This window comes from Anomaloglossus baeobatrachus, chromosome 9, assembly GCF_048569485.1.
Source record: "Anomaloglossus baeobatrachus isolate aAnoBae1 chromosome 9, aAnoBae1.hap1, whole genome shotgun sequence".
In the NCBI taxonomy this organism is placed as follows: Eukaryota; Metazoa; Chordata; class Amphibia; order Anura; family Aromobatidae; genus Anomaloglossus; species Anomaloglossus baeobatrachus.
Window position 1 is genome coordinate 20,337,642 of NC_134361.1, and position 112,563 is coordinate 20,450,204.

The window sequence follows — 112,563 nt, forward strand, 5'->3', positions numbered from 1 at the left end:
GAAGTGACGCCAAAGCAGCGTTCCCTCCCACCGCAACAGAGCTCCTCAGCGTGGGTAGAGACAGGGAGCGGCAAGAGACATGCGCCGCGGCCATCTCAGTTGTGGGCAGGTGAGAGGGCGTCCCCAAACTCACCATACCACACTAAATATGGAGACCTGATGGTGTAGTCAGGGTCCATTATATTCCACATGCAAAAGCAGTCACAATATAAGAGCTGCAGACACTAATATAGAGTAAGTCACAGCAGGGTAATTAAATCACACCATTATATGGGATTTTTTCCTTTATAGGGTCAGTGAAAGCACATTGCAAGGCAGCAAGTAAAAGGCTGCAAATGCTAATATAGAGTGAATCACAATAAGATCATCAAATTACCACCATTGTATATTTTTTGGTCTTCACATCAATAATCTCTCTCTCCCATTTGGAGAAGGATTTCTCCAATTCCTCAGGAATTGGAGAAATCCTTCTCCAAATGGGAGAGAGAGATTATTGATGTGAAGACCAAAAAATATAAGAGAGACTCGGGGGATTTCAGAAGTAACACCGTTTACAGGTGGAAGCACCCCCAGAAAAATAACAAGAAAAAGAAGGGGGCGGTAAATCTGGACTATTCAAAATCCCCTTCGGCCTCCTCCTTATCCTCGTTGGATGAGGACCTTACATCTAAAAGGGGTTTTGTGACCCCCTTGACTGGCAGATGGGGCATAAATAAAACCAAACAAGTGGGTCCTGTCTCCTCCAAGAGGAAGATCACTCCTCCTGAACCAGTGGAGAAAAAAAGTAAAAATAAGAATAATAACCTTGAGGTGATTAACCTTTCCGACATCTCGCTATCTAAAACTCAGTTGGAGGTGTTGGAACTGGGACTGTCTTTTGTGCCTAATACTAAGTTTGATTATTTTACAGCACTAAAAGACTTGAATTTGTTTTCACGGAAATTGGTCCTTCAGAAGTTGCATGCTCAGAGGGAGACACGGGGTATCTGTGTGGAGACACCTACAATGGAAACTGAGGGAACTTCAGAGGATTTGGATGATGACCTTCCCTCAACGTCTGGAGGTAAAATACCTTATTCCATCTGTCCGCGATCAACCACGTTCCCCCCATTTTCACTCTGTCCAGCAGTAGATATATTCCACAAATTAGTTTCTGATGACTTACTCTATATTAGTGTCTGCAGCTCTTATATTGTGACTGCTTTTGCATGTGGAATATAATGCAGCTCTTCTATTGTGACTGCTTTTGCTATGTGGAATATAATGGACCCTGACTACACCATCAGGTCTCCATATTTAGTGTGGTATGGTGAGTTTGGGGACGCCCTCTCACCTGCCCACAACTGAGATGGCCGCGGCGCATGTCTCTTGCCGCTCCCTGTCTCTACCCACGCTGAGGAGCTCTGTTGCGATGGGAGGGAACGCTGCTTTGGCGTCACTTCCGCCGACGAGACCCGGAAGCGGTGGGTGGACGGGGAGCGCAGATGCGACACATGCGGCGCAGATGGCGGCGATCTCGGGTAATAAACGGGGGTATAAAGGGGTGCTCTTTGGCCACAGACTATGTACACATCGCCCCCCGAGGAAGCAACGCAGCGAAACGCGTTGGGGCTTCTCCCACCCTGACTGGACTACTGCCCTGATCTTGACTTAGCACCTTGCACTTTATTATAATGGGTAAGCAGCTCTGTTGTAATTGTACATGCCCTATGAGGAAACGGTTCCTCTTACTTTTATGTTAGGGTGCTGCTTACCCATTCTACTTAATATTTGTCTGGGCAGTGTCTCTCCCTTTTGGGAATGTTTTTCTGGGATCATTGTTCCTACTTTCATGTCTTTTCTCCCTACATGTAATTTTACCAATTGTCTGAATTTATGTGTAATAAATATATTTCACTTTGATATCATAAGGCATTGGTTTTGATATTTATTTACATTATGGTTGGCCATTTAATACTCCTTTTTCTCTCTTTATGCAATGTTATAGTATGGTGCAGGGCCGACCAGCTCTTATTTGCTCCCATTGATTTGGCATGAGAAAAAAAACGAAACGCTGTATGCTGCAACTGGCCGATCAAATCAGACGGCGCCCCCCATTCAAGTCAATAGGTGCGTACATATATCAGACTGCACTCAGATGTCATCCAAGTGCAGTCGGATATACGCTGATACAGTTTGAGCCAAGTTTAATTTGCATAAACCATCCGATTCTCTCGCATTAGAGAACATATGTCAGTGTGAGCTCTAAAACTGAGATCTAGTATCCTGCAGTACAGAAGAATTGCAGGGTATTAGATCAGCGATCAGGCAAATCCCATATAGTGACTAAGTAATAAATAAAAAAAAAAAATAAAAAGGTGTGAATAAAATAAAGGCAACATATTTCAACACTAGAAAAACTGTTATGCAAACATAAAAGTGAACAAAAAAGGTACATGTTTGGTATCGCCATATTCGGAACCACCCAATCTATGAAACTGTATCATAAGCTGATGAACACAATAAATAAATAAATAATTAAAAAAGCACACCAAAAATGTAGCTTTTTCAGTACACTGACTTGCAAAAAATGGAATAAAAATTGATTACCGTATATACTCGGGTATAAGCAGAGTTTTTCAGCCTTTTGTTTTTCCCAGAAAAATATTATTCTCACCTGTCTTCCATTCCTGCAGTGTCCTCTTATCTGCTTCTTGCAGACCGCAGGCACATAGACCCCTCCATGATAGTGTCCAGTGCGCAAGGCCGATGCTGCCATCATTTACTGCAGTTGGTTTGTGGCACCGCAAAGCATTCAACTGCAGTAAAGCGATGACGGCCACGGTGGCCCTTTGCACGGATGCGATCATGCAGGGATCTGGGTGCCAGCGGTCTGCAAGAAGCAACGCGCACCGCAAACCATCCAACTGCAGTAAATCAACGGTAGACAGCAGCACCGTGCATCGAACGATTGAGGGCTCTATGTGCCTGTGGTCCGCAAGAAGCATGTAAGAGGACACCGCAGTAATGGAGGACAGGGGAGAATTGTTTTTGTGTGTATGTGCACAATGGCATAATAGGGGACCGGAATGAGAACATTTCTAAGGGATGGGCACATTACTACAGGGCACAAGGATGGACACATTACTACAGAATGTGGCATATTATTACAAGGGGACCAGGATGGGCACAATACTACAGGATGGGGACATTACTACAGGATGGAGTACATTACTACAGGGCACATTACTACAAGGGAACCAGGATGGGCACATTACTACAGGATAAGGCACTTTACTACAAGATGGGGCACATTACTACAAGATGGCGGAGGCTGGGGCACATTACTACAAAAAGGGGACCAAGATGGGGCACTTTCCTACAGGACACAAGGATGGGCACATTACTATAAGTGGGACAAGGATGAGGCACATTACTATAAGGGGGGACAAGGATGAGGCATATTACTATAAGGGGGGACAAGGATGAGGCACATTACTACAAGGGGACCAGTATGGGCACATTACTACAGGATGGGGCATATTACTACAAGGAAACTATGATGGGCACATTACTACAGGATAGGGCCCATTACTACAAGAAGGGGACCAAGATGGGGCACATTACTACAGAATACAAGGATGGACACATTACTATAGGGGACATGGATGGGTACATTACTACAAAGGCACCAGGATGGGGCATTACTACAAGGGGTAACAAGGATGGGGCACATTACACATTACTACAGGGCACAAGAAAAGGCACATTACTACAAGGGGGGGGGGGACAAGGATGGGGCACATATTTTATTGGAATATATTTTTATTTTTGAAATATACCAGTAGCTCCTGCATTTCCCACCCTAGGCTTATACTTGAGTCAATACATTTTTCCAGTTTTTTGTGGCAAAATTAGGGGCCTTGGCTTATACTCAAGTTGGCTGATACTCAAGTATATATGGTAAGTCACATTAAAAAAAATGGTTTAGCTGAAATCATTATACAATAAGTGTACTAGTACCCATTGGTATGGCTTAATTAGGAAATCATACTGGTGGCCTTATTTTATTGAGACTATAATAATGTCGAGTTCTCTTTACATGAACCTTTACAGTGTAAAAAGCCTAAACATCATACAATAATAACGACACGAAGACGCAATTGTTTAGGAACCAAATTATTTTATTCTGCACGGTACATGTTCAATCATTTCATGAAATATCCTTTTAATTTAAAAAGCTTTAAATCTCTTGTCTTAAGTAATAAAATAGAAGCTAAAAGTCACCTGACATATGGAGGAAACGCAACAGATATGAAGCAAAATCAATACAATGCAAATCTATGCATATCCGCTATAATGCTGTTAATCAGTCCTTCGATATATAAAAGCGTTGAATGTATACACCTGAAAACAGAAATGAACAAGTTCCTAAAACTGATAAGGATAAAAAAAAGTTTCTAAATAATTTGCACCTGCTTTTTTCTACCACAATTTTTTTTTATTTACTATTGAAGTTAAATGAGGCGTTACATGGAAACAAAGTTATTTTCTGAAAAGCAAAATTGTATGGAACTAATAATATGTTCCATACTTACTCTCCGCAACGCCCGTTTCTCTCTGGTCCAGTCTTCAATGCATAGAAAAAGCCTGCTCAACCAATCACTGTCTGACACAATCACCACTGCAACCAGTGATTGGCTGAGCAGAAATTTGTGTAGTTTTTTAATGTGCTAAAGCAGAGACCATCAGAGACCGGGAATCGCGGAGGTGGAGCATGGATTCACAATATTAATTTTCAATTTGTTCCATTTATAAAATAATCCGACGTCCATGGAACGCTCCTTTAATTAGGGAAAATGTGACATATGTTAGTCCTAATGGGGCATATGGACAGGAGTTTCCGTTCTGATGCTCCTTCACGCTGCCATAGATGTAACCACTGTTACGCTTACTCATCTATGATGGAAATCTGCTCCATTGGGGGTCAAATTGTTCTTGCTCGTGCTCTTACTGTGGACCCAGGAGTTGCTACCGTGGGCTCTGATTAGCATTGTACTGCAATAGTGAAGATGTCGGGGGGTCTGCAGCGGTCAGGATTATGGATGCTCATGGTTTTGTAAAATAACAACCCACTGGTCCATTTATACTGATTTAAAGAAAAACAGGTGAAAATCCCTCTTTCCACATATTTTGAGATTTTATCCCTCCAATGGACAACATTAGGTAAAATAAAAGTTGAAATTTAAGATTTTTAACAAGTGTCAAAAAATATTACAAAAATACAAAACCCAGATATTTTCAACACAACAAATTAAAATATTCCCTTTAAGCTGCACATGCTGCAAAGCAATGAAATTGCACGGCATATTTATAGCTACATACACATGAATAAAAATGTCTTGGGCTGAACTTCAGGTAACTCCTATTTGCATTAGAGACTGAATAGATAGAAGATGAGACTTGCAATAGAAGAGATATGATCCAGATTACTGCAAAAATCCTGAAAGAAAATAAAACTATGATTAATCCTTCCAGTCTACGTCTATAATTAAAGTAACATTACTAAAATTTAGACAAAGTAATTTACTTAAAGGGGTGGTTCACTACTCTGTAAAACTGATAGGGAAGGCTTTTTCTAAATACCTTCATCAGCCAATTCTGCCTGCGAGTGGCGCTACTGTGGTCCACTCATCCCCATGAAGTGACCCCCCCTCCCTGGGCTCCGTGACCTCTGAGATTCGTTGAGGTCACGTCAACTTCCAGTTAACCTGACATCACCGCGGCGGGCTTCAGTCTTCCTCAGTGACTGGGCTGAGGGCGGAGTTTCATCGCTCGTCACAGCCCAGAAATGCTCCTGCTTATGGCGCTCTGCAGTGAAGGAGAGAACGCGTGAGATACAGGGCTTTGACGAGCAATGAAACTCAGTCCACAGCCCAGTCACTTACGGAGACTGGGGCCGGCCGCAGTGATGTCTGCGGCAGTGTATATGTTATTACTTGTACCAAATGCATTAAACAGTACTTTGGCTGTATGAGCAGGACACTCAGAAAAAGATTGTCTGAACATTTATATGACAATCAGAATCCTACCACTCGCAGTCTTTCTGGAGCCGCCTGTCATTTTCTGCATGAGCATGCAGGAGATACAAGCAGTCACCCGAGGAGAGGGGAAGATAGACTGAGAAATTTACAGAACAGAGAGGCCAGGTGGATTATGTGGTATGACACTTGCATCCCAAAGGGGATAAATGTTAGAACTGATTCAATCTAATATATAAAGCTGAATGTGTGTATGTATGTATGTGTGTATGTCCGGGATTGGCATCTGCACAGTCGCAGCTACAGCCACAAAATTTTGCACACTCACACGTCTGGACCCCGAGAGCGTCATAGGCTATGTTTTGAGGGGAAATTTTAACCCCGCGCTTTACAGTTATTCGCCAAAAAACCTGCCTCCATTAAAGCGAATGGAGCTGGGAGCCACAGTGCAGCCAGAACTTCAGAAGAATGCGCAGCCACGCCCTTATATGGAATGTTGGCGTGTCACAATGCAGCCAGGGAAAGAGGCAGACACAGACAGGGTAAGAAACAGACATAGACAGGGTAAGAGACAGACACAAAGAGACAGACACAGACGAAGAGAGAGAGACAGACACAGGGAAACAGACAGGGAAAGAAAGGGAAAGAGACAGACATAGGGAAAGAGAGAGGGAAAGAGACAGACAGGGAAAGAGACAGAGTAGATAGATAGATAGACAGACAGGGAAAGAGATAGATGACACACAGACAGAGGGGGAGACAGACATAATTACATTTATATCTATTTGTTTTGTGGTTTATATGTGCAGAATACATTTTTGTTAATACATTCTATTTTGTTAACAGCAGTTATTAACCAGGGCGAAGCCGGGTAGTACAGCTAGTGTATATATATTGATGGGAGATTATTTTGTGCATAATATTGTGTCATTTGCCTCTAATAACCACATCTGTTGTATACCATCACTAATTATGAGCAGGTGGGGGGTGTGGCTTGTCATGTTTGGAGCATATATCATAACTAGAAGGTGGCCCAATTCTAATGCATCGGGTATTCTAGAATTTATTGTGTATGATTTTTGTTATATCTAATGTATAAAGCTGAATGTGTGTAAGTGTGTGTGTGTCTTTCCCTCTGTCTCTTTGTCAGTCTGTTTCCCTGTCAGTCAGTCTGTTTCCCTGTCAGTCAGTCTGTTTCCCTGTCAGTCAGTCTGTTTCCCTGTCTGTCAGTCTGTTTCCCTGTCTGTCAGTCTGTTTCCCTGTCTGTCAGTCTGTTTCCCTGTCTGTCAGTCTGTTTCCCTGTCTGTCAGTCTGTTTCCCTGTCTGTCAGTCTGTTTCCCTGTCTGTCAGTCTGTTTCCCTGTCTGTCTGTCTCTTTGTGTCTGTCTCTTACCCTGTCTGTCTGTTTCTTACCCTGTCGGTGTCTGCCTCTTTCCCTGTCTGTTTCTTTCCCTGACTGCATTGTGACACGCCAAAATTCCATATAAGGGTGTAGCTGCGCATTCTTCTGAAGTTCTGGCTGCACTGTGGCTCCCAGCTCCATTTGCTTTAATGGAGGCAGGTTTTTTGGCGAATAACTGTAAAGAGCGGGGTTAAAATTTCCCCTCAAAACATAGCCTATGACGCTCTCGAGGTCCAGAAGTGTGTGTGCAAAATTTTGTGGCTGTAGCTGCGACGGTACAGATGCCAATCCCGGACATACACACACACACATACACACACACATACAGCTTTATATATTAGATATATAAAGCTGAATGTGTGTGTGTATCTGTGTGTGTATCTATGTGTGTGTGTGTGTGTGTGTGTGTGTGTGTGTGTGTGTGTGTGTGTGTGTGTGTGTGTGTCCGGGATTGGCATCCGCACGGTCGCAGCTACAGCCACAAAATTTTGCACACTGGTGGTCAGTGGTGGTCTCTAATCAGGTGGCCCTACTCTTGTTCCTCCCTGGATCATTCAAATGAGAGAGAATGGGCCTGCTGAGATACAATCTTACCGCCGCTCGCAAGGTGATCCCCAAGTATTGGAGATCCTCTGAGGTGCCCATCATGGAGGAATAGTTCACGGAGATGTCCAGCATCTATAAAATGGAGACTCTAATGGCAGAACACAACGATATAGTTGAAAATGTTCTTAAAGATCTGGACCCCCTGGATTCTATTTCCAGACTCCCCGACACTTCGGACCATTCTTGGAAGGTCCTGATTGGACCATGTGGCATGGAATACCTAGAACAGGTCTTCCCGGGAATACACACCGCTGTGGATACCGTTCCCTTTCCCCCCCCCCCCCATCCCTTCCCTCTTTTCTTCTGGTTTCCTCTCTATTCTATTGCTTTAGCTCCTATCTTCTTTGTCTCAGCTACAATGTTCTATAGCTCGTTTCGTCTAGTCAGAGGCTGGAGGCCCTATTCGTTGGGGATTTTTCATGAGCTAAGTTAAGGTACTGTATTCTTTGGTTATCCAGCTGCTGTTATAAAAAGGTGTATCTTTGCGGCTACGAGAAGACTACCTCGGCTGCGCAACGCAGCTCCTGTTCGTATTATATGTCACTGATTTTTGTTAAACCTTGTTTTCTATCTTAATAAAAAGAGATTACACACAAGAGCCAAGGACACATGTGGAGAGCTACAGAAAGGTCTGGAATCAGCAGGTACAATTGTTTCAAAGAAAACAATATGTAATACACTCCCCCCCTCCATGGCCTGTATGCACGCTCCTGTATGCACGCTCACCACGAAAGACATCAAAAAACATGTTCAAGTGCGTTTAATGTTCGCTCTACAAGAGAAGCTTGTGAAATGCTGGGAGAATATAGCCTGGTCAGATGAGGTCAAACTTGAACACTTTGGAGGCCATGTACCATGTTTAGAGGTCAAAAAGCAAAATCAACCAAAAAAACTACCAATTACAGTGAAGATTGGAGGTGGGAACATCATGGTGTGGGGCTGATTTTCCGCATATGGCACTGGTAAACTTCATGTAACTGAACGATGAATGGACAAATGTACCAAGACATTCCTGATAAAAATCTGATGCCATATACCAGGATGATGAAGATGAAATGTGGGTGGATATTTCAGCAAGACAATGATCCCAAACACACAGCCAAGGAAACTCTTAATTGGTTTCAGAGAAAGAAAATATATATGGTGAAAGGTCAGTAAATATATGAGGCAGTAGGGACAGGGGACAGATCAGAGTTCATCTCCTCAGTCGTTCACTAAGAAATCTGAGTAAATATCACATTTTCTAAGCGAGATTCAGATGGACAAAAAAAACATAAAAATTATGCAGTTAATGCATCTGAAAAATCAGCACCTGATGTCACAATGTCTTAAATGTAAATTTTGTTGTTGACTCTGGTGCAGAATTTATCTGCGGATTTAACTTTTTTTCCCCACAGATTTTCTGTGGATTTGGGAATTCTCCACAAGCTCAAAATTACAATTTTTTTTTTAACACTCCGAGTGAGGAAGTTTGTTAAAACCACATCTAATATATAAAGGGGTGTGTGTGTGTGTGTGTGTGTGTGTGTGTGTGTGTGTGTGTGTGTGTGTGTGTGACACCGCTAAAGGAATTTGCACTGTCGCCTTTACAATCACGAAATTTTGCACAGACACGCCATGTGACTCAGGGAACGTCATAGACTATGTTTTGATGGGAAAATTGAACCCCACGCTTTACAGTTACTCTCCAAAATTCTGCCTCCATTAAACTGAATGGAGGTGGGAGCTACAGGCTATTAATAGCAACTGTAAGAGGTTGCTACAGGAACAAAATAAACTGTTAGTATAAGAAGCTTATGTGTGAGGTAATATGATGTCAGTGGGGAGATAGAAAGAGACAGCCCGGGAAAGAGACAGCCCGGGAAAGAGACAGCCCGGGAAAGAGACAGCCCGGGAAAGAGACAGCCCGGGAAAGAGACAGCCCGGGAAAGAGACAGCCCGGGAAAGAGACAGCCCGGGAAAGAGACAGCCCGGGAAAGAGACAGCCCGGGAAAGAGACAGCCCGGGAAAGAGACAGCCCGGGAAAGAGACAGCCCGGGAAAGAGACAGCCCGGGAAAGAGACAGCCCGGGAAAGAGACAGCCCGGGAAAGAGACAGCCCGGGAAAGAGACACAGACAGACGAGGAAAGAGACAGACACAGACATAGAGAGAGACAGACAGACACAACAGAGATAGAGATATAGAGAGACAAGCAGTCACAGAGATGGAGACAGATAGACTGATACAAATACAGACAGAGAGATTGAAACAGACAGACAGAGACAGACAAGGAAAGAGACAGACAGACAGACAGCGACACACAGACAGAGACTGGGAGAAAGACAGTTACTATCCCGGGCAATGCCCAGGTACTACAGCTAGTTCACTTATATAATCCTGTGGTTTGTTGCAGGATTTAGATGCAGATTCTGAAACCAATGTTTGGAAAAAAAAAAACAAAAAAAAACAACTGAAGTATGAAAGAGTTTTTGTGGCTACCAAGCAAAAAGCCATGAGGGTAAAAGTGACAAGACTGGATCTCCGCAGCCTACCATAGGTACCTTCTGTTGTACAGGAGCAAAAGTGTTGCACATTACTAATATGGCAGAGATACGTCCTTCTATTGTATTTTGGAGGCAAAGAAGAACACTGGTCCTACTGATGTGTAAGGAAATTATGATCTGAAGGAAAATTATCACAATACTCTATGTTCTATATTACTTTGATGGGGATTGTAGTAATCTAAACATCTAAATGTTTGCAGCAGAGGCTTTCCTCTGTATTCACATGTATGGAAAAGTTGGAAGAGATGACTATCAACTGAACAATCAATGAAGGTGATGGGCGGCAGTACAGGTATATTGAGGTCCCGGGCACTGAATCTACTAAGAACTCACCTCAAATGTGAATGATTCTAATTGTTATTCAAAGGTTTAACTATAAAGTAAGCTATGAATTTCAGAAATATCTAAAATGGGCTGTTATACGTAAAGTGTAGGACATTTTTAAAAATCCATCAACGACTTATTATTGGAAGACAATTAGATTAGTGTTAATAATAATCTGCAAACAGAGAATAGACTAAAAACGTCTTCTTCACAGGTGTCTTTCTTGCCATTAGGAATACATTCGATGTCATGGGTTCCCCATCAACCATATGAATGTACGTGGGGCTGCTGATAAGTGTTTGGCTTTGTGATTTTTTTTTGTTTCTATGGTAACGAATGTTACATCACATTAAAGCCTTATGTGTAATATAGGTTTTCAAAATTTTGTGTTTGTTGCTTATGGCAACAGTGTTCTATGCACGCGGGAAAACAAAATGGCGGAGTGTAATGTGATATTCACAGCAAACGAAAGCATAGAAGGGATAAAATTCTTGTTTCTGCAAGGAAAGTCCGCAAAAGGTTTCATGGTGATATGTCACAGGCATTGGAGGATCAATGCCCTTCATATTCCACAGTTAAGAACTAAGTTGCCAAATTTAAAACGGGCCACTTCAGCCCCAATGATGAGGAACGTCCCGGACGCCCGAGAGTGGTTGTTGTTCCGGAGATCGACGATGCTGTGCACAACCTCATACTGGAGAATCAATGAATTTCAGCTAAAGCAATAGCAGACATCATGGGGATTTCCCGTAAACGTGTTTGTGTCATTATCCATGAACATTTGGACATGAGGAAGCGATCTGCAAAGTGAGTCCCCAAATGTTTGACAACAGATCAGAGAAGCAGCGAGTGAAAACTTCCTGGTCCATTTGTCAGCGTTTCCGGACTGAGAAGAACTTCCTGGAGCGACCGGTCACTATGGATGAGACCTGGATTTATTTGTATGACCCTGAAAACAAGGAGCAGTCAAAAGAGCAGAGGCACAGTGGTTCTCTTCGTCCAAAGAAGTTCAGGGTGCACAAATCAGTCACTAAGGTGATGGCGTCTGTGTTCTGGGATAAGGAGGGTGTGCTGCTAGTGGACTACCTTCAAAAGGGTTCCACCACCAATGCAAGGTATTACATTGAACTTTTGGACCAACTGAAGGCAGCTCTGAAGGCCAAAAGGTGCGGCAAGCTGTCCAAAGGAATCTTGTTCCTGCAAGATAACGCCTCTGCTCAGACTGCACAAGTGACCACGGCAAAACTGGCAGAGCTGGGCTTCCAGCTGGTTGACAACCCACATTATTCACCAGATCTAATGCCCTCAGACTAACATCTGTTTCCAAACCTGAAGAAACACCTCAAAAAGGTACCAAATTTCACACCATTTCTGGTGCCATGGCTGCTACGGATGCCTGGTTTGCTAGGCTTACAGAACTTGGAATACCGATCTAAGAAGTGTGTTGACATTAGTGGAGAGTATGTGGAATAAATGTAAAGTTTCATCATCCAATCTAGTTTCTCTCTGGGTAAAGCCAAAGACTTATCAGCAGCCTCTTAACCTTAACCGGGTTTTCATAAATCCGCAACATAAAAATCAGATTATTGGGAGTCGCCAGAAGTGCATAGTTTATGGAGATGACACTACAGCTCTGTACACTGTGTAGTGGCCGTTCTTCAGGTACTGCAGCTCAGCGCTCATTGAAGTGTATAGTAACTGAGCTGCAGTACCTGAGACCGGCCACTACACAATAAGTGGCGCTGTGAACTCGCAGCAGCCACGCCATCAGGTATCAGCTGATCGGTAGCGATTATAGGATCAGGCTCCCACTGCTCGGATATTAATGACCAGTCCTAACATTTTCCCTTTCTTCTATTAATTATTATAGATATAAGATTTTTGAAGCTTATTACATTATTATTGCATTATTATGTTACATAAAAACTTTCAGCATTTACAAATATATAAACAAAAAAAAAACAAAAAAAAACTCACGCTCATTCTGATGTCCAGGAAAAGGCGTTTGCCCTAAAATTCAATAAAGAATATTTAATGAATTATTCTTTTTGTCTTACAGCTACTGTAATAAACTTTTACACTAATTTTCTATTACCTTTTCTTCCTCTCATGTAGATGACAAGGCCAACAATAAAAAATACCAGTCCTAACACAATTCCCACAATCCCGGTTGCCATCTTGTTTTTAGCTGAATCTGATGACTGAGGGTCTAGAAAAGAAACAACAGACTGGTTAATACTGACGTGCAGCGTAAAATCTTATGGAATATGGATTATTCTTCATTTTGCAAAAATTTTCTAATGTAATGATATTAGCTGATGTGATCAGTCTCAATAGTAACAGCCCTGTGTCTGACAAATAAAAGTACTATCCAAGTTAATGGTGAACATACAGTTAGGTCCAGAAATATTTGGACAGTGACACAAGTTTTGTTATTTTAGCTGTTTACAAAAACATGTTCAGAAATACAATTATATATATAATATGGGCGGAAAGTGCACACTCCCAGCTGCAATATGAGAGTTTTCACATCCAAATCGGAGAAAGGGTTTAGGAATCATAGCTCTGTAATGCATAGCCTCCTCTTTTTAAAGGGACCAAAAGTAATTGGACAAGGGACTCTAAGGGCTGCAATTAACTCTGAAGGCGTCTCCCTCGTTAACCTGTAATCAATGAAGTAGTTAAAAGGTCTGGGGTTGATTACAGGTGTGTGGTTTTGCATTTGGAAGCTGTTGCTGTGACCAGACAACATGCGGTCTAAGGAACTCTCAATTGAGGGGAAGCAGAACATCCTGAGGCTGAAAAAAAAAGAAAAAATCCATCAGAGAGATAGCAGACATGCTTGGAGTAGCAAAATCAACAGTCGGGTACATTCTGAGAAAAAAGGAATTGACTGGTGAGCTTGGGATTTCAAAAAGGCCTGGGCGTCCACGGATGACAACAGTGGTGGATGATCGCCGCATACTTTCTTTGGTGAAGAAGAACCCGTTCACAACATCAACTGAAGTCTAGAACACTCTCAGTGAAGTAGGTGTATCTGTCTCTAAGTCAACAGTAAAGAGAAGACTCCATGAAAGTAAATACAAAGGGTTCACATCTAGATGCAAACCATTCATCAATTCCAAAAATAGACAGGCCAGAGTTAAATTTGCTGAAAAACACCTCATGAAGCCAGCTCAGTTCTGGAAAAGTATTCTATGGACAGATGAGACAAAGATCAACCTGTACCAGAATGATGGGAAGAAAAAAGTTTGGAGAAGAAAGGGAACGGCACATGATCCAAGGCACACCACATCCTCTGTAAAACATGGTGGAGGCAACGTTATGGCATGGGCATGCATGGCTTTCAATGGCACTGGGTCACTTGTGTTTATTGATGACATAACAGCAGACAAGAGTAGCCGGATGAATTCTGAAGTGTACCGGGATATACTTTCAGCCCAGATTCAGCCAAATGCCGCAAAGTTGATCGGACGGCGCTTCATAGTACAGATGGACAATGACCCCAAGCTTACAGCCAAAGCTACCCAGGAGTTCATGAGTGCAAAAAAGTGGAACATTCTGCAATGGCCAAGTCAATCACCAGATCTTAACCCAATTGAGCATGCATTTCACTTGCTCAAATCCAGACTTAAGACGGAAAGACCCACAAACAAGCAAGACCTGAAGGCTGCGGCTGTAAAGGCCTGGCAAAGCATTAAGAAGGAGGAAACCCAGCGTTTGGTGATGTCCATGGGTTCCAGACTTAAGGCAGTGATTGCCTCCAAAGGATTCGCAACAAAATATTGAAACTAAAAATATTTTGTTTGGGTTTGGTTTATTTGTCCAATTACTTTTGACCTCCTAAAATGTGGAGTGTTTGTAAAGAAATGTGACAATTCCTACAATTTCTATCAGATATTTTTGTTCAAACCTTCAAATTAAACGTTACAATCTGCACTTGAATTCTGTTGTAGAGGTTTCATTTCAAATCCAATGTGGTGGCATGCAGAGCCCAACTCGCCAAAATTGTGTCACTGTCCAAGTATTTCTGGACCTAACTGTACATGTGTTTTATTACATTTCACTGCCACAATTGTGCGCAAATCAGGATAAGGTCGAAGAAAGCCGTGTGCGACAATGATGGGGGACGCCGCGTGCGTCAAGGACTGGGGAGGCCGCGTGCGACAAGGACGGGGGAGGCCGCGTGCGACAAGGACGGGGGAGGCCGTGTGCGACAAGGACGGGGGAGGCTGCGTGCGACAAGGACGGGGGAGGCCGCGTGCGACAAGGACTGGGGAGGCCGCGTGCGACAAGGACTGGGGAGGCCGCGTGCGACAAGGACGGGGGAGGCCGCGTGCGACAAGGACGGGGGAGGCCGCGTGCGACAAGGACAGAGAGAGGCCGCGTGCGACAAGGACAGAGAGAGGCCGCGTGCGACAAGGACGGGGGAGGCCGCGTGTGACAAGGACGTCAATATTGCCATATAAGGGATTGTTGTTTTTTTTTGCAGGACGAGTTATACATCTGAATTACACCATTTTACCATATAGTGTACTGGAAAACAGGAAAAAAATTCAAACTGCAGTGAAATTTTTATTTTATTTTTAAAAATGTAATTCCACAATTGTGTTTGTTTTTTTATTTATTATGTTCACTGTATGGTAAAACTAACGTCATTATAATTAGTGATGAGCGAACCCAAACTGTAAAGTTTGTCATCCGTACCGAACAGCAGGTGTTCGGGACCCGGACACAGACGTCTCGGGAATTCTGTGTTACAGTTTGGGTTCGGGCACCCAGGTAATATTTTAAACAAAATAACACCAAAAATGGAGCAATATACTTACCGAGCCTCTCCGTGGCAGTAACACTACTTCCAGGTCCACCCATCAGTGCTCATACATATTCTCTGCTTTCCCAGACCACCGGCGGCTCTGACTGACTGCCAGTAGGCCACACCCCCACCCTCTCTAACAACACGTGTTTGGTTGAAATCACAGGCGCTCTTTGCGGCTTTATTCTGCAGTGTAAAATAAATCATTAAAAAAAAAAGCTACAGGATGCCGCGCCCAGCTGGCGGCTTTATCTTCGCTGTGTATCAAAATAAGAGGAACAGAATGCAGCTTTTTTTTTTTTTTATTATTTGTATTATTTAAATAATTAAAAAAACAACAACACAACAACAACGTGCAGTCCCCCTTATTTTGATACCCAGCCAAGATAAAGCCGACAGCTTGGGGCTGGTATTTTCAGCCAGGGGAGGCTCATGGTTATTGGGAGCCCCCAGGCTAAGAATAGCAGTCTGCTGCCGCCCCCGAATTGTTGCATCCATTAGATGCAATAATCCTGGTGCTTTTCCCGGCTCTTCCCGATTGCCCTGGTGCGGTGCCAATTAGGGTAATAGGGGTTAATCACAGCGCGCAGCTGTCTCTAAACCCAGAATTAGTGATGGGTACAGGTCAATGAGACCCCACCATCACTAATCCTATAAGTCAAAAGAAATAAACACAAACACCGAGAAAAATCCTTTATTTTAATTCTTTTTTTTTTTTTTTTTTATTACTATAAACATACCTAGGTCCAGTGTAAATTCCCAAACACGATGTCCCATGATAATCCCAACTCTGCTACATACTGGAGTGGCAGCAGGGCAGAACACAACTGCTCTGCTGCGACTCCCGGCAGAGACTGATGGAGCCACAGCTGAGAGCTGTGATGTCACTGAGTTTAGCTGCGTTCACAGGTGTTGGATACCTGCAGGCTTTGAACTTTGGTAACACCTCCAGGTATCCCCACACCTGTGAACTCAAATAACCTGACCTGAGATGAACTTCGTGAACTCACCTCACTGTCAGATGCAGCAGAACTGAGAATGACAAATGCTGCAGAGCTGAGATTTTTCCTTTTTTTCCCGATCTGACACTCTCAGCTCTGCCAGTAGCCAATCAGAGCTGCTGGTGATTGGGGAAAGCAGTGAATATGTATGACACTGATGAACGGACACGGAAATAGAGTTACAGCTTTGCGGGAGGCTCCGTAGGTATATTATTTCTGTTTTAACCCTTTATTTTACAGGCTGCTCGAGTCCCCATAGACTTATATGGGGTTTGGCAAACGGGCAGATGTTCGGGTTCAAGTCTGGGCCCAAAAAGGGTTTTAGTTTTTTTATTGTTTTTTTTTTATAAAGTCCAGCCGGACCCCAACATCTCCAGGTTCCCTCATCAGTAATTATGATGTCTCAGGTCAGTACGAATAGTTTTTTTTGTCAATTTAAATAATTGGTGAAAAAAAATTCATAAGTTTGCAAAAAGAAATTTTTTTGCCTTTAGCACCATTTTCAGAGAGACAATGTTTTTATTTTTCAGTATCTGGGACTAAATGATTGCTTATTTTTTGTGTCTAGAGCTGACATTTTTATTGATACAATTTTTTGGATAGATGCAATGTTTTGATCGCCTCTTATTGAATAGTACAATGTTTCAACGACCAAAAAATGTAATTATGGCGTTTTTAATTTTACTTTTTATTACACTACCTTCTCATTGGAACAATTTTATATTTTGACAGATTGAACATTTCGAAACGCAGCAATACCAAATGTTTTTTTGGTTTTTTTTTAATTGTTTTATTTTCAATGGGACAAAAGTGGAATAATTTTAACTTGTGGGAGTTTAAATTTTTAATTATTTATATTTTTAAAAACTTTACCTTTTCAGTAGTCTCCTTAGGGGACTTTAAGCTGTGATCGTTCGATCACTTCTGCTATACAGAGGAGGACATCAGCACGTGCGCAGATAAGAGCCTGAGCTGAGAGCTCCATCTGCGCACGACCCGACTCTAGGTACCATTATTTGAAGAAGCCCTCACCACCAACATCTTTAGATTGGCCGATACCTTACCACCCGCCACACGGAGCAGAGCCGCGCAGAGCAGCCCCGCACAGAGCAGAACCTCGGCGAGCAGAACAGCCCCGCACAGAGCAGAGACAAGCCGCACTGAGCAGCCATGCAGAGAGCAGAACTGTGGCGTGCAGAACAGAGCCGCACAGAGCAGAGCTGCTCTGCACAGAGCAGAGACGTGCTGCGCCGAGCAGCCATGCAGACTGGAACCGCGGCGTGGAGAACAGAGCCGCACAGAGCAGAGCCGCTCTGCACAGATCAGAGCTGCGCCAAGCAGAACAGCCCCGCACAGAGCAGCCCCGCTCTGAACAGACCAATACAGAACAGCCCCGCACAGAGCAGAGCTGCGCCGAGCAGAGATGCCTGTATGTGTATCTATCTGTGTATGTGTGTGCCTACGTGAGGATGGGGCCCACTGAGACTCTTGCCTGGGGCCCACAAAATCCTGGAGCTGGCCCTGCCTGCATCCCTATATGTCACACAGTCTGTACTGTTGTGAATGTCAGTTTGGCTGCTGGGAGGCTCCCTCTTGTGGCCAGGAATGGTTTGGACATAGACCAGGTGTGTTGTGCAGTGGGAGTTTCCATTGCTAACTCTCTGCTTATTTAAATCCTGGTCTGGTAGCAGGCTATGTCGGATGTCAGTTGTTCTTTGTTCACCAGCCTGCTTCATTCTGCTCCACACCACATCTACGGTTCTTTTACGCTTATCTGAGTTTGTCATTTGCTGTGGTTGTTTTCAGTTTATTGGCATGCAGGGATCTTCCCTCTCAGTTGCTTAGATGGGAAACTCCTTGCAGTCATGTTTGGAGTATAGCTCCTATAAGTCCATGTGTTTGTGGCTTTTTGAATTTGTAATGATTCTTGTTTTCTGTTCATTGGTATGACAAGAGCGCCTGGTATAGGACGGAGTGCAGATCGTGCGATCTGAGGGCCTTTTTGTACTATCAGGAATTTTGCAGGGTTTCTCTCTGGCCACCATCAGCCCCTTTCCTGTCCTTTCCTATTTTAGTCAGTGGGGGCCTCACCTTTTGCTAATCCTATCATCTGTGTATCATGTTTTCCTATATTACCGCAGTCTTTGAATGTGGGGGGCTTGCTATTCTTTATCTATTTTCTGAGGCAGAGAGTTATTCATCTTTCCTTCCTTTAGGATAGCTAGTTCTCCGGCTGGGTTCGCGGTGCACAGGATGTTAGTTCACCCCTTGGCTACTTCTAGTTGTGATGGTTAGTAAGGGGATGGCGGCCAGATTAGTTGCCAATGCTCTTGTCACCTTTTACCAATGATTTATGGTGGTCTTCCATGGTTCCAGATCATAACACTGTACCCCAACTTACCCCTCTCTCAAACACCCTGCACCCCTTCACACCATTCTGTCACAGTCTGTAGTCCTCATATGCCACTCACCCTGCATCTCCTTCAGAAATCAGTAACTCTTGATGTTTGGTTTCTGACCGGCAACTTGGGCTCCTCCCACCCTGACATCGGCATGACATCATCGCAGGTCCTGGCAGTACCACTAGCATGTATTTTCGTCACCCGGGAAAGAGTTTCTGCTCTCTGCCCCTGGAGCACTGACCGGTCTTAAGCTCCTAGTGGCCCCTACTGAGCACGGGGCCCGGGGCAACTGCCCCCTCTGCCCCCCCGCTAGCTACGCTACTGGGTTGAAGATGCGGTAGGAAAAGCGCCCCATGGGGCAGGTGTTTTAACCTACTCATTGCCGGGCCGGGGGTGCAGATCTTTTGCATCGTCACGGGGTGTCCTGGCCCAGTTCCGTTGCCCCGAGGCGTACAGAAAGGGAGGATGGAGGCGGTAGTTGGTGGAGGAGGTAATTGGTGGAGGAGTATGGGGTGACGGGCGAGGAGAGTCTCTAGATAATCGTGACCCCACCTGCAGTACGCGGCCAGGGAAGGGCTGCCGCTGCGAGTGCTGCTCTCTGCGGCTGATGGTGGGGGTCGCAGCCGGGATGGTGTTGCTCCCGGCAGTCGAAGCGGGATTACCCCGAGATGGATGATTGAGAACAGGGATGGTGGTGGTCCCCGTAGCACTTAGCAACAGCGCCGTCAAAATGAGAGGCAGAGACAGGGGCTGCAGTTCCAATTCTTTTACTCACAGTTCAGATCAATGCTGCCCTAGAGTACTGGTCTCTGCCACGATGGGCTCCAGCCGATCCCGAATCCTCAGAAGGTCAATACCGGTGTGTCAGCTTATGAGCCCTTCCTCCTTTGTTGCGCTAAGAATCGGATCCCCGCGGCATGAAAAACTTGGAGGTCTAGTGTCCCGACCTGTATGCTGATAGCTCAGTTCCGATGTGGGGCTGGCCGAAGAAGTCGGCCCCGGATCCTGTGTGCTATTTGGCTCCAGGCAATTGAGACAGGTCCGGTGGCTTCCAAGCCATAACCCACGACCCTTGCAGAATTGGTAGATCACATAAAGTATATCTGCCCTAGGGTTCTGTACCCCGAAGCGTTGGTCCTGTAGTAGCAGCCGCCTGCTTCTTCCCAGCGACCATGTAGAAACTTTCCCTTGGCTCACGGAACTGCCAGTGATGCGTCCGCTCAGCTTTGTGCCGGAAGCTGTTCTCCTCACTTGTTGTAGTTGTGTACTGCGTTCGGGAAACTGCTGCCCCCAGCCGCTGCCACTGGCTGGTTCACTACTCTCACTAGGTCAACCTGTTCCCCTCCCGTGTGCTCCTAACTTGCCCTGATGATTGCCTTTCCCTGACCCTGGGTCCCAGTTTAGTGGATCCGAGGGGCCCCTGGTGCGGTGGCATCCTTTAAACCCAACCGCTGTAGTGACCCCCTACTATGACCCGACCCAGTCCCCATTGGGGAGGGCAACCTACTGTGTATGAATGTGTTTTGTGGTGTAACCAGCATCGACCTTCATTAGACCCGGGATAAGTACGACACTAAAAGTGAGGTGCAGTACCCTGCCCTGTGACGCCTGAACCCTCAGGGGTGCCACATTAAATATACGTCAAACGTTGTGAAGCGGTTAAGGGGTTGTCCAAGGACTTCTGCTCTGGTCAGCAGCCTCTGATTGGCTGCAGCGGTCATGGGATATATTGTCATATTATAGCCATGAGATACAGCAATGGTCTCAGTCTGGGAGAGAAGGATACATCTATATTTTCTGTCCCACACTGTGGCTATTAATAAGGGCCTGACAGTAGTGGGCAACTCCTTCAATTTAGTTATAGACAGCGACATGAACGTTCATTTCAAACAGTGGTTCTTCTGTTCTTTATTATTGGTGTACTAGAGAAAAGTAAAGCAATAATCTGAGTATTGACCAGTCATTGGTGTCACCGGCTAATCCGGGGACATACTACAAACCACCCGAAATGGGGTGGCGTGGCCAGGACCTCATGTAGGGAGGACGCAGCAAGGGAGAGCTCCTGCCTGGATCTGCTCAAAATTCTGAATACCGGCCCTGTTAATAGGCATAACTAACCTGGAAGGCTGCAATATTCACCCAGGCATCTGGAGAGGGGAGGATACTAGCACCATGCCGATCCGTATCAGCAAGAAAGATAAGGATAAAGACGCACAGAAATGTGTCCCTGCAGTGGCCAAGATGGCGCCGGCAAAAACCAGGCCGTCCTGTAGTGGAGCAGTGGGGGCTGCGAGTAGGCTTGAGAGATATGCCAGAGTGGCTCCTGTTCCTGATCTGTCCTCCGGTGAAAAGTCTGTGAGAGACACTGAACATAACGTGGAGCTAGAGGCCGTGAGTAATCTGAGCCCTGTTTGTTCAGCAGCTTGGCAAATACAGACAAGGGGCCTGTAATTGAAGGGGGGGGGGGGGGGGAGATATGGAGCAGCCTGGGTCTGTCTCTGCTGAAGCTGAACCCACACTGGGAGAAATCCTAGCAGCAATTAACGCTTGCAACACCACACTGGCCACTTTAGGTAACCAAATGGGAACGGTCACTCGGGATATAGCCTGTATCAAACATGAGCTGCAGGGGGTGACTACCAGAGTGGGGGAGCTAGAAGAACGTGTGAGTGCAGCAGAGGATAAATTGCCACCAATGACATGGGAGCTGGGAAAAGCCACGCAAAATATCACAACACTGCTGAAAAAAGTGGACGATTTGGAGAACCGCTCCCGTAGAAGTAATCTGCGCCTGGTGGGGGTCCCAGAGAGGGCAGAAGGGAATGACTCCCTGGGTTTTTTTGAAAAATGTCTAATGGACACCTTTGGCAAAGATGTTTTATCCCTATTCTTTACTATTGAGAGAGCGCACAGGGTCCCTACACATGCCTCCCCCCCCCCCCTGACAGGAGCACCCCCACGTCCTATCTTGCTTAAACTCCTGCATTTTAAAGACAGGGATGCTATTCTGCGCAGATCCAGAGATATTAAGGAACTTGCTATTAATGGGAGGAAGATCTCTATTTTCCCTGATTTTTCCATGGAGGTACAACATAAAAGGGCACAATTTATTGAGATTAAAAAACGCCTGCGTGGCTTACACGTGCCATACTCCATGATGTATCCTGCTAGACTGCGAATTGCGGTGAATGGAGAAACTCACTTTTTTGATACGGCGGGAGCGGCGCTGTCTTGGCTGGATATTAATGAGAGGTCCATGAGTAGGAAGAATACTTGTGAAGATCACCCTTTCTACTGCCAGGTGCTGCTGTTTCTTTTTGTGTGAGACGCTATGCTGGTATAATTACTACTGATCATTTCATTTTGGATCCAGGGTGGGAGATGACCGGTTCACTGTGGACACTCGTTACGGGAACAAGTTGTGGACCCTTCTCACTGCTTGCACTCTGGGCGAGTTTTCTAGCCCTGATTCTCTCTGAGAGAAATGTGCAAGTTACCCTTGTTTTTGAGGACGGGGGCGCTGTACACTGGTGTGCAGGGTTCTATTTCCCTCCTTGTTTTTTTCGTTTTACTGTTGCATTTTGCAATATGTGGGGTGTGATGTACCTCAGTCGTGTCGCTCAACCTAATGCTAACAGGAATTGGTGGAGATTGCCTCTCTCCCCCGGGAATGGAGTATGCTCTGGTTTATTATTTTTTAACCTGCTCTTATGGCGACATCACTTAATATTGTAGCGTGGAATGTTAGGGGGCTCGGGGATGCGAATAAGAGGTGTGCTATATTTACTCATTTGCAAAAGTTTCTCCCGGCTATTCTATGTTTATCTGAGACCCACATGGTAAGAGATAATGTTCATTGGCTGAGGAAGGGATGGATCACACATGAATATCATTCCACATACTCAACCCATGCACGGGGTGTCAGTGTGTTGGTGCACAAATCCATCCCGTTCTCATGTACAAAATCAGTGGTTGACCCTGGGGGCAGATTTGTTTGTTTACTTTGCACGCTGTATGGTATACAATTTATTCTGGTTGCGGTATACATCCCTCCACCGTACTCAGTCGAACCAGTAAAAAGAATCTTGTCTGTTTTAGACTCCTTCCCCCCTGCGCCGACTCTTTTGATAGGAGATTTGAACACATATTTACATCCTTATCTAGATAAGCTACATTCGGGGAACATATCAGAGGATGCTGCCCCAACTTCATTTGCTAGATGGCTGACAAAACTGGGTTTGGTAGACCTTTGGCGCGTCCAAAACCCCACATCCAAACAGTTTTCCTGCTACTCTAGCTCCCACCACACTATGTCACGGATAGACCTGGCTATTGGAAACACAATTATGACCTCATATGCACAAATGGTGGCCTATCTACCTAGAAGCGTATCTGATCACTCACCACTCCATGTTACACTTTCATGGGGAAACCCACTCACCCTGTCTAGGCCTATCTGGAAACTTAATCCCTTCTGGATCCAGCTTATAGGGGGATCTATGCATGATACTATTTTAGAATATTTCCATCTTAATGAGTGCTCTACACCATCACATAGTCTGGGACTCTATGAAAGCCGTGGTGAGGGGCATCTATATTAGAGAAATATGCATACGTAAAAACCAAAACAGACACTACACACAGAGTCTAATTCAGGAAGTATCTGTTACGGAGGCTGCGGTAGTGCTCAACCCGACAGAGGAAACTAAAAACACTCTAGAGAAGGCACAAATGTCAAAGAAAATCTCATGTCGGCGGCGGCAAATAAACGTTACTTCCTCAAACAGAAATATTTCATAGAGGGGGAGGGAGTAGGGCACCTACTAGCCACGGTCATTAGGGCGCAGGAAGGATCTTCATATATAAATAGGCTGAAGACAGAGTCGGGTGATTTTGTAATGGAAAGTGAGGATATAGTGAGGGAGATAAAGAGGTATTATATGTGACTATACACATCAGACTGACCTCACGGAGACTGAGATTGAGCAATATTTGGATGCTCTCTCTCTCCCCCCCCACTGGCTGACGAAGAAAGGGATTTGTTGGATCGAGACATCCTGTTGGAAGAATTAGAGGAAGCGCTTGGCCAGACGCAAAATGAAAAAGCTCCGGGAACGGATGGCCTGCCTGGCGAGTTTTATAAAACATATGCACCCTTACAGCTACCTAAACTACTTAAAGTATTTGAAGAATCTGAAAGGCAGAGGGTCCTCCTGCCTTCTATGAGGGAAGCTTTAATAGTCTTAATATTAAAACCCGGAAAAGATCCAGAGATCCCGGACTCGTACCGCCCAATCTCTCTACTACCAACAGATGTTAAATTACTGGCCAAGGTGCTCGCCAATAGGATGTCCCGAGTCATCTCATCTATTATACAGAATGATCAAACAGGATTTATTCCATGTAGAGCCACATCTATGAATCGTAGAAAATTATACTTAGGGATTCAACATACAGTCATATGAAAAAGTTTGGGCATCCCTATTAATATTAACCTTTTTTCTTTATAAAAATTTGGGTTTTTGCAATAGCTATTTCAGTTTCATATATCTAATAACTGATGGACTCAGTAATATTTCTAGATTGAAATGAGGTTTATTGTACTAACAGAAAATGTGCAATCTGCATTTAAACAAAATTTGACAGTTGCAAAAGTATGGGCACCCTTATCAATTTCTTGATTTGAACACTCCTAACTACTTTTTACTGACTTACTAAAGCACTAAATTGGTTTTGTAACCTCCTTGAGCTTTGAACTTCATAGGCAGGTGTATCCAATCATGAGAAAAGGTATTTAAGGTGGTCACTTGCAAGTAGTTCTCCTATTTGAATCTCCTATGAAGAGTGCCATCATGGGCTCCACAAAACAACTTTCAAATGATCTGAAAACAAACATTATTTAACATAGTTGTTCAGGGGAAGGATACAAAACGTTGTCTCAGAGATTTAAACTGTCAGTTTTCACTGTGAGGAACATAGTAAGGAAATGGAAGAACACAGGTACAGTTCTTGTTAAGCCCAGAAGTGGCAGGCCAAGAAAAATATCAGAAAGGCAGAGAAGAAGAATGGTGAGAACAGTCAAGGACAATCCACAGATTACCTCCAAAGACCTGCAACATCATCTTGCTGCAGATGGTGTCAATGTGCAACGGTCAACAATACAGCGCACGTTGCACAAGGAGAAGCTGTATTGGAGAGTGATGTGAAAGAAGCAGTTTCTGCAAGCACGCCACAAACAGAGTCGCCTGAGGTATGCAAAAGCACATTTGGACAAGCCAGTTACATTTTGGAAGAAGGTCCTGTGGACTGATGAAACAAAGATTGAGTTGTTTGGTCATACAAAAAGGCGTTATTGCATGGAGGCAAAAAAAAGCCACGGCATTCCAAGAAAAGCACTTGCTACCCACAGTAAAATTTGGTGGAGGTTCCATCATGCGGTGGGGCTGTGTGGCCAATGCCAGCACCGGGAATCTTGTTAAAGTTGAGGGTCGCATGGATTCAACTCAGTATCAGCAGATTCTTGCCAATAATGTGCAAGAATCAGTGACGAAGTTGAAGTTACGCAGGGGATGGATATTTCAGCAAGACAATGATCCAAAACACCGCTCCAAATCTACTCAGACATTCATGCAGAGGAACAATTACAATGTTCTGGAATGGCCATCCCAGTCCCCAGACCTGAATATCATTGAACATCTGTGGGATGATTTGAAGCGGCTGTCCATGCTCAGAGACCATCAAACTTAACTGAACTGGAATTGTTTTGTAAACAGGAATGGTCAAATATACCTTCATCCAGGATCCAGGAACTCATTAAAAGCTACAGAAAGCGACTAGAGGCTGTGATTTTTGCAAAAGGAGGATCTACAAAATATTAATGTCACTTTTATGTTGAGGTGCCCATACTTTTGCAACTGTCAAATTTTGTTTAAATGCGGATTGCAAATTTTCTGTTAGTACAATATACCTCATTTCAATCCAGAAATATTAGTCAGTCCATCAGTTATTCGATATATGAAACTGAAATAGCTGTTGCAAAACCCCAAATTGTTATAAAGAAAAAAGGTTAACATTAATAGGGGTGCCCAAACTTTTTCATATGACTGTAGTTCTGAGAAGCCAGGGGAAAGGGCAATTTTGTCCTTAGACGCCGCTAAGGCGTTCGATAGCTTAGAATGGGGGTATTTGTGGGCGGTACTTCGGAAAATGGGTTTTGGACACACATTTTTAAAATTGGGTGAAGCTGCTATATGACTCACCGGTGGCGAAGGTTCGGGCTAATGGCAGGGTCTCTGAGTCTTTTCCTCTTGGAAGAGGTACTAGACAGGGGTGCCCGCTCTCGCCCTTGCTATTTGCTACCGCAGTGGAGCCATTGGCAGTTGAAATACGGAAGTCCAGGGAGATAACGGGATTTAGGTGTGGAGCAGAAAATATCATTATATGAGGATGACCTACTTTTATATTTAGACAGGGTACATTCCTCGATTTTGCCGGCAATGGATATCATTCAAGAATTTGGGCGGAGGTCTCGCCTTCGGATTAATTGGTCTTTAATGCCGATAGACCCTCTCCCAGTGTATTTCTCGGACTTGCAGATACCGGTTCCTGTGGTCCGAGAGTTTAAGTATCTGAGAGTAACTGTTAGCCCAATGCCGAAGGATTTCCAGGCCCTAAATCTGGAACCCCTGTTGCAGCGGTTTAGAGCAAAGGTACACACCTGGTGTCGCTTCCTGCTGTCAAATATCAGTAGATCCAACTTAATCAAAATGGTAATGATGCCACAATTACTATATCTTATACATAATTCTCCAGTGTGGATACGTAGGGAATTTTTTGCAAAAATTAATACATTATTCTGGGAACTTATCTGGAAGAAAAAACAGGCTAGGATTCGACTGGAAGTGCTACAGCGGGGAAAGGAGCAGGGAGGACTGGCGGTACCAAACCCATATATATACTATATAGCCTCCCAGATGCAACATCTGAGGGGTTGGGGCAAAGAAGGAGGGTATGATACCAGTGGTGATATAGTGAGAGAGGGATCGGTATGGAAATATCCGGGTTGCCAGTTGGATGTGAGACAAAGACAGATAAATGGGGCACGATATCCCACGCTGACTATGATATTTATGGGTATGGGACAGAGGTAAGTTTCTTTTGAAGATAAATGGGCCTATGGAGTTCTGGCCACTGTGGCGGAACCTGGATTTGCCAGAAATTAAAAAAATAGTGGGGTTCAGAGGATGGGAAGATAAAGGGATCCATTTAGTGTCACAAGTACTACAAAATAATATTCTTAAGAGTTTTGAGCAATGGAGAACGGAGTTTCACCTCCCGCTTGTCTTCTTTTATCAGTATTTACAGCTGAGGCCCGCACTGGAAAGAAAGAGGAGGACAAACCCGGTGACCGTGACACATAATCAAACATTACATATGCTACTTACATCTGAGTCCTCTAAAGGCCTTATTTCTGAACTATACAAAAGATTACTACCTGCCCATCTGGAGACATACCCACTGACTATTAAAAGTAAATGGGAACGGGACGTTGGTCCCCTGATGGAAGACCAGTCCGACATTCTAGAACAGGTCCCTAAACTGGTGGTCTCTGAGTGCCAAAGGCTTTCTCAAATATATCTCATCCACAGGGTATATAAAACTCCCAGCCTATTATTCAGGATGGGACTTAGACCAAATGCACAATGTGTTAGGTGTGGACAGGATGATGCCCATTTGATGCATGTTATGTGGGAGTGTGGACATATTGGTGATTTCTGGAAACAAACCCTGGGACTCATAGACCAAATATATCATATCATAATACAGCCGTCACCTCGTCTATGTTTGTTGAGTCTGTAGGAGGGAGGAGTAGACCCGGACTCTCCAACAGCCCTGGGAATAGCCCGTATCATGTATCAAGCAAGAAAGATACTGGCATACCATTGGTTAGATCCTCTACCACCAACGTTATCAGAGCTTAAAAATAAATTAAATAACATCATTAGATTGGAAAGGGGAGTTTATTTAAAGAGAAAACAACTGAGAAAGTTTTACAAAATCTGGCAGCCATGGATGGAGTCGCCGGGTCTCCCCTCTGGGGCACTAGTGCAGGATGCAATGTTGGGCCAGTTACTGTTGTGCTTGCAGTGAATGGAACCTTTGGGGAGTAAAAGTTAAAACTAGTGTTTTACGTGGCGAAGTGGACTTTGAGTGACGCTGTGGGAGGGGTCGGAAGGGTGTGATTGATGATTAAACGGGGAGAAAGAGGCAAGCGGGTATAGAAATATGATGCGGAGCGACGCGGCTGATGGAGGAGACTTTTCTATTAGACTGAGGTATTATTGCAGAATTTAACTTTTGTTTATCTGTGGAGCCAGGTTGTTTGTAGGCTCAATTTATATAACTGATCAAAGATTTATTTTTTTTTTTTATACAGAGGAAGAACCTGATTTATAAACAGCATATATGTTTTTTCAATGTACACCTTTACTAGTTATATAAGATGCAATATGTTTTCTCTGTATTGATTCCTAATTGTTTAATAAAAAAGATCTGATTTAAAAAAACAAACCACCCGAAATACAATGATTGGTGTCCCCTGGTAGTCCCACTGGAGACCAGCCTCAGTAATAATCACAGACACCTTCTGAATCTGTAGATTTCCTCCAAAAAAAATAAAATTATGCACACACCACAAGGCTTACCACCAACGGGTTAAATATACAATTCCTGTAATATTATAACAAAATATATATATATATCTTACGCCAGTTTACTCGGTATGGGGCCTTCAGGCTCTCGTGATGAACCTCGCAGGTGAAAGTGTCGCCTTTCTGAATTTCGGTCTCCAGCATCACCTCCAACTGGTATGACCAGTCGCCATTATGATGGGGCTCTGTGAACTCCACCTGCTCCGTCTGCTCCTCCTCATTCCGGTACCATTTCACCTCAATTGCAGATGGAAAGAAGCCATTGACATTACACAGCAGGATGTGCTGCTTTGCATGCGGACGCTCATATTGACTCATCAAGGAGATTTTGATTTTAGGTTCAACTGGTAAAAGGGAATAAATGTAATAAAATTAGTAAATAATCACATGAAATCACCAAAATTCCACATATGATGCACAAGAAAGCTCAGTACTACAGTCCTCACCACTAACGGGACCTCCGAGCTCCACACTCAGATATGTAGTATGGTTTCTTCTAGAATTAAGTACAAAATTCATGGAGGGAGAGGATCAGATTCTGTGATGAAGCTTCACATCATCAATGACACATCACAATACATATAAAGTGGAAGGAGGCCACATCTTAACATCCAAGACATTACTAGTGTACAGGATTTAGATCAGACAAAGAAATATTGTGCTGGTGGTAAGTTGTAGTTTATGTATTTGGATTTGTGTGTACACCGGCGGATTGTTGTGGGAATTTTATGACCTTGATCAAACTTTGAGCACAACACAACATAATCTTCCTGTATTCAAATGTATTTGCATCTTATAAACGTGAATACACTTAAACGCCGGGATGAACAGAGGAGGGCTGGTTAGTCTCTCGCCCGAACAAGCAGAGGTGCAATGAGGTCTTGTTACTGACATCACCTCGCTGCTATCACCGCAGTGCCACAGAGGCAGCAAAGGAGATAGGTAAGCTGAACGGTAAGAGTTCCATACCCGCTGTTTTAATTTATAAATTAACTATGCAGATGAAAAGAATCAAATTTGTAAGATATTTAATCAAATTTGCTTCTTTCTCTACCAGAATTGATCACTCATTAAAATGTTCACTTCTGAGCTAAATCTGTTTTCAGTGAAGATTTTCCCATTACTGAGAAAGAAGATGGAGGCTGGTGCTGATGAGATTCTAATGATAACGGGAGGAGCTAGAGGGAGATGCTAGACAAGAGAGAGGAGCTATAGGCAGAGCTCCGCCCCCTCCTACTCCCTCTATCTATATAGACTCATCTGTAGCAGCTTTCATCTCCAATTTCAGAAAGAAAATTTATAACAGACAATAGTATTTGGTCACAAATGGTGTATAGATGTATCAGCTGCAAAAATTATATGACGAAAGCAGGAGGACAAAAAGAGTAAAGTGCAAATAAATATTTTTATTGAAGAAAAACTGGCATGAGAGAGATCGGCAGCAATTTGAGCCGGCTGCGTAAAAATTGGTTGTAAAAGTACAAAAATACAAGTTCATGTAAAAAGGAACTCTCCCCCTGATGAAATGATCCTACCATTTTGATCGTGAAACATATGCGTCGGGGCTCTTCCTCCAGGGGGTCCTCCTCGCTGCATCTTGGGCCTGTTGTTTAACCCTCATGGGTATGTTTATTTAACTGCTTGGGTCTGGTTACTTTAACTGCTTTCCTTATAACCATTGTTCTTCATCTGGCACTCATTAGCACCATCTTGTCGATAATTTTTGCCCTTTCATGTAAACATGGCTTTGCATTTATAATACTACTAGAAGGTGGCCCGATTCTAACGCATCGGGTATTCTAGAATTTACGTATTGTATAGTTAATGTATGATTTTTGTTATATATATATATATATATATATATATATATATATATATATATATAGATAGATGTTGTTGTGTGTAGTTGCCAAGTGTTTGTGTAGGGCGCTGTACATGTTCTGGGTGTTGTCTGGGTGTGGGGGTGTGTGAGAGCGGTGTTTGTGTGTTGCGTTGTGTGTGTTGTGGTGTTTGTGGAGCGCTGTGTATCTGTAGCATTGTGTGTGTGTGTGGCTGTGGGGTGTGTGTTTTGGGGGGAGGTATGTTTTGTGCAATGTGTGTGTTGCGCGGTATGTGCGTATATTTGTGTATGCCGCGGTGTTTGTGTGTTGGGTGTTGTGTGTGTGTGTGTGTGTGTGTGTGTGCGGCGTTGTCTGTGTGTGTGTGGGTGTCTGTGTAGGGCGGTATTTGTGGTTTCCAGTGTGTGTGTGTGTGTTTTGGGAGGAGGTGTGTCCCATCATGCTCCATCCCCCATGCTGCGCATCCCCATTGTGCTCCATCCCCCATGCTGCGCACCCCCCATCGTGCTCCTTCCCCCATGCTGCGCATCCCCATCGTGCTCCATCCCCCATGCTGCGCACCCTCCATCGTGCTCCATCCCCCATGCTGCGCACCGCCCAACATGCTCCATCCCCCATGCTGCGCACCCCCCATCGTGCTCCATCCCCCATGCTGCGTACCCCCCATCGTGCTCCATCCCCCATGCTGCGCACCCCCCATCGTGCTCCATCCCCCATGCTGCACACCCCCCATCGTGCTCCATCCCCCATGCTGCACACCCCCCATCGTGCTCCATCCCCCATCGTGCTCCATCCCCCATGCTGCGCACTCCCCATCGTGCTCCATCCCCCATGCTGCGCACCCCCCATCATGCTCCATCCCCCATCGTGCTCCATCCCCATTGTGCTCCATCCCCCATGCAGCGCACCCCCTCATCGTGTTCCATCCCCCATGCTGCACACCCCCCACCGTGCTCCATCTCCCATGCTGCACACCCCCCATCGTGCTCCATCCTCCATGCTGCACACCCCCCATCGTGCTCCATCCTCCATGCTGCACACTCCCCATCATGCTCCATCCCCCATGCTATAATAGGCCTCCTATTATACTCAGAGAGGAGTATAATAGGAGGACTATAATAGGAGGAGTAGTCCTGGGGAAAGAGGAGTATAATGGGAGGAGTAGTCCTGGGGAAAGAGGAGTATAATGGGAGGAGTGGTCCTGGAGAAAGAGGAGTATAATTGGAGGAGTGGTCCTGGAGAAAGAGGAGTATAATTGGAGGAGTAGTTCTGGGGGGGGGAAGGTGTATAGGTGCCAACGTGTGACGGGGCGGGGCCAAGCGGGCTAACGTGTGCCGGGGGTGGGACCGAGCGAACCACCGGGGGCGGGGCCGAGCGGGTTGCCGTGTGCGGGGCCGAGTGGGCCAACGTGTGCTGGGGCCGGGACCGAGCGGGCCAACGTGTGCCGGGGGCGGGGCCGACCGGGCGAGGCGTCAGCGTATGCCGGCTCCCTGCACATGTGTACTGGGAGCCGGTGTACGCTGGAGCGGGCGATACGTGCGGAGGGCCGGGGCGAGCGGCCAATCCATGCGGGGGCGGGGCCAGGCCGAGCCCAGCGGCCAATACGACAGTTGTCACTGTAACAACACTGTCACTGTAACGACACAATTTTGGAGCAAGACAGACAGACAGAATAAGGCAATTATATATATAGATTCTGTCACTTAGAGTCTCTATATCTTTGTGTACCAGCATCTCTGTGAACTGCATACTTGTGACACTTATGATATTAATATGTCCTTATATATGTAACAATTATTTGCTATTCCAGAGTGTTAACTCTATTACTGCAATGTTCTCAGCATTGTTTTGGATGACCCTTTGTGTACACTGACTTATTGCAAGCCCCTGTGCCTATGATCCCTGTATTTGGAGTGCCTTTGCTTCAATTTCTATGATCCATTTAGGACCCAGATTGTTAGCCTCCCCCCCCCCCCCTTTTTACATGAACTTGTATTTTTGTACTTTTACAACCATTTTTTACGCAGCCGGCTCAAATTGCTGCCGATCTCTCTCATGCCAGTTTTTCTTCAATAAAAATATTTATTTGCACTTTACTCTTTTTGTCCTCCTGCTGTCACTATGCTTTGAGTGTGCTATACAGGTGCCATATCCTGGTTTTCCTGTTTATTTACCTTTTGGTCAATTTTTGTACTAAAAATTATATGAACATAAATATAATGTAGGGAATCTCATTTCATTAAACACACAAGAAATTCTAAGGTCCCCAGATGGGAGATGCAGTACTGTAATTTTATTATCCAGCTAGTACAATAAATAGTGCGTGTCCCCTGCTATTATTCCACAAGACACCTTGTGGACATGTACGAGTGCGGCTTATGAAGTAATATTTTGGAAATTAATCCCTTGGATATTTCAATGTTTTAGCAGATAAATTATCAACATCAGTTAAACCTGATGAAGCTGGGGTACTTACTATAATAATCAATTTAAAAATTAATGTGTAATTGTTTTACCACATCATATTAAAAACAAGCAGTATCTCATAGCTGAATTTCTGAAACTATAATTCTAATATCAGGCTTGAAAACCTTTAAAGCCAGGATCTCAAACTTGGCTGGGTGAATTGGCCGCACATAGAAAATATGTCGGGGGGGGGGGGGGGTGTCGCAGTCTTTGCAGGACAAAGTGACTTATTGGTACCATATATTTTTTCTCTACACCATTGGATCACTGGTTTGTTTTGTTTTTTTTTAACTATTTTTATTCACATTTTTCAATAACATAACACTGGCATAAGCGAATTCAGCATTGTAAATTCAACATTACATTGTCATGTTTGATCATCCCAAATTCCATACCAATTTTTAAAATCAATAACCGTAACATGGCAAGATAAAGCAAAGGAAAGCAGCGACCCCTTAACCCATCATTCTTATCATTCCCCCCATTGAACCCTTGTGAACGTGGTAATGACATACAATAAAGAAGTCCCACTCAAATCGGTTATTTCCCCCTCTCCTTTTAGTCAGCTTTCGGCCTTTCCTCCCCCACCTCCAAGCCATCCAATGTATCCTTCAATTTTTCAGTATGATACCAGACTGTGTCCTTGAAAGGTGACATAATCCTGACTATCTCCTCCCGAGTACAATAGGCCAGTATAAATTTCTTCCATTTGTTAAAGTGCTGTCGTATTCTATCCGCCCTCCTTTCTGCATCCAATCCTTCTATTTCAAGAAGATGCATGAGCTGACCCAAGATCTCTTCAATCGCGGGGACCCTAGACTCCAACCAATTTTTTAGTATCGCTCTCTTGGCTGCCAGAAGTATCACATGTATAAGTCTGGGTGGGGTAGTCATCTTCCCTTTGGTATCATTCCCCTCCTCCCAATGGTGAAAAATAGCGAACCCAGGTGAGAGCCGAACTTCAAGACCCCACACCTTTTGTATACAACTTTTGATCTGTGACCATAATGGACTCAAATGGGGGCAGGACCACAACCCGTGAAGGAGATCAGTTCCACTACTCTTACACTTAGGGCAATACGTAAGCCTGTCTGGCTTTGTTGCTGATGGAGGGAGATTAAAACCATAAATTGCCTTGTGCATAATTCTAAATTGGGTTTCTCGCCAATTCTCATTTAAAATTGATTTACGAAGAGCATTCCACCCTCCCCTAATTTTTACCCCCATAGACGGGTCCTCAAATTGTTTTTCCCAAGATTTAAATAAACCTTCCGGGTGCTGTCCTGTTAATAGATCACGCATGGCTCCATAAAGAAAAGAGATAGATGATGAAGTTATTGAGTTCTTTACCAGACAATCAAAAGAGTTAAATACTACCTCCTGGGTCACATCATGCAACTGAGTCATAATACTATATCTCACTTGGTCATATTGGATTACTTGGTTAGGCCCCAGGCCATACTGCGCTATAATTTCGTCTCTACTCAACCATCTAGGCTCTGAGGTGTGCAAGAGATGAGCAACAGTCCTTATACCCCTCACCTTCCACTCTTCAAACAGCTTATTGCTTGTCCCCTGCACAAACTCTGGATTCCCCCATATAGGCAAGTATTTGGATATTTTATGGGGAAGTTTGTAGTTTTTCCTCAACGCCTTCCAGGCTGCAATCGTGTTTTTAAATAAGGAAGAGTGCTTGATTTTCACTGGGAGATTAGCCTGCCTAGTATGAAGCAATGCCACCAGATCCCAAGGTTGTGCATAGTCTCTCTCAAGCTCCAGCGCTGAATAATGCCTAGAGCCCTTAATCCAATCCAATATATATCTAGTCAAACAGGCTATATTGTAACCCCGAATGTTCGGCAAACTCAGACCTCCATGAACCTTAGATGCCATCAACTTCTTAAGCCCTATACGAGGGCGTTTCCCCCTCCAAATGAAGTGTGAAAAAGCTCTATTTAGCTGGACAATATATTTATGCTTGAGCAGCAGGGGAAGTGTTTGAAGATGATACATTAATTTTGATATCGACATCATCTTAATTAGGTGGACTCTACCAATTAGGTTCAATGGAAGGTCGTGCCATCTTTTAAGATCTTGCTCTATTTGGCTCAGAAGGGGTGGATAGTTTAGACTATAAAGGGTTGCCGGAACCTTACCTATTTTAACTCCCAAGTATGTGATATATGACTTAGCCACTGTAATTCCTTCAAAAGGGTTATGCTCCCGTGTTTGAACATTTGTCCCTCCCAGGTATAGGAGCTCGCACTTTGACGCATTAATCTTGAAGCCTGAGTACGCTCCAAACTCTCGCAAAATTTGTAAAATCTCGGGGACCTGCTGAGCTGGATTCGAAAGGAAAAGCAAGATGTCATCCGCAAAAAAAGCTGACTGAATTTGTCTATTATTTACAGAAATACCCTGGAAGGTGCTATGTGTAGATAACAATCGTACCAATGGTTCCAGAGCCAGATTAAAAAGTAATGGGGGGGGCGTGTCCTGGACATGGAGGAGTGAGGACGCTCATAGTCGGAGCTCCTGGGCCCAAAATCTCACATACTCTCCCCCTCCGGCTGCACGCCGACACAATGCCCCCAAAGAAACGACCACCTATAGCATCGGATCCGGCACCTGACAGACGACCCTCCGGAGGCCTGGCAAGATTTCTCTCCTCACCAGCAGCGGCTCCTCTCAGCGCGAGCACAGGCAAGATGGCGACGGCTGGAGCTGGGAGCGTGGTGGAGGGAAAGTCCCCGCAAGCGGCGCGGCTGCAGCGGCAGTTAAGTGAAGGGGAGAGGGGGGAGGAGGTGGCTGGAAGCAATGCCGCTCATAGAGGGAGCCCTGCCATTTATAAATCAGCGGGGCCCCCACAGAGAAAAGAGGGGGAGCAGACCCCGGGAGGCACCCTCATAATGGAGCCGCAGGCCACTTCCAGGCCCCTTAGTGCCCCCAGCCTGAGGGTCGGTGACTCTGGGAACCTGGATGCCCCCTCTGACATGTTGGGACACTCAGACCCTGAGGGAGCTCATTGCAGCCCTCCCCAGCAAAAAGGATTTGGATGAGGTGGCCTCCAGAATAGAACAGGCCCAGCTGGCAGCACTGTCCTCAGTGATGGAGGAGATGGGGGTTCTGGAGGACAGGATCACGGCCACTGAGCAGGTCCAGGGATCAATGGAGGGCAGGCTGGAGCGCCTGGAGAAAGGCTGGGAAGCTTCTACCTTACGTATCAGAGACATGGCCCTGCTTCTGGACGACCAAGAAAACAGAAGCAGGAGAAACAATGTCCGACTGAAAGGCATTCCAGAGGACTGGTCACTTGAACTCCTACGCTCCAACGTTCTGGCTATCTTTAATATTGTCACAGGCAGACCTCCTGACGCAACCTACCTCTTCGACAGGATCCACAGGGTGGCCCGCCCGAACACCAGGGCATCCTCCAACACCAGAGACGTTCTTTGCCGTCTCCACTATTATGGAGATAAGGAGCGGATTCTCCAAGGGGCATGGGCACATGGCCCAATGGAGATGGACGGTGCACTTGTGTCGTTGTTTCCAGATGTCTCCAGTCGCACCCTATATATGAGGAGGCTGCTTCAACCGCTCTTACTCCGAATCAAAGAGGCGGGCGCCACCTACCGCTGGGGACACCCCTTCCATCTTATAGCCCGCAAAGGGACTGCCGTCTATTTTCTGAGGAGACCCTCAGATCTAACGGGTCTGTTTACATTCCTGGGGATCGACGAGATGTCTGTCCCGGACTGGCTCGCCTGGGACCCCCCGACCCCTGTGAGCCAGAGGGAGAGGGGCGGGGGGGGGGTGGCCCTTCCTCCTCGTCGGATGAGCGGGGCTGATCCCGCTTGATCATAGAGCCCCTTGGTATCTATACAGTATTGTATGTCGACATGTGCACAATGTCTACTTTCTAGGTGCTGTAGGGTTCAAAGTTTAAGGTCGTTTCTCTCATATGTAATTATCTTCATGTTATGTGCGGCCGGGGGGGGGGGGGGGGAACTTTTCCTGGCGCCAGTTGGAGCGCCGGGATGTAAAGTCCGGTCTTTCTATAGCTGGGCCCGGACTTTGGCCCCTCCGTGACTCCATACTCGTACCCGCTTTCCTATTTTCCTTGTGGACCCGCGGCTGGTCCCAGGTCTGCGAGCTTTGTGTGAGCTTCTATACCCTGTGTGCTTCTCTCTCCTTCCTTCTTTCTCTTCTCTCTTTTTCCCTAGTCTCGGCTGTACTTCTGTTTCTCTCTACCCCCTGACTCCTCGTTAGTTCCCGTTTCTCCCTCTAGCAGGGCGGACTCACTCTCTCCCCTTCTACCCCCTCCCTAAACCCTTGCTCACTCTCCTTCATCCAAATCTACTCCTCCTTCTCCCCATCCCCCCCCTTTTTTTTTTCCTCTTCTTTGTCCTCCCTTTTTTCCCCCCAGGGGCTAAGGTCAGACAGTGATGAAAAAGACGTGCTCTGAGTTACGCATTGGCTCATTGAATGTGAGGGGACTGCATGATCCCGGGAAGCGCTCAATTCTCCTGAGCCTCCTGTGGAGGAGCCGCATACAAGTTGCTTTCCTGCAGGAGACTCACTACAGCCTAGAGAAACCATATAAGCTCTCGGACAAAAGGTACCCAGTTGTGTTTCACTCCCCCTCTCCTGACCCCAGATCCAGGGGAACCAGTATACTAATAGCAGGTTCACTGCAATGGGAGACACTGGAGTCAAGGACTGAAGGGGAGGGGAGACTTCTACTGGTGAAGGGGCGCATCGCCTCCCAATTATACACATTTGCGGCCATATACCTGCCAAACACAGGACAATGCACAACGTTCTTACGCTTCCTTGACATAATAGATGACTTTGCTGAAGGCACTTTAGTGATAGGAGGGGACTTCAATTTCACTCTAGACCCTAAAATAGACAACTCTGGGGGAGTTTCTTGTCTACCACAAAGGGCAACACAACGTATCAAACGAGGGCTGCTTGAATTTCAGCTGATAGACACTTGGAGGCTTCTTCATCCTTCAGACAAGGACTATTCATTTTACTCTGCAGTTCATGATAGTTACTCCCGCCTCGACCACCTCTTCGTCCGCCACAGGGACCTCCACGCCCTGCTGGCAGCGATAATTGAAAGCATTCATTTCTCTGACCATGCGTTGATTACGATCTCACTTGCCTTGGACTATCCCGTCGACAGGCAGTGCCAATGGACCTTGAACAACTCACTACTAAATGATCCGACAGTCATGGATGAGATCCAATCGGCTTTGTCGGAATATTTTGGGCAAAATGCAGCTGGGGAGGTGTCACCCAACATGGTATGGGAAGCTCACAAATGCTTCGCGCGGGGGCTTTTTATCAAGCATGGTTCGCGTCTGAAAAAAGCGCGGGCGGCGGAGGTGGCTGCTCTTCTTTCCGAAATTCACCAACTAGAGGTCCTGCATAAGAGATCCTGTGACCCTGGGTCCAGATCTCGTCTGACCCAAAAGCGGGAAGAGCTGCGCACCCTATTGACTCACAAGGCAAAGAGTGCCATGGTTAAATGCAGGAGACATTTCTATGAGTTCGGAAATAAGAGTGGCAGAACCTTGGCCAGAGCGCTACGTTTACAAAGAACGCGGGGTTATGTCCAGCGGGTCCAAAATCCGGGTGGGAGGCTAGCGACTTTGCCCAGGGATATCGCCACGGCCTTTGGTAACTTCTATGCTTCCCTTTACTCTATTGATGGAGATAAAACCAATTCTGCCCGAGCAGACTTACGCCTGCGGATCAGGAAATATATTAGTAATTCAGGAATGCAAGGGCTCCGTGCGGAGGATGCAGAAGGCCTGGAGAGACCCATTACAGAACTAGAATTGCTCGAGGCTATCAAAAACTCCGACGGGTAAGGCCCCGGGCCCCGACGGCCTTCCCCTAGCCTATTATAAAAAGTTGGGATCAACGCTAAATACTCCCTTTCTTCAGGCCTTTAATAACGTTGCAACAAGCGGCTTGTCCCCCATCCCTAGAGACACTCTGTCGGCTACCATAGTGGTCTTCCCGAAAGAGGGTAAGGACCCTTCTCAGTGCGCGAGTTACCGACCCATCTCCCTGTTAAATACGGACTTAAAGCTCTTTGCGAAGATCCTGGCGGACAGGCTCTCACCTCTGATGGGAGGCCTTATTCACCCGGACCAGGTTGGGTTTCTGGGAGGGAGAGAGGCCAGGGACAACACGACCAAAGCGCTAAACCTGATCCATAAAGCCCGCCTGGAGAAGCAGCCGTTGATGCTCCTCTCCACAGACGCCGAAAAGGCCTTCGATCGTGTTAACTGGGTTTTCATGACAGAGGCCTTGAGAGCGATTGGGTTAGGCAGGTCTATGTTGAACTGGATTGGCTCTCTCTACAGTGGTCCTACCGCAGCGGTCAGGGTGAACGGTCTTCTTTCCGACAGGTTCCCGATTAATAATGGGACCAGGCAGGGATGCCCCCTATCTCCTTTAATATTTGTTTTGACCCTGGAGCCCCTTCTGTGTCATATTAGAAGAAACCGCGACATTACTGGCCCTCTCACTGAGGTTCACAAATTCAAAATTGCAGCCTACGCAGATGATCTCCTATTTTTCCTCACGAACCCCTTGGTCTCCCTGCCCAACCTGCTCCGGGAATTCGAGACTTATTCCTGCCTATCCAATTTTAAAATAAATATGACCAAGTCTGAAGCTCTGAACGTGAACCTGCCTCCGGGTACGGTTACTTCACTCCAATCATCTTTTAGCTTTAAATGGGCCTCTGGTTCTCTTGGGTACCTGGGGGTTCGGTTGGCGGCTGACACTAACTTGCTTTTCAAATTGAACTTTCTTCCCCTCCTTGGGACTATCAGAGAGGATTGTACGAGATGGGCGAAAGGCTGGTTCACTTGGTTTGGTAGATGTGACATCTTTAAAATGAATGTCCTCCCTCGCATCCTTTACCTTCTCCAGGCTCTTCCAATACGGATTCTCAGCTCCTTTTTTAAGGAGCTGGCTGCTCTACAAACCAAGTTCATCTGGGACAACAAGCCAGCTCGAATCTCCCGCTCCTTACTGTGTAGACCCAAGAGGAGGGGGGGGGATGGGAATCCCAGACCTGAAGGTATACTGCTGGGCTTCACATATGGTCAGAGTTATCGACTGGTGTCGCCACGCCAAGACGAAACCTTGGGTGGCATTGGAACAAAGTTTCTCTGCGATCAGTCTTACCGCAGCCCCTTGGATATCGAGCCCTCTTCTCGCTAGTCTGAGACACCATCCCACAATTGGCGCCACCCTGGAGTGCTGTTCCCTGAGACAGGTCCGCAGATTACTACTTCCAGTCCCCTATCCTCTCTCACCCATAATTGGCTCCCCAGATTTTTATCCGAGTCTGACGGATCCTGTCTTTCATCGCTGGATAGAGGGGGGGCGCTTTCGGGCATGTCACCTAATAACTGACGGGGGCTGGCCCTCACTCGGGGCACTTACAGAATGCGAGACCCCGAGACAGTTGGGAGCTTGGAGGTCCATGCAACTCAGACACTACATCAGCTCTCTCCCTGACCACTTGCTATATACAGCTCGCCCCACGGAGTTTGAAGCGCTGTGTACCCGGAAGGGAGTGCTTCGGCACTCTCTGTCCCTGGTGTACAGGATGCTGATGGACCCTGGCGACCTCCCCCCCCACATTTCTCGCACACTGGGAACAAGACCTGGGCCTCTCCCTGACAGATATGCAAAGGAATAAAATTTTGACGCTTGCCCATAAGACCTCAATAAGCTCCAGACTTCAGGAATCCAATTACAAACTCCTGTCGAGGTGGTATAGGGTCCCAACCAGGATACACAAGATGTTTCCTGGCGTAGACCCTCGCTGTTGGAGATGTGGGACGGCTGAGGGGGACTTTGTGCACATATTCTGGTCGTGTCCGGCCCTCCGAGGGTTCTGGAGCGGAGTGGGGGAGGTGATCAAACACGTGACTGGAACAACGCAGACCCTGGGTCCGGAGTTGTTCCTCCTTCAACTGACTGAGATGTCCGTCTCTGCATACAAACAGTCGCTTCTGCACTTTCTAGTGATGGCGGCCAGGTCAGGCATCCCCTTGAAGTGGAAGTCGGACGCCCCCCCTACTCTGTCCCTCTGGGCCTCCAGGGTCAATGAGCTTCTACAGATGGAGGACTTGACCTCCTCCCTGCATGATCGGTATGAGCGCTTCCACGGGATCTGGCTTCCCTGGTTGCAATTTAAGTTCTCTAGTGAATACGACCTCCTGCTGCGTGATGCGTAGGATGAGCGTACCCCCTCTGTCGCTGGCCCTTCCCCCCTGGCAAACCCACCCCCTCAAATTAAAAGGGTTTTTTTTTTTTTCTTTTTTCTCTCCCCTCCCCTCCCCATACTCTCTCCTCTCCTTCTCCCCTTCTCTCACCTTATCCCCCTTTTTCTCTTTCCTTTTCCTCTCTCTTCCTCCTTTCCCACCTTCCTTCCGCTATGCCTTATCCCTTTCCCTTTCCACTCTTCCTCTATATTCCCCCCTTTTCTTTTTTCTCAGCTGGTGCGAACCCTTCACTGCTCAGAGATGTCTGAGTCATCTTTAGGCACTCTTGCCTCCTTTTCGGTACTTTTCTTCTTGTCTATGATAAAAATTGAAAAAGAACGGACCCGTTTGTCAATTTATGGGGTTGGCACAGTTGTAAGTGATTTTGTATTGAGATGTATTCTCCCAAACTCTGTTGAACTGTTTTTGTCTGTTATGTCAACTGACTGTTTTATGGTTTGCAAGAGTCTGTTGTATAAATAAAGAATTTAAAAAAAAAAAAAAAAAAAGTAATGGGGAAAGGGGGCAACCCTGTCTGGTTCCTTTCAGTAACGGAAAAGGGGCTGACATATCCTGGAATGGAAACTTGAGCCTTCGGATTTGTGTAAATTTCTCTAATGTAGGTATAAAATGACCCCGAAAAACGCATTTCATCTAGAATTCTATAAAGCCATGACCACTCAATATTGTCAAAGGCTTTCTCGGCATCTATTGTAAGCAAAGCGGGAGATTCTCCTTTCAGAGGCCGAAGGTTAACCCTATCCAGGACAAGAAGAACTTTTCTAATATTTAGTGTCCCTGATCTTTTCTGAATGAAACCGGCCTGTGCTGGGGAAATCAATTGGGGAAGAATTATAGCTAGACGATTTGCCATAATCTTTGACATTATCTTCATATCTAGGTTGATAAGTGATATGGGCCTATACGAACCCGGATCCTTCGGGTCCTTCCCCTGTTTAGGGATCAATTTTATATATGCCCGGTTATTATTTTGGAAAGACGCATTACCGTCTAGTATGCTATTATACAGCTCTAGTAATGTAGGTAAGATCTCTTCCTTTACTGTTTTATAGAATTCTCCCGTAAATCCGTCAGGGCCAGGGGCTTTATAATTATGCATGGAGTTGATTGTCCCCAATACTTCTTCCCCCGTAATTTTGGCATTCAGAAAAGTGCGATGCTCTTCTGTGAGTCGAGGTAGTGTCACTTTAGATAAAAGATTATTATCGGGAAATTTGTCTCGCTTTTCCGATGAATAAAGGTTTCTATAATACGTGCCTAAAGTCTCAATTATTGTCTTAGGGTTTTTGTGTATCTCCCCCTTTTGATTTTTTATTGGCATGGGTCCCTGAGTTATAATCCTATTTTTCGCTAAGTTGGCCAGTATTTTCCCTGCTTTATTTCCAAAGCGATGTAATGTAGCTTCTTGCATTGACCTAGCCATTTGTTCCCGTTTTTCCGCCCACCCATTAAAAGCTCTTTGGGCTATTACCCATCTATCTCTATGGTCCCTATGAGGATGCTTTTGAAAAGAAGTATATGCTTCCCTCAATTTATGGGAGGTTTCAGTAAATTTAAGATGAGCCTTTTTCTTCAAATAGGAAACATGTGCTATCGTTCTGCCCCGTAATACTGCCTTCGCCGTGTCCCATAATAACATAGGTGTGTCTTTATGTTGATCATTATGTACCATAAATTCCGTCCACCATTCCTTTAATTTCAAGGAAAAATCTCCGTTATCTTTAAGGAAGGAAGGATATCTCCACAGATAGTCCGTTCCTCTGGGATAAATGTTTGCTAGGTCTAGCACCACCGGGGCATGGTCAGAAATCACCAAATCCTGGATAGTAGCTGAGTGGAGCGCACGTACCAGGTTCCCTGAAATAAGAAAGTAGTCAATGCGAGACCAGGAGCTATTAGCATGTGAATAGTGCGTAAATTCCCTATCCTGAGGGTGCAATAGTCTCCACGCATCCCATAAGGCCGTGGCATTTAACAGAGGACGCATAACTTTATCATGGCCGCGCGGTACATTTGGGGGGCCTTTAGCATTTTTCCTGTCCTCTAGCACAGATACCACCGAGTTGAAATCCCCCCCAATTATTAGATTAAAATGGGCATGTTCTAAAATTTTGGCCTCAAGTCGTTGAAAGAATGATTTGTTGTTTTCGTTCGGGGCATAAATATTAAAGATTTTATAAATTCCTCCAGGTATCTCCACTGAGACCATCTGAACCCTACCTTCCGTGTCCGCATATGTTTCCAGGACTTGATGTTGTAATCTCCTACTGACTAATGTAATAACCCCTGCTTTCCTTTTAACTGAAGATGACCCATAGACTCCTCCAACCCACAATTTCCCCATCCTCTGCATGTCTGAACCTTCCAGATGAGTTTCCTGAAGGAGCGCAATGTCCGGTTTGAGGCGATTAAGGTGGCGTAATATCTTAATTCTTTTTTGGGGGGAACGTAACCCCTTAACATTCCAGGTGACTATTCTCATAAAGCACATGTAATAAATGGAAATCCTGCCTTTCGTTTACCATGTTTTTGCTGCCCTCCCTTGCCAAAAAAAAATTCAACCAATTAGACAATTGAACATAGTGCTCACTTGCAATAGTGAGAGTAGTAGTAATAATAATAACTCTGTGTAAAATCTTTGCTACTTCACTTGAATCCAAAATCCCCAAACATTTCAAACATCTCCCTCCCCTCCCCCCCCCAACTATACCATAATACTCAGACTTCACTTTTTTCTGATCATTTTCCAAGCTCAGTCAACCTTATACTTGTATAGCATTTAACCAATATAAGGCTATGTGCGCACTGAGAAATGGAATTTTCTTGTGAAAATTCCGCAGGTATTCAAAGAATACCGCACCCGCGGTAAAAAACCGCGGCAAACCGCACCCGAAAACCGCATGCGGTTTGCTGCGGTTTTACCGCGGTATTGTTCGCGGTATTGCCGCGGTTTTGCCGCGTGCGGGTTGGGATGTGCTTTATTGCATTCAATGCAATAAAGCACATTGAAAAAAAAAAAAAAAAGTAATTTAATTTAGATAGATCGAGGGATAGATAGATAGACAGATAGATAGACACATAGATAGATAGAGGGATAGATAGATAGAGGACAGATCGCTGCATTTCCCACGGTCGGCAGTGAGTTCACATTACCGGCCGTGGGAAATGACCGGTAATTACCTCTGCTGTCTGCTGCATTCAGCCTGTCTGTGACACATCGCGGCTGGATGTCAGCAGTGCAGGACCCTGTGGATTATGCCGGAGCTGTGTGGATTACGCCGGAGCTTTGGTGCGGGAGGGGTTAATAAAAGGGTTAACGAGGCTTGTTGGTTTTATTTAAAATAAAGGATTTTTCGGTGTCTGTGTTTTATTCACTTTACTTACGGGTTGATCATGTCAGCTGTCTCATAGACGCTGCCATGATCAAGCCTGGGGTTAATGGCGGTGATCCACCGCCATTAACCCTTATTACCCTGACCGCCACTGCTACACGGCGGCAGGAAGAGCCGAGGACACTCCCGGTGCTGCCGCATATTGCATGCGACAGTGCCGGGGCAGCTGCGGCTGATATTCTCGGCTGCGGGAGGGGGAGTGAGGCGGGGGACATTAACCCTGCCCCTCTCCCTCCCCAGCCTGAGAATACCGGGCCGCCGCTGTGTGTTTACCTCGGCTGGACGGTAAATATGCAGCGGAGCCCACGTTTTTTTTTTTCTATATTTCCGTTTTCCTTCTATGTGTGTTCTATGTGTCTGTGTTCTATATCTGTGATGTGTCTGTGTGTGGTCTGTGTGTGTGTGTGTCTGTGATCTGTGTGTGTGTGTTTACTCTCTGCACGGCTTCCTCTTCCTGTAATGACATCACTTCCCTGCAAAACCGCAGACAGGCGATGTACATTACCGGAGGTAAACCGCGAAATACCGCAGGGAATAACGCAGGAAAACACAGTGAACCGCACAGAATTTGCTGCCTGCGTTATTCCCTGCGGGATTTCACGATTACATTGGAGTCAATGGAGTGAAATCCCGCAGCGATGTGCGGAAAAGAAGTGACATGCACTTGTTTTTGCTGCGGGATTCCCGCAGCAAAACATGCAGCTGTCAAATTCCGCCTAGTGCGCACAGGATTTTTTTTCTCCATAGGATTTGCTGGTGATTCACTGCAGAGATGTTATGAACATTTTCTGCAGCGAAACATGCAGCAAATCCGCGGAAAATCCGCGGCAAAATCCGGTAAGTGCGCACAGGGCCTTAAGGAGTGTCCCACCTACAAAGAAAGAGAGAGAAGGGAAAAAAAAAAAAAAAAAAAAAGGTTCACTTTCCTTTCCTCCGCCTCAGATTTCTTGAACTTTTTCCACTGCGGCTTCTCCAGCCTAAATCAAAAACAGGTGTCCCACCTTGAACTTTACACATCCGACATTTGTCTATTTGTCTCAGGTTCCCTTAAGTTCCTTGTTTTGTTGTCTCCAGTCCTTCTGTGAGCTTCACAGAGCTCCCTTTGGTCACTCTCTGGTTCGGTGAGTCGTTGCGCCCTTGTACTGGAGAATTCCTGAGGTCACGAGGACTGCTGATCCGCTCAATAAAGGCCTCTGCCTCCTTTGGACTTGAGAAAGAATTGTAGGATCCATCCTGATGTCTGATAATCAACGTTGCCGGGTACTTTAACTGGAAGCGTATATTTCTCTTAAATAAGGCAGAGCATATGTATGAGAATGCCCTCCGCTGCCGTGTGACCTCCGCAGAAAAATCCTCGAAGAGCAAGATGCGCGAGCCTTTCACCTTCAAGGGATGTTTCAATTTCTTGTATGCCTGTAATATTTCCTGTTTATCGGAGAAGTCCAAGTATTTCATTATGACTTGTCTTGGGCGTCTGTTATTTTCACTCTCATCACCTCTCCTTGGCGGACCAATGCGGGGCACCCTTTCCACTTTTCTCCTTCCTGCTACTCCCAGGGTTGTAGGAATAGTGGATTCACACAATGTACGTAGCTCACCAACCGGGTATGTTTCAGGCAGGCCGACAATGCGCAAATTGCTTCTTCTGGAGCGGTTCTCCAGATCGTCCACACGGTCCCTCAGGATCAGATTCTCCCTGGCCAGACGCATGACTGTAGTGTGGTCAGAGCTGAAGTCATTCTCTAACGTCGACATTCTGGTTTCCATAGCCGCAACCTGTTCCACCGTCTCATCAAGTTGGTTCTGTATGGCACTGAGAGCTGTTGCTATTGATGCTTTAATTGTAGCGGAGATGTCAGGTAGCAAACGATTGGCGACTTCATCAGCCAGACGCTTATAATCCATACCCTCCATTGTTTTGAATACATCCGGGGTCCCCGGGGAATCCTCCATCTCCATCTGATGAGTATTTTCAGGTGACCGAGGGACACTTAATTCTGTATGGGCAGTCACAATCTTTTTTTCACACTGTACGCTGGATGTATGAGGATTTTGTGTTTTGGAGCTGCTGCGCAGCAGGTATCTTTCCATCAAATAGTGAATGAAGGGACGTAAGTTTTGACACTGATTTAGTGTGGGTTGTCAGACAAATCTTGATTCTGCTCCCCCTTTTGTTTATTCTCACTTTCACCCCTTTCTCCCCCCTGCCAGAGTTATATGAATTCTCACTGTCCTGTAACTTTGCAGGGATGTATGTTTAAACTTCCCTCCTTCAGCTTCTTTCACTTTCTCCAGAGCTTTGCACGGATTCTGTATGCCTAGAGATTCAGCACCTGCTTATGCACAGGTCTGGGCAGGATGGGGGAAGGGCCCAGGGATTCCCTGCTTTTTAACTCTGCTCTTTGCAGAACTTGTCAGTAGTGTTGTTTGCTGCTGATATCTTATCAGGACTCCAGGAGATTTATTATTCTGCTGCCGGTTAACTGTTTAGTGCTGGGGGAGTGAGTGATCTGTGCAAGGTAAGGGTACTTTCACACTTGCGTTATTTTCCTTCCGTTACAATCCGCCCTTTTGGGAAACAGCGGAATCCGTTAACGGATTCCGCTGTTTCCCATAGACTTGTATGGTTGACGGATTGTACCAAAAGGAGCTGCGTTGCTTCCGCTGGGCGACGCTCCGTTGCTTCCGCCCAGCGGGAGCAACGCAGCATGTAACGTTATTTTGAGCAGCGGAATCCTCTGGATTTCACTGCGCATGCTCTTTTTTTTTTTTTTAAATCAAACTTTATTTTGGCTCGCGGTGGCCGAACGTTCAGCTGAGCGCCCGGCTGCCGGCAAGCGACAGCGCTCAGCTGAATGACCGGCCACCAGCATGCCCGGCCGCCGGCAAGTCACAGCGCTCAGCTGAGCGCCCGCCCGCCGGCATGCCCGGGCGCCGGCAAGTGACAGCGATCAGCTGATCACCCGGCGGCCGGCTGCAGGGAGCGATCAGCTGATCACCCGGCGGCCGGCTGCAGGGAGCGATCAGCTGATCACCCGGCGGCCGGCTGCAGGGAGCGATCAGCTGATCACCCGGCGGCCGGCTGCAGGGAGCGATCAGCTGATCACCCGGCGGCCGGCTGCAGGGAGCGATCAGCTGATCACCCGGCGGCCGGGAGCGATCAGCTGATCACCCGGCGGGCGGGAGCGATCAGCTGATCACCCGGCGGCCGGCTACTGGGAGCAATCAGCTGATCACCCAGCGGCCGGCTGCAGGGAACGATCAGCTGATCGTTCACTATAGTCTGCCGCTGGTAAAACCGGGAAAAAAAAAAAAAAAAAAATCAAAACGAATTGCGTTGTTTTGCAGCATCCGTTGCATCCGTTGTGTCACTATATGCAACACATCCGTTGCATCCGTTACACAACGCAATGCAACGGATACCGTTCAACGCAAGTGTGAAAGTAGCCTAAGCCGTCAGCTGCGTCCTGCTCTCTGTGTACAGATCTGATTTTAGTGCAGGGCAGGCTCCAGCGCCATCTTTATCACGCTGCCAGATCTTGAGAGGGAGGGGGAGAGCGAAGTTCACCGCGCTGTTTCAAGTGATTATCTCCACGGCCCCCCATGAGCTTCCCTGCATGCAGCAACTTCACTCACCGGTGGTATGGAGCGGGGGAGGCTGGTGGGTTGTCCGGTATATATGTCAGAGCTGCAGGGAATGACAGAGCTCAGGCGTCCTGTGTCCTACATGATCAGCGCAGGAGCCGGAAGTCGGATCACTGTTTTTGAAGATTTTTTGCTCATTTATTATAACAATCGTCCACTTTTTGTTTAAATATATACAGTGCTTTGCGAAAGTATTTGACCCCCTTGAATTTTTTCCCACATTTCAGGCTTCAAACATAAAGATAAAACATTTTAATGTTCTGGTGAAGAATCAACAAAAAGTGGGACACAATTGTGAAGTTGAACAAAATTTATTGTTTATTTTAAACTTTTGTAAGAAAATAAATAACTGAATAGTGGGGCATCCAATATTTTTCCTCCCCTTTAAGTTAATACTTTGTAGCGCCCCCTTTTGCTGCGATTACAGCTGCAGTCTCTTGGGGTATGTGTCTATCAGATTTGCACATGGAGAGGCTGAAATTCTCGCCCATTCTTCCTTTGTAAACAGCTGGAGCTGAGTGAGGTTGGATGGAGGCGTTTGTGAACAGCAGTTTTCTGCTCTTTCCACAGGTTCTCGATTGGGTTCAGGTCTGGACTGTGACTTGGCCATTCTAACACCGGGACACGTTTATTTGTGAACCATTCCATTGTAGATTTTGCTTTATGTTTTGGATCATTGTCTTGTGGAAGACAAATCTCCGTCCCAGTCTCATATCTTTTAAAGACTCCTAACAGGTTTTCTTCAAGAATGTCCTGTACTTGGCTCCATCCATCTTCCCTGTCGAAGAAAAGCAGGCCAAGCCATGATGCTGCCACCACCATGTTTGAATGGTGTGTTCAGGGCGATGAGCTGTGTTGCTTTTAGACCAAACATATCGTTTGGCATTGTGCCCAAAAAGTTTGATTTTGGTTTCATCTGAGCAGAGCACCTTCTTCCACATGTTTGGTGTCTCCCAGGTGCCTTTTGGAAAACTGTAAACAACACTTTTTATGGATATCTTTGAGAAATGGCTTTCTTCTTGCCACTCTTCCATAAAGGCAAGATTTGTGCAGTGTACGACTCATTGTTGTCCTATGGACAGACTCTCCCACCTCAGCTGTAGATCTCTGCAGATCATCCAGAGTGATCATGGGCCTTCTGGCTGCATCTCTGATCAGTGTTCTCCTTGTTTGATGAAAGTTTGGAAAGACGGCCGGGTCTTGGTAGATTTGCAGTGGTATGATATTCCTTCCATTTCAATATGATCGCTTGCACAGTGCTTCTTGGGATGTTTAAAGTTTTGGAAATCTTTTTGTAACCAAATCCAGCTTTAAACCTCTCCACAACAGTATCACTGACCTGCCTGTTGTGTTCCTTGGTCTTCATGATGCTCTCTGTGCTTTATACAGAACCCTGAGACTATCACAGAGCAGGTGCATTTATACGGAGACTTGATTACACACAGGGGCTTATATTTATCATCATCACTCATTTAGGACAACATTGGATCATTCAGAGATCCTCAATCAACTTCTGGAGTGAGTTTGCTGCACTGAAAGTAAAGGGGATGAATAATATTGCACACCACAATTTTCAGTTATTTATTTTTTTACAAAAGTTTAAAATAAGCAATAAATTTCGTTCAACTTCACAATCATGTCCCACTTGTTGATTCGTCACCATAAAATTTAAAATTTTTATCTTTTATCTTTGAAGCCTGAAATGTGGGAAAAGGTTGAAAAATTCAAGGGGGCCAAATACCTTCGCAAGGCACTGTAAACAAAACATTTTTGATGGCAAAAAATGTAATGTTTTGTTTTTATTTGTATTCATTTTATCCCTTTGGTCTAAGTAATATAGTTTTACAATTAGCACCATATAGTAATTTTGACCAACATCTTTAGTAATGTCCCCCACATCCTGTAATAATGTTCCCATCCTTGTCCCCATCCTGCAGTAATGGGCCCATCCTGTAGTAACATGCATCAGCCTTGTCCCCTTTTTCTAATGTGCCCCATCCTGTAGTAATGTGCCCAACCTTGTCCCATTTTACTAATGTGCCCCATCCTTGTCCCCTTCCTGTAGTATTGTGCCCATCCTATAATAATGTGCCCATCCATGTCCCCTTTTAGTAATGTCCCCTGTACTGATCCTCTTCTTGTAGCAATGCCCATCCTGTCCCCTAGTGTGTCATTCTTTATACACACACACACACACACACACACACACCAAAACATTATTTTCACCTGTCCTCTGTTCCCTTGGCGTTCTCTACCTTGCTTCTTGTGGCCTGCAGGCACGAACTCCCCCTTGACGATTGCTGCTGCTGCTGTCAGCGCTACATTTGAAATTCAGATGAATGTTTTGCCGCTGCGCAGAGTTAAGCTCTCTCTGCATAATTCCAATGGCAGCCGCGGGCCAGAGACAAGGAGTTGACGTCATATGCATCAGCTGCTTGCCTCTGATTGTTAATGCATGCCGCTGACCTATCAACTGGATAAGTTGCAGCGGATATGGACGTGTTTGAGACCCCTGCTTTAAAAGGTGATTTTGACAAGGGTTACCATAGAAAGCACACCAGCCTCATCAGGTTTAAGATCTATTTAATATTTCATGAAGTTCGACTATCAGCTTTAGTGCACAGCATAATAAATGTTTGATTCCTGCATGCCCAACAAACTCATCCAAAGTCCTATTAACTCCTCAGTGCGCAATTGTAGTAATAAATAAAAAAACAAAAAAACCCCACATATACTAAATAAAAAATACACATTTGGTATCGCTGAGTTCAGAAATACCTGATTGGTAAAGGGCATAATGAGAAAAAAAAATCAAAACGCCAGAATTAAGTTTCATAACAGGCGATCAAAACATTGTATTCTCCTAAGAATGATATAATTAAAAACCTCAGCTCAAGACACAAAAAATAAACCGTCACTGAGCCACAGATTACTAAACAATGAGACCACTACAGGTCTCGTAAAATGAAGACAAAAGCGCAATTCTTTTTTTGGGGTGGGACAAATTTCTGAATTTTTTTTTCACCACTTAAAAGCAAAAAACTATACATGGTTTGGCATCAACGAACTCGCACTGACCGGGAGAATCATAATGCCAGGTCAGTTTTACCACACAGTAATTAAAACCCCCCAAAACATTATAGAAGTGCATTTTTTTTGCAAATTCACACCACTTTTTTTTCACCGTTTTCCAGTACATGGGGCAGAATGAATGGTGTCGTTCAAAAGTACAACTCGTCCCGAAAAAAAAAAAAAAGCCCTCATATGTCCATATTGAGGGAAACTAAGAATGGTTGACCTCAGGGAGATCAACATCCAGCACCACGGAGACACCATCATGTGTTTCTCAACGCAGTGACACTAGAACAAGGCACCCTAGGAAAATATGCAAAACAAGAATGCCGCGGAGACACCATCACCTGTTTCTCAACGCTGGCTGATCTTTCCCGGTGAAAGACCTGGCCAGTTTCCTGCCAGCATTGAGAAACATGTGAAAAGTTATGGGTCTTGGAAGAAGGGGAGGAAAACAAATAATGAAAAACAGAAAATCGCAGGGTGGTGAAGGGGTTAATGGCTCTCTCCATCTGTGCCATAGACAACTGCAAAGCTCAGTCCTCTGTCAGTCATAAAGACATTGACTGGAAAGGCAGCACATATGCTTTTCTACGGTGCCATTTAGGCTACTTTCACATCAGCGTTTTTTTTTTGTTTTTTTTTTAACTGTGGCACGATTGGATTTTTTGCTGCAAAACCAGATCCATTACAAAAGCGTTGTCATTTCAATGCATTTGCAATGGAATCGCGGCAACATGTGGTCACATGCGGTTGCGTGCGGCATACACTGGATCTGTTGCGTTGCGGTATTTTACCTTTTTTCAAAAACGCTACTTGCAGCGTTTTTGTCCTCAGGCAGAATACCGCATGTCAATGGCTCCATTAGATTGCGGCGGTAGCTTAGCAGTCTCACAGCTGCACACTCTGTAATGGATGCAGCGGGACACAGAACAAGTAAATCGGCCGACACTGGAGTCAGCTGATCTGATTACTTGTTCTGCTGGCTATGAGGTCAGATCAGCTTACTCCAGTGCCCGCCGAACTCCGCTGAATTTGTCGCGGGCGGAGGGGTGGGAACGCTGCTCGTCTGGAATCGCTGGCGCTCGGGTCCGGTGCTTCTGCTCCTCGGTGGCTCGAACACGGGGCCGGACCCGGGGCTCGAGCAGCGCCTCCTCGCCCACGAGTGAAAAGGGGAGGTTTGTGGTGGGATGTTTGGGGATGTCGGTCGTGACGCGACCCACGGGTTGTGGTGATGGTGCGCACCACCGCTGCTGGTGACGGGGGATCCTAGGAGCGATGGCGGAGAGAAGCTAAGGTGTTGACCCCTCCGTGGGTAGGGGCTGTTGGTCCCGGGGCCCCGGTTGGGGAGTAGGGAGGAGGTATAGGTGCAGGTGCCGATGCGGGGAGGTAGCATGGGCGCGGGTGCAACGTTGCGGTGCAGCACGGTGCCGGATGGCACTGTTGTACTCACTCAGACACAGAAGGACAGAGTCTCTGGTAAACCAAACGGCTGGATGGACGGGGCCCACAGCCGGCTGCGGTGTTCTCACTCTCCCCGGACGGTTTGATGGTGGCTGTCGTTTTCCTGCACCTGTGTAAGTGTATTTGACTCCTATGGCTTCCCACGGGTAGTCCGCTCCCCGGCGTGTACGTGTCGGGAGAGCCCGTTTTGCCCGCAGGCGCTGGCCCTTGGATCTCTGGCCCTTGGCGGTGGCACTTATCCGGACGGGTTGGGCTGTTGCCTTCTGACGGGACTTAGGTGGGAATGAACCCCTGAGGTCCAGTCCACAATCAGATAATTTGACCTTTACGGCGGCTCCTAGCCTGGTCGGGGTCTGAGTACCCTGCCTTGGTGCTTGGCTTCAGTCTGCTCCCCGGTTCGGTACCGGCGGGCCACCGCCCGACCCCGGTCCTACGGTTCCGCTGACCCACACCAACTCCTGCAGACGGCCACCACCGTCTGCCGACCTTGCTGATCGCGCCTGGTCTCCAACCCAGACACCAACAGTTTTCACTCCTCTCACTTTCACTGCCTAACACAATCTGACTCACTAACTACTGTCTTTTCCCGCCTCCAGGCCTGTGAACTCCTCGATGGGCGGGGTCAACCGCCTGGCTCCTCCCCACCTGGTGTGGACATCAAGCCTGGAGGGTGGCAACAAGGATTTTTGGTTGACTGGTGTCACCTATCCAGGGCAGGGGGTGTGTGTGTTGTTAGTGTACTGTGACCCATGGGGGTCCAGGGCGTCACACTCCCCCTTGGTAAAATGCAGACCGTCCGCGGGCTGCCCGTCCATCACCGGTTTTATTTTCTGGAAAATATAAATACAGAGAAAAACAAACAACGGTATGCATTTTTGTCAAATCTTCCCTGACTGGAGGCATGTTACTTAAAATGTTGCAAACTGTAATAAAACATTTTTAATAACAACGGACGGGTCCCAGTTCTTCTGCTGTCCCTCCAAAACAACCTAAACCTTGATGCTGCCCCTAAGAAGCGGGCAGCACCCCTTTTCCCCAGTCCGTAAAACAGGAACCTGGTTCAGGTCGCCCAAGCGGGAACGGGTATGGTGTCTCGCACCCGGCTGTCATTCAGGGGGCCCCACGTCCAGGGGGACTCCTGACCCCGGAGGATGGTCACCGATCCCGGTGGTGACTGGACCCCAGCCTGCTCTGCTGCGGGTCCTTCCTCCAACCTGCCTCTCCGGAGACGGTTAACGGAACTCCATCCCGGAATTATTTACAAGCCCACCAGTTTGTGGCTGGCCTGCGAGTTCTCGGCCATGTTCATGATTTCTCATGTGGGCAGAGGCTTTGAAGAAAAAACATAACTTAGGGTCCCAACGGGGACAAGTCCCTATATAACGTAATCAGGTTGGAGCACGGCTACCACCGCAGCGACCCCGACTGGCCGATGGTCAGACGATCAATCGGGTTTCCCATCCAGGTGCAGTGGGTTCCGGGGCTGTAGGCCATTACCGGGAACGGTGGCGGAGGCAGCGTACTCAGGACCCCTTCCTCCATCAGCTGCACCATCTCGGTCACACCTGCTGCGGCGCGGCCGGGTCCCGGATTCCACTCTCAGGGCCGGCTCGGGGGCCTGCATGGCTTGATCACGGCGCTGCACGGCCGGGGCGGCCCCTTGCTCACGGGCCCACACCACGGCAACCATCCTGCGTACCTCCGCCTTCCAATCTAGCAGTTGCTGCAGGCTCTGCGCCCTCACCTTCATACAGAACCGGCCCAGCTCCCGCTCCAACCAAGCAGCGGTCCCGACGGGGAGCTCGCCCGGGCCGCAGTCTTCAAAGGCTACTCCTCCTCTGCTTCTTCCAAGCCCTGCCGCTGCAGCGGCGGGCGCCCCTGCATTCCCGTCTGGGAACGCCGACATTTTTCCATCTGCCTCCCCCCTTGGTTCTCTCTGGCACCTCCTTTTCTCGGGGGCGTGGCTTCATTTTCGCACCTTCCCTGCTCGGGGAAAACGACTCGAGCGGGAACTTTCGCGCCCAAGATGGCGGAATTTCAAATTTTTCGGTCGGACACCGCCGGCGGGCACTGCAAGGCGCACTTCTACTAGTAAGTAGACGGGTAGGATCCTGTTCGTGACGCCAAGTTGTCGCGGGCGGAGGGGTGGAAACGCCGCTTGTCTGGAATCGCTGGCGCTCGGGTCCGGTGCTTCTGCTCCTCGGTGGCTCGAGCACGGGGCCAGACCCGGGGCTCGAGCAGCGCCTCCTCGCCCACGAGTGAAAAGGGTAGGTTTGTAGTGGGATGTTTGGGGATGTCGGTCGTGACAACACCCACGGGTTGTGGTGATGGTGGGCACCACCGCTGCTGATGACGGGGGATCCCGGGAGCGATGGCGGACATCAAGCCTGGAGGGTGGCAACAAGGATTTTTGGTTGACTGGTGTCACCTACCCAGGGGAGGGGGTGTGTGTTGTTAGTGTACTGTGACCCCTGGGGGTCCAGGGCGTCACAAATTCCACAGCCCGCACACGCTGCGATGGATGCAGGGGGACACAGAACAAGTAATCGCCTGACACTGGAGTCAGCTGATCTGAACTCAGCTGAACTCCTGACCACACAGCCCGCACACGTTCACACGTGATCGGCAGCAGCCAGTGACTGCTGTTAACTTGCATCCATCGCGGTATGTGCGGGCTGTGAGATCAGGTGTTCAGCTGACTCCAGTGCCTGACAATAAATTCTGTGTCCCCCTGCATCCATCTCAGCAGCTATAAAAAGTAGAAGTACAAGGATCCGGTAAAATAACAACTGCGATTGCATGCGTTGCACATTCAATCCACAGGATCCGGTCATATGTAATTTGCAATTTTTTTGCCTACAGGCAAAAAACGCTGATGTGAAAGTAGCCTAAGCCTCCTCCTCACCGTGGTCATGCAGTGAAGGAATCGTGGAGCTTGGGACCTCTGTTCTAGTCATCAGTGGAGACACCAATAATGAGACTGTATCATCCACTAAGCAGACAGGTGATAAATGTCCAATTTAAGACAAGCCCTTAAACCCTTTGGCTATGTCTGCACTTTGCGTCGTCCTACTTGCAGTTCAAAACGCACGTTTTAGAATTGATTTAGCCAAAGTTGCCTTTTTTCTGAAATTAGCGCTAAAAACGCATGCATATTTGCCGCGTTTTAGATGCGTATTTAGCGCTTTTTACATGCTTTTTCCCTTGCGTTTTGAACATCAAGACACTGCTAAATAAAGATTAAATAGTCAAACAGAACGAAAAAATAAAAAAAAAAGCAAGACATATATAATTTTTGAATTAATAAGGCTGCTTTCACACCTCCGGTTTCTGGAATGCGGCACAATCCGGCACTTTGCAGGAAAATCGCAACCGGTTTTTTTTGCTGCCGGTTGCGTTTTTTCTGCATAGACTTTAATTAGTGCCGCATTGTACCGCAAGGCCTTGCATTCCATCCGGTTTTTGCCGCATGCGGCAGATTTAGCCGATGCGGCGGCCGGATGGAACGTTGCCTGGCACGTTTTTTCGTGCGGCAAAAAAAAAAAACGCATCGCGCCGCATTCGGCCGATGCAGCGCATTTTTCAATGCATGCCTATGGCGACCGGATGCGGCAATAACCGTATCCGGCCGCCGCATGCGGTTTTTGCCACTGCGCATGCTCAGTAGCATGTCGCAAGCGGCAAAAACCGGACTGGCCGCAAAGGAAAAACTTATGCATCCTTGTGCATCGGTGTTTTCACCGCATCCGTTGCATAGCTTGCACAGCCGGATTGAGCCGCAGAGCTCAAGCCGAATGTGTGAAAGCAGCCTTAAGAAAATAGTTACCGTATTTTTCGCTTTATAAGACGCACTTTTTTCCCCCCAAAATTGTGGGGAAAATAGGGGTGCGTCTTACAAAGTGAATGTAACTTACCAGGCAACAATGCGGCGGTGGGGTGAGTCACAGGAGGCTGGTGCTGGTGCTGCCGCTGGAGCGATGTTGACATTGCTGTGGGCCGGGTTTCGGTGGCGCGATGAGGGCGCCATGGACCCACCGGCAATCTGGAGCGGAAGCGGCCGCCATGGATCCCCCGGCAATCGGCTGCGGCCGCCATTGATCTTCCGGCAAATGGCTGCAGCAGCAGTCACCATAGCCGAAATGTTTATCTGCGCCTGCGCTGCCTCCAACGCGACTTCCGGAAAATGACTGCGGAGGTGACGCAGGCGCAGATGGAGATCTCAGAGAAGCGAGATCTCCATCTGCGCATGCGCCGCCTTCCGTAGCCATTTTCTTAAAGTCCATCGCGTCGGAGGCTGCGCAGGCGCAGATAGAGATCGCGGCTCTCGAAGATAGCAATCTGCGCATGCGCGGGCTCCATTTTAGATTTCCGCAGCAGGCGGAGACTATCATAAGAAAGAGGAGAGAGAGAAGAACGATTCTCCTCTTCCTCTCCAGGGCTGGATGCTGATTGGTGGAGACAACGGCTGCAGAGCTGCCTCCACCAATCAGTGATCTGAGCCTCAGCCACAAATGTTGTCAGTTGAACGAAGGGTCCTTCCAATAGGTGAGGAAAAACACTGAAGGGGAACACAACCCCCATCATCAGCCTTCAGAACATACTGTATCAATCGGTGTATTCTGAAGGATGATGGGGGCGGTAGTAATATTTAGTGTAAACACTCCAGGGAGGGACTAATGTAGTGGCCAAAGTGTAAATGTGACTACAACCCCCTCATCTTTCAGAATACAGCCATGAATGGTATACAGTACATGGGTGTATTCCTAAGGATGAGGGCGGTGGTAGTCCCAGATCCCCATAGCAGTGCGTCATCCACAGGTCCCCCATAGCAGTGCGTCATCCACAGGTCCCCCATAGCAGTGCGTCATCCACAGGTCCCCCATAGCAGTGCGTCATCCACAGGTCCCCCATAGCAGTGCGTCATCCACAGGTCCCCCATAGCAGTGCGTCATCCACAGGTCCCCCATAGCAGTGCGTCATCCACAGGTCCCCCATAGCAGTGCGTCATCCACAGGTCCCCCATAGCAGTGCGTCATCCACAGGTCCCCCACAGCAGTGCGTCATCCACAGGTCCCCCACAGCAGTGCGTCATCCACAGGTCCCCCACAGCAGTGCGTCATCCACAGGTCCCCCACAGCAGTGCGTCATCCACAGGTCCCCCACAGCAGTGCGTCATCCACAGGTCCCCCACAGCAGTGCGTCATCCACAGGTCCCCCACAGCAGTGCGTCATCCACAGGTCCCCCACAGCAGTGCGTCATCCACAGGTCCCCCACAGCAGTGCGTCATCCACAGGTCCCCCACAACAGTGCGTCATCCACAGGTCCCGCACAACAGTGCGTCATCCACAGGTCCCCCACAACAGTGCGTCATCCACAGGTCCCCCACAACAGTGCGTCATCCACAGGTCCCCCACAACAGTGCGTCATCCACAGGTCCCCCACAGCAGTGCGTCATCCACAGGTCCCCCACAGCAGTGCGTCATCCACAGGTCCCCCACAGCAGTGCGTCATCCACAGGTCCCCCACAGCAGTGCGTCATCCACAGGTCCCCCACAGCAGTGCGTCATCCACAGGTCCCCCACAGCAGTGCGTCATCCACAGGTCCCCCACAGCAGTGCGTCATCCACAGGTCCCCCACAGAAGTGCGTCATCCACAGGTCCCCCACAGCAGTGCGTCATCCACAGGTCCCGCACAGCAGTGCGTCATACACAGGTCCCCCCATAACAGACCCTCCTGTTGAGTCTAAATTGTTAAAATAATGTTTTTTTTAATTTTATTAAAATGTTTTAGCACACTATTTGGCTCAATTTTTTTTTTTTAATTTTCCTCCTCTAAAATCTAGGTGCGTCTTATAATCAGGTGCGTCTTATAAAGCGAAAAATACGGTATATTTCATGAGATTATAGCGTTTTTTTAATATTTATTGCTAGAATAGCAATAAAATCATAATTTTCATTAATTTGTCGGACTGTGTGTGTGTAAAGAGACATATCAAATCATTATTTTAATGTCCGAAAAGCATGCGTTTAAGTTAAAAACGCAGTTTTTCTGCACCTAAAAAGCAGGTAAAACGCTGGAATTTTGATGTTGCTTGCGTTTTGCAATTTCTCATTTATCAAAACGAAGCCCAAATGGCAAAAACAATTGACATGCTGCTTCTTTGAACGCATTGGTTTTTGCCACAAAATATGCAAATTAAACGCAGAGTTTACAAACGAAAAGTGCGGACAGGAAATCTACATTTTCCATAGACTTTGCTGGAAAATCAAAACGCATGCCTTTTGGCATGAAAACGCTGCAGTTCAAAACGGACCTAAAAAGCAGCTGAAACGCAGGTGGAAACGCAAAGTGCGAACACAGCCTAACTCAACATACATGTTCATCACACATTCGGTGCGGGTTTGTTGGAAGGGTATCAGCAGCTCATCCAGCTCCACACACAGCAGAAGCCATTGGTGTTATTCAGCTGGGATCTAAAGGCCGCTTTACACGCTGCGATATCGCTAGCGTGGGTACCCGCCCCCATCGGTTGTGCGACATGGGCAAATCACTGCCCGTGGCGCACAACATCGCCCAGACCCGTCACACTACTTACCTTCCCTGCGACGTCGCTGTGACCGGCGAACCGCCTCCTTTCTAAGGGGGCGGTTCGTTCAGCGTCGCAGCGATGTCACAGCTGCGTCACTGAACCGCCGCCCAATAGAAGAGGAGGGGCGGAGATGAGCGGGACGAACATCCCGCCCACCTCCTTCCTTCTACATTGCGGCCGGGAGGCAGGTAAGGAGAGCTTCCTCGTTCCTGTGGTGTCACACATACCGATGTGTGCTGCAGCAGGAACGAGGAACAACATCGTTACTGCTGCAGCAACGATATTAGAGAATGGCCCCCCATGTCACCGATGAGCGATTTTGCACATTTTTGCAGCAATGCAAAATCGCTCAAAGGTGTCAAACGCAACGGCATCGCTAAAGTGACCGGATGTGCGTCACAAATTCCCTAACCCCAACGAGTTCGCTTGAGCGATGTCACAGCGTGTAAAGCGGCCTTAACTGTAGCAATCAGAGCTAGCTCACATCACTGCTGTTTAATGCCTTCAGTGCTTTTGTCGCCTATGACTGCAATATTTAAGTGTTGCAAATATGATGGGACGCCGTTCTGGGCACCTATCATCCTCATCCTCTTCGTGAAACATTTGCAGTATGATGAATTCCCATGCCAGCGGGGCCCTGCTACTAAGCCCCTGTCACTGACATCTTGGAACTCCTTTGAGACCATTTTCTATATTACAGTATATTAACCAAAAGATCAAATGATTGCTAGTTTGAGTCCCATCAGGGACATTAAATGTTTTTAGAAATATAAAAAAAGGAAAAAAAAACAAAACATAAGTTTGAATCCCCCATTTCATTAAAAATAAACAAACAATTTGGCATCACCTCATCTGTAAAAGTCCAATCAAAATACAGTATATATAAAAAAAAATCTGTACAGAGAAAACAGTAGATGCTTCATATGTAGTCTTTTAGTTGCTGCACTTTAAAAAAAAAACAATGAAAATAGAGTATGTTACAAAATAATACCAGTAAGAATATCACTTTGCCACACAAAGGACAAACCTGCATATAGCTCCATTAACCAAGTTATAAAGAAATTATGGATCCCAAAAAAGCAGTGACAAACCTTTTTTGTCCCAAAGTTTGTTTGGGTTTTTTTGGTGGTTAAAAAAATAACAAGTCTATATAAGTTTGGCATTTTTGGAATTGTACCGTGCTTGTGAATTAGGTTGATAACTCATTTTCATTGCAAGAGGAAAGTAGAAAATAAAAAATAAATGAAAAACAACTGACCTACATAAAACAGGTCTTCATATAGCAATGTTGATGGAAAAAATTAAAAAAAAAACCTTATGGTACTTGAATGAAGCAGAAATTAACAATTGCTCCTGTATGAAGGGATCCATGCTTATTGGTATACCTAAATTGTCTCTCCAGGAAGGAGACTAACTCTAGCGCCACCTATTGGAAGTAGCTATCCTTAAAGTCAAAAGTGGCCTTTTAACAAGCCTTTTCATATGATGAAAGGGTGCTTTACACGCTGCAACATCGCTGACGATATATCGTCGGGGTCACGGTGTTTGTGACGCACATTCGGCGTCGTTAGCGACATCGCAGCGTGTGACCAAAAGAAGCGACTATCAACGATCACAAAAACGTCAAAAATCGTTGATACGTCGCTCCTTTTCATAATATCGTTGGTAGTGCATGCCGCTGGTTGTTCGTTGCTCCTGCGGCAGCACACATCGCTTTGTGTGACACCGCAGGAACGTCGAACATCTCCTTACCTGCGTCCACCGGCAATGCGGAAGGAAGGAGGTGGGCGGCATGTTCCGGCCGCTCATCTCCGCCCCTCCTCTGCTATTGGGCGACCGTTTAGTGACGCCGCTGTGACACCGAACGCACCTCCCCCTTGAAGGAGAGATTATTCGGTGTCTCCAGCAACGTCACTGAATAGGTATGTGCGTGTGACGCTGCCATAGCGATGTTGTTCGCTACGGCAGCGATCACCACATGTCTCAAGAACAACGGGGGCGGGTGCTATCGCTACCGATGTCGCAGCATGTAAAGCACCCTTTAGGATTTATACCAGATCAGAATCCCAATTATACCAACATTTAACAGAATTTCTGAATTGTAAAGTGTTGCAGAATATGTTGGAGCTATGTATAAATTAATATTATATTGTGTATGTCGCGGGCGGGGAGGAGGGTGTCAGCACACTACGCTCACCCCTCTGCTCGGGTCCGGCTGCTGCTCAGTGGTGACTCGAGCGATGGGCCGGATCCCGGGGGCTGTCTCGAGCGGCACTCCTCGCCCGTGAGTGAAAAGGGGTTGGTGTTTTGGGGATTAAAAGTCTATTGTCCGTGACGCCACCCACGGTTGTGGTGATTTCACCACCGCTGCTCAATATGGGGATCCCGGGGATGGTGAGGCGGAGCAGCCAGGTGTTGTGTTGCCCCTCCGTGGGTAGGGGTTGGTGATCCCGGGGCCCGGTGATGGTTTGGGAGGTGTAGGGCCTGGCGGGCGCAGGGACGCGGGGGCAGCGCTGTGCCTTGCGGCACTGTGGTACTCACTCAGCCTGAGACGTAGACACAGTTTGTACGGTAAACCAAACGGCTGGTAAGACGGTCCCACGGACGGCTGCACTTGCACTCCCGGTAGGTGACGGTGATGTCCCTCTTCCTTGCACCTTGTGTACTAATTGGTTGCAATGGGTCCCCACCGGTAACCCGCTCCCCGGCTTCAAGCTGGGCCGGAGGAGCTCTACTCTTTGCCCGCAGGCGCTGACCCTCAGAAACTGGTGCCTTGGCGGTGGCGGTGTCTCTGTTATACAGGTTGGGCGGTTGCCTTCACTCGGGTCTTGGTTGTTGGGGGATCTACGTCCCCTTCACTGACGGATTCGGCAAATTGTGGCGACTCCTAACCTTGCCGGGGTCCGAGAGGCCCCTGCCCTGGTGCTGACTGTCCTTCGGAACACTGCTCCAGACCGCCTGGCACACAGCCTATGGGGTCCTTCCAGGAACTTCCAAACGGTCCCCCTCCAGACAGTCACCGCCGTTGCTGACCTTGCTGACCTGCCCTGCACTTAGCTGGACTCTTCAGGCTTTTCACACTCTTTCTTTCCTGTCATCACTCTTGCTTTCCTCCTTTGCCACCTTTCTTCCTTCTGCTTTCACTTTGCTGTTTACTTTAGCCCTGTCTAGACTACTCCACTCCTCCCTGACTCGACTCAAGCTCTTCCCTGAGCTGACTGCCTGTTTTTTCCCGCCTCCAGAGCTGTGAACTCCTCGGTGGGCGGAGCCAACCGCCTGGCCCACCCCCTGGTGTGTCTCATCAGTCTCTGGAGGAAGGCAACAAGGATTTTTGGTTCAGCTTTGATGTGCCTACCTGGGATGTGGGGTGTGGTGGTGTGTGACCTGTGTCCCCTGGCTTGCCCAGGGCGACACATTCCCCCTTAGCAAAATGCAGACCGTCCGCGGGCTGCCGTCCAACACCGGTTTTATTTTTTTGAAAAAGATAACATAGAAAATCAACATATTTACACTTTTAATAACTCTTCCCAAGACGGGAGGCACATTTCTTTTAACGTTGCAACGGTTTACGGTTACGGTTTCCGCTCTCTCCCACCCAAGCAACCTGGCCCTGATGCTGCCCCTAAAGCCCAGGCAGCACCCCTTGACCCACAGTCCAGCACACGGTACCCGAGCGGGATCTGTCCTTCCCTTCCAGAGGGTAGCCACAGGTTCCCTTGGTGGCTGGGCCCCAGCCTGCTCCGCTGAGGGCCCTCCCTCCAACCTGCCTCTCCGGAGGCGGCATTGCGGAAACGGTAACGGCAAACAACATATTTACAAGCCACTAACGTTTGTGGGTGCCCTGCAAGTTCACGGGCTTGTCCATGGATAGTTCCCATGCATTTTTAAACGGTCCCCACGGGGACAACGGTGCCGGCTCCAGCCGGTTGCAAATCACACGGTGAATCAGGTTATGTTCTCGGTATCATCTTTTTCTTCATTTGCAGAACTTTCACAACTTTTTAAACAACAAACAGACAACCACTCTTTACATCCCTGACCCCCTTACTACAGAACGGTCTCCCTGTACCTAAGTGGAGGTCTACCTAGGTTGGAACGGGTGGACCTACGGGGACCGGTGTCAGTGGTGCTAGACAGTGGGGTAGAGGAAACAATCGATTCCTCCTCCCTGCTATAGTGTGGAGCAGGCGGAGGCGTAGGGGAGCTGAGTACAGGTTCATCCCTGGGCACTGGCACTGGTTCTGGCTCACGGTTAACCGCTTCCACTACTTCTTCATCCACGGGTTGTGGGAACAGTATCACTGGAAGAATCACCGCGCCGTTCTGTGTAGGCCAGTTTGCTGGGAAGTCACCCATGACAGTGTGAATTACCTCTGCTGCCTTCTCTGCTGGTGGAGGAACCGGTACTTCAGCCTCTGCCTCCAACGCTGGGGGGCACCTTTTTAGATGGTCCCGGGAAACTGTGGCCAGGGTGCCCCCTTGGTCACGACTGATCTGGTAGGCCTTCCCATCTCCCCATTCTGTGGGTTGTATGACGTAAGGGACTTGCTCCCACTGATCATCCAGCTTGTGGGCCTTCCTCTTCCGTTTCAGCACTACATCTCCTGGCTGGAAAGGACCCGCAGACGCCTTCTGATTGAACCGGTGCTCCTGCTGTTCTCGACTTCGACTGAGGTTTTTCTCCACATACTCCTGGATTTGCCGGTATTGTGCTCTCCTCCGACTTTCCCACTCCGCCGTCGAAGGGAGTGCTTCTGGGGCCTCCAACCCCATCTCCAGGTCCACCGGCAGGCGGCCAGGCCGAGCCCTCATCAGATACGCTGGGGTGCACTTCGTCGAGCTAGAGGGGATATTATTGTACATGTCGACCAAGTCGGGTAGCTTTTCCGGCCACAGGTTCCGTTCTTCCAGCGGTAGCGTCTTGAGAAGCCCCAGGACCAAGTGGTTCATCTTCTCGCACATGCCGTTGGTTTGGGCGTGGTACGGAGTGGTCCGGATTTTCTTGCAGCCGTACAACTGGCAGAATTCATGGAACACCTCTGCTTCAAAGGCCGGGCCTTGGTCAGTCAGCACCTTTTCGGGGTACCCATGAGGTCGGCAGAAATAAGCCTGGAACGCTCGAGCAGCAGTTCGACCAGTCAGGTCCTTGACGGGGACTACCACCATAAATCTTGAGTAGTGGTCTACAATGGTCAATGCGTAGGTGTACCCACTTCGGCTAGGGGTGAGCTTGACATGGTCTAGGGCGACCAACTCCAGCGGCTGATGGGTGACTATTGGATGTAAGGGTGCCCTCTGGCTAGTCTCGTCCTTTCTCCTCAGCGTACAAGGACCACACTCTCGGCACCAGGCTTCCACTGATTCACGCATCCCACTCCAATAGAACCGCTCCCTCAACAGCATCTCCAGCTTCTTCCACCCGAAGTGGCCAGCACCATCATGGTATGCCCGCAGGACAGTAGCGACGTCAGCTTGAGGGACGATCAACTGGCATATTTTCTCATGGGTCTTCGGGTTGATCAGCTCACGGTACAGCCTCCCTTGGTGTAGGTAAAGCCGTTTCCGTTCCTTCCACAAGCGTTGGGCTTCGGCTGGGGCGGCAGGGTCTATTCCCGTAGCACCTTGTTCCACCAGAGTCTTGACAAGGCGAACAGCCGGCGCTTGGTCCTGAGCCTCCTGCCACTCTTGACTGGGCCGTGGGTCCAGATCCACTTGTTGCTGATGTACTTGTACCCTCGCAGTAGGTGGCTGATGAAACGCAGGCAACTCAATCTCCTCGAGGTAGTCGTCCTCGCACCCTTCTTCTGACAAATGGGGCATTCGGGAGAGTGCATCCGCATTTATGTTGACGCGACCGGCTCGGTACTTTATGGTGAAATCATAGTTGGCTAGCCGGGCTACCCACCGCTGCTCCAACGCGCCCAACTTGGCCGTGTTCAGGTGAGTCAGCGGATTGTTGTCTGTAAACGCGGTGAATGTTGCTGCCGCCAAGTAGTGGCGGAACCGCTCCGTGATAGCCCACACCAACGCCAATAACTCGAGCTTGAAGGAGCTATAGTTCTCAGGGTTCCTTTCCGTCGGCCGGAGTTTTCGGCTAGCATAGGCAATCACCTTCTCCCTTCCATCCTGGACCTGGGATAGGACCGCTCCTAGCCCCACGTTACTAGCGTCCGTGTGGAGGATGAACGGGCGCCCATAATCAGGGTACGCCAGGACCTCTTCTCCGGTCAAGGCCGCCTTCAACTGACAAAAGGACTCCTCATGCTTGTCCTCCCACGAGGGGCTCCAATGGGTCTGCCACCTTTGGTCTGTCCCACGAGGAGGTCTTGCATGGGGGCAGCCATCTTCGCATACCCCTTTATGAAGCGCCGATAGTACCCCACCAGACCCAGAAACTGCCTTACTTCCCTTACTGTAGTTGGCCTCGGCCAGCTCTGGATGGCAGTGATCTTCTCAGGGTCGGGGGCGACACCATCCGCACTCACCACATGCCCTAGATACTGCACCCTGGGTTTCAGCAGGTGGCATTTAGAGGGCTTCAGTTTCATCCCGTACTTGGCAAGGGACGCGAACACCTCGGCCAGGTGCTCCAGATGGGTCTCATACGTCTGGGAATAAACAATCACATCATCCAAGTACAGCAGGACGGTCTCGAAGTTTAAATGTCCCAGACAGCACTCCATCAGCCGTTGGAAGGTTCCGGGGGCATTGCACAGCCCAAACGGCATGCTATTGAATTCGCAAAGCCCCATCGGAGTGGTGAAGGCGGTCTTCTCCCGGTCCTCTGGGGCCACGGCCACTTGCCAGTATCCGCTGGTGAGGTCAAGGGTCGAGAAGTAGTTTGCAGTTCTCAGTGCAGCCAAAGACTCTTCAATACGAGGTAATGGATAGGCGTCTTTATGGGTTATCTGGTTGATCTTCCGGTAATCCACACACATCCGCATGGTACCATCCTTCTTCTTGACCAGTACCAACGGAGCGGCCCAGGGACTACAGCTGTCCCGAATAACCCCTGCCTCCTTCATATTCCTCAACATATCCTTGGCACACTGGTAATGTGCAGGGGGAATAGGTCTATACCTCTCTTTGATAGGGGGATGTTCACCGGTTCGGATGTGGTGTTGGACCCCCTTGATCTGCCCAAAGTCTAGGGGGTGCTTACTGAAAACCTGTTCGTACTCCTGCACCACCCTGTATACCCCTGCCCTGTGGTGTGTAGGGGTATCATCAGTGCCTACATGTAGCTGTTGATGCCACTCCTTTGTCTCCCCCTGGGGTGGGGAAGTGCCGGTGGTAGGTGGGAGTGGGGATGGACTGGCCTCATGGATAGTGTGAGGGTCCAGGGTGAGCAGCTTGGCAATGGTGGCATACCTGGGAAGCCTGACTTCTTCCTCTCCACAGTTCAGCACTCTCACAGGCACTCTCCCTTTCTTCACATCCACCACCCCTCGGGCGGCCATTACAGTGGGCCAGTGCTCGGAAGGCATGGGCTCCATCATCGCAGGGTAGTCACGCCCCTGAGGCCCTACTGCTGCCCTACACCAGATCATCATCTCACTCCTAGGGGGCACAGTCAATGGAGCAACATCCATCACTCTCACTCCACCAATCTCCCCTCCTGTTGAGCTTACATGCTGGCGGTACATCAGGGCTCGGATCTCACGCTGCACAGCCCTCTGCCAGCTCCCTGCCGCTGTGGCGGCTAGCTGTTGTAATAGGGTTAACACATCAGCCATGCAGTGTTCCATCACATTGGTTCCCAGCACTATTTTCGGGTTATGATCACTGGGCTCATTCATGATCACAATCATACCCTGGTGTTGCAGTTCGGCTTGCCCCACTGTCATAGCCACTTGTTTATACCCCACCTGGGTCAATGGGAGTCCATTAGCGGCAATCAATGTTATACTATTGTCTGGGGGCGCCAGTTCGTCTACGGCCCAATACCGCTGATACAACGTGTATGGTATGGTAGTTACCTGCGATCCAGTGTCCAAGAGAGCCATCACTGGTATGCCGTCCACAGCCACGGGGATGATGGGGCGGGCCCCGATATATCGGTCCCGCCAGTCCGGGGGGCCACGATGTTCTACTCCTGAGGATTGGCCCGGGGCCCCAGGGGTTGCTCGTTTAACGGGCACTGTCGGAAGTAATGACCCGGCTTACGGCACTTGTAGCAGATTGGGGGTCTGCTCCGCGGGGTGTTAGCACTTTTCTGCTGCATCCAGGGAACATCCTCGGGACTGTCAGCAAGCTGTATCTGTGCTGGAGGCTGGGATCTGGTCAGAGGTTGTAGTGCAGCCAGGATTTTGGCGAGGTCTCCGTCCATGCGACGGACCTGGGCTGCCAGTTCTTCCACTGTGCTGCTTGGGGCTGCAGGTCTTGGAGAGGTTGGTTTGGCTGAGGCCGCCACAACGGGAGCCGTCTCGACGGGCCACGGGGCGGGTTCCATAACTTCGGCAGCCGGGGGCTGTAGTGCTTTAATGGCCCGCTCCTTTAACACAGCAAAGTCCACATCCGGGTGTTCCAGGGCCCACAGCCGGAGTTGTTTACGATCCTCAGGGGACCTCATCCCCTGCGCAAATTGCTCCACTAACATCTTGTTGCTATCCGCCTCATTAATAGGGTTCACCCGCTTCAGCGTGCGGAGGGCGGTCTGCAGACGTAGAGCATAGTCCCGAATGCTATCCCCGGCTCGTTGCCGGCACTGGTAAAACTGCATCCTCAGCTCAGCTTCCGTCCGGGTCTCGAAGGCAGTCTGTAGCTTCTCAAAGATGGTGGCTACAGAGACCCGGTCCCCCTCGGCCCAGGTCTCCGCCTCCTGCTCCGCCGCACCGGTTAACTGGCCTAGCACTATCGCTGCACGTTGCTTATCAGTCAGGGGGTACAGTTCTAGCAACGGGTTAATCTTTTTCCGGAAGGCCTGTAGGGCATCCGGTTTCCCATCATACTGCGGTAGCCAGGCAGCTCCGGGCGCATAGGGCAAGGAGAACGGCATGACCTGAGCAAGCGCGGGGGCCGCGGCACCTCCCGCCGGTGCGGCCGGGACAGGCCCATTCCCATCCGCGGGTGCCGCTGCGGCTGCGACCACCACTCCTCCAGCGGCTCCGTCGGGCGCAGACATCTTGTTTCCGTCCCCCTTTGCTCTTTCCGGCCCCTCCTCTCTCGGGGCGGAGTTTTGGCCTTCGCGCCTCTACTACTCGAGAAGACGCTCGAGCAGGAACTTTTCGCGCCAAAGATGGCGGCTTCGGAAATTTTTCTGCCGGATACCTCCGGCTGTCACAAGGCGCACCTCTACCCAACGGCAGAGCGGTAGGATCCTGTTCGTGACGCCAAGTTGTCGCGGGCGGGGAGGAGGGTGTCAGCACACTATGCTCACCCCTCTGCTCGGGTCCGGCTGCTGCTCAGTGGTGGCTCGAGCGATGGGCCGGATCCCGGGGGCTGTCTCGAGCGGCACTCCTCGCCCGTGAGTGAAAAGGGGTTGGTGTTTTGGGGATTAAAAGTCTATTGTCCGTGACGCCACCCACGGTTGTGGTGATTTCACCACCGCTGCTCAATATGGGGATCCCGGGGATGGTGAGGCGGAGCAGCCAGGTGTTGTGTTGCCCCTCCGTGGGTAGGGGTTGGTGATCCCGGGGCCCGGTGATGGTTTGGGAGGTGTAGGGCCTGGCGGACGCAGGGACGCGGGGGCAGCGCTGTGCCTTGCGGCACTGTGGTACTCACTCAGCCTGAGACGTAGACACAGTTTGTACGGTAAACCAAACGGCTGGTAAGACGGTCCCACGGACGGCTGCACTTGCACTCCCGGTAGGTGACGGTGATGTCCCTCTTCCTTGCACCTTGTGTACTAATTGGTTGCGATGGGTCCCTACCGGTAACCCGCTCCCCGGCTTCAAGCTGGGCCGGAGGAGCTCTACTCTTTGCCCGCAGGCGCTGGCCCTCAGAAACTGGTGCCTTGGCGGTGGCGGTGTCTCTGTTATACAGGTTGGGCGGTTGCCTTCACTCGGGTCTTGGTTGTTGGGGATCTACGTCCCCTTCACTGACGGATTCGGCAAATTGTGGCGACTCCTAGCCTTGCCGGGGTCCGAGAGGCCCCTGCCCTGGTGCTGACTGTCCTTCGGAACACTGCTCCAGACCGCCGGGCACACAGCCTACGTGGTCCTTCCAGGAACTTCCAAACGGTCCCCCTCCAGACAGTCACCGCCGTTGCTGACCTTGCTGACCTGCCCTGCACTTAGCTGGACTCTTCAGGCTTTTCACACTCTTTCTTTCCTGTCACCACTCTTGCTTTCCTCCTTTGCCACCTTTCTTCTTTCTGCTTTCACTTTGCTGTTTACTTTAGCCCTGTCTAGACTACTCCTCCACTCCTCCCTGACTCGACTCAAGCTCTTCCCTGAGCTGACTGCCTGGTTTTTCCCGCCTCCAGAGCTGTGAACTCCTCGGTGGGCGGAGCCAACCGCCTGGCCCACCCCCTGGTGTGTCTCATCAGTCTCTGGAGGAAGGCAACAAGGATTTTTGGTTCAGCTTTGATGTGCCTACCTGGGATGTGGGGTGTGGTGGTGTGTGACCTGTGTCCCCTGCCTTGCCCAGGGCGACACATGTATATATATCCTCCATGTAATATGTGCTGTATAATACACTACATACAGGGTCTCACCCCCGGTCACCAGTGATACTGTGTATATTATTATTATACAGTGCCTACAAGTAGTCTTCAACCCCCTGCAGATGTAGCAGGTTTGATAAGATGCAAATAAGTTAGAGCCTGCAAACTTCAAACAAGAGCAGGATTTATTAACAGATGCATAAATCTTACAAACCAACAAGTTATGTTGCTCAGTTAAATTTTAATAAATTTTCAACATAAAAGTGTGGGTCAATTATTATTCAACCCCTAGGTTTAATATTTTGTGGAATAACCCTTGTTTGGAATTACAGCTAATAATCGTCTTTTATAAGACCTGATCAGGCTGGCACAGGTCTCTGCAGTTATCTTGGCCCACTCCTCCATGCAGATCTTCTCCAAGTTATCTAGGTTCTTTGGGTGTCTCATGTGGACTTTAATCTTGAGCTCCTTCCACAAATTTTCAATTGGGTTAAGGTCAGGAGACTGACTAGGCCACTGCAACACCTTGATTTTTTCCCTCTTGAACCAGGCCTTGGTTTTCTTGGCTGTGTGCTTTGGGTCGTTGTCTTGTTGGAAGATGAAATGACGACCCATCTTAAGATCCTTGATGGAGGAGCGGAGGTTCTTGGCCAAAATCTCCAGGTAGGCCGTGCTATCCATCTTCCCATGGATGCGGACCAGATGGCCAGGCCCCTTGGTTGAGAAACAGCCCCACAGCATGATGCTGCCACCACCATGCTTGACTGTAGGAATGGTATTCTTGGGGTCGTATGCAGTGCCATCCAGTCTCCAAACGTCACGGGTGTGGTTGGCACCAAAGATCTCGATCTTGGTCTCATCAGACCAGAGAACCTTGAACCAGTCTGTCTCAGAGTCCTCCAAGTGATCATGAGCAAACTGTAGACGAGCCTTGACATGACGCTTTGAAAGTAAAGGTACCTTACGGGCTCGTCTGGAACGGAGACCATTGCGGTGGAGTACGTTACTTATGATATTGACTGAAACCAATGTTCCCACTGCCATGAGATCTTCCCGGAGCTCCTTCCTTGTTGTCCTTGGGTTAGCCTTGACTCTTCGGACAAGCCTGGCCTCGGCACGGGTGGAAACTTTCAAAGGCTGTCCAGGCCGTGGAAGGCTAACAGTAGTTCCATAAGCCTTCCACTTCCGGATGATGCTCCCAACAGTGGAGACAGGTAGGCCCAACTCCTTGGAAAGGGTTTTGTACCCCTTGCCAGCCTTGTGACCATCCACGATCTTGTCTCTGATGGCCTTGGAATGCTCCTTTGTCTTTCCCATGTTGACCAAGTATGAGTGCTGTTCACAAGTTTGGGGAGGGTCTTAATTAGTCAGAAAAGGCTGGAAAAAGAGATAATTAATCCAAACATGTGAAGCTCATTGTTCTTTGTGCCTGAAATACTTCTTAATACTTTAGGGGAACCAAACAGAATTCTGGTGGTTTGAGGGGTTGAATAATAAATGACCCTCTGAATAAACTTTTCTCAATTTAAAAACAAAAAACAAAAAAGAAATAACATTCTTTTTTGCTGCATTTCACACTTCCTGGCTGACCTACAGTCCAAATGTCACAATGCCAAGTTAATTCCGAATGTGTAAACCTGCTAAATCTGCAGGGGGTTGAATACTACTTGTAGGCACTGTATCTCCTCCATGTAATATGTGCTGTATAATACACTATATACAAGCTCTCACCTACCTCTCCGGTCACCAGTGATACTGTGTATATTATTATATCCTCCATGTAATATGTGCTGTATAATACACTATATACAGGGTCTCACCCCCGATCACCAGTGATACTGTGTATATTATTATATCCTCCATGTAATATGTGCTGTATAATACACTATATACAGGGTCTCTCCCCCGGTCACCAGTGATACTGTGTATATTATCATTCTATATCCTCCATGTAATATGTGCTGTATAATACACTATATACAGGGTCTCACCCCCGGTCAGCAGTGATACCGTGTATATTATTATTATATCTCCTCCATGTAATATGTGCTGTATAATACACTATATACAGGATCTCACCTCTCCGGTCACCAGTGATACTGTGTATATTATTATATCCTCCATGTAATATGTGCTGTATAATACACTATATACAGTCTTACCTCTCCAGTCACCAGTGATACTGTGTATATTATTATTATATCCTCCATGTAATATGTGCTGTATAATACACTATATACAGTCTTACCTCTCCGGTCACCAGTGATACTGTGTATATTATATCTCCTCCATGTAATATGTGCTGTATAATACTATAATACACTACATACAGGGTCTCACCTCTCCGGTCACCAGTGATACTGTGTATATTATTATATCCTCCATGTAATATGTGCTGTATAATACACTATATACAGGGTCTCACCTCTCCGGTCACCAGTGATACTGTGTAAATTATTATATCTCCTCCATGCAATATGTGCTGTATAATACACTATATACAGAGTCTCACCTCTCCGGTCACCAGTGATACTGTGTAAATTATTATATCTCCTCCATGTAATATGTGCTGTATAATACACTATATACAGGGTCTCACCTCTCCGGTCACCAGTGATACTGTGTATATTATTATATCCTCCATGTAATATGTGCTGTATAATACACTATATACAGGGTCTCTCCCCCGGTCACCAGTGATACTGTGTATATTATTATATCCTCCATGTAATATGTGCTGTATAATACACTATATACAGGGTCTCACCCCCGATCACCAGTGATACTGTGTATATTATTATATCCTCCATGTAATATGTGCTGTATAATACACTATATACAGGGTCTCACCCCCGGTCAGCAGTGATACTGTGTATATTATTATATCCTCCATGTAATATGTGCTGTATAATACACTATATACAGGGTCTCACCCCCGATCACCAGTGATACTGTGTATATTATTATATCCTCCATGTAATATGTGCTGTATAATACACTATATACAGGGTCTCACCCCCGGTCAGCAGTGATACCGTGTATATTATTATTATATCTCCTCCATGTAATATGTGCTGTATAATACACTATATACAGGATCTCACCTCTCCGGTCACCAGTGATACTGTGTATATTATTATATCCTCCATGTAATATGTGCTGTATAATACACTATATACAGTCTTACCTCTCCAGTCACCAGTGATACTGTGTATATTATTATTATATCCTCCATGTAATATGTGCTGTATAATACACTATATACAGTCTTACCTCTCCGGTCACCAGTGATACTGTGTATATTATATCTCCTCCATGTAATATGTGCTGTATAATACTATAATACACTACATACAGGGTCTCACCTCTCCGGTCACCAGTGATACTGTGTATATTATTATATCCTCCATGTAATATGTGCTGTATAATACACTATATACAGGGTCTCACCTCTCCGGTCACCAGTGATACTGTGTAAATTATTATATCTCCTCCATGCAATATGTGCTGTATAATACACTATATACAGAGTCTCACCTCTCCGGTCACCAGTGATACTGTGTAAATTATTATATCTCCTCCATGTAATATGTGCTGTATAATACACTATATACAGGGTCTCACCTCTCCGGTCACCAGTGATACTGTGTATATTATTATATCCTCCATGTAATATGTGCTGTATAATACACTATATACAGGGTCTCTCCCCCGGTCACCAGTGATACTGTGTATATTATTATATCCTCCATGTAATATGTGCTGTATAATACACTATATACAGGGTCTCACCCCCGATCACCAGTGATACTGTGTATATTATTATATCCTCCATGTAATATGTGCTGTATAATACACTATATACAGGGTCTCACCCCCGGTCAGCAGTGATACCGTGTATATTATTATTATATCTCCTCCATGTAATATGTGCTGTATAATACACTATATACAGGATCTCACCTCTCCGGTCACCAGTGATACTGTGTATATTATTATATCCTCCATGTAATATGTGCTGTATAATACACTATATACAGTCTTACCTCTCCAGTCACCAGTGATACTGTGTATATTATTATTATATCCTCCATGTAATATGTGCTGTATAATACACTATATACAGTCTCACCTCTCCGGTCACCAGTGATACTGTGTATATTATTATATCCTCCATGTAATATGTGCTGTATAATACACTATATACAGGGTCTCACCTCTCCGGTCACCAGTGATACTGTGTAAATTATTATATCTCCTCCATGCAATATGTGCTGTATAATACACTATATACAGGGTCTCACCTCTCCGGTCACCAGTGATACTGTGTATATTATTATATCCTCCATGTAATATGTGCTGTATAATACACTATATACAGGGTCTCTCCCCCGGTCACCAGTGATACTGTGTATATTATTATATCCTCCATGTAATATGTGCTGTATAATACACTATATACAGGGTCTCACCCCCGATCACCAGTGATACTGTGTATATTATTATATCCTCCATGTAATATGTGCTGTATAATACACTATATACAGGGTCTCACCCCCGGTCAGCAGTGATACCGTGTATATTATTATTATATCTCCTCCATGTAATATGTGCTGTATAATACACTATATACAGGATCTCACCTCTCCGGTCACCAGTGATACTGTGTATATTATTATATCCTCCATGTAATATGTGCTGTATAATACACTATATACAGTCTTACCTCTCCAGTCACCAGTGATACTGTGTATATTATTATTATATCCTCCATGTAATATGTGCTGTATAATACACTATATACAGTCTCACCTCTCCAGTCACCAGTGATACTGTGTATATTATTATATCCTCCATGTAATATGTGCTGTATAATACACTATATACAGGGTCTCACCTCTCCGGTCACCAGTGATACTGTGTAAATTATTATATCTCCTCCATGCAATATGTGCTGTATAATACACTATATACAGGGTCTCACCTCTCCGGTCACCAGTGATACTGTGTATATTATTATATCCTCCATGTAATATGTGCTGTATAATACACTATATACAGGGTCTCACCTCTCCGGTCACCAGTGATACTGTGCATATTATTATTATATCCTCCATGTAATATGTGCTGTATAATACACTATATACAGGGTCTCACCCCCGGTCACCAGTGATACTGTGTATATTATTATATCTCCTCCATGTAATATGTGCTGTATAATACACTATATACAGGGTCTCACCTCTCCGGTCACCAGTGATACTGTGTATATTATTATATCCTCCATGTAATATGTGCTGTATAATACACTATATACAGGGTCTCACCTCTCCGGTCACCAGTGATACTGTGTATATTATTATATCCTCCATGTAATAACGATGCTGAAGTTGGTTTCTTATTCGTCCAGTTTCTTATTCGGGGCTGAAGTTGGTTTCTTATTCGTCAGTTTCTTATTGGGCAATTTAGTTTTTTCAGTTTTTTATGCATTTAACAACAAAAATAACACATGACAATAATAAAATACAATGCACTGATGTGCCCTAATATAAATACACTCAAAATCAGCTGCAAAAATTATAAAACTGGCATAAAAATGGGCATCAAAGTGGGCACCAAAGTATGTTAGTGAAACGGTTAAATGGCTTTGGGCCACTGATCTAACACCAGAATTGCATATCTAGTGATGCCTCTAATCAAACTCAAGTGACTCCAGCCTGGCCCAAAGGGGTTCTGGGCATCAGAACTGGCATCAAAGTGGGCACACAGCCAATTTTCACAGATTTGAATAAGTAACTGTTTTTTTAGAGGGGTTAAATGGCTTTGGGCCACTGATCTCACACCACATTTACATACCTAGTGATGCCACACATCAAATTCAGATCACTGCAGCCTGGCCCAAACAGGTTCTGGGCATCAGAACTGGCATCAAAGTGGGCAAAAACCCAGTTTTCACAGATTTGAATAAGTAACTGATGTTTTTGAGGGGTTAAATGGCTTTGGGCCACTGATCTCACACCACATTTACATACCTAGTGATGCCACACATCAAATTCAGATCACTGCAGCCTGGCCCAAACAGGTTCTGGGCATCAGAACTGGCATCAAAGTGGGCACACAGCCAATTTTCACAGATTTGAATAAGTAACTGGTGTTTTTGAGGGGTTAAATGGCTTTGGGCCACTGATCTCACAAAACATTTACATACCTAGTGATGCCACAAATCAAATTCAGATCACTCCAGCCTGGCCCAAACAGGTTCTGGGCATCAGAACTGGCATCAAAGTGGGCAAAAACCCAGTTTTCACAGATTTGAATAAGTAACTGGTGTTTTTGAGGGGTTAAATGGCTTTGGCCACTGATCTCACACCACATTTACATACCTAGTGATGCCACACATCAAATTCAGATCACTGCAGCCTGGCCCAAACAGGTTCTGGGCATCAGAACTGGCATCAAAGTGGGCACACAGCCAATTTTCACAGATTTGAATAAGTAACTGGTGTTTTTGAGGGGTTAAATGGCTTTGGGCCACTGATCTCACAAAACATTTACATACCTAGTGATGCCACAAATCAAATTCAGATCACTCCAGCCTGGCCCAAACAGGTTCTGGGCATCAGAACTGGCATCAAAGTGGGCAAAAACCCAGTTTTCACAGATTTGAATAAGTAACTGGTGTTTTTGAGGGGTTAAATGGCTTTGGGCCACTGATCTCACACCACATTTACATACCTAGTGATGCCAAATTCAGATCACTCCAGCCTGGCCCAAACGGGTTCTGGGCATCAGAACTGGCATCAAAGTGGGCACACAGCCAATTTTCACAGATTTGAATAAGTAACTGGTGTTTTTGAGGGGTTAAATGGCTTTGGGCCACTGATCTCACACCACATTTACATACCTAGTGATGCCACACATCAAATTCAGATCACTACAGCCTGGCCCAAACAGGTTCTGGGCATCAGAACTGGCATCAAAGTGTGCAAAACCCCAGTTTTACAGATTTCAATAAGTAACTGGTGTTTTTGAGGGGTTAAATGGCTTTGGGCCACTGATCTCACACCACATTTACATACCTAGTGATGCCACACATCAAATTCAGATCACTCCAGCCTGGCCCAAACAGGTTCTGGGCATCAGAACTGGCATCAAAGTGGGCAAAACCCCAGTTTTCACAGATTTGAATAAGTAACCAGTGTTTTTGAGGGGTTAAATGGCTTTGGGCCACTGACCTCACACCACATTTACATACCTAGTGATGACACACATCAAATTCAGATCACTCCAGCCTGGCCCAAACAGGTGTGAGATCAGTGGCCCAAAGCCATTTAACCCCTCAAAAACACCAGTTACTTATTCAAATATGTGAAAATTGGCTGTGTGCCCACTTTGATGCCAGTTCTGATGCCCAGAACCTGTTTGGGCCAGGCTGTAGTGATCTGAATTTGATGTGTGGCATCACTAGGTATGTAAATGTGGTGTGAGATCAGTGGCCCAAAGCCATTTAACCCCTCAAAAACATCAGTTACTTATTCAAACCTGTGAAAACTGGGTTTTTGCCCACTTTGATGCCAGTTCTGATGCCCAGAACCTGTTTGGGCCAGGCTGGAGTGATTTGAATTTGATGTGTGTCATCACTAGGTATGTAAATGTGGTGTGAGATCAGTGGCCCAAAGCCATTTAACCCCTCAAAAAAACCAGTTACTTATTCAAATCTGTGAAAACTGGGTTTTTGCCCACTTTGATGCCAGTTCTGATGCCCAGAACCTGTTTGGGCCAGGCTGGAGTGATCTGAATTTGATGTGTGTCATCACTAGGTATGTAAATGTGGTGTGAGATCAGTGCCCCAAAGCCATTTAACCCCTCAAAAAAACCAGTTACTTATTCAAATCTGTGAAAACTGGGTTTTTGCCCACTTTGATGCCAGTTCTGATGCCCAGAACCTGTTTGGGCCAGGTTGGAGTGATCTGAATTTGATGTGTGGCATCACTAGGTATGTAAATGTGGTGTGAGATCAGTGCCCCAAAGCCATTTAACACCTCAAAAACATCAGTTACTTATTCAAATCTGTGAAAACTGGGTTTTTGCCCACTTTGATGCCTGTTCTAATGCCCAGAACCTGTTTGGGCCAGGCTGGAGTGATCTGAATTTGATGTATGTCATCACTAGGTATGTAAATGTGGTGTGAGATCAGTGGCCCAAAGCCATTTAACCCCTCAAAAACACCAGTTACTTATTCAAATCTGTGAAAACTGGGTTTTTGCCCACTTTGATGCCAGTTCTGATGCCCAGAACCTGTTTGGGCCAGGCTGGAGTGATCTGAATTTGATTTGAGGCATCACTAGGTATGTAAATCTTTTGTGAGATCAGTGGCCCAAAGCCATTTAACCCCTCAAAAACATCAGTTACTTATTCAAATCTGTGAAAACTGGGTTTTTGCCCACTTTGATGCCAGTTCTGATGCCCAGAACCTGTTTGGGCCAGGCTGGAGTGATCTGAATTTGATGTGTGTCATCACTAGGTATGTAAATGTGGTGTGAGATCAGTGGCCCAAAGCCATTTAACCCCTCAAAAACACCAGTTACTTATTCAAATCTGTGAAAATTGGCTGTGTGCCCACTTTGATGCCAATTCTGATGCCCAGAACCTGTTTGGGCCAGGCTGCAGTGATCTGAATTTGATGTGTGGCATCACTAGGTATGTAAATGTTTTGTGAGATCAGTGGCCCAAAGCCATTTAACCCCTCAAAAACACCAGTTACTTATTCAAATCTGTGAAAATTGGCTGTGTGCCCACTTTGATGCCAGTTCTGATGCCCAGAACCTGTTTGGGCCAGGCTGGAGTGATCTGAATTTGATGTGTGGCATCACTAGGTATGTAAATGGGGTGTGAGATCAGTGGCCCAAAGCCATTTAACCCCTCAAAAACATCAGTTACTTATTCAAATCTGTGAAAACTGGGTTTTTGCCCACTTTGATGCCAGTTCTGATGCCCAGAACCTGTTTGGGCCAGGCTGGAGTGATCTGAATTTGATGTGTGTCATCACTAGGTATGTAAATCTTTTGTGAGATCAGTGGCCCAAAGCCATTTAACCCCTCAAAAAAAACAGTTACTTATTCAAATCTGTGAAAATTGGCTGTGTGCCCACTTTGATGCCAGTTCTGATGCCCAGAACCTGTTTGGGCCAGGCTGTAGTGATCTGAATTTGATGTGTGGCATCACTAGGTATGTAAATGTGGTGTGAGATCAGTGGCCCAAAGCCATTTAACCCCTCAAAAACATCAGTTACTTATTCAAATCTGTGAAAACTGGGTTTTTGCCCACTTTGATGCCAGTTCTGATGCCCAGAACCTGTTTGGGCCAGGCTGGAGTGATCTGAATTTGATGTGTGGCATCACTAGGTATGTAAATGTGGTGTGAGATCAGTGGCCCAAAGCCATTTAACCCCTCAAAAAAAACAGTTACTTATTCAAATCTGTGAAAATTGGCTGTGTGCCCACTTTGATGCCAGTTCTGATGCCCAGAACCCCTTTGGGCCAGGCTGGAGTCACTTGAGTTTGATTAGAGGCATCACTAGATAGGCAATTCTGGTGTTAGATCAGTGGCCCAAAGCCATTTAACCCTTTCACTAACATACTTTGGTGCCCACTTTGATGCCCATTTTTATGCCAGTTTTATAATTTTTGCAGCTGATTTTGAGTGTATTTATATTAGGGCACATCAGTGCATTGTATTTTATTATTGTCATGTGTTATTTTTGTTGTTAATTGCATAAAAAACTGAAAAAACTAAATTGCCCAATAAGAAACTGGACGAATAAGAAACCAACTTCAGCATCGTCATGTAATATGTGCTGGATAATACACTATATACAGGGTCTCACCCCCGGTCACCAGTGATACTGTGTATATTATTATATCCTCCATGTAATATGTGCTGGATAATACACTATATACAGGGTCTCACCCCCGGTCACCAGTGATACTGTGTATATTATTATATCCTCCATGTAATATGTGCTGTATAATACACTATATACAGGGTCTCACCCCCGGTCACCAGTGATACTGTGTATATTATTATATCCTCCATGTAATATGTGCTGGATAATACACTATATACAGTCTCACCTCTCCGGTCACCAGTGATACTGTGTATATTATTATATCCTCCATGTAATATGTGCTGGATAATACACTATATACAGTCTCACCTCTCCGGTCAGCAGTGATACTGTGTATATTATTATATCCTCCATGTAATATGTGCTGGATAATACACTATATACAGTCTCACCTCTCCGGTCACCAGTGATACTGTGTATATTATTATATCCTCCATGTAATATGTGCTGGATAATACACTATATACAGTCTCACCTCTCCGGTCAGCAGTGATACTGTGTATATTATTATATCCTCCATGTAATATGTGCTGGATAATACACTATATACAGTCTCACCTCTCCGGTCACCAGTGATACTGTGTATATTATTATATCCTCCATGTAATATGTGCTGGATAATACACTATATACAGTCTCACCTCTCCGGTCAGCAGTCACACTGTGTATGATGTCATAGTCGTGTATACAGAATGTCTCCACCGCGTGCTTCCTCTGTTCTATGATTTCCTTCTGACTGTTCCAGTAATCTGCATCAGGTTTCCCGAACTCTGTCTTCGCGATGAATTTCCCTTTATCGCTGTCAAAGTACAGCTGCTCCTCCTGATTGTAGAAATATCTGTCCAGAAGCCGCACCCGCTGCGTCCCGTTCAGATAGTGACACTCACCAGTCGTTCCCACTACGAAATCTCTGACATCTGTGAATGAGAGGAGAATTGTGATCAGATGAGATCACCCCGCGCAGCACAAGCTCCACAGGAGGAATCAGGAGAGATTATTCACACCTGGATACCACACTGATCCACAACGGAAAACACAGGCGAAAGTCAGCTGTGGGAAGGGAAGAGGTGTGAGGAGCCGGCACTGAGGAGCGCCCTCTGCTGGCCAGAAAGGATTTTGATCAGAGGTTGATGTGATACTTGGTTCAATAGTTTAAACGTTACTTACCATAAATATAGGTTATAATATTTTTGTGTATTTTGAAGGTGTCTACCATTACAAGCAGCCATTATTAAGTTTTTCACTTTCATGGAAATACATTTTGCCATTTTTTGTTGGGTTTTGTTTTTGATGACGTTCACTTTGTTGTAAAAATTAAAATGTATTTCCAAATCAGTACATTTAAAGTAATACAAACCAAAAAGAATAAAAAATAAATCAGTTGCCATATTCTGAGAACCACATTTTTTTTTTTATTGAATTGTTTTTTTGGAGGTCAAGCTGTAGATTTTATTCCATTTTGGGTCCACACAGCCAAAAGCTGGCTGGCTAATTTTGGCCTGGGGGGGCAAGCACACAGGAGTAGTGGCCCATCCTTAAAGGGAATCTGTCATCAGATTTTACCAATATAAAGTACAGCCGCAACCTTTAAGGCTTCTTTTACATTCCTATAATTACACAGCACTTTACATACAACCCTGTCCCCATTGGGGCTCACAATGACCCTATCTGTATGTCTTTGGAGTGTGGGAGGAAACTGGAGAACCCGGAGGAAACCCACACAAACACGGGGAGAACATACAAACTCCTTGCAGATGGTGTCCTTGATGGGATTTGAACCCAGGACCCCAGAACTGCAAGACTGCAGTGCTAACCACTGAGCCACTGTGCTGCCCATATGTTTTTCCCAAACTCTTGTGCATGGTACAAAAAAAGAGCTCCGGTCAGATTGGTGTCTAAGGTCTTGATTCTCTTAATACAATCACCATCACCATTGGGCAGAGCAAAGTATTGTAGGGAGAATGTTGCGGCTTTACTTCTGGGTAGGGCTGAGTAGATCCAGACTGTAAAGGTCCGGATCCGCGCGGTTTCAAAGATGCCCGAGTGCCGGACCTGGGCCCGGGATTCCAGACTGCACAACTAGATCCGGCACTGGGGAAATTAAAGGAAAAATAACAAAATACAAGAATTAAGTGAGAGTTTCATGCTTACAGTGGCTCAGTATCATGACAGCAAACTGCTTCCGGGTTGCGCATTCAATTCCTATACTGCACAATAGGCTAAACACATACACACAGCTCTCTGTGCTTTCACCGCCCATCGGCCATCATGTCATCTGTGATTGGTTGCAGTCAGACACGTCCCCAGCCTGTGACACCGTCTGCCAGCAGTCATTGCTCATCACAGCTCAGTTATAGGCTACACTCACAGCCGGTGGTCGTGCTCTATGGTCGCTTGCTGTGAGATGTAGCAGAGCTGAAGCGGCGTGGGACCTCATGTGGATCACGCCGGACCTGGAGGGGTGTTTAAGGTTAATAAAGTGGTGAAGGAGGGTGAGTTTTTGTATTTTATTACAAATAAAGAATTTTTTTTGTGTCTGTATTTATTTACTTTCATTTACAGGTTTGTGATGCAGCTATCTCATAGACGCCTAAAAAAAGTTTAAAATAAACAATAAATTTCGTTCAACTTTACAATTGTGTCTCACTTTTTGTTGATTCTTCACCATAACATTTAAATTTTTATCTTTATGTTTGAAGTCTGACATGTGGGAAAAGGTTGAAAAAATCAAGGGGGCCGAATACTTTCGCAAGGCACTGTATATTCTCCCAGTATTTCACAGATTTGTGTAAATGTTGTTGAGGAAACTTTAAACGAACTTGAACCTACTTTTTGTTCAGCAATGGAGTCTTGCTTGGAGAGCGTGTATACAGGAGCGTGCATACAGACAATGGAGGGGGAGTGTATTACTTATTGCTTTCTTTTAAACCATTGTACCTGCTGATTCCAGCTTTTTCTCTAACTCTCCACAGGTGTTTCCTGGGCTCTTGGACAGTTCTTCTGATAATTCTTTTCACTCCTCTGTCTGAAATCTTGCTGAGAGCACCTGGTTGTGGCTGGTTTATTGTGAAATTATGTTCTTTCTCCTTACAGATTGTGGCCCCAATAGTGCTCACTGGAACATTCAGTAGTTTATAATTCTGTAACCAATGTCGTCAGTATGTTTTACAACAATAATGTTGCAAAAGTCTCGAGCTAGCTCACTGGTTTTACCCATCATGACATGTTTCTTGTGTGGCACCTTGGTAATGAGACACCTTTTCATGGGCCATTAGTTGAAGCAGATGATATTATTTTTCATTAAGTGGCAGGATTGATTTGTAATTACTGATAGATTTCAGCTGGTGTCAGGACTCTCCATGGCTTTTTTCACCTCTCTTTCCGCATGTGTTAAATACGTTTTCCCTGTGTTAGTTCTCCTTATTACCGTATTTTTCGGACCATAAGACGCACTTTTTTTCCCCCAAATGTTGGGGGAAAGTGGGGGGTGCGTCTTATGGTCTGAATGTGGCTGCGGGGAATGTGGGTGCTGCGGTGGAGCGGGTCATCGGGGGCACGAGCAGGCTGTAGCAGCCTGCCGTGACCACGTGGACCCGCTCATTTAATATGCACGCCCATCCCCCGCCCATCATCCCTCAGCGCTGAAGCCGGCGCTGACAGGTGGGCGGGGGATAAACAGCCGGCTCGCATGATCACCCCTGGCAACTACGGCCTGGAGTGATCATGTGCGGCTGTATTCACTGCACCCCGTGCATAATCATCAGCGCGGGGAGCAGTGAATCAGTGTACAGTACTCACCGTTCCCCTGCAGCATCGCTCGTCCTCCCGTCTGTGTCAGTGGCAGCGCCGCTGATTGGAGCCGTCCCCGTTACCCTGCTGGATCGAGATCATCTCCTGTGTTTGTGCCAGAGGCTGAGTGGAGACAAGCGGCGCGCACAGCGATGACGTCATCGCTGTGCGCACGTGTCCACACGCAGCCGCCGGGACACTGGCACAGACACAGGAGATGATCGCGATCCAGCAGGGTAATGGGGACGGCTCCAATCAGCGGCGCTGCCGCTGACACAGACGGGAGGACGAGCGATGCTGCAGGGAGTGAGGTAAAGTGAGGTGAGTATGAACGTTTATTTTTTTTATGTGCCACAGGATGCGGCCATACACCAGGATGGGGGCATATTATGAGCCAGATGGGGGCATATGATGAACCAGATGGGGGCATATGATGAACCGGATGGGGGCATATTATGAGCCGGATGGGGGCATATTATGAGCCGGATGGGGGCATATTATGAGCCGGATGGGGGCATATTATGAGCCGGATGGGGGCATATTATGAGCAGGATGGGGGCATATTATGAACCAGATGGGGGCATATTATGAACCAGATGGGGCCATATGCCATGATGGGTTATATAGCAGGATGTGGCCATATGGCAGGATTACGGTATATAGCAGGATGAGGGACATATACTGTATATACCAGGCAGGGAGGATCATTACCAGGATGCGGCACCTTAGTAGAGAATTTGGGGACATTACCCCCATAACAGTGTCAGCAGCAGATACTCGCCCCATGACAGTGTGTCATGACCACATTTTTTGCTTAAAATTTTATTTTCCTATTTTCCTCCTCTAAAACCAGGGTGCGTCTTATAGTCCGGTGCGTCTTATAGTCCGAAAAATACGGTACATATAACCTAATTTATGGACATCTATGGATTTTTTTTTTTACCTGTGTGGATTGGATGGGTTGTTAGTGACATCTGGTGGGAAATTCATCTCAATAGCATCTTTAGAAATCTCATTTACTTAGAAAATTGGAGACGTGTTCAGTAGTGATGGGCGATCCCGATCTGTAAAGATCGGGGATCGTACCGATCAGATAATGATCGTGTACACGGTCCCGATCACGAGCTTTGCTGGGAAGCTCGTGTTACAGATCGGGTCCAGATCAGGTCCAGGGGCTGTGAAAAAAAAGCACATTATTAAAAAACATTATGATCATACTTATAGGTCCAGTGACGTGTCCTGCAGACTCTGTCTCCCGGCCACTTCTGCTTCCACGCCCGATAATTGCTGTACTTTTCCGGTAACCACCGCTGACTAAAATGACCATCCATGATGTCATAGCCATGTGACCAGTCAGGTGTGGATGTTGTATTACCGCATTGGCTACAGACCTGTCACATAACTATGATGTCATCAAAGGTCCTTGTAACTGAACTTTCACTGTCACTGAGCAAGTGTCGCATCACATCACAGCGCGCAATCTCCCGACAGCAGCGGGTCATCCGCTTGTGTTTCCATGCAGGTGAAGCGCTCCTGTTCTAAGAGCGTCAGGTGCGGGGGTGAGGCAATGTGAGACGCAAGTGCAATCAGCCCCTCACTGTCAGCCTGCTTCTCGCTCTGTACAGAGCGATGTAGTAGAGCTGACATGGTTCTCTCTGCTTCTCACTTTGTATAGACTGTGTCTGTACATAGTGATGAAGCTGACTGCTGTCCTTGTGGATTACATCGGACTTAGGATTGCTTATGTAATAAAGATGGAGTCTCTAAATTTTTTTTTGTTTTATTTGTAATAAAAAAAAATTTCTATGTGTTGTTTTTTTCTACTGTTTACTAGAAATTCATGGTGGCCATGTCTAATTTGGCATGACACCATGAATTTCGGGCTTAGTACCATCTGAGAATACAAAGCTGGTATTAACCCCTTTATTACCCAGCGTGTCAACTGGCACCAGGGCCGCTGGATGAGTCAGGTAACGCGCCTGGAAATGGCGCTAAGAAACAATGCGCCATTTCCAGTGGTGGCTGCGGGCTGCCGAGAATCCAAGTCGCCAGCTGCCTGGCTTTACCTGACTGGCGATCAAATACGACGGGAGCCCATACATTTTTTTTGTAATTATTTTTTTTAAATAATAAAAAAAAAAATAATGGGCTTCCTTGTATTTTGATTGCTAGCCAAGGCAAAGCCATGCAGATGGGGGCTGGCAGCCCCAAGCTGTCTGCTTTATCTGCGCTAAGAATCAATATGTAATTTTTTTAAATTATTCATTTATTTTTATTTATATAGAATGTATATCTTGTGTACTTTATATATATATATATATATATATATATATATATATATATATATATATATACACACACACACACACACAGAGTATATATACAGCTCTGACAAAAATTAAGAGACCACTGCAAAATTTTCCGTTTTTCTGATTTTTCTCTTTATAGGTATATTTTTGAGTAAAATATAAATTGATTTTTTATTCTATAAACTAGTATTTCAGAAGATAAATACAACATTTATTGCTTGGAAATTCGGAGACATGTTGTCATGTTGTAAGTAGTTTATAGAATAAAATAACAATTTTCTTACATTTTACATATATAAAGTATATACTGTGCAAAAAAATAAAGGGAACACTTAAACAGCACATGTGGTATTCTAGTGTTCCCTTTATTTTTTTTAGCACACAGTATATATACAGTGCCTTGAGAAAGTATTTGGCTCCCTTAAATTTTTCAACCTTTTCCCACATTTCAGGCTTCAAACATAAAGATAACAAATTTAACTTTTATGGTGAAGAATCAACACCAAGTGGGATACAATTGTGAAGGTGAACGAAATTTATTGCTTATTTTAAACTTTTGTAGAAAAATAATAAACTGAAAATTGGGGCGTGCAATATTATTCATCCCCTTTAAGTTAATACTTTGTAGCGCCCCTGTGGCGCCCCTGAGGCTTCCGTCGCCACAGAGACATTGCACCTCAGCCAGAGGTGTGATGTCCCATCCTGGGTAAGGACAAGGGTACATGCCGGTTCACAGGCAAATTCACACTACACCTATTTTTAGGCATATTTTGGGACCGGAGATAGTGGCAGCTACCCCCATGCTGTAGGCTGGGGAGCCGTAAGACCCATCTCTTCTCCCATAGGGTGGGGCCTAGCAACAGGGAAAGTGGGAGGAGCCAACTGAAAGTGAGAGTAGAAACAGGAAGTTCAAGGTCAGTTAGAGAGTGAGGAGTCGAGAGAGAGGAGAGGGAGGTTGATACCTCAAGGAAGTGACAGAGAGAGAAGTTTCCTGGGGGAGATCCTGGGGCCCAGCTAGGCCCAGGTGACACCACAGACAGAGAAGAAAGGATTCCAGGGCCACGGAAGGCTTTTTAGCTCGTGGCCTGTTCCACTAGAAGATCGGGTGGAGGGATCTGGCTGCAATCGGGGACGGTCCCCAGACAGAGGGAAGAAAGACATTTCCTCATAAAGTGACACCGAGGCCCAGGGTGGCTGCAAGCGCCCAGGGCCACAAACTGCCATAGATCCCCTGGGAAGAGGGCAAGATTCCAGCCAGTCAAGCCCCCTTGACCAGATTCTATGGTAGAGGCCGAGACAAGTTCATCTACAAAAGTCAAGGCTCTGAAGTCAGTCGAGGAAAGAGACATAAAAAGTGGTGCACCGGTATTAACCTTAAGAATTACCCGGGATCAGCGGAGGTCCCTGGCAGTGAATTCCAGCACTCCAACGGCAACCAGTCTGCTGCAGCCCTGGCAACAGTGAGTAAAGACCTTGAAACTGCACCCCCTGGTGTTGCTTCCTTTATTCCGCCCTGCACCGCATCATTCACAAAACCATCATAGACTCTTACAAGCACCAACGGTTGCCCCGGGGTACCGCTCCACCTGTGGGGAGCAGAACCAACCCAGCTGCCATTCCATCAGCCCCGGAGGCTCTATCCAGCAGCGGCGGCTCCATAACCGCAATCCACAGGTGGCGTCACGAATATTTCCACAAACTTTATTATTAATCACCATCCCCACAACTGCCATATTAGTTGACCCCGCCAGGGTCACGGAGCCGGGCCCTGCCACCGCTGACTACCCCTGACTAGTCCGGCCCGGCACCAGGTGTCCCAGAGCCCTGGGGTGGGCGAGTCACCCCCTTTTGCTGCGATTACAGCTGCGGTCGCTTGGGGTATGTGTCTATCAGTTTTGCACATGGAGAGGCTGAAATTCTCGCCCATTCTTCCTTTGTAAACAGCTGCAGCTGAGTGAGGTTGGATGGAGGCGTTTGTGAACAGCAGTTTTCAGCTCTTTCCACAGATTCTCGATTGGATTCAGGTCTGGACTTTGACTTGGCCATTCTAACACCTGGATACGTTTATTTGTGAACCATTCAATTGTAGATTTTGCTTTATGTTTTGGATCATTGTCTTGTTGGAAGACAAATCTCCGTCCCAGCATCAGGTCTTTTGCAGACTCCAATAGGTTTTCTTCAAGGATGGTCCTGTATTTGGCTCCATCCATCTTACCATCAAGTTTAACCATCTTCCCTGTCTCTGCTGAAGAAAAGCAGGCCCAAACCATGATGCTGCCACCACCATGTTTGACAGTGGGGATGGTGTGTTCAGGGTGATGAGCTGTGTTGCTTTTACGCCAAACATATCGTTTGGCATTGTGCCCAAAAAGTTTGATTTTTGTTTCATCTGATCAGAGCACCTTCTTCCACATGTTTGGTGTGTCTCTCAGGTGGCTTGTGGAAAACTTTAAACAACACCTTTTATAGATATCTTTGAGAAATGGCTTTTTTGTTGTCACTCTTCCATAAAGGCCAGATTTGTGCAGTGTACGACTGATTGTTGTCCTATGGACAGACTCTTCCACCTCAGCTGTAGATCTCTGCATTTCATCCAGAGTGATCATGGGTTCATGCAACTGCTTTTGAATCCCCTATGGTCCGATGGCTGCACCATATATAACAAGCTTTTCTCCCCCCATTCACCTTTTGTGTCTCCCCTATTTCCTCATAATGGGGAGATAAGGTATGCACACCAGTGACTATGTAAGGGAAATACATGTAATAGCAGAAACTGCTGTGTGAATAATGACTTTTTTTTTTTTCCCTATTTCCTCATAGACTGTAGCTTACGAGCAGGGCCCTCACTCCTCCTGGTATCTTAATTTTGTTATTTTGTATTGTCTCATAATGTCTGTACATATCCCCTCTAAATTGTAAAGCGCTGCAGAATATGTTGGCGCTATAGAAATAAAAATTATTATTATTATCATGGGCCTCCTGGCTGCATCTCTGATCAGTCTTTTCCTTGTTTGAGATTAAAGTTTGGATGGACGGCCTGGTCTTCGTCGATTTGCAGTGGTATGATACTCTTTCCACTTCAATATGATCGCTTGCACAGTGCTCCTTGGGCTGTTTAAAGTTTTGGAAATCTTTTTGTAACCAAATCCGGTTTTAAACGCCTCCACAACAGTATCACTGACCTGCCTGTCGTGTTTCTTGGTCTTCATGATGCTCTCTATGCTTTAAACAGAACCCTGACACTATCACAGAGCAGGTGCATTTATACGGAGACTTGATTACACAGAGGTGGATTATAAATTAATGGTGTCACGCCAAATTAGACATGGCCACCATAAAGGTCTAGTAAACAGTAAAAAAAAACAACACAGAGAATTTTTTTTATTAGAAATAAAACAAAAAAAAACATTTAGTGACTCCATCTTTATTATAAAAAAATCTTTAGTGCGACGTAATCCACAGGGACAGCAATGTCAGCTCTGCTTCATCACTCTGCACAGACAGCGTCTATACAGAGTGAGAAGCAGAGAGCATTGTCAGCTCTGCTACATCACTCTACACAGACAGCGTCTATACAGAGCGAGAAGCAGGCTGACACTTGCGTATGACTTGTGCAGTCTCACATCGGCATCATCCCGAACAAACTGACACTCTCCAGCAGGGTCGGACTGGGGTGCCAGGGGCCCACAAGGGAAATTGGCTCTAGGGGCCCACACTATAGCTAACATAAACATTTTTATTACTTGATCATTTTCGGCTTCTCTCAGTATAACAGGCACCTTTTAGCAAACTCTACAGTGCACAGAAGAGACCTGTCCTGTGCCTGCAGATAGCACAAAAGAGCCCTGTCCTGTGCCTGCAGATAGCACAGAAGAGACCTGTCCTGTGCCTGCAGATAGCACAGAAGAGCCCTGTCCTGTGCCTGCAGATAGCACAGAAGAGCCCTGTCCTGTGCCTGCAGATAGCGCAGAAGAGCCCTGTCCTGTGCCTGCAGATAGCACAGAAGAGCCCTGTCCTGTGCCTGCAGATAGCACAGAAGAGACCTGTCCTGTGCCTGCAGATAGCACAGAAGAGCCCTGTCCTGTGCCTGCAGATAGCGCAGAAGAGCCCTGTCCTGTGCCTGCAGATAGCGCAGAAGAGACCTGTCCTGTGCCTGCAGATAGCACAGAAGAGACCTGTCCTGTGCCTGCAGATAGCACAGAAGAGCCCTGTCCTGTGCCTGCAGATAGCACAGAAGAGACCTGTCCTGTGCCTGCAGATAGCACAGAAGAGCCCTGTCCTGTGCCTGCAGATAGGACAGAAGAGACCTGTCCTGTGCCTGCAGATAGCACAGAAGAGACCTGTCCTGTGCCTGCAGATAGCACAGAAGAGACCTGTCCTGTGCCTGCAGATAGGACAGAAGAGACCTGTCCTGTGCCTGCAGATAGCACAGAAGAGACCTGTCCTGTGCCTGCAGATAGCACAGAAGAGACCTGTCCTGTGCCTGCAGATAGCACAGAAGAGACCTGTCCTGTGCCTGCAGATAGCACAGAAGAGACCTGTCCTGTGCCTGCAGATAGCACAGAAGAGACCTGTCCTGTGCCTGCAGATAGCACAGAAGAGCCCTGTCCTGTGCCTGCAGATAGCACAGAAGAGCCCTGTCCTGTGCCTGCAGATAGCACAGAAGAGACCTGTCCTGTGCCTGCAGATAGCGCAGAAGAGCCCTGTCCTGTGCCTGCAGATAGCACAGAAGAGCCCTGTCCTGTGCCTGCAGATAGCACAGAAGAGCCCTGTCCTGTGCCTGCAGATAGCACAGAAGAGCCCTGTCCTGTGCCTGCAGATAGCACAGAAGAGACCTGTCCTGTGCCTGCAGATAGCGCAGAAGAGCCCTGTCCTGTGCCTGCAGATAGCACAGAAGAGCCCTGTCCTGTGCCTGCAGATAGCACAGAAGAGCCCTGTCCTGTGCCTGCAGATAGCACAGAAGAGCCCTGTCCTGTGCGTGCAGATAGCGCAGAAGAGCCCTGTCCTGTGCCTGCAGATAGCGCAGAAGAGCCCTGTCCTGTGCGTGCAGATAGCACAGAAGAGCCCTGTCCTGTGCCTGCAGATAGCGCAGAAGAGCCCTGTCCTGTGCCTGCAGATAGCACAGAAGAGCCCTGTCCTGTGCCTGCAGATAGCACAGAAGAGCCCTGTCCTGTGCCTGCAGATAGCACAGAAGAGCCCTGTCCTGTGCGTGCAGATAGCGCAGAAGAGCCCTGTCCTGTGCCTGCAGATAGCACAGAAGAGCCCTGTCCTGTGCGTGCAGATAGCACAGAAGAGCCCTGTCCTGTGCCTGCAGATAGCGCAGAAGAGCCCTGTCCTGTGCCTGCAGATAGCACAGAAGAGCCCTGTCCTGTGCCTGCAGATAGCGCAGAAGAGCCCTGTCCTGTGCCTGCAGATAGCGCAGTAGAGCCCTGTCCTGTGCCTGCAGATAGCACAGAAGAGCCCTGTCCTGTGCCTGCAGATAGCACAGAAGAGCCCTGTCCTGTGCCTGCAGATAGCACAGAAGAGCCCTGTCCTGTGCCTGCAGATAGCACAGAAGAGCCCTGTCCTGTGCCTGCAGATAGCACAGAAGAGCCCTGTCCTGTGCGTGCAGATAGCGCAGAAGAGCCCTGTCCTGTGCCTGCAGATAGCGCAGAAGAGCCCTGTCCTGTGCCTGCAGATAGCACAGAAGAGCCCTGTCCTGTGCCTGCAGATAGCGCAGAAGAGCCCTGTCCTGTGCCTGCAGATAGCGCAGAAGAGCCCTGTCCTGTGCCTGCAGATAGCGCAGAAGAGCCCTGTCCTGTGCCTGCAGATAGCGCAGAAGAGCCCTGTCCTGTGCCTGCAGATAGCACAGAAGAGCCCTGTCCTGTGCCTGCAGATAGCACAGAAGAGGCCTGTCCTGTGCCTGCAGATAGCGCAGAAGAGCCCTGTCCTGTGCCTGCAGATAGCGCAGAAGAGCCCTGTCCTGTGCCTGCAGATAGCACAGAAGAGCCCTGTCCTGTGCCTGCAGATAGCGCAGAAGAGCCCTGTCCTGTGCCTGCAGATAGCGCAGAAGAGCCCTGTCCTGTGCCTGCAGATAGCACAGAAGAGCCCTGTCCTGTGCCTGCAGATAGCGCAGAAGAGCCCTGTCCTGTGCCTGCAGATAGCACAGAAGAGCCCTGTCCTGTGCCTGCAGATAGCGCAGAAGAGCCCTGTCCTGTGCCTGCAGATAGCACAGAAGAGACCTGTCCTGTGCCTGCAGATAGCGCAGAAGAGCCCTGTCCTGTGCCTGCAGATAGCACAGAAGAGCCCTGTCCTGTGCCTGCAGATAGCGCAGAAGAGCCCTGTCCTGTGCCTGCAGATAGCGCAGAAGAGCCCTGTCCTGTGCCTGCAGATAGCGCAGAAGAGCCCTGTCCTGTGCCTGCAGATAGCACAGAAGAGACCTGTCCTGTGCCTGCAGATAGCACAGAAGAGACCTGTCCTGTGCCTGCAGATAGGACAGAAGAGACCTGTCCTGTGCCTGCAGATAGCACAGAAGAGCCCTGTCCTGTGCCTGCAGATAGCGCAGAAGAGCCCTGTCCTGTGCCTGCAGATAGCACAGAAGAGCCCTGTCCTGTGCCTGCAGATAGCACAGGATTTCTTGTAGAATCTTATTTATTGTAGATAATAATGGAATGTTATTTACAATCAATCGCAGTTTTTCTTACACACGGACATTCCTTGTCCTAGGAAAACCATTGAGTCCATCAGCCAAACAAAGAGAAGCAGAAGGTTATCCAGCATCTTCACATGGAAAAGATTACTAAAATTAATCCCGCTATGCCCCCATCTATCCACCATATAGAGAAATCCCCTATAGAGTCAGTATGTGGAGGTGTGCAGCATTACCCTCCATACACTCTTCCACGTGGAGACTAGTGAATTCTCTTCTCTTTCCACCTTCACACATTACACAATTACCAGGTAATGACCGGCCCCAGTGTCTGTACTGGATGTGGACAGTCATTCTGTGGGTACAGAGGCCTAGAAAAGCCGCACTATGGTTTCCACATTAGTGTTACATGTTGGATAAACCCTTTACTAGTCCTGTGTATTCTGATAATACTGCTATAGGCAAATCATGTATTTTTTTTTTTTACATATACAGTATTTATACTGAGGCCCCCTGAAGATATATATATATATAGCCTAAGATACCAACACTGGGGGTACAGGATAATGACACTGACATTAGGGGTACAGGATAATGACACTGACACTGGGGGTACAGGATAATGACACTGACACTGGGGTACAGGATAATGACACTGACACTGGGGTACAGGATAATGACACTGACACTGGGGTACAGGATAATGACACTGGAGGTACAGGATAATGACATTGACACTGGGGTACAGGATAATGACACTGGAGGTACAGGATAATGACATTGACACTGGGGTACAGGATAATGACACTGACACTGGGGGTACAGGATAATGACACTGACACTGGGGGTACAGGATAATGACACTGACACTGGGGGGTACAGGATAATGCACTGACACTGGAGGTACAGGATAATGACACTGACACTGGGGGTACAGGATAATGACACTGGAGGTACAGGATAATGACACTGACACTGGGTGTACAGGATAATGACACTGACACTGGGGGTACAGGATAATGACACTGGGGGTACAGGATAATGACACTGGGGGTACAGGATAATGACACTGACACTGGGTGTACAGGATAATGACACTGACACTGGGGTACAGGATAATGACACTGGGGGTACAGGATAATGACACTGACACTGGGTGTACAGGATAATGACACTGACACTGGGGGTACAGGATAATGACACTGACACTGGGGGTACAGGATAATGCCACTGACACTGGGGGTACAGGATAATGACACTGACACTGGGGGGTACAGGATAATGACACTGACACTGGGGGTACAGGATAATGACATTGACACTGGGGGTACAGGATAATGACATTGACACTGGGGGTACAGGATAATGACATTGACACTGGGGGTACAGGATAATGACACTGACACTGGGGGTACAGGATAATAACACTGACACTGGGGGTACAGGATAATGACACTGACACTGGGGGTACAGGATAATGGCACTGACACTGGGGGTACAAGATAATGACAATGACACTGGGGGTACAGGATAATGCACTGACACTGGGGGTACAGGATAAATACACTGACACTGGGGGTAGAGGATAATGACACTGACACTGGGGTACAGGATAATGAGACTGACACTGGGGTACAGGATAATGACACTGACACTGGGGTACAGGATAATGAGACTGACACTGGGGGTACAGGATAATGACATTGACACTGGGGGTACAGGATAATGACACTGGGGTGTACAGGATAATGACACTGACACTGGGGTACAGGATAATGACACTGACACTGGGGTACAGGATAATGACATTGACACTGGGGGTACAGGATAATGACACTGGGGGGTACAGGATAATGACACTGGGGGGTACAGGATAATGACACTGGGGGGTACAGGATAATGACACTGGGGGGTACAGGATAATGACACTGACACTGGGGTACAGGATAATGACACTGACACTGGGGTTACAGGATAATGACACTGACACTGGGGGTACAGGATAATGACACTGACACTGGGGTACAGGATAATGACACTGACACTGGGGTACAGGATAATGACATTGACACTGGGGGTACAGGATAATGACACTGGGGGGTACAGGATAATGACAATGACACTGGGGGTACAGGATAATGACAATGACACTGGGGTACAGGATAATGACACTGACACTGGGGTACAGGATAATGACACTGACACTGGGGTACAGGATAATGACATTGACACTGGGGGTACAGGATAATGACACTGGGGGTACAGGATAATGACAATGACACTGGGGGTACAGGATAATGACACTGACACTGGGGGTACAGGATAATGACAATGACACTGGGGGTACAGGATAATGACAATGACACTGGGGGTACAGGATAATGACAATGACACTGGGGATACAGGATAATGACACTGACACTGGGGGTACAGGATAATGACAGTGACACTGGGGTACAGGATAATGACACTGACACTGGGGGTACAGGATAATGACACTGACACTGGGGGTACAGGATAATGACACTGGGGGTACAGGATAATGACACTGACACTGGGGGTACAGGATAATGACACTGACACTGGGTGTACAGGATAATGACAGTGACACTGGGGGTACAGGATAATGACACTGACACTGGGGGTACAGGATAATGACAGTGACACTGGGGTACAGGATAATGACACTGACACTGGGGGTACAGGATAATGACACTGACACTGGGGGTACAGGATAATGACACTGGGGGTACAGGATAATGACACTGACACTGGGGGTACAGGATAATGACACTGACACTGGGTGTACAGGATAATGACACTGACACTGGGGGTACAGGATAATGACACTGGGGGTACAGGATAATGACACTGGGGGTACAGGATAATGACACTGACACTGGGTGTACAGGATAATGACACTGACACTGGGGTACAGGATAATGACACTGGGGGTACAGGATAATGACACTGACACTGGGTGTACAGGATAATGACACTGACACTGGGGGTACAGGATAATGACACTGACACTGGGGGTACAGGATAATGACACTGACACTGGGGGTACAGGATAATTACACTGACACTGGGGGTACAGGATAATGACACTGAGAATGGGGGTACAGTAAAATGACACTGACACTGAGGGTACAGGATAATGCCACTGACACTGGGGGTACAGGATAATGACACTGACACTGGGGGTACAGGATAATGACATTGACACTGGGGGTACAGGATAATGACATTGACACTGGGGGTACAGGATAATGACATTGACACTGGAGGTACAGGATAATGACACTGACACTGGGGGTACAGGATAATAACACTGACACTGGGGGTACAGGATAATGACATTGACACTGGGGGTACAGGATAATGACACTGACACTGGGGGTACAGGATAATGGCACTGACACTGGGGGTACAAGATAATGACAATGACACTGGGGGTACAGGATAATGCACTGACACTGGGGGTACAGGATAAATACACTGACACTGGGGGTACAGGATAATGACAATGACACTGGGGGTAGAGGATAATGACACTGACACTGGGGTACAGGATAATGACACTGACACTGGGGTACAGGATAATGAGACTGACACTGGGGTACAGGATAATGACACTGACACTGGGGTACAGGATAATGAGACTGACACTGGGGTACAGGATAATGACATTGACACTGGGGGTACAGGATAATGACACTGACACTGGGGGTACAGGATAATGACACTGACACTGGGGTACAGGATAATGACATTGACACTGGGGGTACAGGATAATGACACTGACACTGGGGTACAGGATAATGACACTGACACTGGGGTACAGGATAATGACATTGACACTGGGGGTACAGGATAATGACACTGGGGGGTACAGGATAATGACACTGACACTGGGGTACAGGATAATGACACTGACACTGGGGTTACAGGATAATGACACTGACACTGGGGGTACAGGATAATGACACTGACACTGGGGTACAGGATAATGACACTGACACTGGGGTTACAGGATAATGACACTGACACTGGGGTACAGGATAATGACACTGACACTGGGGTACAGGATAATGACATTGACACTGGGGGTACAGGATAATGACACTGGGGGTACAGGATAATGACAATGACACTGGGGGTACAGGATAATGACAATGACACTGGGGGTACAGGATAATGACAATGACACTGGGGTACAGGATAATGACATTGACACTGGGGGTACAGGATAATGACACTGGGGGGTACAGGATAATGACAATGACACTGGGGGTACAGGATAATGACAATGACACTGGGGTACAGGATAATGACACTGACACTGGGGTACAGGATAATGACACTGACACTGGGGTACAGGATAATGACATTGACACTGGGGGTACAGGATAATGACACTGGGGGTACAGGATAATGACAATGACACTGGGGGTACAGGATAATGACAATGACACTGGGGGTACAGGATAATGACAATGACACTGGGGTACAGGATAATGACATTGACACTGGGGGTACAGGATAATGACACTGGGGGTACAGGATAATGACAATGACACTGGGGGTACAGGATAATGACAATGACACTGGGGGTACAGGATAATGACATTGACACTGGGGGTACAGGATAATGACACTGGGGGTACAGGATAATGACAATGACACTGGGGGTACAGGATAATGACAATGACACTGGGGGTACAGGATAATGACAATGACACTGGGGGTACAGGATAATGACAATGACACTGGGGGTACAGGATAATGACAATGACACTGGGGGTACAGGATAATGACACTGGGGTACAGGATAATGACACTGGGGGTACAGGATAATGACTCTGACACTGGGAGTACATAGACGCCTGCCATGACTAATCTAGGAGTTAGTGACTGCTATGGGCTACCATTAACTCCTTATTATCCCGATTGCCAACGCACTAGGGCAATCAGGATGAGCCAGGTAAAGTGACGGGACTGTTGCATCTAATGGATGTGGCAATTCCGGGCGGATGCTGGCTGATCATTTTTAGGCTGGGGAGAGCCTAATAACCATAGGTCACCCCCCAGTATGAGAATATTGTATTAGCGCTCTCTCTCCCCAGAGCGGCGTTCACGCAGTCACCTCACTTATATCCATGCCCAATACAGCTCATTTTTAACCCCTTCACGACCATGGACGGATCTTTCCGTCATGGAGCGTGTCCCCTTAAGCCCCACCCCCTGCAGGGCAGGCGGCGTGGATCGGCACACATATCAGCTGTTTTCAACAGCTGACATGTGTGCCTACATGTTCCGAGTGTAATCGCATTCCACCCGTAACATTAACCCCTTAGATCTCGCTGCCAAAGTCTGGCAGCGAGATCTATATGCGCGCGGCCATGTTTTTTACTTACCGCCGCCCCCATCGGAAGTCACGTGAGTGATCACGTGACGTTCGGTGGTTGCCATCGTAGCAAAGGGTCATGTGATGACGCCTGCTGCTACGAAGTTTCACTTTCGTTTTTCCTCGGCACGGAGCAGAGGAAAAAAGAAAGTGACTATTTCTGCTGTTTACAGCGGTATAGCTGTGATCAGCAGATAGCGATCAGCGATCGGATTGCTGATCGCTTAAGCCCCCTAGGGGGACTAGTAAAATAAAAAAAATTAAAAAAGTTTTAAAAAATTAAAAAAAAAAAACCTAAAAGTTCAAATCACCCCCCTTTCCCCCCACTGAAAATTAAAGGGTTAAAAAAAAATATATACACATATTTGGTATCGCCGCGTTCAGAAATGGCCGATCTATCAAAATATAAAATCAATTAATCTGATTGGTAAACGGCGTAGTGGCAAAAAAAATCCAAACGCCAAAAATTACGTTTTTTGGTCGCCGCAAGTTTTACGCAAAATGCAATAACAGGCGATCAAAACGTAGCATCTGCGCAAAAATGCTATCATTAGAAACATCAGCTCGAGACGCAAAAAATAAGCTGTCACTGAGCCATAGATCCCAAAAAATGAGAACTCTACGGGTTTCGGAAAATGGCGCAAAACGTACGCCACTTTTCTTGGACAAGCTTGTGAATTTTTTTTAACCCCTTAGATACAAGTAAACCTATACATGTTTGGTGTCTACAAACTCGCACCGACCTCAGGCATCATACCCACACATCAGTTTTACCATATAATGAACACCGTGAATAAAAGATCCCAAAAACTATTGTGCCATCACACTTTTTTTGCAATTTTTCCACACTTGGAATTTTTTTGCTGCTTTCCAGTACACCATATGGTAAAACTTATGGTTTCATTTAAAAGTACAACTTGTCCCGCCAAAAACAAGCCCTCATATGGCAAGATTGACGGAAAAATAAAAACGTTACGGCTCTCGGAAGAAGGGGAGCAAAAAATAAAAAAGCAAAAACGGAAAGTGCCCCGGGGCTGAAGGGGTTAATCACATGACTCATAAACTGCAAGATACAGGATCCTGTAAATAACACTTGCGTTTGTCAATAATTTAACAGGATCCAATCACTTGCGGTTTGTGTTTTTTTTGCCTGAAGACAAAAAAAAACGCTAATGTGAAACCAGCCTAAGTCTGAACTGGGTAAAAAAGCTGAGCTTATTGATCAATTCAATAGCTAAATTTCTCTTTATTCTTAAGTTCATGGCAGTAATGCAGGTTCCATTGTCATATTTTCATTCTCACATATAGCTATTGTATTTGTCATGCCAGTATTCATACAGTAGTTTCTGCTTTACATTTATTCCCCATGCACTGTCACTGGTGTGCAGCCCTTCTCTCTATATATATCTTAGATGGGTATCAAAATTGGGGGAACCGCACGCGTTTTTGTTTTTTTTATTTATTTTACTGTAGGATATAGACCCGCCCACCGTTGTCTTTGGTTGCAGTCAGACAGCTGTCACTTAACGTGGGGGCGGGTCTGCATGCAACCAATCACAGACACCGGTGAGCTGGGGAAGCAGTGAATATGTATGAGCCTAATAAGCGGCTGGCTCGGGAAGAACAAAGAGCTGCAGCGGGAGCAGTATGACAGCCGCCCCGGTGATCGGTGGGTATGTAGAGTTTGGAGAGAGACAGAGAGAGAGAGAGAGAGACACCCCAAAGTCACTCCAGTATTGATATTGGTCATTTTGGAATTAAGTTGGTGAGCTGGATTTTCGTTGACAAAACCGTGGGTAAAACATATACAAACCGCAAACAATTTGTAACCATGTGTTTTGCCATCCGTTTTTCAACCCCTCATTGATTTCAATGGGTGACAAAAGTTGATAAAAACGCAAGAAGAATGAACATGCTGCATGTTTTTTGTCATAAAATTTTGTAAAACAAACTGCTGACAATTAAACTGCAACGTGTGCACAGCAAATCTGACCTCATAGACTTTGCTGGGAAGTCAAAAGTGAGAAAGTTCTAACAAAACTGCACCAAAAAACCGCAATAAAAACGCGACAAAAACTGCAGTGTGCGCAAATAGCCTTAAAGCATTTGCAGCTTTTGGTGCAAAAAGGTTGCAAAAATTAAAAGGTAAAGACAAAAATAAAGTGCATTTTTTATTTTGTGAGAAATTCATGAATTGAGTACACCATTGTGAAATATTTGGTGCAAAAATGTTAAACACCACAAGACAACAAAAAAATTAAATGTGACTTCAATAAATAAAAAAATGATGAATTGGAACCAATAACTATAAAGAATGACCTGATATGTGTACTTAAAAAAAACTAATTTTAGTAGTAGTAATAATAATAATAATAATAATAATAACAATAGCCCTCACACTTAAGCCTGCTTTACACCTTACGATCCAGCATACGATATCGTATGCGATCGTAACCCCCCATCGTATGTGTGGCACGTTCAATTTGTTGAACTTGCCGCACAAATGATTAACCCCCGTCACACGTACTTACCTTCCATACGACCTCGATGTGGGCGGCGAACGTCCACTTCCTGGAGTGGGAGGGACGTTCGGCGTCACAGCGACGTCACGCGGCAGCCGGCCAATAGAAGCGAAGGGGCGGAGCTGAGAGAGACGTACACATCCCGCCTACCGTCTTCCTTCCTCATTACCGGCCGGGAACCACAGGACGCAGGTAAGATCTGTTCATCGTTCCCGGGGTGTCACACACTGCGATGTGTGCTGCCCCGGGTACGATGAACAACCTGACGTGTAATTCTAGAGAAATGAACGATGTGTAAGCGATGAGCGTTTTACCGTGCAATCGCAATCGCACGTAGCTGTCACACACTACAATGTACCTTACGATGCCGGATGTGCGTCACTTACGACGTGACCCCGCCGACACATTGTAAAATACATTGCAGCGTGTAAAGCGGGCTTTAGGCTATGTGCGCACTTACCGGATTTTTCGCGGATTTTGCCGCGGATTTGCTGCATGTTTCGCTGCAGAAAATGTTCATAACATCTCTGCAGTGAATCACCAGCAAATCCTATGGAGAAAAAAAATCCTGTGCGCACGGGGCGGAATTTGACAGCTGCATGTTTTGCTGCGGGAATCCCGCAGCAAAAACAAGTGCATGTCACTTCTTTTCCGCACATCGCTGCGGGATTTCACTCCATTGACTCCAATGTTAATCATGAAATCCCGCAGGGAATAACGCAGGCAGCAAATTCTGTGCGGTTCACTGCGTTTTCCTGCGTTATTCCCTGCGGTATTTTGCGGTTTACCTCCGGTAATGTGCATCACTTGCTTGCGGTTTTGCAGGGAAGTGATGTCATTACAGGAACAGGAAGTCGTGCAGAGTAAACACACACACATCAGACACAGAACACATAGACACAGACACATAGAACACACATAGAAAGAAAACGGAAATATAGGAAAAAAAGAACGTGGGCTCCGCTGCATATTTACCTTCCAGCCGAGGTAAGCACACAGCGGCGGCCCGGTATTCTCAGGCTGGGGAGGGAGAGGGGCAGGGTAATGTCCCCCGCCTCACTCCCCCTCCGGCAGCCGAGAATATCAGCCGCAGCTGCCCCGGCACTGTCGCATGCATTATGCGGCACTGCCGGCGTGTCCTCGGCTCTTCTTGCCACCGTGTAGCAGTGGTGACAAGGTAATACAAGGGGTTAATGGTGATGGGGGACCACCGCCATTAACCCCAGGCTTGATCATGGCAGCGTCTATGTGACAGCTGACATGATCAACCCGTAAGTAAAGTGAAAAAAACACAGACACCGAAAAATCCTTTATTTTAAATAAAACCAACAAGCCTCGTTCACCATTTTATTAACCCCCCCAAACAAAGCTCCGGCGTAATCCACACAGCTCCGGCTCCTGCGTCCTGCACTGCTGACATCCAGCCGCGACTGTCACAGACACAGCGCTGAATGCAGCAGACAGCAGAGGTAATTACCGGTCATTTCCCACGGCCGGTAATGTGAACTCACTGCCGACCGTGGGAAATGCAGCGATCTGTCATCTATCTATCTATCTATCTATCTATCCCTCTGTCTGTCTATCTATCTATCCCTCTATCTATTCTTCTGTCTATCTACTATCAGAATTAAATGTATTTTTTTTTTTTTTTTTTTTTCTTCAATGTGCTTTATTGCATTGAATGCAATAAAGCACATCCCAACCCGCACGCGGCAAAACCGCAGCAATACCGCGAACAATACCGCGGTAAAGCCGCGGCAAACCGCGGCAAACCGCATGCGGTTTCCCGCGGTTTTTTACCGCAGGTGCGGTAATCTTTGAGAGGATGCGGAATTTTCTCAAGAAAATTCCATTTCCCAGTGCGCACAGAGCCTTAGACCAAAATGTGGTGTCAGCCTGAATGAGCAATGACTTTGTATATTCACACGTCCAAAATTAATAAGAAAAGGAAGAACAGATAAGTATAGAATAATGAGGACATAATATTTACATATGAACTCCACTATTGCAACATACATAAATCACATGAGGTTCTTAGCTTATAGCTTTTATAAAAAGCCATCCACTAGCGACAAGGTGGCTTCATTTGACTATATTGACTTATTTCTACATGTGCTCAAGGAAAACTGGTGAAGAGACAGGATCCAGCTTTACTCCAATTAAAACCAGTTTGTGAAAGATGAGTGGTTAAGGCTAGGTTTACACTTCCGTTAAATTGTATCAGTCACAATCCGCTGCTCTGGCAAACAACGGAATCCGTTTGGCGGATTCCGTTGTTCCCGTAGACTTGTATGAGCGGCGGATTGTGACTGATGATGCTGCGTTGCACCTTCCGCCCGACCGATCAGTCGTGAAACGACTGACTGCCGGGCGGGAGGAACGCAGCTTGTAACGTTTTTTGAGCAGCGCAATCCGTAGGATTTCGCTGCGCATGCTCTCTGGCTCCCTGCACACGTAACCAGCTTTGCTTAGTTACCCAATATTTACCCTGGTTACGCGTGCAAGGAGCCAGCGCTAAGCGGTGTACGCTGGTAACCAAGGTAAATATCGGGTAACTAAGGTAAATATCGGGTGCAAAGTGCTTTGCTTAGTTTTTACCCGATATTTACCCTGGCTACGTGTGCAGGGAGGCCGACACTTCCCTGCTCGGCTCCGCCCCCTACCGCACTCCGCATGTACACACACACACACACACACACACTCACTCACTCACCTGTCCCCAACTATGCAGACCGCGGCACTGACTTCCTCAGCGCCTGGCCCCGTCCGGCTCCACCCCCCGCACTCCGCCCCCCACACACAACGGAGTCCGACAATGAAATTATTTTCTTTGTCATCCGTTGTACAACGCATCAGTCACATGCATCAAGCAACGCATGTGACTGATGCAAAACAACGGAAGTGTGAACCTAGCCTTAGGGAGTATGGCCAGAGCCCCACTATATACATATACTAGCTGTAGAACCTCTCTCCCTATCTCCCTCTCACCACTGAAATCATATTACCTCACACTTAAGCTTCTCAGGCCTAAGCCACACGGCAATAAAAATGGTGCGAGTGGAGTGCGATAAACAAATCGCATTCCACTCAAACCAATATTAGCCTGTGTGTCAGCACACATGTGTGATTATTTTCTCAGCCCTAATCAGACCGAGAAAACAATCGCAGCATACTGCGAGTGTAATGTCAGTCTTGTTTCTCTCGCATCCATTCAAGTCAATGGGGCGAGAGAGAAAAAAATCGCACTGCACTCGCAGTACAAAAGTGTACCGTGCGTGCAGAGCGATAATGGCAATAGCCGGCTACGGAGGAGAGAGGGAGAGAAATCCCTCCCTCCCCTCCTCAGCACCGGCCCGCCCCACGCAACTGAGGTCCGTTCGCACGAACGGACCTCAGTTGCAGGGACACACGCATGACACTCGGCTCTGCTGTACTGCCAGTGTGAGCCGAGTGTCATGCAAGGGGATTGCACTAGTGCCCCGTGTGGCCCCAGCCTTATTCTAAGAATGTCCTTCGTTCTCTATAGCAACCGATCACAGCTCCTTGACCTGTAACAAAATATAAGCATACCTGTGACTGGTTGCTATAGGACACCTGATAAATATCCAAGGTAACTGTCAAAACAGCCAATATATTACCTCAAACATCCAGAGTTTCTGTGTGTATCTTTCTGTGTCTCTTTCTTTGTGTGTCTCTTCCTGTTTCTATTTCTATGTGTGTCTGTTTGTGCATCTTTTGGTGTGTGTCTCTTTCTGTGTGTGTGTCTTTCGGTGTGTGTCATTTTCGGCGAGTGTGTCTCTATCTGCTTTCTTTGTTTGAGTGTGTCTCTTTCTGTGTCTCTTTTTGTGTTTGTCTCTTTTGGTGTGTCTCTCTCTCTCTTTGTGCCTCTTTTGGTGTGTTTCTTTTGGTGTGTCTGTCAGTGTGTCTCTTTCTGTGTGTTTCTCTTTCTGTCTTTTGTTTGTGTGTGTCTCTTTGTGTGTGTGTGTGTGTGTGTGTGTGTGTGTGTGTGTGTTGGTCTCTATTTGACTGTGTGTGTGTATATCTGTGTGTCTCGTTCTCTGTCCATAATAACAGATCCGTTCCCAGCTCCATTGATTTTAACGTAAGCAGGCTTTTTGGCGAATAACTGTAAAGCGAGAGGTTACATTTTCCCATCAAAACATAGTCTATGATGTTCTTTGAGTCAAATGAGGCGTCTGTGCAAAATTTTGTGATTGCAAATGCGCCGCTGTCGATTCCTTTAGCAGACACACACACACACACACACACGCACGCAGGCACGCACGCATGCACACACACACACAGTCACATACACTCAGTTTTATATATTAGATATTTATATTTTTTGTTTTGTTCTGTTGTACATTGGGAACTATGATCACCCTCTGGGCTGAGGACTTAATAAATAGCATTTTCACTCTGCAGTTTTCTCAGTACATTTATTACGTGACATGTTAACATGTCCTGATTTTCCACAGAAAACAATGTGTAGACTGTCCAAATCACAATAGCAGTTCTGGTCCCATCAGAACACAAATGATCAATGTTTTATAACCTTACTGCACCATCTAAATTACAAAAAAAACCCACAAAAAAAAACAGACAAAAACATAGCACCCCCCCCACACACACACACACACACATAAGTGCACCATTACTGAGTCCTGCGTACGTTTTTCCATCAGTCACAGTCCTATTGGTATGCTTTCAATGTTTCTGCCTGGAATGGCTCTGTATACTGATAGAAATTGCAATAAATGTTATGTTTTATGTGCATATTATAGGTCAATGAATGCATCACTCACCTGGTGAGCCTGTACACAGTGTGAAGTCAGATGTCAGCAGTGCACAGCAGAAGAGCAGGGATATAACTGTCCCAGGAATAGTGAGAGCCCCCATTCTCCAGAGAGCAGCCTTTACTTCTGGATGATCCTCTCACTATACAGAAGAATACACTGTTACTAAATTACACGTTTCTTCTTCAGATCTACAGGATTGTTCATTCGAATTCTAGAACCAATGAAAACACAGTCTTCCAGTCATCACTTGTTACCAGGGAGAGCGCTTCACAGAACTGCAGGTCACTAATGGCAGATTGGAACGTCACACTCTACCATCTGCCACATTTCACTAGTGTGCAAACAAAACCATAAAAAAATACACTTTCATGTACTTTCTTGCTGCAGCAGCACAATCATATGTACAGTGTCCGTTTAAGAACATGATCATATACAGTATCAATGTCAAACATCAGAAATACCGTTTGACAACTGATCACTGACTCCTGACTCTGACTCCTGAAAACTGACATCTAATATCTGACTCTGAGAACTGACTTCTTTTATCTGACAAGTGACGTATGACAAGTGATATCTGACAACTGATCATTGAAAACTGACAAGTGACACCTGACATGTTTTTCTTATGATATATTACCTAAATATTGAATCGAATAAACTAATAATAAAAAGAAAAGACCTCTGTTCACTATAGGGATTAGAACCCAGAGCTCTGTATCTAAAAGACAGGACACGTAAGGTACCGTCATACATAACGAGATCGCTAGCAAGATCGCAGCTGAGTCATGGTTTCCGTGACGCAGTAGCGAACCCGTTAGCGATCTTGTTATGTGTGACATCTACCAGCGATCAGGCCCCTGCTGTGAGGTCGCCGGTCGTTGCAGAATGGTCCAGGGCATTTTCTTCAAAGGTGATGTCCTGCTGGGCAGGACACATCGCTGTGTGTGACACTGTGTGACAGGGTCACAGTGACTGCTGACATCGTTATACAGGTCGCTACTGCCACCTGTATCGTTCCTGCATCGCTGGTAAGGTCTGACTGTGACATCTCACCTGCGACCTCCCAGCGACTTAGGGGTACTTTACACACAGCGAGATCGCTAACGAGATCGCTAACGAGATCGCTGCTGAGATCGCTGCTGAGTCACGTTTTTTGTGACCTCATTAGCGTTCTCGCTGTGTGTGACACTGAGCAGCGATCTGGCCCCTGCTGTGAGATCGCTGCTCGTTACGCACAGAGTTGGGTCGTTTCTTGGTCTTTGCTCTCCCGCTGATAAGCACACATCGCTGTGTGTGACAGCGAGAGAGCAAAGATCTGAATGTGACCAACCCCGAGTTAGCCCCCCCTTATTAAGAATTTGGGTAAAAAATGATTCCATTCGTTAGATCTTTGTTAGATCCGGTTTGATCAACCAAAACTAACGTTAGATCTCCTCTACAAAATGAGATATTTACGATCTTTTTCTGGGGGGGCTAACCCGTAGCTAGCCCCCCCTCTTTTGAAATTTGCCGTTTTTTGGATGGATTCTGATAGATATTCGTTAGATCCGGTTTGATCAGCAAAAATTAACGTTAGATCTCCTTTCGTTCCCGAGATATTGGGGGTGTCAGGTGGGGGGTTAGCTACGGGTTAGCCCCCCTCTTTTGAAATTGGCCGTTTTTTGGATGGATTCTGATAGATATTCGTTAGATCCGGTTTGATCAGCAAAAATTAACGTTAGATCTCCTTTCGTTCCCGAGATATTGGGGGTGTCAGGTGGGGGGTTAGCTACGGGTTAGCCCCCCCTCTTTTGAAATTGGCCGTTTTTTGGATGGATTTTGATAGATATTCGTTAGATCCGGTTTGATCAGCAAAAATTAAGGTTAGATCTCCTTTCGTTCCCGAGATATTGGGGGTGTCAGGTGGGGGGTTAGCTGCGGGTTAGCCCCCCCTCTTTTGAAATTGGCCATTTTTTGGATGGATTCTGATAGATATTCGTTAGATCCGGTTTGATCAGCAAAAATTAACGTTAGATCTCCTTTCGTTCCCGAGATATTGGGGGTGTCAGGTGGGGGGTTAGCTACGGGTTAGCCCCCCCTCTTTTGAAATTGGCCGTTTTTTGGATGGATTCTGATAGATATTCGTTAGATCCGGTTTGATCAGCAAAAATTAACGTTAGATCTCCTTTCGTTAACGAGATATTGGGGGTGTCAGGTGGGGGGTTAGCTACGGGTTATCCCCCCCCCTCTTTTGAAATTGGCCGTTTTTTGGATGGATTCTGATAGATATTCGTTAGATCCGGTTTGATCAGCAAAAATTAACGTTAGATCTCCTTTCGTTCCCGAGATATTGGGGGTGTCAGGTGGGGGGTTAGCTACGGGTTAGCCCCCCCTCTTTTGAAATTGGCCGTTTTTTGGATGGATTCTGATAGATATTCGTTAGATCCGGTTTGATCAGCAAAAATTAACGTTAGATCTCCTTTCGTTCCCGAGATATTGGGGGTGTCAGGTGGGGGGTTAGCTACGGGTTAGCCCCCCCTCTTTTGAAATTGGCCGTTTTTTGGATGGATTCTGATAGATATTCGTTAGATCCGGTTTGATCAGCAAAAATTAACGTTAGATCTCCTTTCGTTCCCGAGATATTTACGCTCTTTTTCTGGGGGGGGTCTAACCCGTAGCTGTCTGAATGCAAAATACTACAGAGACAAGTAGAGGCTGGGAAAAATCATTGTGGCGGTCTGGACTAGAAATAGGAAGAGCAAATGACCCCAGTAACAGCAAACGTTGCATGTGACCATTGGATGGATATAAGGCCTCTTTCACATGATCTTATTTTTGTCGTGTAATACGCTGTGTTTTTCACGCATGTGTATTTCACGATGAAATATACCCATTGAAACCGATGGGTTTATTCTCATATGCGTTAAATGCGTGAAAAACAAATACGGCATGTTATATTTTGTAGCATATTTTGTAGCCCATTAATACAAATCACTAGGCTGCGTGAAATGCGATGGTAAATACGCAGTGACATCGCTGCATTTTTAATGCGCGCAATACACATATGATCATGTGAAAGAGGACTAAAGGTAACATAATCACTACTGCGGTCTTCAGAGCGCCGTGTAGCTAATTTCTGCTTATCTATGGTCACTGTATAGGGGTAATATTGGTCTTTGCATGGTGTTTATTCAGTCACAGTATGGCAGTATTATTTCATTACGATGTTAGTGTAACTCTGATCAGAGTGGGGGCAAGTAGGAAATCTTCGGTGAGTTCCCACATTTGTTTCCCAGAACTTGACCCCTGGTAGTACCTGTTCTGTAATCCAATGTGAGCATGTGATGTATGGTGCTGAAGGGGTTTCCCTGGGATTTCCCCAGGCTGCAGAACGCTGGTGGGGTGATGTCACCCTGCCAGCGGGAAACTCAGGGAATCCTTACAGCACCACAACAGAGGGATGCCGGTGAGCAGTGCTCCCCTGCACATCGTCCTCCCGCTTCGCTGCAGCATCACGGGTACTCATGGCCTCCCTTGCTGTCGGCTACCTGTGGGTCTTGTACTGCAGGGTTTGTCTGTGGTTCCCTGGCATTTCCCCGGCATAGGACACTGGAGGGGAGACCCCACCAGCAGGAGACACCAAGGAACCCCTGCACTACCACATTCAGAGTTTAATTCCGGTTCAGACAACACAGGTGTCATATTTAAGCAGTGTGAACTTAGCCTAAAGGCCACGTCACACTAAGCAACATCGCTAGCAACATCGCTGCTGAGGCACAACTTGCTAGTGATGTTGCTGTGTGTGACATCCAACAACAACCTGGCCCCTGCTGTGAGGTCGCTGATTGTTGCTGAATGTCCTGGGCCATTTTTTAGTTGTTGCTCTCCCGCTGTGAAGCATAGATCGCTGTGTGTGACAGCGACAGAGCAACAACTAAATGTGCAGGTAGCAGGAGCCGGCTTCTGCGGACGCTGGTAACCACAGTAAACATCGGGTAACCAAGAAGCCCTTCCCTTGGTTACCCCGATATTTACCTTCGTTACCAGCGTCCGCCGCTCTCACACTGTCAGTGCCGCCTCCTGCTCCCTGCACATGTAGCAGAGTACACATCGGGTAATTAACCCGATGTGTACTGTGGCTAGGAGAGCAGGGAGCCAGTGCTAAGCGGTGTGCGCTGGTAACCAAGGTAAATATCGGGTTAGTTACCCGATATTTAACTTAGTTACCAAGCGCAGCATCTTCCATGTCGCTGCTGGCTGGGGGCTGGTCACTTGCTGGTGAGATCTGCCTGTATGGCAGCTCACCAGCAAACCCATGTAGCGACGCTCCAGCGATCCCTGCCAGGTCAGGTTGCTGGTGGGATCGCTGAAGCGTCGCTTAGGTCTGACTGTGTGATATCTCACCAGCAACCTCCTAGCAGCTTACCAGCGATCCCTATCAGGTTGTATCGTTGTTGGGATTGCTGGTAAGTTGTTTAGTGTGACGGTACCTTAAGTCAGCAGATAAACTTTGATATGCCTCTATGACATATCAAAAGTTACCTGAAAGTTAAATACAGGGCAGGAAAAGCAACAGGAGGGATAGCGGCGGAACAGAGGAGCACAGCATGATGGAGCCTATTACATGCTCATCAGCTCCCTAAGGCCATGTTCACACTGGGCGGAATAGAGACGGATTTGTCCGCTCGGATTCTCTGCAAAATTCCGCTGGTAAATCCGATGCAATGCTTTTGGCATCGGATTTACCGGCGGAATTTGAGAGTGGCAGTTTGACCTAACATTGACCCCAATGGAGTTCCGCGATGGATATGAAAAAATCAAGATCATGCAGCGGAATGAAAAATCCGTCCAAGCGGCCAAATCCGAACGGAAAATTCCACTTGCAAGTGTGCACAGGGATTTTATAATTTAACATTGCTTTAACATTGCTGCCTATGGGTTAATCTGGGTTTAAAAGCAGTGACGGTACAATCCAACTGAAAAATCCGACGGAGCAATCCGGATCAAATCCGACAAGTGTGAACATGGCCTAAGCACTGCATGTTGCCATTGAAAACCACATGTGGAAAAACCAAAGGCTTGAAAACCCACTTAGGCTATGTCCGCACTTTGCTTTTTACCTGCTTTTTTGCTGCTTTTTTGCTGCTTTTTCAACTGCAGCGTTTAATGCCAAAATGGATGTGTTCTGCTTTTCAAGCAAAGTCTATGGGAATTTGGGTTTCTAAACCCCACTATGCAGTTCAAACTGCAGCCTTTTTGTTGCAGAACTTTGGTCAAAAACTCAGCTTTGCAGTGCAAAACCCAAATGGCAAAAACAATTTACATGTCAATTGTTTTTGCCATTTGGGTTTTGCACTGCAAAGCTGAGTTTTTGACCAAAGTTCTGCAACAAAAAGGCACCTTTTTGAACTGCATAGTGGGGTTTAGAAACCCAAATTCCCATAGACTTTGCTTGAAAAGCAGAACACAACCATTTTGGCATTAAACGCTGCAGTTGAAAAAGCAGCAAAAAAGCAGCAAAAAAGCAGGTAAAAAGCAAAGTGTGGACATAGCCTTAGCTCCTTTTACATGTGCATGTAGTTTTATCAACACAATGTATCAACTTTTGAGTGATTTTGATCCCACCCTCTGTCTGACCCTGTGTATGACCTTTTCTTTGGATGTTCATTTTCACTTCAGTCATAAGAGCAGGCAGAGAAACACATTCTGGTACAAGTGTGTTCACTAAATGTGAAGGTAGGTATTGATTTCCTATGTATGGCATATTTCTATGCAGGAAGGTCTGATCTACTGTGTGTAATTGTCCTATCTTTATCTGTGCATGAGTGTGTGTATGGATCTGCTGATCAATGTATGCAGATATGGATGGCAGCAGGAGAATGGATGTAGAGAGCTCACTACATTCGGGTGTCTGTCTGCAGAAACGTATATGTGCAAAAAATGGCACAAAACAGAGCACACGGTAACGCAGTGCGCTCCATAACAGTGAATGGCCCTGTCGGGTGCATGCATCTGGAGCACGCTTTGCAAAGTGTGGGAGGGGCGGTCCAGACGGATGCCCCGACGGGACCTGTGGATGTAGGGAAAAACGCAATCTGAAAGGAGCCTTAGGAAATTAAATCCCACCTAAGGGCTCGAACACACGAGCGTATGTGTTCTTCCAGCGTACTTACCCGGCGAGTACCCTGGACGAACACAGACGCTCATGCCGGGCGTTTTGCTGGCGCCGTTTCTGAGCCTCCCGGCACTTTGATTCACAGCGCTGGGCGAACTCAGAAATCAGTTGCATGCAACTGATAATTCTCGTCTGCGCCTAGTCGGGCGCCGACGAGAATTAAAGTGGGAGTCACACATAGCGACGCGACCGCAGCATCGCAGGCGATGCCGCAGCCGCGCGCATCGGCCCGCTGACGGCTGCGAGGTGTCACACACTGACACCTTGCAAGCCGACGGTGAGAAGATGGAGGCGGACCGGTCGCGTGTGACGTCACGTGATGGGGGCGGAGACTCCTGGGAGCTTCCGCTCCATAGGAATAGCTCAGAGGAGTCTCTGTTGCCGTCGCATCGCCGCGTCACTCGTGGCGATGCGACAGTTTGCCCCGCTCGCAGTCGCAAGGTTTTGGAACTTCAGAAACCTTGCGACGGTCAGCGTCAGGATGTCACACGCGGCGATTGCTGTGCAATATCGCCGCTACGACCAAATAGCGGCGATATTGAACACGATATCGCCGTGTGTGACGCCCGCTTAAATTCGTCCGTGTGTGCTGCCCCATAGGGCAGCATTGCAGGCGAATTTAGAACGAATTTTGACGGACGAATTCGCCCATCAAAACTCGTTTGTGTGTTCTAGCCCTTAAGCACATAAGTGCACAATAGGAAAATGTGCCAAGTGGCGTTGGGGAACTGATGTCACGCCGCACTGCCACACATACGTTACGGTCATGCTGTGTCCAGCAGCTACAGCATGACAGAATTTAAACAACATAAATGAATTAAAA

The 112,563-nt window shown here is 46.9% G+C and overlaps 1 protein-coding gene across 1 annotated transcript; it reads right to left on the reverse strand.

Moving 5' to 3' along the window:
* Positions 1-4,150: 4,150 nt before the first annotated feature.
* LOC142250904 (H-2 class II histocompatibility antigen, E-S beta chain-like) lies at positions 4,151-105,758 on the reverse strand. The gene is made up of 6 exons (XM_075323221.1): positions 105,593-105,758; positions 80,771-81,046; positions 28,881-29,168; positions 12,991-13,104; positions 12,873-12,905; positions 4,151-5,482 (listed from the first exon to the last, which is right to left on the reverse strand). The coding sequence occupies exons 1-6, from the start codon at positions 105,684-105,686 to the stop codon at positions 5,469-5,471; spliced, it is 819 nt and encodes a 272-aa protein (XP_075179336.1). The 5' UTR covers positions 105,687-105,758; the 3' UTR covers positions 4,151-5,468.
* Between the last annotated feature and the right edge of the window lie 6,805 nt (positions 105,759-112,563).

Excerpts from the sequence above, each read along its gene's own strand:
- LOC142250904 (XM_075323221.1), bottom strand. The coding sequence starts at position 105,686 with ATGGGGGCTCTCACTATTCCTGGGACAGTTATATCCCTGCTCTTCTGC. Across the intron at positions 81,047-105,592 it reads ACTGTGTACAGGCTCACCAG|ATGTCAGAGATTTCGTAGTG; the intron begins GTGAGTGATGCA and ends TCTCATTCACAG. Across the intron at positions 12,906-12,990 it reads CTACATGAGAGGAAGAAAAG|GGCAAACGCCTTTTCCTGGA; the intron begins GTAATAGAAAAT and ends ATTGAATTTTAG.